At 41.0% G+C, this 121,896-nt stretch overlaps 4 protein-coding genes across 12 annotated transcripts; 2 read left to right on the forward strand and 2 right to left on the reverse strand.

Moving 5' to 3' along the window:
• Nucleotides 1-47,168: 47,168 nt before the first annotated feature.
• Nucleotides 47,169-68,854, reverse strand: PROS1 (protein S). 2 transcript variants are annotated; one of them, XM_040055781.1, is made up of 15 exons: nt 68,745-68,854; nt 64,998-65,155; nt 64,560-64,584; nt 64,130-64,216; nt 62,689-62,811; nt 62,436-62,558; nt 60,506-60,631; nt 58,346-58,467; nt 56,580-56,698; nt 54,926-55,115; nt 54,114-54,281; nt 52,949-53,117; nt 52,328-52,476; nt 51,403-51,616; nt 47,169-49,547 (listed from the first exon to the last, which is right to left on the reverse strand). In XM_040055781.1, exons 1-15 carry the CDS (start codon nt 68,803-68,805, stop codon nt 49,402-49,404), a joined length of 1,980 nt encoding a protein of 659 aa, XP_039911715.1. In that variant the 5' UTR covers nt 68,806-68,854; the 3' UTR covers nt 47,169-49,401. The 2 variants fall into 2 exon arrangements, with proteins under 2 accessions (XP_039911715.1, XP_039911716.1); XM_040055782.2 differs by lacking the exon at nt 68,745-68,854 and adding an exon at nt 68,402-68,550.
• A 692-nt stretch (nt 68,855-69,546) lies between these two features.
• Nucleotides 69,547-102,188, forward strand: ARL13B (ADP ribosylation factor like GTPase 13B). 7 transcript variants are annotated; one of them, XM_040054765.2, is made up of 12 exons: nt 69,547-69,605; nt 71,980-72,148; nt 73,087-73,157; nt 74,995-75,244; nt 91,185-91,290; nt 93,546-93,748; nt 94,724-94,817; nt 95,958-96,174; nt 96,545-96,661; nt 97,101-97,169; nt 97,891-97,934; nt 100,126-102,188. In XM_040054765.2, the coding sequence occupies exons 2-11, from the start codon at nt 72,090-72,092 to the stop codon at nt 97,896-97,898; spliced, it is 1,194 nt and encodes a 397-aa protein (XP_039910699.1). In that variant the 5' UTR covers nt 69,547-69,605; nt 71,980-72,089; the 3' UTR covers nt 97,899-97,934; nt 100,126-102,188. The 7 variants fall into 7 exon arrangements, with proteins under 7 accessions (XP_039910699.1, XP_039910696.1, XP_039910698.1 ...); XM_040054762.2 differs by lacking the exon at nt 97,891-97,934; XM_040054764.2 differs by lacking the exon at nt 97,891-97,934 and having other exon boundaries at nt 97,101-97,151.
• On the reverse strand, nt 78,893-88,624 carry STX19 (syntaxin 19). Its single transcript, XM_040054771.1, has 2 exons — nt 88,363-88,624; nt 78,893-80,243 (listed from the first exon to the last, which is right to left on the reverse strand). The coding sequence occupies exon 2, from the start codon at nt 80,118-80,120 to the stop codon at nt 79,242-79,244; it is 879 nt and encodes a 292-aa protein (XP_039910705.1). The 5' UTR covers nt 80,121-80,243; nt 88,363-88,624; the 3' UTR covers nt 78,893-79,241.
• Nucleotides 102,189-102,884: 696 nt separating the features above from the next.
• On the forward strand, nt 102,885-118,189 carry NSUN3 (NOP2/Sun RNA methyltransferase 3). Of its 2 annotated transcripts, none has more exons than XM_040054770.2 (6): nt 102,885-102,904; nt 105,656-105,765; nt 106,601-106,944; nt 107,801-107,955; nt 108,473-108,594; nt 117,524-118,187. In XM_040054770.2, exons 1-6 carry the CDS (start codon nt 102,890-102,892, stop codon nt 117,792-117,794), a joined length of 1,017 nt encoding a protein of 338 aa, XP_039910704.1. In that variant the 5' UTR covers nt 102,885-102,889; the 3' UTR covers nt 117,795-118,187. The 2 variants fall into 2 exon arrangements, with proteins under 2 accessions (XP_039910704.1, XP_039910703.1); XM_040054769.2 differs by lacking the exon at nt 102,885-102,904 and adding an exon at nt 104,707-104,787 and having other exon boundaries at nt 117,524-118,189.
• Nucleotides 118,190-121,896: the final 3,707 nt, after the last annotated feature.

Consider the following 121,896-nt stretch of genomic DNA (forward strand, 5'->3'; position numbering starts at 1 on the left):
TAGTTTTGATTTTCTTGGCCTGTTCCCCAAACTGGATGGTTGCTCTGATACAGTTATACCTCCACAGGTGATACCTAAAAGGAGCAATGTGCATGTCAGTCTGTTATTTCCTCTGGAAGAAACTGTCTTGTACTTGTTTATAGGCAAATATATTTCTTATTTTAATTAATGATTTCCCAAACAATTAAACAAAATAGAGATCCAGGAATAAACAAGAAAGTCTGGTTTAGATGTTTCCTCCTCTTAGCCAAAGGCCAAATGTGTTTCACATTAGAAAATAACTCCCCCTTTTCTTTCTAAACAAAAGGACACTGAAGGGTCCTTCTTCTGCAGCCACAGCCAGACAATACAGTCACTATTCTCTTATTTTGACCACTGGAAAAAGATTACAATTTTTTTTCTTTTTTTTTTTTCCCTACAAATCTATTTCCTAGTGAAAAATAGAAATGGATTCAGCTAAAACCTTGCAGTTTTTCATTTGCAACAGAGATACTGGGAGTCTGTGACTTGATTCAGGTTGCGTGTGTGCCGACCGACCCTTACACAGACAGTAATTGCAATCACCAGGCAGTAACTCCCTGGCAACTATTTCCCATGCTGTGGGAGCTGAGTTGTGTCATCTGAGACAGAACACCCACAAATTTTCTAGCAAAGGTTCTGCTTTCCACAAAAGCCTTTGGGCAGCTCATGGGCATGAAGAGCAGCGCTGATTTGAGAGGATGTAGGCACTCTGCACTGGGGGTTTAAACACTCAGGGACCTGGTGGGAAAAAAATAGCTCTTCAAACATCTTTAATTTGATTGACCCTCTATAAGGGACTGTCTTGCTATCACAAAAGTTATCCACAGTGTTTTGAGGGCCAGAGAAGGAGAAGGTAGGTCTCTCTAAAGCAATGCTTATAATCATCTCTAGTTTGTGGGAAGAGTTTTCACTGTTCCTTTGAGAAGTTCAATTATGTGAAGATTAGAGAAGTAGCTGCTGGATTTATTCTCAAGTGTCTTTGGTAATAATTCAAGGAGGAATGAGTGAAAAAATAATTTGAAGTCTGACATTAATCGTTGAATTTGTAGAAGAGCAATTGTTAGAAAATTCCCTACTGGTTTATTTTCCCAGTTCAATTCAGAGTAGTTTTGAACAGGAGGTTATTCAGCACAGAGCTAGTACTTCTTTTCTGTACAGCTGGCATAAAATATTGCTGTCAAGAGTCAATTTGGGTTGGTAAATATTTTTCTCCTGCAGTCTTCCAGTATGTTTTTAAAACTGGCAGAGCAGGCTGAAAAGCTGAATCTCGGAAAAAGAACTATTCCATGAACTTTGATTAACGTCACTGGGTTGATGGATCAAAACCAGAATCTGAAATCAAACTTTTTTTTGCTTTAATGCAGTGAAGCTAAAAGTTAAGTCTGTTTATAATGATTTTTGACTTTAAAACGAGACTGTTATATTCCATCTGTGTTTGCTAAAAGCCTTATGAGAGAAAGAAACTCAGTTTACAACAAGTTTACTCAGATCAAGATCATCAAATTCCATCTGTACGGCCTGATCTCATCAGAATTATCCTATTTTAAGTTACTGTCTATGTGACAATAGCATTCAGACCTAGTGCTCATGAACCTGACCCAAAACTAAACTATATCCTTAGGCAATCTCGGATCATGAGCATTAAATCTTTCCTAAGTGCAAATTATATTTCCTCCATTAATTTCTAGAATTTCCCAAGTTATCAATTACACAAAGCCAAACATTCAGTGTTGAAAAAGCCCAGTAGATTTGGATTTTAATTTCTCTTAGCTCTTTGTCATTGTTCAGAGACAGTGCATGTGATTTACAGATACTTAAAAATCCCAGGAAACTCTCAGGATACCGGGAATCACTCTTCCACAATTGACATGAAAGGCAAGGTGTGCTCAAGGCTGAAACAAATGTGTGTTTGACAAGCAGCAGCAGCTCAGGATAATGCAAGAAGTGTATTTTTCTCTGGTTTTCCAGATCATATGAGTCTGTCTGTAGGAGCTGGGACAAAGAGGTTCCTTCAGTTCAGCTGCTTTTAACGTTGTGCAGTTGCCATGCTGTGGTGTGCAGCAATGGGCAAAACCAGATTTCTATTTCCAATTACAAAATATGAGGCAAAAGGGCAGGCACACACAAAGCCTGGCTAGAACACGTGGCAGAATATCGCTTGCCTTGTTCTCAAACCCTCGTTCTGAACAAGGGCTCCCATCAGAACCAAGATCTCTTTGAAGACTTGGAAAATTTCCTGCGAGGTTTGATGGAAAACAGAGCTTTGCATGAGTTATTTTCACAAGCAGAGCACGGGGCACAAGTCAAATTACTGGGCTCCCCTGGGGATGCTGAGACAATTGGGTTGCTGGATTCAGGGTGTCCTGAAGCGTGTGGGGAGGGCTCAGGCTGAGTTTGCTGATGCCGCTGTCCTGTTCCCACTGAGTTTTTGGCTTTTCCCTCTGGAGGGTAAGTGAAGGGGAGAATAAAAAATCTCAATGCATTTACTACTTGACATTTGAGCATGAAAATTTAAACAGAAAGGCAGAGCTACCACTACCTTTGTCTTGGCAAAATATTTGAACTTCACCTAGTTCATACAGAGGGTACAAATGCCTGTGGTGCCCTTTTTGTACCTTCAGCCTTTGCATCAGGGCTTTTTAGTATTGGGAAGGTGTTCTTGGCATATTAAAGGAGGCACAAGTTCACTGCACTGTACCTATGTGGCTAAAATGGAAACAAAGGCTGCCACACTGTCTTTCAGGATGCTCTACCTAAACATTTTTCCATTTTTTTTCCTGGTGAATGACTGGTTTTAATTACTCCCCCTTTGGGATGCACAGCGTGCTTAGCACAAGTGGTTTCCATTAGAAGGCATTTTACCAGGAGTGCCCACACAGGTGCTTTTTAATCACATATCGGGGATCTTTGCAGAGAACCCTGCAGACCTTCAAACTTGCCAGAGCATTATGGCAACAAACACTGGGAATCTACATAAAAGGTTTTGTCACACTAGGGAAAAAGAAAGGATTTATTCTGCAGTCTTGAGGAAAGTTCAGATGTGCATTTTCATGGCTTTACTGGGGGTAGAGGGGTCAGGTTTGCTTTTCACCTAGTGCTTGCAACCACTTATATACAAAATTAACCAGCGTTATTTGCACAATCCTTTCTATAGATATTTATAAATATTATTTTCATGGTGAAATGACACAGAATAGCCTCTGATCTACTCATGCTAAGTAACATTTTGCTTGACAAATAGTCCTACTGAACTCTGACGGAAAAAAATTGATCGAACACTAAGGTTTTGGAATCTGACCATAAATAAATGGTGAGGGTTTTTTTTTGTTGCTTCCAATTTCTTATCTCTGAAGTTTCCTGGGGTAGATTCAAGATGTCCAGAATTAAGATCATTGCTCCTCAGTGTAAATTAAAAGCAAAATTAATTATGTCTGAATTTATTTCCCACAACTTTAATGCTTTCAAGATGGTTTGCTCCACCTCACCCTGAGCTTCACCAAAGTCAGTGGAATCAGGCCAGTGGTAAATATTGTCTAAGGTTCCAAGAGGGAAACTTCCTGCACAGAAGATGACTGCTGCAGTTTTTAATTTAAGCTGCAGTTTTTCAAGAGAGAGAGATATTTAGAGAGTCAAAGGCACATCTGGGAATATTTTATAAACTGTAGTATTCTCCCAATGAAAATGTAAATCTTGTCTTGTGTTATAGCCAAACTTTCATCTTAATTAAGGCTTGCATTCCCTACATGCAGCCATATTTTATGTTTGTTTTGACATCAGAGACATGGCATTAATTAAATGCCAGAAAATGTAAAGGTGGTGGAGAAAGAGTGACATAAAATATGTACATATGAAAATATGTATATGTATGTGTGTGCATGTGAAGCTAAATAGTTTATTTTGCTCTAAGGGTCAGCATCGAGATCATTCTTGAGGTTTTATTCCTTCCTAGACTTCATTGGGGAAAACTTACCTTGGGAGTTTAATGGAAGGCCGAATGAGATGAACCGATGAGAAGTTTTGGGGTTTTTTTTGTACTCAGCCTCTGGTGACCAACCTTTCAGATTTCATTCTGAAGGAGCCCTCTGATCACTCCTTCTGTTTGTAGCATAAGGCTTACTGGGATGTCTTCATGCACGTTTGGTTTGAGGGGGGGTTGTTTTTCCAGTTTTTATTTATTTATTCATTCATTATTAGCTTCAGTTTTCCTTAACCCAGCTGTCAGAAACATAAGAACAAGATGCAGCGGCTGTGACTCGAGTTCTTGTGGTTTTAGCTAAATGTGGTCTGAAGCTCACAGATACAACCACCCCAAGCTTCTCAGCTACAGCTAAACCCGAGTTAGAAGTCAGGAATGGGAGCAATGATTGGCTCTTTTTAACCATACATTGAATATGGTTTATAATAATGATGTGACAGGACACACAGCAATCAACTCTGCAAATGTTCATCAGATTCTTAGTGATGTCTTTACTCCCTTACATAAAATGCTCACTGTGCACCGAGGGCTGTGTGGAAATTGTGTGTGTTAGTCCTGAAGGCTCTTCTAGATCCCTACAGTCCTGCAAGGATCACAGAGAGGGAGCTGAACTCATTTGTTGAGTCCTGGGCCAGAAGACACTCGGTCCACAGGAGTTTCTCACACTTTTCCGTGTATGGCTTCTTGTTTATCCTTTTATTGCCAATATATTGGCCCAAGTTATGCTCCAGCACGTGAAGAATATTATTTTCCATATCCTCTGGCATTATAGAGACTCCTCTGACAAAAAAATCTACTCCTCCTCCCCAATACATACTTGTTTTCTTATACCAGCTTGCAGATTAGAGGGAGTAATAATTCCCTCTTGGAGAGGGAAAACAGTATCCCACTTGTCCAGCCATGTTATCATCTGCTGAGTTATTTAATACTCCCCACATTTATTTTATGCCATTAATCACTGGATCTGGATGACACACAGATTTTTAAGGTAGGGAAAACATCCTGCCAGAATCAAACCATAGCGTTTTGATAGAAGGGTTTTAGGTTTTGGTTTTTTTTTTTTTTTTCCCCCTGCCTGTGTCTGTATCCTGAGAAGGGGGACAAGCGAGTTCACTGCAGTATTTCAAATAATCTGATCCTTAGAATGAAAAAAATCACAACAGACATCATATTCAGCACCAGATAAGATCTGAGTGAAAAGTTAAATTTAGGAATGGGGTCTTGTTCCAAACCCTTCTGGAGAGTCTTCTGGATACCTGAGGAGCTGCTTCCCTCTACAGGAGCATGCCTGACCATGACAGCTGTGGAATAATAGAAAGATTGGAGGAACGATTTTTTTTCAATTACTTCAGTGGAAGAATACATGTTGTACTCAAATTATATTGGTCTTTTGCAATTCTCTTCTTTAGATGGCTGCCCTAGAGTGCATCTCTGTGTAAAGATCTGTGGCACCCCTCTGAGAAACCTGTTTGTAGTGTTCAAAACTTGTCCCCTCAAAGAAAATTTACTCAGATCCTCATGCTCTCTTCCTTGCCTGTAGGTGGAATTACACTGTAAAGGAATTGTATTAAGGGCAGGATATGAAGTGCTCTTAGGAAAAAAACAGTATCTTCAGTTTAGAAATGGGGATAATCTTGATGTCATTGGGGTCTGAAAAATCTCTTTTGCCTGTAAACTTCGTAGTGCTTTGCTGTACAGTAATGAGGCCAGTAAAAGAGGTGGTTGTGTAAAATTACTTTGGATTAAATGATGGATGGTTAACTCCTGGTTAGCGGAAATTTCAGAGATTAATAAATGGCAGAGTGCCCTTTTTGAGAAAGGCAAACTTCAGCAGGTTAATGATGTGAAGTTTGGATTAATATTTGACATTCTGCTGTCAGATGAGCCAGAATGTCTTTAATTATCCCAGAGTTGTGATCTACGTGAAATTGTGGGGCTGCAAGAAGAACTTAATTTCAATATTCTTAAATCCAAAATCAATACGTGTAAAGAAAGAGTTGCTGAAGTCTAACTGAGAATTTGTGTATTACAATTGGTAATAAATGGCTTTTCAGCTATAGAAACAAAGAAGTAAGAGAAGATACTTTTAAGCTCCAATGTCAGCATGCGTATTGCTTTAGATGTGGCAGTAAAAAAATTCCCAAAAGGAAAGAAAAACCCCCACAACATTTTGTCTTGACTTTCCCCTACTCCCAAAATATGAAAGAGATATTTGAACTGGAGAGAGAAAAAATGACCCATGTATTTATATATATCTAGTACTGAAGTATCCAAAAAAAAAAAAAAAAAAAAAGAAATTGAAGTGACCATGAAACACATTGGAATAAATAGAAAGTGTCTTTTGTTATAGCACAGCTGTAGATCAAACAAGATTAGTCACTCTGATAAATTCATACAGACATAATATCCTTTGTCTAGCACAGAGCATCAGCCTGATATTCACACATTTCAGTCATGAAAATGAGTAAATAATTGGAAAAGGCACGTTTAATATGAGAATTGCAAGATTTTAATGTAAATGGACCATAAACAGATGATATAATGACAGGCACTGATGAAAAGTGGATTACAGTGTAGATTAGAGATGAACTCTGGATTAATTTGGGGATGAATCTTGTTTGCTGTTTTGACAGGAGCTATTCTGGCTGTCTATTATTTCATTTGCCTTAAAAACATGAGGGAAAAAGCCTCTGTAGGATGAAAGATCAATGCACAAAAAGGAATAGAAAAAACTGTTCATAATTATATTTTGACTGAAAACTATAAAAGCAGTAAAATTATGCAGTACCTTCCAGCAGAAGTACTGAGACCAAACCAGAGATGCATTACTGCTAAAATAAATTAATGTCTGCATCAATAGACTTGATCTTTTAATCTCTAATTGGTTTTAATCAAAGACAGAGTTTTTAAAAAATATAAATAGACTGAAAGAAGAATTTAAACTGCATGCAATGAAAGCAATGCAGGAGTATGTTTGAAACAGCAAGGATACAGGAAAATATCAAATATTCAATCCTCAAAGACACCTTTGGCCTGTGCAATCATATGGGTGGTATCCTATTAGGGGAGAAAACGGCGTATATAATTATGGACTGTATCATAATGCAAATATTGGGGGGTGCTGATTCAACATTTCAAAGGGCAACTGTAATTCAGATATTTTGCTTTTAGTTTTAATGCTGTAATGGTAGGTTTGGTTTTTAGGGTCGCTTCTGTTTTTTTTATGCGCCTACATGTACAATTCCTATCTGCACTAAGACAGAACACCCAGCAGTGCTGTGATAAAACACTAAATAATTACTAAAGGTTGAAAGTGTTAATCCTAGGATCCTCCATCCAAAACAGTAGAAGTCATATAAATTCCACCATTCTTTTTTTTTTTTCCCTTTTTTTTTTTTCTTTTTTTTCCCCCCCTTTTTTCTCCAACCTGGCAAATATTAGCATTCTAAGTCAAAAATCACCAAGCAAGTTTCCAAGCATTCCTCAATCTGTCCACACTCACCGAGCTCCAGGAAACAGAAAGGCTGATACAGCTGCTCGTAGCACTTGGAAAATGTTGAAACCTCTTTCAGTAGCATAAGAAGGATCTTGGACCAGAAGTTTTCCAGAGGGGAAAAAAAAAGTTATCGGTGTAGGAGTTTCCATTCCCTTTAAAGACCAAAGCGGCAGAAAAAGATTTTAGATCCTTAAGAAGGACATAGAAAACATCCAAATATTTATAAATTTAAAAATTCATGCTTTTGTGTAATAGATGTTAAAGAACAGCTAGAACAAGGAATGCTCTGCAATGAAAGGATTAACATTAATTTATGTCATTTATCCTGGCAGAGATTTTTATGATTATGGAGCCTGCTGCTGGCAGAGACTGCTGCAGCAAAGTCATCTTCAGTAAATTCCAAATAGGATAAATAATCAGTAAGTGCTTGTCCCCCATCAAGCCACTAAAAATAAATTCGAGAAAATATGAGCTTCAGAACTCATAATCTCAATGCACCTCTCACATTTTCTCATATAAATGGTAATAGGTATTATGGGGTTGTTCGTTTTCTTCAATTCTGCTCTCAAAAATTTCCTACAAAAGTAGGAAATATCCTGAAAGTATTTGCAGATTACAGGCACCAGTTGTCCTGTTGGATTTCCAAATTGTCACTTAATTGTCACCCTAATTTCACTTGGACTTTAAAAACGACTCATAACCTCTTCTGACAGCCACTCCCCAAGAGATCTGTTGCAATTAAAAACAGAAGAAAACGGCACTTTTCAGTTAAAAAAAAATTGAATTTATGTTGTTTTCTTGTTGGGAAGCCAGCAAAACAAACAAATCTCAGAAGGGAGCTCTTCATACATGCTGGAAATAATTGAAATCAGGCTGTGGCTACTACAGAAACAGAGATGTTCTTTATTTGATGAATGACAACTTCACAAAATCATCAGCTTCTCAGTAAATCTCTGAGGGACTTAATTTCATGCTGAAATCTGTACAACAGTAACAAACAAACAGTTTTACGCTCCTTGCTTGGTCCCCTTGCTGTCCCTAGGGTTTGTACATCATAAAAATTAATTTAGCAATGCCTCCTCTGTTTTGCCAAATATTACATTTTTATTGTGTCGTGAGCTTGGCTCACAACTCTCCTAATTAAAAAGGGGAAAAAAAGAGCATTCCTAATTTTTCATTTTTAATCCCAACATAGATCCACTAGCCCAGACCATAAGGAAACAAATGTTTCCTGTCAGAAATGATGTTCCAAAAGATAACAAAGAAAATGCCTTGCTCTATCTAAGGAAAACCTGATCAGTTCAAGATGTATTTTCTGGGGCAGGGATGCTGTTTTTCATTTTCATTTTCACCTTGCATGCTCTTAATTGATACAAGCTTCCTTGCTGACCCCCCAGATATTAATTTTACCTGTACTGAGATATTTATTTGCCAGATAATCAGAAATAGTGCATGGGAGGTCTCCCTAAATTTAAAGGTTGAATTTGCCACATGCGAGAGTCAAAAATGTGCGTGACTTTATCTAGGAGCTCAGTGTAAAATAGGTCCCTGAAAAAGTTACAAATAAAATATAATTGCACTGTCATAATTAAGAAATAGATTTTTGGATGAGTGCAAGACTGAGCTATATATTTTTATTTAGTTCAGGATTTCTAACAAAAAGCAATCAGGATTAAAAGGGTATTGTGAGGAGGGTTTTTGTTTGTTTGTTTGTTTGTTTTAAATAAATGCTTGGAAAATGTTAAAAAACACATGCTGGAACACCATGATATTGTATCTATTTCCCTAACTTATCCACAAAACTGGGTGAGCCTTGGAGGTACCAAGTCCAGAAATGGATAGGAAAAAGAAGAACTAGTGTTTTTAAAAGATGGATTAAATATGGAGTAATTCAAGCTGGGAATACCTTAGGAAAGTGGACTTGTCACAGGAATGGGACATTTTCCATGGGAATTTTCTTTGCTAAAGAAGCTGGTTCATGGATTTCAGATCCAGTGGTACAGTTTGCTGACGTTTGAACTGCGCCAGGACTGGAGGTGTGCTGTTCTGGGGTGCTAGAGCTGGAAATATCCCTCTTTAGAAAAACCCTGCAGAACTATTGGGATAGGAGAGACAGTTGCTCTAAGTGTTCTCAATGGATTAAAAAAAATAAAATCCCTAAATCTTCTGGTGATACATTCAGCTACCATAGTGGCAAGCTCAGAGATAAGAGGTAAGCAAGCCAGAACCAGTTTGTATTTTCCTATCAAGAAAATCAGTGCAGATTTCCCATCCCAACAATGAAGATTAATTATTAGGAAGGAATTCTTTACTGTGAGGGCATTGAGGCTCTGGAACAGAAGTTGTGGATGTCCCATCCCTGGAAGTGTTCAAGATCAGATTGGATGGGTCTTGGAGCAACCTGGGCAAGAGGAAGATGTCCCTGCCTGAGATAGTGGGGTTGGAACGAAATCTTTAAAGTCCCTTCCAACCCAAATAATTTAGGATTGTATTTATTCTTCTGATGAGGATGCTTCTCTTCTATCTATTTAACTAAATTTACTCTTATATTATGCACTTTTGGCATTGCCTTTAGGTTCCCTGCATCCCTGGCACAGCTTGATGGAACTGTCTGGTGGATGCTAAAAGCACTGAACAAATACTCAGCTTAAAATAAAACATACAGCAGAGGAAACTTAACATGATTTAGTCATTGGATAAGCCTTGGCTGAAGCTCACAATGTGTTCTTAAACCTTATAACCAGAAGAATTTTAGGTTACAGACAGAAAAAATTATGAATAGCATTTGCTATCAAAGGGACTTAGTAAAAACATCTTTAGTTCATCAGAAACCGAAAAAAAATTATGTGGTTAAACTTTCTTTAAAAAAAAGAATTTAAATTGGAAAAAAAATCAGCTTTGGGAGAGTTTTTTCCTCTGCTTCTTGCTTTTCAGGGCATCCAGAAACAGCAGGGCAAGAGCCACACATTTTCTGGCATATTTTGCTATTTCCAAATTCCTCCCTTCTCCTTCCACCTTTATTATCCTTCTTTTCTCCCACAAGCACCTTTTAGAAGCCTCTACCCTGTTCCCTTGAGCCTGGTACCTCTGGGCATGGATTTCTAGGGCTATGATGATGGAAAATCATTTTCATCCTGTGGAGGAAGCCTGAGGAAGATGATGCCTTGCAGAAACTGTTGCACAGGATGCTGGGTTGTGTTTTAGGCAGTAGGCAAGAACTGTCCATCCTGTGAAGGTCCACAGCCCTTTTAGCTAAGAAAACTCATGAACACAGTCCTTCAGTACAGTTCTTTGCAGTAAACTTTATTTTTTCAAAGCTGAAGGGGATATGGATGAATGAAATGAGTAATTCCTGAGAGAATCCTGTAATATTTTCCATGTATGATTAGAAATGTAAACATGTTGGGAAGGGATTCGAGGCACCAAGATCTGGAGGTGTGAGGGATACGCTTTAGACTGTTAATAAATCTGAAAAAAAATTAAAAAAAAAAAAAAAAAAAAAAAGAGCTAAATAAACTAGATGTAGGTATAACTGCTGGGTTTGGGGTTTTTATTTTAGGGATATTTTACTGGTTGCAGAAGCTGCTGGTACTTCCAGCCTCCTTCTGGAAGAGCAAGGCAGAACAGCAAACTCTTTCCATCAGACCACAGATCAGGCAGCAGATGGCAACTTTGGACAGCCTCCGACCAGGCTGGCTCCAATTAGAGATGAGCCCCATCCCCTTCCAAGTGAGCACAATGCTAGGCTGAACTGGGAATTGGATCATGTCTAAACGTTGTGTCTGGACTCAGGGTGCAGCAGAGTTTTGCTGTACCTGATCCAAGGGCTCGACTCGAGCCAAGTTCTAATTAGGGCTCATACCTTAACAGGGAAATGCTCAGCGTGTTGCCAACAGTAGCTCTGCGTTACCTATCTTCTCTGCTGAGGCTTTAGGAAAGATAAACTGTCTCCAGGGCACAGCTGGTCTCTGAGGGCTGCTCAAAGCAGTCTGTTTTAACACCTGAAAAGCAAAAAAAAACCCGCCACAACTTGTTCTCTGATCTGGTAACTTGTTTTCGTTACAGCCTGCTGAACTTAGGAGACACATCTATGAAGACTCTCCTAAAACTGAAGGCCAGGTAACCTCTGAAGTAATCAGCGGCTTTTGAGTAGTTGTTTGCAAATCAGGAGCAACTTGCACTTTCCCAATGTCGTGTGTAGATGAGAAGAGGCCATAACTTGAAAATGAACTTCAGAACAGCAAAAGGCAAAGCCTGGGAAACAATTTTGAGGGCAGTTGTTAATAACGTGGATGACAAAAACCAGAGGAGCCTCTCTAATTGGTTTTCTCAGTCCCTCGTTCTCAGGCTGGCTGATTGGAGTTGTGCTGCCTAATGTTACTTCCCACTCTGTAATCCCTTGCTGTGCGGAGAAGGGGAGAAGGAGTTGTGGGACTGCAGCAGAGGCAGCCCTGCTTTCTCCTCCCTGACAGCCCCTGTGCTCTCGAGATCGTAGCTGAGGTTTATTAAATGGCTCTGGTGTCTGCATCCCCTTGTAGGCAATCCTTCTTCATGTGACTCCTTGCTGTGGGGCCGAGCTCAGCTGCAAAAGGATCTCAGCACCTCATTCTTTTTAGAGTGCACCCTGCCAAAGCCCTGCACCAGGAGCAGAGGCGAGGTCCTCCCTGGCCAGCAGCATGGAGAGAGGCACAGAAAGGTTCAGTCTGTGCAGTACACTCAGGGTAACATCAATCTACCTTTATGTAGGCATGTGTTGTCTTCCTCTCCTTTTTTTTTCTTCTAGGAATTATTGTCTCACAGAAAAAAAACCCAAAAAACCCCAAACCAGTTTTATTCTGTGCACATGCTCAGAACTTATATTACAAGCTTAGGGGATGTGGACATCTGAGGTTGCAGATTGTTTTATGATATTTTGTATGGTTGTTGGGATTTATGTGTACAAAGGGCAGGTCTTGGCCATGCTCTACCCCGGAGCTGTGCTCCCCAACCTGCCCTGGGAAGGGGATTCTCTCTGCCCCAGCTCCCTGTGCTGGGGAAATCACTCTGGGGGAAGCTGAAGGACAGAAACAAGGCTTCCTCACCCTCATAATATCCAGAGGGAAGCCAAACACCACAAGGGTTGTGGGTCCTGACTCCCTCCCCATGAGGCCAAAAGAACAATCTCACATTTACTGCAAATTTATGGGTTAATATCTTGAAAGTCTGACATAGCAAAGGCCGTGCAACACTTCAGGCTGCTTTAGCATGCACATCTTGTTAACATGCCAGCCAAATTCCACTCTTTTTCTTCGCAGACAAGCACCACTTTATTAGCCACAAATCCATTATCTTCTCATTTGAAAGGCTCTGAATAGCTTATGGCAACATTCTGCTTTTGTAATACAACAAGTCTTTTCACATCGGTTAAAAATACTTTAAGAAATGAAAAATAAAAATTCAACAGTGACAGGCATTCCAGTCGTGCCTTTCATCCTCCCTGTGTGAGCCAGCAGGTGCAACTTGACATTCTTTAAACAAACCTTCCCCCTGCTTTGTGGCTGAATAAAGGCCTTGACAAATGCTTATCCTTTGATATGATGTGTACTTGACAAAATTCACAGGGAGATCTGAACTGCTGCTTTGAAGCAAATACTTATTAGAACACTGGAGAACTAAAGTGCACTGTGATTTGGCTCGGTTGCTAGTAAGACATCAAGTAAAATGTGCCCATTATGTCAATTCAAAGCCAAATCTAAACACTGGCTTCTGAGAAATCTGAAGAGAATTTGGGGCCGTGCAGCTCTCCTGCTTTATTGCTTCTCTAATTTGCATTTCCTTCTCTGTCTGTCAGCTCCCCTCTGCATTTCTAGCTGAGCAGTTGGTGAATCATCTGGAATTCATTAAATATTTTCCATTGCTTTATTTTGCTTTCCACTTTCAAGCCTTCTCCCCCCAAAATGCAATGCACTCCTAGCTGAACAGGAAAGGGGATGGAGACCCCTTTCCCAGCTTCAGGGCTGTTCCAGATTTGTGTTTCACCTATGCAGGTATTCAGTGTGGAATATTTGGTCTAGATTACTTGGAAACGTGCCATGAAGAATAGACCGACAGAGGGTCAAAAAAGACTCAAGTTGTAGCCCAGGAAAGATTTGTAGGTGAAATGAAGTGAATTAATCTCTTTCTGCCCAGAAAAAAAAAAAAAAAAAAAAAAAAAAAAAAAAAAAAAAAAAAAAAAAAAAAAAAAAAAAAAAAAAAAAACCAAAAAAAACCCAAACCCGGATTTCTGGAACACTTTTCATCCTTTCTCTCTATTAAAGTCTTGAACAATGCTGCAAAATGTCACAGTTCAGTGCAAAATCTTCTTTCTTTGTTGCATGTTAGTAACCCCTAGCCTGCTTTTAGCTGCCTGGGCACAAGCAGGAAGCTTCAGACATGATTCCCCAGGTCTAGAGAGCACTCAAAAAATGCCTGACCTGCCTCTTCCACAGCAGATGGCAGGTAATGCCATCCTGGTAGAGGATCTCTCTCTGATCCTAACAAGCTGTCTAATTTAGCAGAGGTATTTCAAGATGCAGCCTCAGAGAGCTTAAGAAATTCAGGTTCACATTTGAAATTTGGTGTAATTTTAAAATACTGATTAGAAGTAACTACCAGGACATTTACTCACTTTACCTTGATATATCTATGGCAACTCTTGATAACTTTTTAAGAGGTTTTCTGTAGTCTAATAACCTCAAGCAAAAAGCTTTTCTCACAGTTTGGGCTGAATAAATAAGTATTTCAAATAGCAGCAAGCAAGAAAGGAGAAAGGTGCTCCAGATTTTTGTTTCCCCTACTGTCACAGAAAAGTGCTTAGAATTCTTGATTTGTTAATGTGTTCAAGTGGGAAATAACACTTGTTTCTTTATCTGAAAACTACCCCATAAGCACAACAAATTTCACGTTTTGCTTTGAACTTACAGGTTGCACCCTAAATATTACACCTCACAGCACGTGTAAACACAGATATAAATACACAGGAAAAGGAATAATCCACTTACAAGGCTTGCTGCCCTGGGGATTAGTTTTGGAGGACATGGGCGAGGAGTCCAGAGGGCTTTCCATGGCTTGATGAGGATTGGGACATTCAGATAGGCACTGCTCTGGCTTCAGGTGTACTGAGCCTGCTCAGCCTCAAGTGGAACTACTTTTAGGACAGAATTGTGGGGAACTTTCAGGTAATCCTGCTGCAGAGAGTGCAGTGCAGGCTGAGGTTCACACACAGGGTTTGTTTCTATTTTTCTACCGGGACAACCCCAAGGGCTGCAATCCCTTAGAAGCAGTGAGGGTTGAAAACACGGAAGCTGTCAGCCAGCCTGGTCCTCTGACACTGGAGGGGGCAGGGGCCACTCATGTCCCCTGGAGCAGGCAGGTTTCAGGTGACGCTTTGAGTTTTAGCATTCATGTTTTTCAGATTCTGCGCTGCCTAGGCGTGTAGATCGCAGCCTCACGTTCGGTGTCACTCAGCTCTCTTCACAGGGCAGGGACACAAAACAAATCCTTCTCCTGCTGAAGACCAAGGACAACTTTCAGGCCAAAAGGCACAAACAACGGTGGCTGGATGGAGGAACAAGAAGCATGGGACCTCACAACCTGAAACTGTAATTGGACAATTAAACCCCAATATGCAAATGGACAAAAACTTATAAAAATGTAAAATCTTGTGACCATTTTGCTACCATTCTTAGTCTACCTTAGGTGTAGCCCTGGTCAGGCTCTTGTCCTGCTCAAGGTGGATCCTTTCAAAAAATATCTACTTTATTCTCTGGCTCTGTCCAGTCTCTTCCAGGCCAGCCTTCCCGAGGCATCCCAGGGAGCACCAGCTGGGCTGTCAGGGTTTGTTAACCTCCTGCCATCCACACACTCCACTACACGTGTTCAGCAAGGAGCCAGGAGCACTCTGCCTGGGCTCAGCAGGACCAGAGTGCTGAGCCAGGGAGCTGGGCTGGGCTTCATCTCAGCAGGCAGAAGCTCAGAGCCCATCCTGGTGCTGGCACCAGGCTAAGGAGGCAGACTTGCTGATGCTGCTGCTCTCGGTTATTTTGGCTCTGTCCTGGTTTAAGGCAAAATTGGGAGGAAATCTCTGAACGGGATCCCTCTGGGCAGCAAACCCAAACCCAAACTCCCTGGCTTGGTCTGGGAAAAAATCTCCCTAGAGAAAAGAGGAAAAAACTATTTATTTAAGGAACAAAGTGCCCACAAGCACAAAAAATTAATAATATGAAACAATGGAACAAGCAAGTCCTTGCTGTGGGTAGCTCAGCTCACCCAGTCCCTTATCAGTCCCTCCGGCGCTGCTGGAGAATGCCCAAGTCCAGGCTCCGGTGAGCCACAGGTGTGAGATCCCAGTGTCTCTCTGGGTTTTTCAGTCCAGGACAGGTTTAAACAGTCCTAGGGAAAAGAAAAAAAAAACGGTCCAGGGAACTCCTCTGCCTCAGCTAGCTAAACTAGCTAAAAGAAATGAGATCTCTGTCCTGCTGTCTGTCTGTGCTGCAGACAACACAGTCCAGGAGGGGAATGTGGAGGAGGGAGTGCAGTTTCTGAAAACAAACTTCTTTTTGCCCCCTTCGCTCTCAGAACCAGTCTGAAAGGTGTAGAACCTAATATACAGCATAAACAGAACAGATGACAGGGGATACAAGCATCATAAAGTCACAGGACAGGCTCCTGGATGTGGGGCTCTGGAGACACCGAGGCTGGGATATGACAGTACCTAAAGAAAGGCTTGGCATCACCTCCTGCAGCCAGAGCTGCCCTGCTAATCACCACAGGGGCTCAGCAGAGGAACTATTAATTAGCAGTGCTAAGTCAGGGACAGCAGAGAGTCCTGCAAAATTCATGTCCGTGTCAGGCCTGAAAGAGCTTTGCCTCTATTAAAGAGATTAATGGGCAGTGTAGAAAGCGAAATGTAGAATGTAGAGAGTGAAAACCTGCTGCTGCATCTCTGCTTTGGCTGCTCCCCTCGGTCTTTCATGTGATAGTGTCAGAGCTGTCATCCCTCTGTCAAAGACTAAAGGAGTCTGCTTTGCCCTTTTTGTACACAACTTTTTTTTTTTCAGAGAACCTCCTCTTGCATCTGAAATAGATGCAGCTCCTGAATTCACGTGAGACACGGGGCACAAAAGAGCATCCAGGAGAAAAGAGTGCATGAGGCTAAATCTAGAAGCCCTCAGAGAAATTCACCGTCAGGTTGAAGTAAAAGAAAAAAAAAAAGAGAAGTTATCCTTTCCAGGTTTTAGTAGGTTTTTTTATGTATGCCAGTGAGACTCTCCTATTTTCTTCCATGGGAAATACTGTAAAAAACCAAACTGAAATATGATTATATTCCTCAAACTAGCTATTTGTAAGTAAAATGTATTTCGTCTTCTCCAATGGAAACCAGGGGAGTAGGTACCGTGATTTCTTTTCCTGCCATTTTCCGCAAGTTTCAGTCTCTTCCCACGTCTGGTAAATGTTTCTAGGAGTCTGTAAAAAGACATCTGGGAGGCTCCCAGGCTCCCAATATTCAATTAGCATTTAGTACTACACTCTTTTCTTTGCAAATTAAAAACTATGCAGTTACCATAGCAACCTAAACAAGATAAGAATCTGAGTGAAGACAAGCTGATTTAAGTGAAGATAAACAGACAGCAATGTAGATAGTTTAAATGAGTCTGGGAGTTTCTTGACTGGTTGTGTTTTTTGTTTGTTTCTGAGGGGTTTTGTTCGGTTTTTTGTGGGCTTTTTGGTGGGTTTGTTTTGTTTTGTTTTGTTTTCTTTCCTTGTCTCAAGGTGCATTTGGAATAATAAACTGTAATCCTCACTTGAAACATCTCTGGCAATGACTGGGCAGTAAGAGACACTTTTGCTACCGAAAATACATCCAGCACAAAACATCCATTTTCTTTCACGAAGTTCCTTGAGCTCTGATTTTAAAACTGGTTTTGCTTAGACAACAACAAGTAGGTATAGCCATCTCCATGTTTTGTTTGTTGTGTTTTTTTAATTAGGGGCTGGAAGAGTGTGCTGAGACTTGCTGTGGGCAAGGAGTTCTGAGTTTTGTTAGGTAAGCAGGTGGGTTTACACAATGTGACATTTAAATTGCAGTCTATAGCATGTTTGCACAGAGCTTGGATCAATGGATGTCCCTTTGGGCATGGGCAGATTGTGATTAACATTTGGTTGGTTGTGCAGATGGAATTTCAGAGATACAAAAGACACCTTCTGTATTAGTTTTGTGAAGATCAGCCACAGGTATGAACCTCAGCTTAGAGAAATTTCCCCCAAAATGTGCTCCCCTTTGTCAAGGTGATGTCCCTGAGCTTGTGGTGGATGGGACACTTCTAAGCCACAGAAAATCTCTGAACAATCCACAGAAATTCTCTGGCTTTTAAAAACAGTATTTCTCATGGTTTCTAAGGCGTTCCATTTTAAAATGAGGGTGAGGAGAAGGAACTAATTCCAAACTCCCACCCTTCCAGTGTGCAGTGCTTGCTGGCAGTGTGCTCCTCCGCATCACCGCGGGGTTGAAGCTGAAGCTTCAGGGTCTGAGCACTGACTCTTCTCTGCCAACCATCCTACTACCTGTTGCTATTTAGTGAGAATTTAACCCTGTGTCTGGAGCCCCTCAACAAGGTTTTGGCTCCAGTAAGCCAAGCCTGTGCACGTGCAGCTCAGTGCCTGTACCAAAGTTATCCGGTCAGGTAACGAGCTCAGGAAGATGTCACTTGTGCTCAGCTCATGTCAGTGCACCACAAATGTAAGAGGAGATCCTCTGCCCTGCATCAGGTTGATTGAGGCAATTTATTTTTGCTGTGGTGACAATAAAAATGAAGGCAAAATATGCTTCAGTATTTTATTCACATTTGTGTTGCCTGATGCCTCTAGGACCGCGTTCTGTGTGAGATTCTATAGGGTGTGGATAATGAGACAAATTAGGTATTCCAGCTGCAAAAACACAGTGTGCAGGGGATGATGTGCAGTTCAGCTGCAAAAATACGGCATTTTTGTGACATTATGTTCAACCCTCTTCCCCTGAGACATCTCCTTCCAGGTCAGTGTGGACAAGACTGCCTTTGCTAACACAATGGAGTCCATTTGCCTGGCAATCAGGAAATTTGCCTTTCTGCAGTTGCCAGCTTTGTGATCCTAGCAAACATCAAAGCCAAATGAAGAAAATTGGACAGTCAAAATCTCTGTTAACAGAGATAAACACAGCTTGATTGGGGTAGGGAGGATTTTGCTAGTGAGAGAGTAAAAATACATATGTCTTGAACATATTTAGTTTCCATTAAAGAGGAACTTTCACATCTCAGTAAGGATCTTTCCATTTGTGTCCCTTTCAAGATAAATTATATCCTTTATTTGGCTTTATTTATTTCCACAACTCTCATCACCATCTACACCTTTCATCCTGGTGGATTCACTGAATGGTTCCTGTCAGGGAATTTCATTGATCCAACTGTAATTTTTTCACGTGTGTATATAAAAGTGTGCATTACACACTTGTACCACTTAGGAGTGAGCAGCAATGCAAAATTCCCAGAAGAACCACCTCTTGGATTTCCTTTTCTTATCATGTTCCTATGCTGGTATCATATGTGGCTGGATGCTTTAACAAGTGTTAAAAAATAGGAGCTCATAATATCTATGAATTGTCTAAGTTATGTGTTCAGTCTAGGTTTATGAGATTTTAAATTCTTATTATATAATTATAGAAACAGCTTTAAGGGTGCACACTCAGAAAGTCTCAGCTGGTAGGATTAGGGGAAAAAAGTCCTTTTGCAGGACTGAAATCTACTGAAACAACTGAGAATTTGCGTAGTCTAAGTCTTCTCTAATCCAATACATTCTGTATTCCATTCAAAGCATCCTTCACAGTGTGACTCTCATCTAGTGTGCATAATTCATTTACTAATGCAAATTGAATGACCCAGGAAATAGCTCTTCTTTAAGAAAAAAAAAAAAAAAAAGAAAAAACAAAGAAAGAAAAAAACCCCTCCTCTTGTAGGAAAACTAAAGTGTCTTTGCTGAACAGTGAAATTCAGAGCTTTGTACTTTCTGTACTTGTTTCATTTACATGCACATCAGCGTATTGCAAACCCCTTAGTGATATTTTATCACTGCCTAAGGTTGAGGTGATTAGGGAAAATCCCAAACTGGATGAGCTGCAAACTGGAGATGCTAACAGATCCCTCAAGAGATGATTTTGGTCATGGAGCACGTGCCAGTGGGACAGGCAGAGTGCAGAAGGCTGTGGTCCATTCAGAACCTCACATTTTCGAGAGTCCCAGATCACAGTGACTGATTTGATACTGAAGCTTGGAGGGATGAGGGAAGCTGGTGTATCCAGCAGCTGTAAACATGGAGGCAAAAAGGGTGTTTTTAAGAGGTTGAAAAATGGTGTGCGTTGTAGCGTCCTTAGTGCTGGATGTGGCAACTTGACGCAGCATCGATGAGATTTGTGTTTGTTTTTTGGTTTGGTTTGTTTTTCATTTCCCCGCTTCCAGCAGGCCTGTTGCAGCTGCAATAGTTAATGAAGTGCTGAAAATGGAGTTGTTATTCAGCACAGGGGGAAAAGCCTTCTCTCTGCTGGCTCCCCACAGGCTGCAGGAGTCCCTGGGATGGGTCAAGGGGAGGACTTGGCCGTGAGCTCAGGCAGCAGAGCCCGATGAGCAAAGCTGGGGAGTTGGACAAACAAACATCTCGGCAGCTGCATCCCACCCAGGCTGGGGATGAGAGGACAGAGTGTGAGGTGTGGCTGGAGCTCTCCTGAGCTCCTGTGTTCCTGTCTCCTCTGCAGCAAGCAGGGCTGCAAGCACTCTCCTGCAGGCAAAAAAGGACTCTCAGCTTAGGATAAAGTTCTTGGTTTTGCATTTGTCAGCTGAGGTGTTGACGTTTGTCTTCTTTTGGTTTATTTCACCTGAGGCTCAGCCACAGACACTCTCACAAATAAACAGATGTGTAAGACTTTTGCTAGCATATTTACTTTTCCAGTGTGAAACTAATGAGTGACATATTTCTTTAGCAGCTGCCTCGGTTGTGCAGCCCCTTCCTGCAAAGATCATGCCCTGAGAATGAGGAAAAAAAAAATTTAAATAGTTCAAAACCTGGTAGAATGATAGCAAACATGTAAGTATAGATGAACACTTAATTGAAATAATAAATGACTCACTTCAGCAAGACCCTGAGTGAATCCCAATCCTGGACTTCCTGTGCTATGTGAAGAGCCCTGATAGTGTTTATTTAAATGGGAAACATTCTCTGCAAGGAAGTGGGTAAACAGGGACCTCAGAAGTTCAAAGCTAAGGTCCTGCAGAAGAAATACCAAAGCTGGGGGCCATGCCCTTAATTTGTGTACACCATTGGTCACAATTCATATCAATCAAAGATCTGTCTCAGTGCTTGTTCACGTTATTTGGTCTTATTGAGCTTGCAAAAATTGATTTAGTTTGATTGTAGCCTGTAGGAGCTTCTGTCTCTTCAAGCTTTAATGACAGATCAGGTTTACCTGATTTGGACAGTGGCTGACTGGTTTTGGTTCCATCTTGAAACAAAGAAGGAGATGCATGTATCTAAGCAGAGAAGAAATTACCCAAACAGTTAAAGATACATGTATTTAAAAGTGCTTGTCTCATATTCTGGAAGGCTCTGGAGAAACAATTATCCAAAGACATTTTCTGGCTGCAGCAAAGAGTGGAGGTCAACCTTTTTATTTGCCAATACCTTCTGCAGTGTTTATGTGAGTTAAGTAACAATAATTTTCTTCAGCGTGGATGTTTCCAGCATGTGTGAGACAAATTTTGCCAAACAGATGAAACAAGAAGACATCTCCAAAATGTGCAAGTGAGGCACAACATCACATTTACAGCAGGGACAGGTTGTCAATAGAATTGCTCCTCTCCCAGCAGTGTCTGCTGGAGCTGCAGACAGAAAATCCCAAAGAAGCGTCAGAGGTGCCTAAAATAACGACAAAGTTATTTTCAAGTTATTTTCTAAGGCGGTATCTCCTTCTGCCACAGCCTGACAATAAAGCTGTCAGAGATTTGAGCAGGCAGTCCGCCCCAGAGCAGAGTGCATCAGATCTGAGTGTTTGCATAAGTCAGATGCAGGAGCCGTAGCACAAATATCTCTGAGAACGCTACAGCTGAGAGGGTCTGCTGTGTTCATCATAGTCTGAGTGATGGAGCAAGTACTAAACCCAGTGATAAATTCAACTTTTTACTGAAATTTTCAACTTGATCATTGCTTGAACCTCTGCCTGCTGGACACCCGGTCCCCACAACACACTGGGATATCTCCAGAGCTGCTGTGGAAGCTGAAGGGTGTAACATGGTCTGTGCTTGAGGGCCATCCATTAGAATGCTTGGCTTTAACTCTGTAATTCTGAGTGCGGATAACTTCAGAGGGCACTGTGTCATTAATTTATTTCCATTAGGAGTGGGATGAGCCCAGGAAGACCCCTCAGATCTGTGAGTGGAACTCAGTTTCTCTCCTGTCATTTCACGCTTGGTACCTCTCTTTCAAAATCATGTGATTCTAGAACGCAGCAGAAAGCACTCTGGGTGGTATGGGGGTTTTATTTTGGGGAAAATGTGGGGGTTTTTTGTTGTTATTTTATAGGGTTGTTTGTTTGTTTGTTTTGTTGTTTGGCTTTTTTCTCCTCTATTTTTAACAGGATATTTTTCACCCACTATTTGTGTAGATGTCTGGGGAAATGGACCACCACACAGACCTGGTAAAATGACTTCAATTTAGCCATAATTCAGCACCAGATTCTGGCTGTTCATAGTGACTCCCAGGGAGTTTTCAGTCCTACTTTTCCCTGGTTTAAATCCAACCCCTGTTAACCGTGTCCACAGGAGGACAGCAGTGCCCATGAAGAATATTGCATAACCTGCACTGGTTTTACAGTGCATGTCTAAAATGCCTGGTTGGGTATTGTTTGACAGGACAAAATATGCATTAAAAATTAAAAAAAAAAAAACACAAAACAAACAAACAAAAAACCCCACAAACAAACAAACAAAAAAAAAGAGGGTGGCAAAAGCCAGTGAAAAATAATTTGGTGCTTACACCAGCATGAAAGTTTCTCACAGGCACCATTGGTGCTGTTTTGCAGCGTTGAGACAATTTTAGCCCTTGACAAATTTAGAGTTTTAAAAGGGACACAGCAAATGTTAGCCAAGGTGCCTCCAGGGCATTGATTTTAAAAACCTCAGCTTCACTTTGGTTTTCCATTTTTAGGCAGGAAGTTTGTGAGAAAAGAAAAATACAGGCTGCAGGAAAGGAAAGGTCTCTGGTAGTTTCCAAGTCAGCATTTACGTGACTCAGGTTCATTTGGAGGAGAATAATTTATGGTGGCGTGAATAAATGATAGCTGTGAGTTCTAACTGTCCAAACATGATACATAATACCCTGGGAAAGCTTCCTTTGCTGTGTGCTAATGACTGATTGTTGGCTTTTATGTTATGAGTGACTGTGGCGAGGAAATCATTGGGAAATAGCTGATGTGCTCGGGTTTGCTTAAGCAGCACTTGTCAAACTGCATCTTCAAGCCAAGGTGAGACAGGAGTTCAGCTCACTGCTGCAGTCACTGTGGTCTCTTTGCCTGCATTTGCTAGCGACCATGCAAGATCAGCTGCTGAACTTAAAATACCAATGGTTTGGTGGGATTTGCTTTGCACAAAACTGCTGTTATATCAGCATCCCTCCTTGTGGAAGTAAATTTATTGAGACATCAGGAAAGTGACCAGATCACCTGGGGGCATCATCTGTCAACTAATCCTAAAAGCAACACAAAAATATATTCCCTCATGTGTTCATTTTGTGTGTGGAGAAACATTTTCAAGCTGTTGTTAATCTCACCGTGTTGGCTGCTCCTCTATCAGCATCCACGGTGGGAAACACTTCCTTTTTTTCCTAGTGCAGCTTTACTGAAATGGCTCTTTGTCTATAATTTTCTTTAATCATCAAAGAGAAGAGTGTTGCACGCTTTTCTCCTCGCCTGACACTGCTTCTTGACAGAGAACCTTGAAACTTTGTCATGAAAGGAAACTGTCTAAAATGTTGCTTTGATTTTCACTTGCATCTCTTTGTTGTTTCTATTGAGGGACCTTTTGAAAGACAAGGATTTTTTTTTCCTCTATCTCTTGCAGAGGACATAAAGTCTTTGGGTAAGGAGATAACTGGACAATTCCAATTTTTCCCTGCATGTTAAAGCCTACATTTATTGTGCTTTCTGCATAAGCAGTTTTCTGAGTTGTTTCCAGGGAGAAAAAATAAACGAACCGAAATAGTGCAAAAGGTAGTCCCACACCTTACAGAAGCAATAAGAATTTCTGTCTGTTCTGCCACCTTTCTTATTCCAGGTGACAACACATCATGGGGTTTCTCCTTGGCTATCCTCCTTGTAATATCCAGGCACTGAGTTCACTATTAGAGCTGTATAAGAAGGAAGTCTTTGCCTTCTTAATCTCAGGCCTTTGACAAGGACACAATTGCTTTCAATGTCACAAATGAGATTTAGGGTTTTTTCATGTCTCCCAGCCCTCTGAGAGCGCAGGTTTGGGTTTTTAATGGCTCGATGGGAACAACTATTCTTAATTGGATTAAGAACACAAAGGCAGGAGGATACCAAAACCTCACCCATGTATTGTGATGGCCGTGGGCCACCACGGGTTTGAAGCCAGTCTTGAGGTGGTGACATGGATTTCGAAGTTTTCATCTCTTATTTAGAGAGTTCATTGTGTCCTGCCAGTTCCACTGCTCAGCAGTCATCTTAGATCAGCTCTTCTGGCCATTTTTTTCCTCTATTCCTCTCTTTTGCACGTGTTCACGGCAAGATAAACCTGCCCAGGGAATGACAGGGTGAAACTACCCCACTGATCGTGAACAGATAGGTGGTTGTACCACTGAACATCTATCTAAAGCATTTATCCTGCCTTATTTTCTCACAAAAGAGTTGTATTATTTTTAACAGGTTTTACACTGGGGGGAAGTGCTTGGTTCCCTGCCCGCATTTGTGCTCAGTTCTGTTTACTTTGGATCCAGTGCACTCGTCTGAATTTAGCATTCAGTGAGCAATTCTCTGTGGCAGTCACATGCATAACTTCTCACCATCTGGCATCACTATGGCTACTACTGGCCCAGTGCAGTTACCATGGCAGTCAATGGAAATTTCTGAGGGTACCTTCACAAATCCAACACGGGAAAGGAAACCTGTCAATCCAGAAAAGAGCTCAGCACTGAAGCTTACTCTCAGCTTTTTCCTTTGCCCTATTCTTGCTTTGTTGAAAGTGTCAGGTGAGGAACAATGTCTCCAGATTCATCCAGTATTACTAAAGGGGTGGAGGATTGTGAAAATAGATTCCAGAATTGTAAAAATAGGTCTTCCAAGAACCAGGTGAGCAGCCTAACTGTGGTGCCATCCTTGAGAGAACAGCTGTGGCATGAAAGCATAAAGGTAAAGGGGGGAAAATCAGCTATCACAGCATCACATTCACAGATCTGGAAGCAGATCTCTGCTGTTACCGAGAAAAAAAGAAAAAAATCTCTCTAAATCCTTCTATAGTTAAGTTTGTTTTAACAAAGGTAAGAGTGTGTTTGACATCTGATTAATGCAAGTCCTCCATTGTTGCTCTGGCTTTCTCAGGAATCAGAGAATTAAAAGGTTACATTGAACAAGGTTCTTAAATTAGCTGAATGACTGTAATCAAGGGCAGGATTTGGCCTGGAATCTTGTTTTTATTGATGTCATCTACTTCATGAGTCTCTAATACAATGGAAATACGAGAGTAGTTTCAGTCCCTGTGACCCTCTTATGAGTGAGACCAGAGCCTCACTAGGAAAAAGAGAGCTACAGTATTTCAGAGTTATGTTCGTGCAGACTTTCTTGCTATTATCTTCTCCTCCTCTCTTCAGTGTATTCTTTTTCTGTGTATTAAAACCCACTTTCCCTCCTCTGGAGAGATTTTCCTTATCCCATGCCCTCCCTACTCCCAGCTTCCTTGACCCTCTTTTTACCTCTCTCTTCACACGATACACAATTTGGGTTGTTTTCAAACAAATGTGAACTTTTACTTTGTTCTGATTTTATTTGTGGCCTGAAAAACAAAGCACATTAACTTGAAACAGACACTGAATTGCCTATGGGGGTAACTTGCAAAGTACTGATGCTTGGAAAGCTCCCAAAAGTAAACAAAGCCCAGCAGTCTTGCCTTGTTTGTAGAGCTGATGGAGATCATTGACTCCTAAACCTTTGCCATCTCCTTCCAACCAGCCCCCTAAAATAACAAATACACGGGTTATGTCAAGCAGTTACGGTCTTCTGGATGGTGAGCCAGACGTGAGAGCGACATTGAGACTGTTCCTGCACGTAAACATGAGTAGCTCATTTTGGGGGCAGCTCTGTCACGCACAGCCAGGCTGAGCTGTTTACTCCCACCGGGAATCTGGCCTGACATCCCATGGAGAGCAATCCAGGGGATGGATCTTGGAAACAAAGCTCCCTCCCTGTGGCGTGAAGATTTTGTTTGCGGCGTCCCGATGATGAGCTCGGTGCTCTGCGAGCACAGAAGTCGGTGCTGGATGCCCCAGATCTAACTCAGAAAGCAAAGCTGGTGGGGAGTGTTCCAGGCAGGGAAACCCAGGGTGAGGCTAAGGGTTGGGAGAGTGGGATTTTGTGGTTGTGGCGTGCCCACACCTCAGTGGCTCAGAGCATGTGTGATTTGAATCAGCTTGTGGGGAAAATGCAGGCCAATCATGGCAAATCAGCGTTCATTCAGCTGCGTTAAATATATGTCTGTGCTTGTGTAAAAATAAGAGAATTAACACGGGCAGGTGCTGTAGTCTAAGAGTTATTTAAGACAGCTTGGAATAAAGCAGTTGCTCACTCAAAACTAAAAATTTGATAGCAAAATTTCATTTAAATGCTAAAGAAGTTTAGCATTTTACACATATTGTAGAAAAGTGTCAATGCTGTTCACGTAGTTCCAAAGTTTAAACAAGGGAAACTTTGCAGCCATAAGGGTGGACCCCAGCTAGAACTCGCACACAGAACCAGAGAAGGAAGAGGGCACCTCTAAATACAGCTTTGTCTAAAGGCACAAAGGTAGGAGTTACTCTCCTGCTCAAGTGGGAACAGAAAAAAGGGCTGCTATAAGAAATGCCATTTATTTCTACTTCTGTTTTGGAAACAGGAGTGGTAAATGCAGAGGCACAGCTTCTGCTTTAGCAGTGTCTCCCATAGAAAAAAAACCCCAAAAAAGAACAAAATAAAAGAGTGATAGTATGGATTCTTGCTGCTTTCAGTAGGATTTGCCACAGGCTAAATGTGCGTTTGCTTCCAAGGCTTGGTTGCTTTACCTTGATCCACGGGAATGGTTCCTGCTTCTCACAGAGCTCTGTGCAGCCAGAGTGTGCTGTGCCCCCCGTGCTGAGCCCTCAGATGGCAAAGGTTCCTCTGCAAACACTGCCATGTGTTTGAAGGGCTGCATGCCAGACTTACAGGGCACATTAATGTAATCAGCCCTATGAATTAGTGGGGATACTGATCACAGAATACTTTTCTTATTGATTTCCCCCTCGTATTTTCCTAAGGTGTGTTTCTTCTTTTTGCTTGGGTTTCCTTGTCCTTTCCTTCTTTCCACATCCCTTTTGCTTTCCTACATTTTGGACATGAAAAGTCCAACTATATAAACACCCCTCTAACAAAACCAGCGAGTGATAGACAGGCATACTAAAAGAAGAATTGAGTTATTATCTCTCACTCCTTGTACACAACAGATGACTTTGGTAAGGAGCAGGATGCTGAAAACCTTACTTCTCTCTCTCTTGGCTCTCTGGAGTGACTCCAGAGCAGGCAAAGGAGACACCCTCCTTTAAACACTGGCAGGAGACACCAGCCTTCAGAATTTCCTCTCACAGCACTCTCTCTTCCACTGCATTATGCAAATATATTACTTGTGTTCAGTGCTCTCAGCATTTCTTTTTCAGGCCCCATTTAGGCAGAATTACTGAAGTCATCTAGGTAATAACGTGAGAGAAAATAGACTCATTCAGTGACAGATTTTGAAATTGCAATTGGCCCTTGAAATGTGGGTGAAGTCAGGGACAGGTAACAGATGGTGGCAGTGGCTAATCTTTCAGCCTATTATTTTACCACATGGGGGTCTGAGCCACAGATTTCCATGCTGAAAATAAAGGAGAAGTTTAATCCCTGTATGAAGATGTATTGGTTAAATTTGCCTCCATCCAGAAACCATATGCAAGGAAATAGGCTCCAAAACAAGAGTTAGGCTGCTTTTTTGTGGTGACAGACATCGCATGACTTCAGAGGAAAAAGAGCTCCACCATCTAGTTTATAGAGAGAAAACCAATTTTCTGGCTATGCTAAGGAGTCTGTGAAAGGAAACCTACATGCAAACACCCCACGGACCCTAATAGGAAATGATAGCTTCTCCGTGGAATTGAACTGGGAATTACATCACATGCATAGGACTCTCTAGGATGGTTAAAAACAGAAATTATTTCATTCTGTGTTATTTGACAGTCTCTTAGCTGACCTTTCTTTGCTGAAGGTAGAAGTGCTTGGTTACTGCAGAGCTTTATAAGAAAACTCTATTCAACTCTAGTGAACTCCTACAAATATATGCATTAAATGCTTATTACATTTTGCGAGGTTTTTCTACAAAAGAAATACACAAAGAACGCTTCTGTCTATTCTGTTTCTCTGTAATTGCCTCCCTAAAATGCTATCAAGGTGAGATCATTTTTCCATTGGTGATCCAGAACTAGTGTACTAAACTTCCAATTAACTTTCCTGCTATCTTCACTGCTGTTAATGGTGGTAAGGAGAAGGACCAGCTCCAAAACACTCCTGTCTCTGACTGTCAGAACGTGCTCCAGAACCCACTTTAGACAAAGAAGACTTGGTTTTAGAAACCAGAGAGAGGGAGGAATACAGCTTGAGCCTGCAGCAAACCCCACAGCCCTGCCCATGCATTGATTGGCATGCAGAGAAAAACTCTGAGAAGAGGTCAGGACTTGGTCCAGTGCTCTGTAAATATAAAAAACTTTCATTAGTGGGTTTTGGAGGTGCATGTATATGTATGGGAGCAGGAGCAATAAGAAAGTTGGAGGTCAAAAGCAAGCCATGGAATTTTGAGAGGCTAAAGAAAAGCAGGGGTGAAAGTTGCACCTGTGAAAAAGTGTTTCCCTTTGTAGCCCCAATTCCGTTTTTGCAGAAAGGGCTTTTTCCTGTGTGTGTGTGTGTGTGTGTGCGCAGAAGGAAATAAATATGCACAAGTTGGTGATGTATTTCACACATGAAGTGCTGACAGAGTTACTGGAGGTATCTATCACAATTTACAGTGCTGCGCAGGGCCTCAGTGAGCTGGTCCCCTAGAACTTCTCCTGTGTCTTTACATCCAAAGAATTAAAATCACTGCTAAAAAAAAAAAGGAAATTAGTCAATCCTCATAAAATCATTGCTCAGATTAGCCTGATGTTGTGGTTAGTGGTTCAAACAGCCCTGGCTGTATCTTTTTTTCATTTAGGTCCTTTTTAAGTTCTTCGCTGACCCCAGTGTAACCCAGGGTGTTTGATCAGATATTTTGTTATTAATGAAGGTATAGACCAGGCTTCTGACACTGCTTTTCAAACCAAGGGGTGCAAGTGAGTTGAACCTTAAAATGACTCCAGTTGAAATAGTTTGTAACAGAAATCCTAAGATTAATCTGAGGACTTTTTTAGTGTTTCTTTTTTCTTGCACCCCCCAGATTAATGTTTTCCTCACTTGGCATTCCTTGAACTTCTCTGTTACCTCTAATCCTTTTCAAACATCAGTAGAAACTTTACTCTGTGAATTCAGGTAGTGAAGTAAGTATTTAGTGTATTTTACTACTAAAGAAGCTCCGGTCTTGACAAAGATCTATGAAATACAAGCTTAAGCTTCAATAAAAATTGTAGTTAAAAGACATCATCTTTTCAGTACTCATCAATCAGATTTTATGGACAGACAGTTAACTGCTTCAATGCATAATATCAAACAGAGTCTGATCTGCTCGTCACACTGGTGATGTCTTTCCTTTCCCAATGGAACACTCACATGGTAATGGGAATAATTTCTTTGGATTTTTTGAAGGGCTTGATTGTACAAGCTAGGGAAGGTGTCCACACCAAACCTTCCCCCTGGTTCCTAGAGAGCAGGAAGGAAGGAAGGAATGCGTCCCCTCAACAGAAGAGTCGTATTTTGCTCACATTTCAGTGTGAGCCTGCCTATTGTGTTTGTGAAACACACTGAGCAGGCAAAAGCTAAAATTACAGTTTATCATCCAGCCAGGCTGGTTCATGGTTTATCTGCAGCTAATTGCTTACTACTTAGCCTACTTTTAGCTGCGTCCCCATATGCAGCCTGTTCCAGTCTTTAAAGGCCTTCAAGTCAGTTGAGGAGTATTAATTTGTTCCTGAGCCCAGAAGGGTGCCCAATTGTTGGGTCAGTTGTTAAGAAAGGGAAAATAATCATTAGCACCAGGCAGCTTGCTTTCTTCCATTTGATCAGATTACAAATGATTAATCAGAACTAAAGGCTCCCTGCGAGCAGGCAGTTCCATGTCTGAGGAGAGTCCACACCACCCAAGCCAATGCAGGCCTTTTGTGAGGTATCATTTTGTATTATTTATCCAGTAGCAACCCCTGGATGAATTCACTTACACAATGCTTTAACTCGTACAGTCAGAGCGTGTAGTTCGAACAGGAACACACAGCCCCTGTGTTATTTAGGTAAGGAAAGTTTATTACTTCACATTTATAGAGCCTTGGTTCTCCTGTGCCTTATAATCACAGAAGTCCTTTACTAGCACGACCAGGAAATGAACTCACATCCATTTCTTCTAAAGAAATTCAGGCTTACAGATTGAACGTGAAATCACAACTTCTGCAGCTCTGCAAGACGGTAATGTGACTTTCATCCTGTTGCTCTACAGTGTATTTTAAAGCTGTTCTGGGCAGTTTGATAGCTGTTAGAAATCAGTGTATGACTCTCAAAGCCAAATGAGCTTCACTTGTTCAGAGAGTGTGCTGAGGACTTGGCCTCTTCCAGCTACTCCAGAGCAAGAAATTCAAGGTGCTCCATGATTTTGGAGCTGCCTGAGATGGCAAATGTGTATTCCTGAGATGCTCAGTCCATTTGGAACTCTCAACTCTTGAATCAAAAATGCTTAAAGGAAATTAATGAGCCAGGTTATGGTTATTTTTATCATGGCCAAAGTAGAATAATCACGTTGCCAATATCGGATGGACTGCAGTGACATTTAGGGGACAGGCTCATTACAGGTGACTTGGTTGCTCTCTAAAGAATCTCTGTGCTTGGAAACTCAGGTTTTCCTTCTCCTGGTGGACAAATGTTTCAGGAAGTCTGCTTTCCATCAGTGAGTCACCTCCATCTTGATGGAATCCCTTGATTGCAGCTCCCTGGGAAACTTTGCTTAGTTGGAAGTTCAAATTTCTCTCAAGATTTCCATCTGGGCAGGCAAAACGCAAATTTTCTCACCAGAAGTGCAAGCCACGGGGCAAAGGCTTAAGGAACATTTGCTTGCCTGCATCCTCCCCCTCAGGGATTGCTCGTGGGCACAATCAGCACTTGTTCCACTTGCTCTTAATGAGGCTGGAGCTGGCCTGGAGAGAGGAATCCTGCCGGGTGGAAAGCCCAACATCAGCACTCCCAGCGAGCCCCGGAGCTGGCTTTGCACATCTCCACCCTCCAAAGCCCACAGTCCTTCAGGGGCTCTGACCCAGGAGGTGTGAAAAGGAAAGATGGATTTTCTGAGCACAGGGTTGCCCCCAGAGGAACACGAGGGGCAGCTCCGCAGTGCTGTGTGCGGCTACTCCAGTAAATCAGAATGGTTTCCAAGGGTCTCCAGCTGTGTTACAGCCCTTCTGCTGCTGCTCCTGCAGTACAACCACAGAGAAAAGCAGCAGCTTACACAAGGGCTGTGATCCTGCAAGTGCTGCAGCTCAGAATGCACCTGCATGGAAGCACTTTTTCAGGGAGGGAACTGTGGTTTCTACTTCAGTAACCCAAATCTCGCTCTCTCTGGGCTGGTTTTACCTGATGTAGGAGATGGGAAGGTTCCACTGCAGGCTGGTCTGGCTTTGAAGAAGAGATTCCGGCTGACCACACAGCTCTTGCTCTCATCCAGCTGGAATTTGTCACATTGCCACAGCTGAGTGGCTTCATCAATTTCACAATATAGACTTAAATCTGCTTTTTACCTGAGTTTTTATTGGAAAGAAATTTTTGCCCCCAACCCCCATGGATTTTGAAATGTGTGAATTTTATGTACTGTGAGTGCAGGTGGGTAAATTAAAAAAACAACCTAGGCATTTATTGATTTTAGGCCTAATTTTTAGCATATCTCAGGAATTTTGAGGCTGGACATACAGCTGAGGGTTTTTAAAATGCTTTGAGGTGACGGTGGTACGTCTTTGGAACCCTTGATACATCACTGAGGAAAAAGCAGGACATGATCCTGCCCTTTGCATGTGTTATCTGGAGCCATGCTCTGGAAGTGAAAGGGATTGCTTCTGCTGAACAGGAGGTGTTCTTCTGGCCTCTGGGTCTGGGAGAGAGAGTTTCTGAACTCAAATTTCCTTTCTGTCAGCTCATGTAACCATAATTACCAGGCACTGGTCCCTCTTATCCCAGTCCCCCATCTGACATCTGTGCAGAGCTCTGAAATCCCAAACATACTGGTGTGAATCTGTGTGAGTAGTCTGGTTGTGGGAATTCAATTTTTTTTTTTTTTTTTTTTTTTTTTTTTTTTTTTTTTTTAATTTGAAGGATTTATTTCTCTCTTTCTGATCAGGTGCACAGCACACTCCTGGTTCCCACACCGGAGAGGAAGCAGCTTCTTGCTGCACGCTCTCCTGGGCAGTAATTACAATTTCTCAGGAACTAAGTTTAGTTTGTAATTCAACATTTCCCCGTAGCACAATTGTGTAGCACCTATACAAATATTTGTTCCTGTTAAATGCTTGGAAAAAAAAGAACAACCCAACATTGTAGCAGAAGTCAAATAGGTGTAAGGTAGTCACAGGAACAAAACGTTTTATTTCCCTGTCCTCGAATCTTGCACAACACTTATTAAAATTGTAATACTTCCATTGGCTTCCATAAAAAATAATTCTTAAATATTTGTAGTTCCTGGTGGATTCGAGATTGATTCCCTTTAATCTATTTAAATATTCAGTTGGCATTCAGAGGCACAACAAAGCTGTCATCATTGCCCAGGTATAAATCTTAAGGAGCAGCAGATGAGCATCAGGAGGGACCCCAGTTCCTGTGCTCCTCCAATCCTGGAGGATTACAAGTCTGATAAAGGAATGAAAGTCATTTTTTTCTGATTAACTTTGTACTCAATCTTCTTTTGATGTCAGGTTATACCATCTTTTATTCTGTGTCAAACATCACAGAGGAGAGGATAGCATGACAGATAAAGCCCTGGTGGCTATCGTTTTCTGGTCTTTCTTAAACTCCTTAAGGATGAGCATTTAGAGCAGAATAAAAGCTGTGAGATCTGGAAGCTGCCACCCAAGATTTCTTGTGATTATTGAATAGTTTTAGTATTATGCAAGTCCACAACAACACAGACAGAAAATGGGAATGTAGAGCAAGCTACTATGACTTGTCCCACATTTTTATTTTAATTTCATATGGAAGGAAAAAAGTCCAGGATAAAAAATATTTTAGAATTTTTTTTTTCTTGAATATTCATAGCCTGCTGGTGAGAAATGCTGGGATTATTAAAATATGTGTTTCTCTCATGTGGAAATAAGGCCATCAGATGTTTGTCCCCATCACAAAGAAACGCAATTGAAATGAGTGTCAAATTATTTACATAGTGGTGGCTCTTATTTGAGCTGTCACCCTCAACACCCTGCAGCAGTACCCCCCCCTGCCTGCGTCGTGGTGCCCCCAAACTCAAAAAAGATTTTTTTTAAAAAAGCAAACTTTCATGGGCACTGCGGAATTTTTGCCTACGTTTGGGTGGGAATGTAGAAGCTATTTGAAATATTGCATTTTGGTGGGTGATGTTTCATTATAATCTATTTGAGTGGGGGAAAAAATCCCTCAGTGCTTTTTTTGGGGTGTTTTTTGAGCACCTACACATTTGTATGAAATTTTAGTTTTTTTAAGAGGGTCTCTTTTTTTATCTTCCCCATGTGGAGTGGGAGGCCACATTAGCTATCCAGATGAAGTGATAAAATTGCTTTATCTCGTGTTGAACGACAAGGGGCTCAAGAGCAATGAATTCATGATCACAAAGTGATGGAATGGTTTGGCTTGGAAGGGACCTTAAAGCTCCTCCATTCTCATCCCCTGCCACGGGCAGGGACACCTTCCACCATCCCAGGCTGCTCCAAGCCCCAATGTCCAACCTGGCCTTGGACACTGCCAGGGATCCAGGGGCAGCCACAGCTGCTCTGGGCACCCTGTGCCAGGGCCTGCCCACCCTCACTGGCGAGAATTTCTTCCTAAAATCCAAACTAAATAATTTTTTTTTCTGTTTGAAGCCATTCCCCCTTGTCCTGTCACTACGTGATCCTTCCTCTGGTTGACTTCTGAACCGAAGATCCACGGGGTTCCAAGTAAAACAAAAAATGAGATTCATTTTAGCTTTTTACAATGCAGCTGCAACTTTATGCTTTTGTGTCCAAAGAGGCCTAAAGGTAATGGCATGTGAAATCGTTCCTCTGAAGCACTTTCGGTTCATGGGAGATGAAGCCACGATCTTTTATCTCTGCAAAGCTTGCAGCAAGAAGAAAATAGTTGTAAAAAACTAAGTTTTGGTTAACTTTAACTGGAAGAAAAAATAGCTAAAAATATGACAACATTCTCAATTGCTCACTACTCAAAAGTTAGTCACGAAAATTAGGAAATCAGAGCAGGAGTCGTCATGAAATAGAAAGAGGTGCTCTCAATTTGAATTCCAGTGCTAAGCTATTAAGCAGCACATTTCCAAGTTTTTTCAACAACACTGGGGGTGATATGGCAAATATATATTTTACTGTGCTTTGATAGTAATTGTATTTCTGCAAAAGAGATTTGTTCTAGGTTATCTGTTGAAATCCAGCCAGGTCTTTGGTGGAAAAACCCCTGCCTTTTGTCTGTGTTTCACTTCTGCATCATCAGCCAGACGATTTCCATATAAGAAACGTGACTGGAATTTGCAGGTACGTTAGTTCTTGGTGATTTCACACCTGCTGAGAAGCCAGACCTTTGACAGCTATAAACAGATGCCTCTGTAACACATTTGGTTCTGCTCAGAAACTGGAAATGCTGTTTTAGTCTCTATTAAAATAATAATAGTGAAACCATAGCTCTTCCCTGAGTAGTAAAACTTATGCATTCACAGTCAGGAAAAACACTCTTCATGATAAAACTATTCATATGCTCATTCAGAAGAAATATTTTCTGCTTAAATTATTTTTTAACTACACTTTATCTGGTGCAAATGTTGAGCAGAAGAGAAGTTGGACTGAGCATGTAAAATCTGTGATTATTCATCAAGCCTGATCTTCACCTGCAGTTTCAGGGCCAAATCCACTGGGTCTGCAGGCAAAGATTGCATTACCTGAGAAATATTGTTTTTCCATCCCTTAGGTGTGAAAAAAGAGGTCAGATATTCCATACAATAATCCCTGGTTAGAAAATTTTAGCTTCTGAAAATTGTTGCGCCGTAGCAATCCAGAATATAGACACAGAGGAGCTTCCAAATTGAAAATGACCAAGACATATCCCCTGATGCCTCAATTAACTACAATCTTAATTAAAGCTTGACTGTGGGTAGAAAAAAGAAACAAAAAAAAGTTCTTAAAAAATGCTTAGAGGTTGTTACAGTGGTTAGTAATGCCTTGTAATAACGTGTGTGCCTTTTCAGTAATAAATGGATTGCATAAATGATGGATGTAGAAGCTCCCATAACCTGATGAGTTCATTATGGAATTAGATCTTTAACTCACGTGCAAGACTAATCATAGAGGAAGAATGTTCGTGCTGAAGCTGGTTGAAAAGGATGGAAACTTAAAAAGCTTTAGAAGACATCAAAAATCTTTAAAAATCAAGTTACACAGGCAACAAGACCAGAATGTGCAGAGAAATCTAAGTTTTGATTTATTTATTTTTAATTAGTGAGTGCTCTGTGTAGTGCAGTGAAACAAACCTTGTTTGCCGGTGTTTCCCCACCTAATGTACTTTATGAGAAAAGCCCACGTCCTGAAGCATTTAAATCTAATTGCCTCTGACATGCCTATGTCTCTTTTTATGTTTTTTTTAATTCTATTTTATGTATTTCTCTTCTTGGTACCCAGTTCTTTCTCGATCTCTGTTCTCTCTCCCTTTCATGTGACCTTTCTTACTGTTCTCAGCTTTCTTTTCCTTTCATCCATGGGGATTTCAACTGGGGGACACTAAAACCTGCAAAATCTCCTTTTTGCTGGGATGTTACGCTGTGCTGTCATTTTGAGGATGCCTGTTTGGATGAGGAACCTGAGAGCTGGGAGACACTGCTGGAGGAAAGAGCCGAGCGCTCTGCTCTCAGTACAAACAGGTATTTGCACACCTTCAGGCTCGGGTTGTCTCCCCAGCCTGTCTAAATCCTGCAGCAGCTTCCCTTCCCCTCTCCTCCAGCCGGGTGAGGCCCTCTGTGCCAGCAGAGCTGTTGGTTGTGATCTGGATTCACACTTCACATGAGTGTGGAGATTAATTAAGTGAGGGATGGATACCCAAGGCATTTATAATTAACGCCTTAAGTAAGTCATAAACCAGGACTCGGAAGATGAAAGCTCCTTGCTGGGCTGATCTACTGAATCACACATTCCCCCTTGACCACTGTTTTAAGGGCACAGTTTTTGCCAGCTCCGTGCACGTGCTTTGAGAATTATTCACTTCAGAGCTCCCTGCATTATCAACAGCTCGCTATTTTTTCCCAAGCACGTTAAATCCTTTGAACTTGCGTGGCTTCATGAGAGCTGATCAAACCTTTTAGACCTGCGAGGGGATATTTTGCATATTGAAGGACTTCACCTCATCCTTAAATTTTGCTGGCTCACGGGGTTCCCCACATGAAAGGTGTTCTCCCTCAGCTTTGCAGATGCTTCTGTTTTCATCCTGGAAAACTGTGATGACTCTAAGAAGAAGCAAGTTACTTTGAACCTTATTTTCTGTTACAGGGTGGGCACAATTTTCAGTTTCACTGAAAAAAATCACTATAAAAAATAAATAATAATTCTGGCCTCTTTCCAGGAGTTGCGTACTTTTTCTTTTCAGAGAGGGGGTTTGGGGCCTAGTCCAACACTCCTGAAGTCTAAGAGAACCAGGGACAAGAAGGGACGCCAGCACGGCTGAAAGCATAAGTAAGGCAATTATTAAAAGTATAAAAGACACCCTTCAATAAGTGGAGTCCAAGTGGAGATTGCAGAAAAGATAATAAACCTTCTGGCAAGAAAAATCTGAAGCCATAATAAAGCCGGCCAAAAACGACTATGAGGAGGAAGGGTTCAAAATTTAACAATAAAAGCTTTTTTTTTTTTTTTTTTTTTTTAAATACATCAAAAGCCGGAAGTTTGCCAGCAAGTTGATGGGGACAATATTTTACTGAAATGTAGAAAGACCATTCTAGAAGGACAAGTCCATAGCAGAAAAGCTGGAAAGAATCACAAGGGTGAATGCTCATTGTGGAGGGTTTCCCTGCTGTAGCCGACTTCTGGGGACTGTCCTGAGGAAATGCTGATACTGGGGCAGTTTGATAGTAAAGTGGGCTAGAATAAATCAACACAGCAAAAGGGGAAAGGGCCACGTTGTACCAGTGTAATTTGTGCAAAAACTCTACAGAAACTGAAGGAGCAGTCGCCTCTTATGGCACCTTACCCCTTCCCTCAGCCTCGGCTGAGAGATTTATGATACTCTGTGTCTGACTCTGCTTTACCAAAAGACTTCAGGACAACCAGGCAATGAAAAATGTGTCTGACTTTCATATTTCCAAACTGATCTAATATTCCTTTGTTACAGTCAAAACAGTAAAAAAAAAAAAAAAAAAAAAAAAAAAAAAAAAAAAAAAAAAAAAAAAAAAGCCCATTCTTATTGCAGAGCAAGAGCAAAACAGCTCACACTTCCAGTCTCAGTTCTTTTGCATGAATAATTGTTCCAAATCCAGCTGCAAGGTAATATTGGGGTTTTATCTTTGCTTGATTTTGACAGGAGAGCACTTTCTGTTCCAGCTTGAAGTCCTACCAGCTCCTTCAGTCTGATTCAGATTCATGCACTGCCCAACTGGAGTGGAGGGGCAGAAACAGTCCCACCTAAAAATCAAACAGAGGCTGAGAGACATTTGGTGGCTCATATTTATGGGAGAAAAGCTGGTGTTCCCACTTCCATGTGTATCAGTGTGGCTGGTTTGAAGGGCTGGCCTCAGCTCTGTTCCCTGTCCCAGTGCTCAGGGGGGGAAATAAGGATTAAGTGATACTTTTGGTTAAGACATACAAGAGCCACCTGGTCCCTGCCTGATCACCAGTGTAAGTCGGAACAGCCAGTTTATATCCAATTTCCTCTGGTCCCTCTGGAGCTCTGGAAAGCAGGGAAATATCCTAGAGCTCTGCACTTCATCTCTTTCCTTCAGCACCCCAATTCCTTGGTACAAACACTGCCATCTGCATGGAGGACTGAAGCACGTTTGAGGATAAAAATCCATTTTGCCCATCTTGTACCTGCTAAGCTTCTGCACAGAAAATAACTTCGTCTGGCCCCTTTTTTGCCCTGTATTTTCACAGTCAGTGCCATAAACAGGCTGTACATAAACATTCCTAGGAGTTGTGAGCAGGTAAGGGCTGTGCTCAATAATAGCACAAAGCTCCCACTCCTGTGCAGTAAAACTCCTCCTGCCTGTGTGGTACAGGGCTGGGACATTTTGTGTGGGGAGATGAACCCCAAATGCCTGCTGACATAAGCCAGATGGGCTCATTCCATCCCAGTGCATCTTAAATACAGAGAAAAGTGGTGGTGGTAATATGTGGGCTTGCTACTTTCAGTTTAGGTCAAGGTTTAATTTCACTTTCCAGTTTTACTTCTGAGAAACAGGGTGGTCGTTCCTAGCTGGAAAACTTTGACCAATTTATCTGAACATAAAGATGAGCTTTGCCAAAAATGAGGAATCGGAACCCAGCTGTACTTAAGAGGGTCTTAAACACTGACTTCTGATCCCTAAACACATCTCGCTTGTTTGTTTGTTTGTTTGTTTGTTTGTTGCTTTCTTTGAGGTTTTGTTTTGGTTTTCCTCTTGTCATGAATGGCACGTGGAGACAGTAACTGTAAATCAGCACCTCCAGGTGGTTGTTGCATTTGTTATACTTTGAGCTACTGGTTTTGGTCCTCTTTACTGTCAGACACAAAACTTTTTGGGTGCTGTGGTACTGGAATTGCCTGCAAAACCTCCAGGAATGAGCAGGCCTTTCAGAGACACTCGAACACATAATTGGAAAGGATCACCTGCTTACCTTAGAAAGCCTTCAGAGTATATTGCAGATACTTTTTTGTGAAATATTTTGGGTTAGCTAAAAGAGAAAAGTAATTAGTTTCTCTCTAATATACTTCAAATATATCCTTTTTAAATTTATGATGATCATAGCTGCCTGCACTAATGAATTTTTGCTTTTATGTTTGATTGCAATCCATAGGGCAAGGTTTTTTTTCATTGTTATGGAACTTGCTTAATTACAATTTTTGTAATTTTTCAAACTGAGACAAAACCATCTTAATTTCCTTTAATTCACAGACAACATGACTTATGGAAGGGAGGGTGAATTTACTGAGATTTACTTCAGGTGTGCTACAGTTACTTCATGAAATCTTCACATGCCATTTCAGATGTCCATCTAAACTAAACCTTTTACGCTGGCGGGGGGAAATCTTCTTTGCCCATCGACTGAAATAAATAAATAAAAAAAGTTACGTCTGTGTTTAAAGAACTTCACAAGTCTGCAAAAGGCAGGACTTGGTTAATTTGTGCCACAGCTATTCCCGAGGATCCCTTTGCACTCGGTTTCTTTAGGAAGTGTTTCTGAAAAAAAAAAAGAAAAATAAGAAGAAAAAAAAAAAAGGCAGAAACGACCATTTTTGCACTGGTCTTTTTCCTGTTTAAAACACCGCGGGGGTCGTGGCTGCCCCGGGGGCTGCGGGAGTGGAGGAGGGTGGGGAGGAGGAGGAGGATGGGGATTAGGAGGAGGATGAGCATGAAGATGAGGACGCGGATGAAGATGAGGACTAGGATGAAGATGAGGACGAGGATGGAGATGAGGATGAGGATGCGGATGAGGATTAGGATGAGGATTAGGACGAGGATGAGGACGAGGATGAGGATGCAGATGAGGAGGAGGATGAGCTTGAGGCTGAGGATGCAGATGAGGACGAAGATGAGGATGAAGATGAGGACGAGGATGAGGACGAGGATGAGGACGAGGATGAGGACGAGGATGAGGACGAGGACGAGGATGAAGATGAGGATGAGGATTAGGATGAGGATTAGGACGAGGATGAGGACGAGGATGAGGATGAGGATGAGGATGAGGATGCAGATGAGGAGGAGGATGAGCCTGAGGCTGAGGATTAGGACGAGGATGAGGACGAGGACGAGGACGCGGCGCTCTCCCGGTGCCGCAGCGCCACCGCGCGTCCCCTCCCGTCCCCGCCCCGCTCGCGCATCCCCGGGAGCGTCTCCGGGAGCCTCGGCATTCCCAGCCTCAGGGAATGAGCGGGGACGCAAACGCCTTTAGAGCTCCTGCAGAGCCTCGGAGGGGTGTTGGAGCCGGCTCTGAGCAGCTCCCGGTGCACGGTGCAGAAGCTGCGCTCTCTCCCGCTGACGGGCTGCTCCCTTCCCTCCGTCAGCCGGAGCTGCCTGCGGATGTCCGGGACGAGGGACGGACCCCGCGTATCCCGATTTAATAGGAGACAAAGCGGTGCCGCCGCCTCTGAGCTCCACAGCGATGCCGCTGCCCCCGGGCCATCCCAGCGCGGACACCTCGGGCATTCCCGCATTGCCCGCCCAGGAAATTCCGTGCCTGAGCGGCCTCGGAGAGGTTCTCCACAGATAGCAATAGGTGCACGTGGTTTTTTACCTATAAAAACCTTTAAAAGGTGACCTTACTCCCGGAAAATCTATTTATGGAACAGCAAATGGATGGATTGATGATCCCCAGGGGAAAAAAAGAAAACAAAAAAAAGTAAACCATCACTTGGAAGCATGTGGAAAGATCACCAAATTCCAAGGTGATGTTAGCAGGCTGATAACATTATTAGCAAATATTTTTACATGAGCCTCATTCGTGTGTTTCCAGGTAACTGTGCTGGGTTTAACAGCTCCCGTAAACACAACAAGGTCTGGTGTATCACATCACATCAAAGTGGTGTATCACACTATATCATATTATCTCGCACTGAGCGAGAAACTGGCAGTTGCTCGTCCAAAATAAGGTAGTTTGGCATGAGAGGATTTTTGCCAGCCAAAGTAGAAATTCTCCTCCAGTGGGGGGAGATGTGTTTTGTCCCAAAAACCCGGGATTCTCCACAAACACAGGCTCCACTTCAGTAGTCAGCCATGTGAGAAACATCCCTTTCTCGCTGGTTTCGGTATCTTAATTGAACACATTTGCCCAAGGAGGCAGAGGTTGGGTGTCTGAGTGGTCACCTCACCGTGGCTGATATCAGCAGACCCATGGCACATGCATTTTAATGTGGGCCATCCCCTTTTGTCCTGAGAGCAGGAGCTCCCCTGCCCCACAATGCAGAGTGCTCTGTATGGGATTTCTTATTTGTGCTGTCTCAAACATCGAGTGTTTGTGTTCCTTTTGGGATGAACTTTGGTTCTGACCCTGCTGAGGGTGCATTGCTTGTTTTGGAAACACTTGCAATATCCCTGGACTGTTTGTTTTCCACCCCAATATGCTGCTACATTCCTGCAAGCTTTCTCTGGTTGTAATGCAGTGTTTGGCCGGGAAACAGAGGATACAAATGAAAAACAGTGCCTCAGTCTCAGGGAAATGTAGTGAAACAGTGACAGAAAGTGTTTTATTGGAAACAAGACAAAGATTTCCAGAGAATTAATAAACAAGCAGCTGCTCAGCATCTCTGCAAGACCATCAACTCCAGATGTGCATTTCCTGGAAGGATCAGAGTATTTTGTTTAACTCTCTTCCTCTGCCCTCAGCAGGTAGGAGAAACAGAGGTCAGGTCTGGTGCTTATGTTCCAGAGGAGATAATTAGATATCTAATAAGTGTAGCAACAATACAGTTTGCATGACCAGCTAACCATCTACAGATTTTTTTCCAGTACCAGATCCAAACCACTGACTTTCTCCAGGTATTTGTTGAAGACCAGCACTTAACAGCACGTAAAGAGTCAGGCTCCAAAGCGGCAGCAGCAGGAAAACACTTCTCCCCTGCAGAGCTAAGCAGGATCTGTGTAATGTCGATGTTGGGTCTCTTTTGCCAGGGCAGTGGAGCTTTGGAAGGATCAGGACCTGTATTTTCTGAAACAACTCCTCCACAAAGAAACAGAAGTTTCAAAAACAGCGATGGAGAACATGAAAGCAGACCCTGGTCCCCAGGAAGTCACAGCACCATCAACCTCTTGCACTGGGAGAGATGGAGGTCCAGCTCCTGAGGTGAGGCCAGGTACTGAATTCAACAGCGGCTGGTTATGTCACCTCAGAGGGCCAGAGAGGAGTTCTGCTGCCCTGCCTCCAACCTGACAGTGCTAAAAATCCAGGTTCTCCACGATAGCTAGCACCTTTCCCTTCAAAATTACATCCCAGAAGGACACAACATTTCAGTATAACCCTAGAAGCAGATATTCCCTGTGGAGAGACCACAGACTGGCCCAGGGGAGCAGCAAGAGACTCTGTTCTCCCAGAAGTACAACTTGAAGGGCTATTGAACAGAAGTATTAAGACCAAAATATTGTTGGGTGTCACCAGATGCTTTGAATCCCAGCAACAGAAGCAGAAAAACAAGTGTGAGGCGAATCAGAGAAGGACGCTCAGGCAGGCACTGCCTCATCCAGAAGCATCAGGAGATTTGGAGATCTTGGAGCTGAGAAAAACTGAGTGGAAGAGATGAGACTTTACAAAAGTTGAGAAAGGGGTAAAGTCCTATATGGCCAACCCAGTTTCTTTCCTGATTTTTGAAAGAGCGGGGGAATTGATAATTAAATACCAGCGGTGGGCTCTGCAGTGCAGATGTGGCTGAGCCTGGCAGAAGCCAGCACGCCTTTTACACTGCAAACCAAGCTCTTTTATTGCTAAGCTAAGCGGGTACAGACACTCACAGGGATCTCAAAATGCTTCGTTTGCAGGTGAATCTCTGTGTGAGCACTCGGCAGGCCACGCAGGAATCTGCATTCTCTGGAGTGGGTGATGGATGGGTCACCTCATACACAAAAGGAGGGGACTAACAGAGAGGATCTCCCTCGGGACAGTGACTGGACAAACCTTTTCTTATAAAGTAAGAGAGCCACGAGGCAGGATTGGCTTTTGCCCTGTGAGGTGGGGTAACAAAACTGGCATTGCGCTCAGTGAAAAAGAGAACTTTGTGGCCGGCAGCACCAAGTCTTTGAGCAGAAAACCCTTGCAGGTAATGTGGAGACACGGGAGTCCTGTAAGCACCTCTGCAGATCATCACATGAACATTGCAATGTCTGTGGAGACAAAGGACAGGACGGCTCCAGAGCTACCTGGAGCAAAGCAACACAGCACAAAGCAAAGCAGCACAAATGGGCTGGCAGTGGCAAATTAACCCAGCTGCAGTTTGCAAAAGGCATCGGTGCCATTGCAGCTTCCTTCATCCTCAGGAACTGGAAGTCTGGATAGAAAGTTCCTAGCGGGAGTTTAAACTTGGTATCGCTGCAGAAAGCCAGCGTGGCTTATGTTCAACACTTTATAAGGTTTTATACTGTGCATTTATATATAGCAAAATGTACAGCAGACATGGGGAGTCATCAGATTGCTGGCTTGTCTGGAAAGTTGCTTTCTCACTCTCTGTATTCATCAGGCAGCAGGGGCAGCTTAAAACTCGTGTCCCCATGTAGGACTGCCACAAGCACGTTTTATTTTTGTTTGAAGTCAGAGAATCTTTGGACTTACTGCCTTTCTCCTCTGACTGCAAACATAAACCTCTGTAATTGCATCCAGGCAGATCTTTGTTCTGGCGAAGAACAGCACACAACCTAGATTTTGGCTTGGAGATCCTCAGTGTAACAAGACAGATTTCCAGAGGCATGAAGCGTGGTGGGGTGGTTGACTTTCTGCAGCAAGGGGATGCCTAAATTCCTTCCTTCTGTGCCCTTGGAGATCATTCCTTTGTGTACTGTTCTGCCACCCGCCTCGAAAAACAGTTTCTGCAATTTAGGAGTTAAACCTGGCGTTGGCAGCAGAAAAATCAGTGCACATAGGGAAGAAAACCCATTTGGTTCTGGGCAGAGGCACAAAGAGCTTTGGGGCTCTGTTTAGGATTCACTGTGCAAACTTCTGAGAAATTAATGTCCACTTTTTAAGTTTCACTGGTTGCTTTTTGTTTGTTTGGGGTTTGTTTGTTTGTTTGTTTTTGGGTGGGATGGAGGGATGGAGGATTCTTTTTATAAAGACAACAGGTCTTGATATAATACTCTAATTAAATCAATTTCATCCTTCGTTAGCAATGGTATCTCCAGGCTTCTGGCAGTAGCTCGACATTTCAGATAATGGCAAAGTTTGTTCTTACGTCCTTGTAGGTGAGCTAAACTACATTTTCACCCCTTGAGATCATGGGTCACAGCTCTGCTTCACCAGCTTCAGCTAAGGATATCACTGACACCCAAAACAGAGCAAGGAACAGCTAAATGCTTCCACTGCTAAAATTGTTAGTGGTGAGGAACCTGGGACTCCTGGGATCTCCACCTTTTGATGTAAGTCCGAAGCCAATTGAGAAGAAAGGTTGCTACAGAGTGCAAAAAGGTGAGAGAGTAATCTTTGAAGTTACCTGCTTTACAGTAGCTCTAAAAGCCATTTTATTTTCTGTGGGAACAAAATATGGAAAGGTGACTCACATCATTCACAACAGTGGTTGGGCTTTTCAGTGACACGTAAAGAACTCACCAACCCCTCTTACCCCAAATTACAGTGATTGGATTCTGTTCACTTGTCTGAAAATAAGAAAGTTCAGCTTGTATTTCAAATTCTTGTCAAGCTCTTTGTTGAAAGTCTTTTGTGTGTAAATATAGTCCAGAAAATAATAGTGTAAGGCTTAAAAAAGACTGGCAGTGTGCTCGTCTTGTGTGAAGTGCTTGTTTTTATAGGTTGTGCTTTTAAAGAGGAAGACTTCTTTAAAAGAGAGCATGCTTGGAAACACTGTTCATTTATCTCTGTCTGAAATGCTGAGTGCCTGCAGGAGCAGTGCTCTCCTGTGGGGACAGGACACCAGCCCCTCTCTGGACTGTTTGACCCAGATTGATTTCATTTCCCCTGCAGGGAGGGGCACCCCAAGCCCGGGGGTTTGAACCCAGCCCAGCAGATGCAAGGGCAGTTTGGGGCAGACCCTGATGTCAGCGTGGTTCCCATCCCTGGGAAACAGCAAATGCAGCAAAATGACTTCACTGGAAGTGTTTTGTGAAGCTGCCAATGAACTACTAAGGAAACCTCTGGAAGATTGTGAGAGTGTAAACCTCCAGCTCATCTGTACAGGTTGGGTAATGCCTCTATTCCCCTTGGTGCTTGTATAAAGTCAGGAATTACAAGGTATGGAATTCGCCTGCTCCAGGCAAATGGGTTTGTTAAATCCACATGACCTCCTGTCCCAGAAAAAAACCCTTTAAGCAGAAGGCTGGGTTTTACCCAGGTTTGGAAGAGCAGATTGCTGAGTTAGCAGGAGTCTGTCACCAGCTGGTGGCAATGATCAAGCACTCTGTGGTAGGCTAGGAAAGAGTAAGCCTTGCTTAAATGACAGCTGTGTGGTGGTGAGGGCTCTTGGGAGCCAAGTTCTGGTTGATGGAAATCGTACCAGAACTTAAAGAAGGGGAAAAAAAGTACTGCTGGAAAGGTAAGAAGTTGCTGAGTGGTAGTCAGAAATACTGGTTTATAGGTGAACTGCTCTTTCTTGGGGCATGTTTTAAGCAAAGCCATTTTTATTTGGTATTGTAAGTTACCTGAAACCTTAAAAAATTCACATGTAGCTTAATATGCGTTTTCTATCCTACTGATTAAGTTTTTTAATAATTTATTTATGATATAATTTATATGGCCAGATGAATTCTGGAAATACTACTCCCCAGTTCTGTGGCCCTCATACCTGCTCAGTTTCTTCATGCAGGGTGGCAGCGTTGCTGGTGGGTTTTGTGTGTATGTGTGTTTTGGGTTGGGGAGGAGGTTGTTTCAAGTTCAGTGTTGTTTTTTGAACGGTCATTTTGGTTCCTCGTGTGTGTCCCTCCCCCAGTGCTCAGCTAGAGTAGATAGAAGCCAGTGCACCAAGGTGGGTTGAGTTTCTGACTTATTTCCTTATTTGCTGAGATACCAGAAATTCCTGGGAAAACAAACAAAAAACCCCCCCACAAAATCTCAAAACTTTTTTTTAAAAGCCACATAATTAAATTCTTAATTGCATCAAATTGCACCCTGTCAGTTGATCCAAGTGTAAGCTTGAACACACCAGCTCCCTTACAACTTAGCTACTTATTCACATATTCCTACTGAAATGTAGCTGCCCCTTGAGCAGAAGGATGTGCCTGGTGTAGCCAGGAGGGTAGAGTTATTTTGTGCACTGTAAGCATTCCTTAAAAGAATGAACATCTCAGTACCTTGGTTCTTACAAAGTGGTGCCTTACTTATTCATTGGGTATGAGCTGTGATGGTTTTCCTTGGATTTCTTTTTTGTTTTGGGGCACGTAACTTCTATTTCTGGCAGATAAAATGCGAAATTGTGCCTAAAGCAGGGTGGTAATTTTGATATAAAAAGGAGGTAACAAAATACCAAGTGTGTACATAAGATGAATGGCATTAAAGGACCAACACCAAGGCCCCTGTCAGTGACAGGCAGGACTAAAATGACAAAAATGAGAGTGGCCTCTCTTTCTTTAATGATCTAGAGCCAATCTCGAGCATTAAGAACCCTCAATCCACCAGAAAACACATAGGCATCAAAGCATGTAAGCTAAACTGCTGTAGTATACTTGAGAACCAATTTCAGGACTGGGTTTCACTTTCAAGAAAATTGGGACATGTGGAGTGTAGCTAAGTGCACGGGAGCCGAAAATGCAGAGCAGGTCCAGCTGCTCCGTACAAACCCTGAATGGCCCTTGCTGAAGTGATTATGCCTCAAAATACAATGACATACATCTGATGAAGGAGGAAAAACAGGAATTGGCCACTTGCTCTGATCTTCTTGGCTTCTACACAAAATTTTAAAGTAAAGTCCAAATTGCCTCTGGTACTCTTAAACAATTAATAAACTTAATTATCTAGAGAGTACTGTTTGGGTAGCATATTAACTGGAGCCAGTTCTTCTCTTTGATGCTGAAGATGATCACAATCTCCTGAGTAAGGCATTAGACCACTAGAACCAGCCCTGCACAGCAAAAATGAACAAAAATATGCAAATACAACTTAAAACGAAAAGAAACTCGCAAATGCTGCTTTATTTAATTCTTACAATAGGGAGGCACTTTTACATTAAAAAAAGAAGTGCAGAGGTTTCATTATTAACTACAAAACCCTAAAATATCATTCCATGAAGACAAAGAGAAATAGTGTCTGTGTGACAAAGTGTTTGGTTTTACCTTTCATTTAATTTCTGTACAATTTATTACATTGGAACAAACAAAACCTAAAAAACACCCTAAAAAACAACAGCAAAAAACCCTTTTTTGTTCCTGCAGGCCAGAAGCGTTTAGAACATTGATGACACTTTGCTTTGTGCTCCTCATCTCTTGCTTTCTGTGCTTGTTGTACGAGGCAGAGTCTGACCCAGGGGCTTTCCAGGATTAATGGGTGCCACAGAGATATTATGAATAAAGTGATCATGCATTTATTTGATCTCAAAAGTCTCAATTCAGCTCTGCCTTGCATGCAAAACCTGCTCGTTTCAGTCGAGTTCTTCTTCAACTAAGACCTGCACGCAGAGTGTGTGTGCGGGGATGGAGGAAGAGCAGGGAAGGATGACTGCAGGAAAGGATTTCCTCTCCACGGGGTCAGAATTCCAGGCTTGTTTTCCATGCCATCCTAGAAAAGTGACCTAGTAGTAATGGCAATGAGCCCCTGGGTGTCAGCTTCTTTCTGGGCAGACTGGGAGGCTGTACTGGGTGAAAGCTGGGAGCAAATCCTGTATTCCACTACCCAAGTGGGAAGTGAAGTCACTGGTAAGTTCAGCCAAAGCAATAACAACACTGAAAGATGGGCTCAGAGTCTGCAGCACTAACTCTTGCATTTAACACTGGAAGAAACCTCACTGATGTCACTCAGAATATCCCTGGAGAAAGGCAGTCCTCCAGATGAACACTGTCACAATCCATCCTTCTGGACATGCATTTCCACTTCAGTGTCTCAAGCGAAGACAGCAGAGCTGGGGTCAGGAATGCTGGCAGATAAATGTCTCTGTGCTTGATGGATGAGCGGATATATTTATACCTCACGGCAATCCTCTTGCTATTTATTTGGTTTGGGGTTAACAAAACCACCAGGTGAGCTGCGCAGGGAGGCTTCAGGTGGTGCGAAAATGAGCTTGGAAGTGGATAGAATACTCAAAGGGTGTTAAAGAAATATTGGAAGTGCTCGAAATCAGCACACCTGAGGAAAGCAATACTTTTCTAATTACCTGTTGGCTTATTAAAGCTGGCTGAGCAGAATATGGCTTTACATTCTGATGTTATTGGCAAAATTCAGGCTTTCAATGGCAGCAGGGCTCACAAATAAATCTGTTCTGGAGCACTCTGAAGGCAAGGTTACACTAAATAAAGGGAGTATGATGGATCATCAGACTGCTATGTTGAGCAGCACTGGATTTGATGGAAGAAGTATTTGCTACAATTCCTCAGTTTTAATCAGCAAATTCCAGTCTGATGTCCTGTGATTCAGAGCTCCTTCCTTCAAGCCGCTTCCTCTGTTTTTCAAAATTGCCTGGGGGTGTATTTTAACCCACTTGGAAAGTAAATGGCCTGACCCAATCCAGAACTCTTTTCAAACTCTAAAGCTGTGTTCTAAAGACAGACAAATTAAAGCTGGTCCAGTATAACCAAAACCGTTTTCCAAAACTGAGCTACTTAAAGAAACACTTCCATTTTGAAGTTGCTTTGCCAAAATAGATACAACATGTAAACATTCTCAGGGAGTTTGGGCTATAGAGTCCAGGGTATTTTTTCCTTTATCAAAAGCACATTATTACAAAAACCTGTAGAGATTTTTCTTTGCACATTATACTTGAAAAAGTTTAATAAGTCTGGTTTCATTTAGATCCTAATACATCTAAAAGATTTGCAACTTCAACTTTGTGCTGATATATGAAATATAAAATGTAAAATTCTTTCTAAACTGAAATACCTAAACTTTCTCTCCAAGCTAAGTATGTCATGGACATAGCATGAATATGGAAGATAAATCTAGCTTTAAGATTTCCCACTGATATATAAAAGGTTGTTTAAAAAATTTTGATCTTGATTGTCTCTATCCAGCTGAACAGAGCCTTTTTTTTTTACTCCATTCTATATTGAAAGGGAGAAAACCATGCTGCTGCTCATTTCCCTGGCACATCTTGCATGAAATAATGCAAGCTCCATTATGGCATGAGACTAATTACACAAATTATATCTGAAAGAAAAAAAAAGTTAAATTAAGATCTGAACAGTTACTGCATGATCAGTGGGCACGAGTGAGATCTGATGTCGTTGTGTTTGGAAATGGCTTCATCCAGATCCAGCTGTCTGCTGTTGACCTTCACCTCCATGCAGCCATTATAAAAAGCAGTCACTGGTGTAGCACCCAGAGGAACATCTGCACAGAAACACATCCAGTTTATTAGGCCAAGGCATGCAAATTCCTACGGATGTTTCAGATCAGTCAAAACATGGGGAACACTCCATTCCCCATCCAGTATTTAGTCACGGGAGAAAAGGAGCAATCTGGCAGGAAACACTTGAGTTCATCTCCCTTCTCTTCAAGATCAAGTCAGCAAAGCTGAGAAAGGCCAGTAAAATGTTAAATATGCATTAGAAGGCTGTTCCCATCCAGAAACTGAACTCCAGGAATGTTTTCCATAGTAGCTTTTCCTGTGTTAACAACACTGAACCCAGAGTTTGTTTCCTGGAGCCCACCATTCCTTGTCCTGAGCTATAAACAGATGTTTCTGGGCTTGGAGGTCACACATAGAACTGTCTTGCTTTAGCCAGGAAGCTACTCTAGATTCAAATCTGCAGCTCCTCACTTGGGGCACCCCTGGGAACTTCACACGTTTTACTGCTTCCTCACTGCTGCTTCCAGGTGAATTCTCTGTGAAAAACTCACTTTATCTGCTCCTCATTTAGGTATTGCTTGGCTTAGGGCAGCATCAGAGCCTGGATATGCTTCCAGGAAACAATATGTTAAGCACATGGAAATTTCATTTAACTAGCATTGGTTGTGCTGAAATAACGGGAATACTCCCACCACTGTTACTCGTTTTAACAAGGGGGCATCAAAAATGGGGACTCACGGCCTTCGTGAACTGTGTGCGGTTTTGGAATACAGAGGCTTGGTTTTGGGGGGGTGGTTGTTTTATTGTGTTAATTTGCATGTATAAGATGCCTTTTAAAACCTAAAACACGTGACAGGAAACTGAGATTAAGGAGCAGCAGGTACCTAATACTTGCTTCTTATCTCTTTGGGATGCCTGAACAATGCAAAGCTCTTCACTCCTAAGATGTCAATTTCTCTGTGGCTGGCAATGTACTAAAAGAGAATCATTTGAGCATCACAAAGATGAAGCGGCCCAAGAAACGACTGGAATCTTAGTTACTGTGCCTCTGTTAAACTGCTGACTCACCAGTACTAAGTAAATACTGACTCATTCCTTGGCAATTCAAGACAATGTCAGTCAAATGTGTAGCATTTTCCTAGGAATTGTGATTCATTCTCCATAAAATAATAGAGGATACAGAAAAGCTCTACCTGTACCAACATTGTAACCATGGCACCATTCCTCTAGCGATTTTTCAAGTTTTAATTCAAATTTTGACTATTTCTCACCTGGAGCAGCGCTGGTTTTCCTCTTTATTCAGCCTGAAGTCAAAGTATTTATACAGAAGCATGTGCACGCTTCCTTGACAAAATAATCCTCATGATAAGATTAATATAAACATTATGCCTCAATAATGTTAACTTGAAGCTTGTTTTGAACAAAATATTTGCTGTTTCATCACATTCTCTGTCTCATAAAGATTGTCAGTCATCTCTTGTGCAGAGTTTAATTGTTGAAACCACATTCCTGACTTCCCCTTCTGCGCTTCTGACACTTGGCTTATTTACAAATGGCTTGCTTCCCTTACGTTTGTGATGCATTTCCTCAGCTGTGCCAGATGGTGGCATTTCAGAAACGTGCAATGCTCACCCAACTCAAAAAATCGAGATATTTTCCAAATTCAAACCTCCAGAGAAGAGAGAGCCATGTCTTAATGTCCAAATAACGCTACTGTTGAAAAGCTTGCTGCCTCCAAAACTGAAATGACTGGAGGAAACAAGAGGCACTTGAGGGGGAAAAAAAACCCAACAACTTTCATTTTTTAATAATTGTAGGCTTTTCCTAGCATGGGTAAGGCTGAGTACAATCAGGCTCGTAGAAATAATCAAATTAATGAAAAGAGAGAGGCCTCACCTGGCAGGCCACCCAGGTAGGTGACAACATTTGCCATCATGGCTTGATGCAGAGTTGAGAGCTGCTCAGAATTGCTTCTGTCTGTGAGTGAATCAACAGCCAGTTCGAGCTCCTGTTGGGTCACTAGGAGTCCAACCTGCACTCTTCTGGGGGTACATAACTTCTTTGATTCCAGCTGTGCAACAGTGATGCTCCCAATGGTCACAGTGATTTTCTAGATGGAAGAACGGTAGATCACCAACGGTATCACGTGTAAGTTTAATATAACATTATACTTGGTTCTGGTGCACTTTGTATTTGCCAGCAGAAGAAAATATTAACTACTGGTACCTTCAGCTGGAAAAGCTGATGTGTGACCCTCGCTTCTGATGATGAATGCCATTCTTAAATTTATAAGAGAGAATGTTTTACAGGGAACAACTCAGGCTACAGTTCCGAGGTGAAATCCTGTTTCACCTACAGTTTTAAAGGCACCCAAGTATTCACTACAGGTTCTTAATTTGGGAAAAAGCCTGGATTAGCCACAGTGGCTACTTATGCTCTAGCTTGGGATGGCTGATGTGGAGGGATGTAAATGGAAACTTAAGGACAACAAAAGCTGTTTATAATCTGGAATTAACATGATGCCCTTACTGTTATAGTTTGCTTTCTGCTCTGAGCATTTGGAAGGAAAGGTTAAAGACAACATGATGCAACGGATCTGAGCTCATATTACATCATGTAATCTCCCTGGCATGAGTGATTAGTGCTTAGTCACTGCTGCAGCAATTATTAACAGAGAGGTATTTTCTGCACATTATTACACGATTTAATTTTCAAAATCTTGAGGCTTCCAGATGCACTGCAAGTGTGAGTAGTCTTTTTAGGTTTTTTTTTTTTAGTTTGATTTTTCACCTGGCAGCCATGAGGAGAATTGTAAGATCACCTGTGAGTCAGAGGAGTTAGAGTCCACTATGGACAATGCAAGAGGCACTGTTTCATTAGAAACCAAGGCAAACATAACGCCAGTGTCTGTGGATGGGCGAATAGTCAGGGTCACATTTATTAGCCAATCTTCAGCACTGTCAAGATTATCTGTTTTAAAGAGAATAACTGGAATTAGTAAATCCACCTGCTGATGAAAAATTAATATGGGGTTAAAAATTAGTATTTAATCTCCTCCCTACTGTGGAAAAATTAGTGCTAATTTTTGAACTTACAGAAAGAACTATAATTCTAAAGAAACCCAAGCAAATAAAATGAAAATAATAATAAAAAAACCCTAACTTTTAATCCTGGATCTTCAATAGTGACCAACTCTTGCAAATAAACTTCTGAAAGTAAAGTTTTAAAGTTTTTCCAGAAACTGAACCGATGACACTACTAGGATCAGAATTCTCATTCAAGCACAGTCCTAACAGAAGTTAAGGGAATCGCTGGTGGATGCAGAAGTGTATAGCTTAGTTTGTGTGCCCTTTTTTAATTTTCTTTCTTTTAAAATTCCATCAGTTCCATCACCAGTCCAGCAAAAAAACAAAAAAAACCACAGGGATAGAAAAATGCTTACGATAGTTTATCTGGAATGCTGCCATTCCAGTGCCAGGGTAGAAGGATCCTCTCCCCACTGCTACTAAACAGTGTTTGCTTTGTTTTTCTTGAATAACTTCGTTCACTCCTGAATGTCCCTGGTTCATCAGGTTCCAGGCCCGGATACAACCATCCAGACGAGGGTTAATCTGTAGCAGAATGACAGCATTGGGGGTTTGAATCCAAAGTGGGCTTTAAAATGTTAATAATGAGGCATTATTTTACATATCAGCTTATTTCTGTGTAGTCAATGCCAGTCTTATCAGCCTTATCTACAGGTTACAGCAGTGATGCTGGGAGGAAACAGAGGGCAGGCATTTGGTATCTCAGCCTTCAAAAGATATTTCTGGGTTAACATTTCCCACTTTGCTGCTAGGGATCTGGACAAAAAGAGATTGCTTCCACTTTTAAAGCTGGTGTTGTGACCTAGACAAAAGGACAGCAGATTTCCTGTAGCTGAAAGAAAATGATCACTAGCAGTGCTCCTTGTTCAAAGCTTTATCTTTATAACAAAGTACAAAGAAATTTCTGGAATTGTTTTCTGCTGGATAAAGGGATGTTACTGTATTGTTCCATCATTTTTTCTCTGCTCTGCTTTTGAGCAAAAATTTATAAGCTCTCTATTGAAATTGCCAGTTTGAAGGCTCCTGGACTGTAAAGGAGACAGTTTGAACAACTTGACTGTACCCATTCTTGGGGCTGGGAGACTGAAAGAATCATGGACCTTGTCCAGCCTGGGCTGTTGTAAAACCACGTGAAACTGAAAGCTCACTGTGCTGCCTGCACAGGGAATGCTGCCCTTATTTAGAGCTTAGCAAAAGCCAGGACCAGGACATGAATCACCCTGAAATGCACTCTCAGCAGCAGCACTGGTGGTGATTTAAGGAATCTTAAAGCTATATTAGGAAACAGGCTACAGAATCCTCAAAGATTAGACCAGAAGTGCTGTGTTTTTACAAGTGAAGCCTTACTGAAGGCAGACTGAAAAGCTTCACACATGTTTATTTTCCAAACAGTGGTTTAATAATCACATTTTCATTTTCTAAATGGTTTCCATGCCAGGCTTGCTTCTTCTGTGACTCCCAGGAGTACAAAACTGAACAGAGTATGATCAATCAACACTATTCTCATTACTATTTAATTACCTGTTTAACAAGAGCACCGCCCACTCTGCGAGGTAATCCTGCAATGTACACCTTGGTTTCCAAGAAACCCTGGGATTGTTTAAACAGAGTTCCTGGGCTGTTAATACTCATCACAGCCTCTTTAGCTATTTTTACACTGATGCTGTGCTCTAATTCTTCAACTGATATCTGGAATAAAATACAAATAATTACATATATACAGACACAGAAATGTAGGCTATATCAAATACTAATCGCTGTGAAGCATGACTAATGTTTCTTTAAATATCTACCTTGTAACAGAGTCTTAGGTGCAGTCACTACTTAAATTGTATTTAAACTTGAGGCAGGACAGCTGTCTGTATCCAGGGACATTCACAGGAGGGTTAACAAACAAAATCTAACTGACATTAAAGATTCGGTGTGAGCTATGGATTGTGTGAGACATGCTTTTCATCTCAGGTGGGAAGGCTTGAGAAGCAAGATGAATTTTTGGTCTTGCAGACGTAAAACCCGTTCTAAACACAAAGTATCCAATAACTGTGCACTTGACGAAGCAATCACAGCTTTGAATATTCTGCCACTTTCCTTTTCATGTTTAAAATTAATAATTGCTATGTTGATAGCTAGAGGCAGTTATCTGTTCCTTGATTGTTAAAAGGTAGCAGAATTTCCTGACGCAAGGCATTTCTGTGCATTTCTTGGTTGGTTTTTAAATCTGGGGTTTGAGTGCATCATTTTAAGCCTTTCAGTAGTTGCCCAGTTTCTCCCTACGTTTTTATCAGCATCTTCCCACATTGAGTAAAAGGATGGGGGAAGAAAACCCAACTCACTATATGCCAGAGTCCATCATTAATGGCTTTGCCTCCACTGGTGACTTTTGTTCCAAACTCATTCTTGAACTGGATCTCAATCTTTCCATCCCGAAGAGCAAGCAGGATCCACGCTGAGTTGTCCAGGGATTCTGCATACAGGATGACCCCCTCTGCGTCGTACGTCCGGAAATCAAACTCTGCTGTAAATCTGGGTTGTGAAGAAGGAATCTTAATAAGAAGACAGGAAAGGTGAAATACCGTACAGCCTAGGGTAACTCATAAGTTGGGTTACAGAAAGGGTCATAGATGATAACTTTTGGTGTCTATGGATCTGAGCAGTTATGATTTTTGCACAGTTATGAAAAAGCAAAATGGGACATAAGCCTTGTTTACTCAAATCCAGTGGGAAGTTTTCAGGTAAACACCCTGACATGGGATTTGAAAGAACCTTGGTGCAAGTTCCCAAATCCACTCTGAGCTTTACTTGTGAAGGATAGATAGCCCACTCCCCTGAGTAAGAAGAGAAATGTTATTTTCCTATTGCATTTTGTACGGATGCAACGCAAACAAAACAGAAGATCCTTGATGTGGTTCAATACAACTGGGTTGCCAAGGGTTGTTCTGAAAGAATTATAACCTAGAAATGAGCTCGGCCTTTTATATGCCATTCTCTCATTTGAGGATTTGCTGGCTGGATCTAGGTTGGATGTGAGTATGTAACAAAATTAGGATTTACTGTGCAGTGGAAGAGAGTAGAAGTAGAGTTAAAAACACCCTTTGGGACTAGACAAAACAGATGAAGGGTGAAAGAAGAAAGCAGAGCATTTGGAAGCTGGGGTTTGCCGAGGCAGCTGTAACTCAGAGCTGGGGTGGCTGTCCCTCGCAGTGCCGCTCTGTGTCCCTTAGATGGGGCTGTCCCTCGCCAGACACGCTGAAAACAGCTGAAAACATCTCTGTATTTACACCCAACGTTTATCATCTCAGAAAGCTCTTCCAGGACAGCATTATCACCCGGTCAACTTGGAACAGCGGCAGAGGACAGAGTTCTCACTGTTTATGTCCATGTGTACGGTTCTGAGGCTCTGGGGATCACCAGCTCAACAGCTGCTGCTGCTGTTACCTTCCAATTGTTTGGTCACTAAGTCAGGGAACGCTGCAATTTTGGCTGCTGCAGCTAAGAAATCCAAGAGAATAAAGAGGTCAGTGCCATGGGCAATTGCTCTGACAGCTGTAAAGCAAATCGTGCAGCTGGTGCCCTCGACAAGGCACTGCGCTCTGTGGGTGTCCTTGGAACAGTCTGTGTGTGAAAGGATGCCCAGGGAGGGGCAGGGGGGCAATGGCCTGGCTTTGCTGCTCAGCAGGATGGGCAGAGCACGTCCCAGCTTCTACCCAGAGCAGGGGTGAAGCACAGCAACATCCAACCTAAAGCCATTCCCATGTACAACTGCATATACTGTTACTATTTTCATATAACTTCTGAATTTTATGTTGATAGACCTAAAAGCCTTCCTTTTTGTTCATTCATCCATTCATCATATAAAGGCATCTTATCCAAGGGGGAGATGGTGATATAATTTAGGCATGCAATGCATTCTTCCTAAATGCTCAGAAAATTAATGGAAACAAATGTCTGTCACTCCAATGCATACTTTTATCAATAGCAAATGCTTACCTTGTGACATTTGGCAGTTTGAACTTTAAGTAGAGAACGGGAATTCCTATAAATTGCTCTGCCAGGTAAAGCAGTTGATAATTCTTTTCAAGATTCAGCGGGATACACTCAGTAACAGACTGAAAATGGTAGAGAAAATAATCTGTTAATGCACTGTGATAGCTTATGAAGCAACTCCTGTTGTTGCCTGCTAGCCTCTTTTATTTTTAAAGTAAAGGCTTACCTTTCAGGGGTTTTTTTTTGTTTCATTTTTTTGAACTCAAATACCTATGTACAAATGAAATGGTGTGGTTTTGCACTTGCTTGAAACATCCATTATTTAAATTGCTGGAGGATAACCCAGGGTGACACACAGCTCTGGTGGACTGAAGCTAATATTTAAATATTTAGGTTTTGAATTAAGAATTCTGATCTTCCATCAGGCACTTTTCTGTTACCACCTTCTAGGGAACTACCAAGTTCCATTATTAAGGTTCTGCAGAATCTAAACCTGCTCAGGTGTTAGAAGGGAACAGACCAGAGCTGTATCTTGGGAAGGCTGTGTTAAAAAGAAATTAAAGAATTATGGACAAGTAGGAGTTTCAAAGTCTCTTTGATCAAATTTGAATCCCTCAAAACATTCTGTGACTGTCTTCTACCCTGATTTTGCTATTCCTGATGCAGCAGTTCCATTAGATATACAGGTGCTCTTCTTGAATTTTATGGCTACTTCATTTTACGGCTCCTGGTGTCACTGGTCTTTAGATTGAACATATTTTCAGCTGACTGAACTTTTTTATTTTTTTTCCTCTCAATTAAAGGGCATGAAACTAACTTCCAGATAGAGAATTAATCACTTTTGAACAACACTACTGAAAATAAGAGCATCTTCCAGCCTCATTACATCTCACCATTTCAAGGATGAGCAAAATTAAATAGAATGACTGCCAAGTGTTCATTAAATTTCAGAAAGTCCAAACAAGACCCGATACACAGATTCTGCAACTTGTCTGATCTTCCTGCAGTTTAAGCCAAATTTTGTTACACTCTGTTAGAAGTGTTTTATTGTTGTTAGAAGTGTTTTATTGTTGGCAGTTATCTGAGGTCACGTCACATAACATCTCAGACTGCCTGAACTTTTCAAAGTATTCAGAGAACCACTGACAAAAAAAAAAAAATCCTTGGACTTCAATCCTTGATTCCAATTCTCTGGAGTTTCAAACTTTCTGCTCCTAAGAAGTGTAAATTTTCAAACTGATCAAGAGCAGCCGATTTTGGCTGCAGGATGCTCTCCAATGGGCAAGTATTACTGAGTGTTTTTCCTTAAGCTATGGCAGATGAGAACTGTGGAAAACAATCCAAGGGGTTTTTTTTCAATCCAAACAGTAATTCTGAAATAGTGAGCGAAAACTTTTGCACAGCCTAAGGAAAACTTGGGAACATATGGACAAAAGGAACATTCTGTCTCTGAGTAGGCTGAACAGGAATTATTTGTCTGATAGGAGAAAGCAGAGGCTTATTTTGGAAGCAGCAGGGAATAAAGATGCCTGGCTAAAGCAAGCTGCTTTTGACAGGACTCCTGTAAATAAGCATGCATGAACTGAATGGCATCCAAATCCCTGCTGCTCTGGGAGCCAAACCATAGCTCAGAATTCCCAGCATTTTCTCAGGAATTTTTAATCAGTTTGCAAATGGCCTCCTATTTTCCTTAATCTAAGCTATCCTCTCGTGGAGAAATCACCCAACTTGGTGGTTTTCCACATAGAATTTTATACAGCACATTTTACCTCACAATTCTTCATGTCCTTAGAGAGCTTGAACCCTTTCTTGCCATCACAATAGCAGCTGTAACTTCCTGGTGAGTTCACACAGAGTTGAGCACAAATATTTTCAGCACATTCATCAATATCTAGGGGAAATTAAAGCAGACAGAAAGATCTTTTTTTCATGGCATGGACTGAAAACTAACACAAATGAATGGAATAATGGACAAGAGAGGTTCTCTGGAATCACATGAACACAAAAGGTATTAGTAATCTGATAGAGGCCTGGAGTGCAGAGCTGGAGACAATTTGATCTGATTCCTGAGGCATAAGGTGGCTGAATGTGACAGACCTCATAAATTGCTACCACAGATAGCACAAATCCCATTCTGGGTCAGATCTCTTCCTTTCCTGGCAGGACACGATGAGAGCTCAGATTATTACAAGTATATATGGCAAATATGTGAAGAAAGAATGTGCTTTATTAATACAAACCCCAAATAATCTCAGGGAATAATATCTTATTTTAAAATAACATTCTTTTATTAATATACTTAGGCATCTCATAATGCCTAAGTTTCAGACAGCATCTACTTGTGGAGGATAGTCTGATTAAAGCTGAATCAACTAAAAGAATTTAATTTTGTATTTCGTAGGTTGTACAAAGCAAGCAGTTTTATAAACAAAAGGTGTTTAAATGGCCAATGCAAATTTTACATTTCTAATATAGAAACAAATTCTCTCCTTGACAAGAGACTCCAATGAGAGTGATTTGGGCTTCAGATTAAAGAAACTGCAACATTTACTCTGAAGCAAATAGCCCTTCTAGTGGGAAAAAAAAAAAAAAATTGTACTAATGCATGCATTTAAATCTGAGGGTTTTTAGGACTAAAATTTTTTTATTTTTATTTTTATTTTTTTTTGCTGTTGCTTGGAAGAAGAGAGGTAAGGAAAAGGATAACGAACCCTGTTCTGTTCTTCAGTCTAATAGTATCTGTCATCATAGAGATAGCTAGCTGTGCATAAATGTATGTAAATTCAATTTTCCTAATAAGCATAATTGAGTTTAGCCACCTACGAGCAACGCGACAATGAAAAGCTCGTGTCATTTAGTATTTCTGTAAGGCTACATTCCTGTCAGGCTGCACAGTCCTGTCCTTAGACAGGATTTGGTGACTCATTTAATGTGGTTACAACGAGGTCTAAAAGCTCAGCAGCATAATCCTCCTGCTAGGGAGGTAAGACTTTCCCTGCTGGAACATCGTCATGTTGCAACCTCTTGAATCCACGTTCCAGTAGAAACACAGCACTTAGGTGGGTTGCACCAAATTGAATTTATCTGGAGGAAACACTAAGAAGAGTAAGAATTAATTGCTGTGAAGTTTTGCTCGCTTTGGTGCATGCAGGAATGAAAATCTGTCAGTAATGTTTTAACCCTGTAGTAGCTGGACACAGAGCTGACACCTGGATGTGTAATCACTGCCACTGCGCAGGGCTTTGTCACAAGAGACCTGCAGGAAAGGCCACAGAGCAGAAGCTTCATGGCCACTAAGAAGCTGCTTTTGTGTCCTTTGAGCAGTAATGTAAGGCCGCTTTTAAAATAAAAACCAGCCACTGATAGATTTTTCTTCAAGTGTTGAAGGTTTGTCTTCATTGTGAAAATCTAAGAGCTTTCCTATCTGTTTACAACTGAAAATTAATTTCTGATGTGCAGCAAACAGAAACTTTAACAAGCAGAGAGAAACAGAACATATTCTACGACAAATATGCAAATACTTTCAACACTGGAGAAGTTATGGTCTTTGTATGAGTGGCTATCAATACTTTTCAACTTTGCTATAATTGTTACAGAACTTGGGAAATTTTTAGTTCCAGATTTTCACTTCAGGAAAGATTCTTTTGGAGCAGCTCCTTTTTTCACAGTTCTTTTTCTGGATACTTAAGAATAGTTTTATTTGACATTTGAGGTCTTTTTAAAAAAAATTTCTAAAAATCTTCAGAAAACTGCCATGCTGTCATATAATACAGCCTGACAACCTAATAACCAATTAATTTAACGAAGAATATGAAGACTAAGGAACACACCAGTAGATGAGGAGCTGAGTTTGGTATAGAAGTGGATTAAAAAAAGAAAAGGGAAAGATGAAAGATATGGAAGAGGGGGAGCTGGGGACAAAGACCCACCTTCACAGTTCCTGGAAGTTGAATTATACGTGTAGCCTTCTGGACATTGACACTCATATCTCCCCTCGGTGTTTTTACAGGTGGCTGTCCCACAGATGTTTGGATGTAGCACACATTCATTTATATCTAGAAACACACAACAAGATATTAAAAAGCAACTCCCACTCTTACACACCATTTTTCTCCCAAACCTTACCCAACACTGTGCAAACTGAGTGAGGCTGGCAAATTTTCTTAGTAGCTCTGCCATGCTGTCACAGCAGACGAGAGCTACAGCCAGAACCATTTCCAGAGGGCTGTAAAAGACACTTTGCATGCCCTCAGTGAAAAAAGTTCCCTGCCTGCTTATCTTTCCTATCCCTTCACGCCATCTGTGGTTAACAGGGAAAGGGATGTGTGTCTAGGAAGGCAGGGAGAGAAACAGGCTCCAGGTTTCCCATAAACTGAACCAGACTGCGTAGTAAAATTCCATCTTAGAAAAAGACATCCAGAAAGACAGGAGATAATCCAATCAGAGGTTCTTCCATGCTACAATCAATTCATGTCAGTTCTCTTTTAATTGGCTATGCTGAGAGCTGTTCAAGTCCCTCACTGTCTCTCTACCCCTCAAACCATTTTAATGTCTATCCTCTGTCTTGTTTCCAATTTGTCAGTGTCATTTTCCCACAATGCAGATGTGAAAATAGGGATTTAGGGTATAGTATCAATCTTCCTAAGTGTCTTTGAGACAGAAAATATCAGATCCCTGCTAGTACTTCACTCCCACTCTTGAATGCAGGGATCATTCTGGTTTTCTCCGTGGTTTTGCAGCAGCTGTGGAAATGGTACCGCACAGGAGATTCCACCACTGGCTTGTTTGGAGTCCTGGAACTGTATCAAATCACAGCTGCCCTGAATTCAAATTACTTTTCTACAGTTAATAAGTGTATTCTGAATTACTGGTTGTTTTAACTTTGTAGTTGCATGTAGTAAAATAACTGAATGCAGTTTATCAAAGGATTATATTAACACTTAAAGCACTAAGGTATATTAGTCTATTTTTGTCTTTGTTTACTTTTTAACCAGATCTTCCAGTATCTTTCCAAGAATTACAGAGGTTCTAACCAATTTTTCTGATTGCCCTTTTTCATAAACCCACAGTCTTCTGTCATTCTGGCATGTCTTCGGAGGTTGCGAATTCACAAAAATATTTAGACTAAAGAAAGTGACAGTGGAAGATGGCCATCCAAGTTTAGCCTCTAAAATTATCTGACATTATCCAAAACAGCTGTCATAATTTGGTAATAAAATATGACATTAAAATGGAATGAAGTTGTAACTTTTTCTAGTTATGCAGTAAGAACTCCTAATTATGTTAATGCACAGTCTTTATTTGGAACAGAATGAAGCATGTAGGTCATGGCCACTGGTAGACACAAGCAGAAAAAATTATGCTGAGTGAATCAAAGAAAAATCTTTCTCTCCACTAAGAGATTTTTTGGATTCATTATCAGTTTCTTCTCTAATGAACTTCAAACTGTGGAAAGAGCAGCTAATTAGGAGTGATTTAGCCTAAATCAGTGTTTACCAGAGAGAATTTCCATGGTAACAATAGCAGCTATTCTCATCATTTTAGATTCTTGTTTCTGCCTGCTTAAAGGACACGTGAAACTGGTGAGAGAGCAAAATGAGCTTCGTGGAGCTCTAGTAATGAAGCAGAATCTCATCTACAGCCGTTCCCTCTTTCTTTCCTTGCTTCTTCATCTGGCTCATTATTCGGCTGCCGAAATGCCTGCAGTGGGTGAGGAATGAGCAGCCAAATTAAACCAGGACTGGATTTTTCAGAGGCAACACAAGAACATTTATGGAACTACTGGATCAAACCCTTCCCTCTCTCTGGTCAGCAGGCACTGTGGTGGCATGGAAAGACATTTTCCTGAAGTCTCCCTACCTCCACAATCCCGTTTGTTGGAATGCATGAAGTAGCCATCTTCACACAGGCAACGGAAGCTCCCAGGGAAATTGGAACAGCGTTGGCTGCAACCTCCATTGAAGTCTTCACATTCATTTATATCTATAAAGAAAAGGGAGTCAAACTCTCTGCTGAGAGGAAGGCGTCAGCTGACCAGCTGCAAATACTATTCAACAGTAGGAATGTAGTTGTGCTTCTGAGAACCAACATCACATGAAATTCAAGGCTGTACCTTCCTCACAGTTCTCTCCTCTCCATCCTGCTTTACAGACGCAGGTGTATTTGGCTTGCCCATCTATGCAATCCTTATATCCATCTTTATGGCATGGTAGGGGGCTGCACTGGTTTGAAATTTCTGTGGGATGGAAAACATGGAAAATCCTTGTTATTTGAAGTTACTTCTCCCCAAGGATCACTTTAGTCTTTCTTCTTCTCTTCCTATAGGTACCTGTCATGAAATACGAAAGGTCTTGATGAATAACGTGAAGCACCCCCACAACGATCTTGCTACTCATTCTATCAGCAAGAATTTCTGAGTGAGCGAGAACATACAAAGCCAGCAGTGCTTCTTCTTTGTCAGGCAGAAAACAACTAGAAGACAAATTACTTGCAAAGCTGTTCCCTGTGAGATATGACCAGACTTGCTATTATTATATTTAAAAGATATATTTCAGTTTTTAAAGAACAGCGCTCTGCCCCCATCATACTACCACAAATTTCACTAGAAAGACCAAAGTTTCAAGAATTCAAGATTAGAGAGTTGAGTTTCTCTTTTCAAGAGTGGTCAGACAGAGAAACTGGTAACTTATTGCATTATTAGAAACTGATCTGGAAAACATGTTTGGTCATGACGATGTGCAGTGTTATTATTAAGGAATTTTTTGCTTTTCATTGCTTTTAGTGATAAAAACAGTGCCAGGTGGTTAAGGATAAGCATTTATTCAAACTGAAAGTTTCTTTGATATAACCAGGCTGTAGGAGGTTTAGAGAGACATTTAAACTGTGACAAGAAGGAAACATGGTAAAAATGGATTACTGTGAATTTACTAGAAAGAACAAATTTCACGCTGGACCTGTGAGTGTATAGGCATCAAAATCAAACATTTGAGAAACATCCCAAGCTTCATGCTTTGTGACTTTTTGTTTGGAATCAGTGACTGTGTTCCAGATAATATTTTGATTTTGTTTTGGTCTTTTTTTTTATTTGGTTGGTTGATGGGGGGTTTTTTTGGGGTTTTGTTTGTTTGTTGTTTTGGTTTTGAAATTTTCAGCTGGTGATGTAACTGTGGGCCAAAGAGTGGTAGAAATGACAATTAACAAGAGAATCTCTCACTCTACCTGACAGAACATGACTTGCTAGAGGCAAAGGGTTTGGCATAACTGTTAAAGATGGGGAACGTTAAACTGGGGAATATTGCTGGGTTGGTGTAGGACACTTCTGTCTGCAGAAGAACTCTGCCTTCCATGTTGCAGTCAATTGTGTTCCTTTAACTTTATAAAGTTAAAAGCAGTCCCTTAAACTGCTTTCTCTGGAAATCCTGTCTCACCTCACGTTTTTTGGTCAATTTCTGGTTTTGATTCTTGAGTATGCCTGAGCTAAACGGCTATTTGTCTCTTTTTGTGTCCCTGTGAACTGCCTTTTAGCCAGCGTGTGTTCCAACATCAGCACTTACCCTTGACACAAGCCCTCAGGTCAGCTGGAGAGTCTGGAGTGACTGCAGCCACCCTGAACACCCCTGCTCGATGGGAGGCAAGGCAGCCTGCAAATGCAAAGCCACAAAATCAGCTCGGGCTCCAAACAACTCACTTACACTGAAATTACACCACTTGCTGCACGGCATCTTCAAAGAGCCCGTTCTCACAGCCTGGATTGCAGAACTGGTCTGGGCACGTTAAGGACAGCTGATCACAGCCCAACCTTCAGAGTGCCTCTGTGAGGATCTCAGCACACAGGACACTCTCTGCATTATAATCAGCGTGGAAAATCATCCCAGTGCCAGGGACAGAAAAACTAAACCTGAATTACCCAAATGAGAGCATTGCTGAATCATACACTTAAAGTTGTTTAGGGTTTTTTTTGGTTTTTTTTTTTTTTGTACTTACTTAAATACTTGGGATAAAAATATTCCTGCAGAAAGAAAAGAAAAATAAAAGCTAAGAAAAGATTCAGGTAGATAAAACAACAGCAAAATACATCACTGAATATATTCTGAAGTACATTGGTATTATAACCACGGAAGAAGAAAAAAGTCGCTTTGAGTCGCACAATACAGGCCGGGTTTTCCCTATGACTGTTGTTAGGGCTAAAGCAGAAGTTTATTTAATACACAAAAGACTCAGGGGAGAGATTAAAATACTTGGACACTTGCAAAATGAAGGCAATGCAAATGAAATGGGTGTCAAAAACGACTTTGAAAATTGCCTCTTTAAATGGGAGGATCTTGCCCAGTGTTGTTACTGGGAGCTGTGAACTCCACGTGCTTCTCCTTTCTCTCTGCAGAGAACTACTATCTATGTCATAGATACTCTTAAAATACTTACAGTTTCAGGATTATTTTCGAAGATTTCCCTGGCTTCTTCCCTATTGCATAACTCTTCAATGCATTCTCTTTCTAGATTTCCCTTCTTACTTTCTTCCATGAAAGAGTTTGCTCGGCGTTTCCTCAGCAGGAACTGAGAGGCATACTGCTGGGGTAAAACTTGGGAGAAACAAAGCAACTCTTATTATTTATCTCCTTTTGCAACAGCTGAAAAATGCTGTAAACACTGAGCAAATAGGAGAATGTAACACAAAATTCTGAATTAAATGCTTAGTCAGGAGTTGATGTTTGCTATTGTTTTGAAAAATGAGAGCAAGAAATTCTAGGATTCTGTATGTGGGAGCTGTTTCTGACCAAAAAATCCTTAATCTGTGCTATTAATCCCTAACAGCATCCAGGCCTGAAGCATAATTTACATGTCATACTCAGGACAAGGTTTATTTTTCTAGATTACGGTTATTACACAGTGAGATATGTAACCAACAACTAGATTAAAAAAGCTGATTATATTACCGGTTTCAGTGATCTGCAAGTAAATATTCTGACCCTATTTAATTTATGTGAGACCAAAGTTATGTCTTACAAAGTCAGGCTACCTGTTATATGTAATCAACATAAATGTCATTTTATTTTTCAGAACAAGATGAAGGTGAGAATGCTATCCTGGGAAAATCAAGGCAGACAAGCTATAAATACATTCGCATTTTCCAAGGTAAAACAATCCTAGCCAGCTTTTATGTTTCAGATCCAGCAGGAGTCATTACTTAATTTTTATGTATCTGGTTATTGTCATTTTAGTGACTTTTAACAAGTGGTGAACATTGAGAAATGATGCTAAAAATGAAAGATGTCTGCTTCAATGGTCTTTGCAGCACACACAACACTCCAGGAGCAGCCTCTAAATTAGACCGCCTGGCTTAATTTTTGGATACAGCTTGTGATCAAGACAAGAAACGGATGAGCACAACTGGAAGAAGTCCAGCTGACTGGGTGAAAGAGTGCAGATGACAGATGTTAACTGGAGAGCACCACACTTGCACACCTGCCCTCCTTTCCTCTGCACAACTTAACCTTTCATTCCTGCCCAAGTGTGTGAGGGCTGTGACACCCGCAGTGCAGATCAGCTGTGGTGGCCATCCACATTCATCCCAGCTCCACAGAAAAGAGCCATCCAAGCACACAAAGTCAATCCAGTGCTGCCTGTGACAATTCCTCAAACCCAGAGCACCTTCATGAGCCACACCAGCAGCCAAGTGCCAGAGAAGAGCTCCCAGTTTCTCTGCACTAAAAGGAAAGAAACACACTAAGGAAGCTGACTAGGAAGAGCAGCTAATGAGGCCCAGAGCTTGAATGGAGGCAGATGTAACATTTAACTAAAACCACACCATCCTAAACACATTAAAGGTCTCTAGCAAGTGAGAGGGAACGTTCTGAAGTGCCGCAACATCAGGTAATGACCTGAAGAAACCTTTGTGCTACAGACTCCTGAGTGAATCTGACGTGGGCTGAGCTTGTAGCTACAAACTAATCTATTTGCTTTCATTCTGGTAAAACTAATCATCCTGGCAAGGCAGTAAATAAGATTTCCTGAGCATAAGGTGGATGCACCACAGCTCACCTCCAAGGTTTCACAGCACACCTCTATCTCAGAGAGCAAGTTGCTAAGAAATGAAAGAAGAGTCAATTAATTAGACTAAATGCTTTATTTCTCGCCGGTAAGAAAGATGCAGAAAGACCATCTATCCTGAGGCAAAAAGAGTGACAACAAAACCAGGAAAATTGCGCATTATAGCTGCTGGGTTTATTTCCGTGGGAGATTTCTACCCCCAAAAAGATGTTGACGTAGCTCTGTGGTGTAGATGAAGCCTAATACACAACTGACTTGAAACCCTCCTGTTTTGACCTTTAGCTACATCACTGTCATTTTCACACGGTTTTACAGTAAAGAAAAGACAAGAAATTTTCAGTTGTTTACAAACAGTTGTAACACTTTCTATTTCATGTCTTCAATACAGTGGGACAATGGGGACAAGTCTTTTTCCCTGCATCAGAGCAGTTTATCCTTCTCCTAAGATGATTTCCTACAACTTCTGACTTTAAATAAAACATGGAACTCAGAGCAAATGCCGTGGTTTTTTCAGTGCAAATATTTCAATCCCCATGCACAGAATTAGCAGCGTATTTATTCATCTGTGTTTTAATTACAAAGATTATGACAGGACCTTTATTAAAAACAAAAAATCCTGATGGCTGCTGCTGCTGCTGCCAGTCTGATTACAGGAAACTCCGGCCCCTTTTCTGACCCTGCCAAACCAAGTTAACCCTTAATGCACTCGGGGTGCTTCATGTGGTGATCACTGAAGCCTTGTGCAACCCCAGAGCCTAACAATTTCCAGAGGAGGCGTACAGCCACTGTGCAGTGAATTGCTTATTAAGCATCTAAAAGTGATGCTACTAAAAAAGAAAGAAAAAAATAAAAAAATGGGGGAGAGAATGAGATTCAGTCGTTTCTTACAGATGTTCTGTTGTGCAGATGCAACCATAAACCTGCCTAAAGTGGGCCACTTACACATAACTTGCAGCTGCTTACCTAAGACCCCAGCCAAGGAAAGCAGATGAATAAAACTGAATAAAAAGTGACACCACTGTAGGAAGTGGCACAATCTTGTTTGCACAGCTCCATAACTCCAGTGACCAGAGCATCCTGACAAGCTCATCAGCGACGTTACGCAGCCAACAAAATTAAGTTAGCCACTAATATTTACCTGCACCTTCTACAAAATGTGTCCCTCGCTTGATGTTTGACCAAATTCACCTGCACTGAGGCTTGCAGAGGCAACTTCACGATTACCGAATGGTATGCGCTGCACTATTAAGCTGTTTTCTCTTCTTCCCCCTCTCCACCCCTGGCATTCCAGAAATCCCTGGCACAAGAGCCAGGGATAGGAAAATGGACAATATGGACCACTGAAATTTTGGATGAGCAGGACAGCTGATTTCCTGCTGTTAAGAAAAATGAAAAGGTATGCGGTGGAGAAGATAAATGGAGCCGAAAACGTGACAAAAACAGGAGAAAAGAATCATTATGAAATATTTATTAGAAGGTTTATTTTTAGGACCTGTTTAGAACGTTATAAAATGAACTTTCATCTTTTGACACTGCTCCCCTCCTAAGTCAGAAACCCCAGCACCTTGCAGAATAGTAAACATTCAGTTTCTGTTCTGCCAGTTTAATCATTAGTAAAACAGGTCAGAAACAGGCTTACTTTCAGCTCCAATTCTGCTTGTTTCAGCTACACTGTCTTCTTTCACTATTAAGCTCAAAGACTTTCGTGTCAAAGACTTTATTTCTTTTTTTATTACTTTATTTCTTTTTATCTGCATGAGAAAGCAAGCAGCTCTTACCTAGGCTGAGAGGTCTGAACTTACAAACAGGGTCAGCGTCGCTTGCCCGGACTGCACACTAAAGGCACTTTTCCGAGCAGACCGCGATCTCCCGAGGGGGGTTCTTGCGAGGGAACCGAGCTCCCCGCGCACACCCGCGGGCGGCTCCGGAGCCGCGCACAACCCCAAGCCCCAGCTCATCGCTGCCGAACCCCAGGGACCGAGGGGCTGCACGCTCCCAGCACCGCGGCCGCGATGTCCCGGACGGCCGGGAAGAGCCGCCCGGCCCCGGCAGCGCTCCGGGCCGCCCCTCGCCCCAGGACACGGCCCCGCGCCTCCCCCCGCCTCGCCTCGCCTCACTCACAGGTCGCCGCCTGGGCCAGGGCGATGGCCAGCGCCAGCAGCGGGAGGCACCGCGGCCCCATCGCTACCGGGGGCGGCCGGGACTGCGCGGCTGCTGCTCTGCGGGGCCGGGCGAGGCTGTGGGGGCGGGAGGGAGGGGCAGCGGCGCGGGGTGGGGGGGGGAGGCTGGGCCGTGTCCGGGCAGCGCTGCCCTGCGGGAGCGTCACCAGGGCGCCGGGGACAGCGCCGCGGGGGCGCGGGCGGGTCGCGCCCGGCCCGCCCCGCGGAGGGAGGCGGCGGCCGCGCACAGCGAGCTCCGCGGGCAGCCCCGGCGGGAGCGGAGCGGGGCGGGGTGGGCGGGCAGCGCCCACAGCCCCCCATGGCTGCAGGATCACTGTCTGTGGCTGCAGGGTCACTCCCCATCGCTGCAGCGTCACTCCCCATCGCTGCGGGGGCGCGCCGGCCGCGGGCGCGCTCCCCGGTGTTTACTCCCGGACGGCGCTGGGGGGGCCGGGGGCTCGGGTCCTCGCTGCTGATTGGCCGATCCACAGCAGGCGCCGGGCGAGCCGCCCCCTCCTATTGGTCGGCCGCGGCCCCGTCCCCTGGCGTCTGCGTGCGCGCCATTAAGCGTGTCCCGCGCCGGCCGCCGTCCGCCGTCTCCCGGGGTGACGGGCTCGGTGTCGCGTCCCGCGGCCGCCGAGCTCCCGGTGCGGCCGAGGCGCGGCCCCGCCTGCGCGCCTCACCGGGAGCGCAGCCGGAGCGAGGCCGCTGCCACCCCGGGCTGACGCCGGTCCCCGTCGCCGTGGCGGGGCCGAGGCGCGGGTGGCGGAGCGCCCCGGGCCCCGCGCGGCCGTTGAGCTGCGGGGCCGCGGCGGAGCCAGCGGTGAGCGGGGCGGGGAAGGGCCCGGGGGAGGCGGCGGGGGCTCGGCAGCCTGAGGGCGGACTCCTGCCGCGTCAAAGAGGGCGTTTTACGGAGGGCGTTGTGCTTATAAACCTAAAAAGTGCTCCTACAGTGGGAGAGACGAGCGAGTGACACATGCGGGAAAGCTAAGCCGGGATTTTAGAGTTGCCGCTGTCTTGGAAATGGGAAAGGAAGGTTGGGAACGTGGCCGGAAAGTGCAGATGCTCTCTTGAACTGCTGGACTTGCAGTAACATCTCTTTACAGAAAGTATGGTGGTCCTAGAGCTGTTCCGCACAAAGATTTGAGTGCTTTCGAGCTTTCAGGATGTCACAGTTGTCGCACCTTATTTAAATCTCAACTGCAGTTTTGGCAGAGAGGATGGTGTTCGCATATTTTTGCTCTGTTTGCCTACTTTGCTGCTCAGTCACTCGGTTTGCTGTTCAAAACATAACACAGTAAAGTGCCCTTACAATTGACATTCAGTCAAGGAGCATTACAGCAGGAAGTTAAATAATTAAATTGCGTGAGGAAGGTGAGCTCTGAATGATTTCTTTACCTGCGTTTCCAAGAACGTGAAAGCTTGGTGTGGCTGAAATAAATTCTGTATTGTAAAAGCCTCTACAGAAAGCGGTGTACTCCACTAAATTGTGTGCAGGCTTCACTGCTAAGCTGGACAGGTTTCTGGGCTTGTTGGTTTCGTTTGACCTCAGCAAGCTGCCAGATGTAATACCTGGAACAGGTTTGGGATGTCGTTAGTGCAGCCTATAAAATACCTGTCACATGTTCCATGCATATTTTCGGGAATCAAGTCTCTCTAAACTGGTGTAGCAGAATGGGATTTGCCTCCCTAGTGTAATACTTTGTCAGTGTTGAATGTCCTTTCCTCCTAGAGTGGCTTGTTTCTGAAAATTTTTATCTAATTTGTCAATTCCTGCCCACCCCCTTTCATGGTGTTGTATTCAAACAAGATTCTTGTGCTAGGGCATAGTTGCTCTCTGCTTTTCACTCTTCATCAGATGAAGTTCTGTTCATCTGATGAATCCCATCTGAATGCTCTGGGCTGTATGTAGGCTCAAGAGCAATTTTATTACAGTTTTGCAAAGACAGTCTGTATAAAATGGCATGGGAATTGTTCTGTGGGGATGCTCAGGCACTGAAAATGTTAAATTTTTGTCATTTGACAAAATGACAATGGCACATTTTGTTCACTGAGCTGTTACATTTTGCTTTCTAGAAATTTGTGTAGCTCTGTTCTCCAAGTGAGCTTTGTTCAGACTTACTCGTGGGTTGAGGCACCACAGCCCACTGCATGTGGGCTTTTTTTCTTATCTTAAATGATTTGGTGTTCTTCAGAGCTTGATTTTAATGCTTGTAACAGTTGTAATCACCTTGCTTTGCTTAGGAACTTCTCTACTCTTCATCCACTCAGCTCTCCCGTGGAGAAGCTCAGGTTCTTGTAGATAATGGAATATAAATGTTTAAAGAGCATCTGTTGTCTCTGCTTTGGATGAAACCTGACCCATTTCTGGCACTGAATGACAGCAGATCCGTGCAAAGGCATCCTTGAAAATGATCTTCATTAGATCAGGAGGAGTTCAGTTCCTGCCTGTATAAATTATCTAAGCCATCACAGTTTATTAGGATTGTTACAACATTTAATTATTCACTTTCTGGCATCATTTAAAATCACCTTAGTTTGGGGTTAGTTATATTTTTGAGGTACAAGCTTTAGGAGATCTGCTATGGTAATTCTCAAAACCAGGAATGTTCTGTTTCTTTCTGCTTGCACATTGTGGAACGATGGAAGCACTTGGTGCTTCCATTTCATTTACAATTACTAGATATCATTGCCAGTTCCTCAAAACACTCACTGGAGAGCCACAGTTTCCTTGCTGTGAGATCTTTTTGTGCAAAAGAAATTGGCAGTTAAATGGATACACTTAGCAGGTAGGGATGTTCTTTGTTTGCTTTTAATGCCTTATCCTGTTATGTTCTTGTAAGTCTTACTCATGCTTGAAATTGCTCCTTATTCTCTGTCAATCAGCAGGGCTGTGGCATGCGTTGGTGAGACAAGCACTGAAATCTTTTGGTGAGACAAGCACTGAAATCTTTTAGCTGGATGTGTCTTGCTCCTCTCACTTGCAAGTTTCCCTCTGTGCTGTGTCCTGGCATTATTATTTGGGATAAGCAGTGTGTGGTGGCTGCCCAGATCTGTGAAAGTGGGGTGGATGAAGTGTGAGAGGATGGAAAAGGGAAAGATAACGAGACTGAACATAACACACTCAACAGCCAGGCTGCTGCCTTCTTTGTACAGAGTGCCTAACTTGGTTTTGTTACCTTTTTTTTACTTTCTAGGAGTGACAAGGCTTTAGCTCCGAAGTCTCCGTGCCAGTCTCCTTGGGTTACTCTGGCCTGCCCACATTATTCCTGCAGCTTTGGTGGCTCTGGATGGCTGGTGAAGAGGAATGTTCAATCTAATGGCCAATTGCTGCAACTGGCTAAAACGGTGGAGGGAACCTGTCAGGTAAACATGGGAAAGTATTTTACATTTTTCACCTTCCCAAACTGTGTTTCATTGTGTTTTAGTCTTTGTTTCATACTTGATCATGTCCAGCCTCTCACCCACCAGCACCCCCTTTCTCCCCAGGGCTCTTCTCCCTTGGCTCATACCCTAGCTTGTGCTGATGCCCTGACCTAGTTTGCAAATAACAATGTTTTGTAGAATTCCATCACTTACAGAGGCATAAAATTGAACAAATTGATTTGGCCACTGAGTCTTTGCAAATAGAACTGAGGTATAAGGAGGAAGAACTGAGGTATACACACATAAATATGGTTTTCCTGTGACTTTTAAAATCCTATCCTGGTAAAAATAATAACCTGTATATCAGTTTGCTAATAAATTGTGCATTCCTAGCACCACTGGTTTGCACATTTAAAGAAAGGCATGGTAAGTCCCACATATTTCCAGCATCTGGTGTTGTCCACACAAGTGTTGTAAACTGTGCGGTGGTGTTCAGACACACTGATGGAGACAGAAATAATTTTATAATACAGGAAAAACTTTGAGGCAGAGAAATGGTAAAAATACAGGGGAACTGAGCTGCAATTTCAGAAATTGCTAAAGGGAGCATGACCACACCAAATAAAATTTAAAGTACTGTGAAATTAAATTGCAGCAGGCAAGTACCAGTTGAAAGCAGAATCACTGCCTCATGTGAAACTCAGACCATGATATGAGACTTTTCATTTCATACCTCGTTCTGTCTAGTCAGATGATTGGACATATTAAACACCAGACACACAGTACTAACAGTGCCTTGGTATTTTGATATCTCTTCTTTCTAGTATTTGGTGGTAAATTTGCTGTGCATGTGTTTAAAAAATAGAATAAATGATGTGTAGCTAGAGGAAAAAAAATTAAATATCTTTGTCTTTTTTTTTTTTTTTCTCCTTATGGAGGAAGGTGACACTAATAATGGTGGGTCTTGATAATGCTGGGAAAACTGCTACAGTCCGAGGAATTCAAGGAGGTAAGTGATTAATTTATCATCCCAATGGAGCACTGAGAGGATCATTCCTAATTTTCAGTCATTTAAATCTGAAAATATTGCTTCATCTCTTAATACCTCCCTACCATATTGTTGAAAGAAAATGGTGGTGGTCGTACCATCCAAATCTCACATATATCACATCTTAATACAAACATTACAATGGACAATACCATCAGTGGACTTGATTATTTTCTTTTTCTTTGTGTGAATGTGCTGAAGTTGCTTTCACGTGACCATTCCAGTAATGTGCATACAGCAGTAAGCTTTATATAAAAATCACTGTGGTAAGTAAGTATATAGAGACAGAAAAGGTTTAAAAGAGGGAAATTGGTGTCTATAACATTAAGGATGGTTCTAGTGCTACATATGTTATATCCTTATTTATAATCAGAAAATGATGATAAATAAAACTGCCCCTAAGAGACCACTTGATTTTGAAGGGTACATTGGCCCTGGCACATGGAAGCAGGATATAATTTGAGATAAAACTTGTGCTTATGAAAACAAAAATTCTGTTTTTTTTTTTTCCTCCACTTGTGGGATTGTCCTTCTAAATAACTCTCATCTTGTGCAAGAACAAGAGTTTACTTAGTAGTGTTTTGGCAGACTTAGAGACTCCACCTCGAGTTTGTTTACTTGTATGAGGTAAGTTCACAGACTTGCTAAAGCACAAATAAAATAATGAGTGTTCTCTCCTATTCCTCCATCTTTGCTCTGGAAACAGGAGGATTTCATTATTTAGCCTTGCATTCTATTTGACAATCACCTTTACTATCTTTACCTTCTGAATGTAACAGTTATTTCTAAAAGTCCTATTTTGCAGGGGAAAAATGAGATAAAGATGTGTATTTCTAACAGGAAACTCAAAGAAAAGATAGTTCTGATTTCTTTGAGTGCTCCCCAGGGCTTAAATGTCCTGAATGCTCGTCTTGGCTGTCTTAAGGGTAGGAGCAGAAGGCTGGTGGGGATTCAGTTTCTGCACTGCTCTTCAGAGTTCAGTGCTTTTAGCTAGGCCTTCATTTTTTCTTCTCAACAAGCTGAATTTTACATGTTTCTCTTGCCTTGTGCTACCCAGCTGCATAAAACAGAGATCCAGTTACCTCACTAAGCCCTGCAGGCACAGCTTAGTGGTGTGATGCGAGTCCAGGCTTTCTTTGCCCTCAGGAAAGGGAGACAGCAAGCCAAAGTATTAAATAGAAATCTATAACTTTTTAGCATATTGCATGGCAAATTAGAAAAAAACAGCAAATAAAAATAAGCAAACAAACAAAGTCTAAAACCTGGCCTTGAATAAAGGGAATCCAATATCACATCTCAGAAAAAGATGGTTTCAGTCATTTCACATCAGCCCTTGGTTTGAACTTCGGAAGCTGTTTTGGCAAAAAGGAGGGATAAAAAATAAATTTGGCAGAGCACAAGGGTTTCCAGGTCATAGTGCATTAACTGTTTTGGTTGTTTTCCTTCTCAAAGTGGGATTACTGGCATGGAATTGAGAGTGGAAGTGAAAATGCAGTGCATTCACCACTGCTGCAATGAAAGTGTGATGTCAAATATTAAAAGCTGCCTTTTGGGCCCCTCTCTTTTCTCGCCACTTCCCACTCCCCCAGTGCTCTTACCTAAATTAATGTAAAGTAACTCGTTGAGAGACTAGTTAATTTAAAATTCCCCAAGGAGAGGGAAAATCTTCATGTAAGCAAAGATGTGCTCAGCAATATTTAACAGGGAGGTTTCGCTCCCTGTTTTTTAAAATGCAGATTTTGCTACACAGATCCTGCTGTAAAATCCTCTTCAAACTGAAGGCTTTCTTCTTTAACAGAGTCTCCTGAAGATGTGGCTCCCACAGTTGGGTTTTCCAAAATTAATCTTAAACAGGGACGCTTTGAAGTCACCATCTTTGATTTAGGAGGCGGAAAACGAATTCGGAATATCTGGAGGAATTATTATGCTGAGTCCTATGGTGTCATATTTGTGGTGGATTCCAGTGACATCGAAAGAATGGAAGAAACAAAACAAGCCATGATAGAAGTTTTAAAAAGCCCTAAGATATCAGGAAAACCTGTGTTAGTGTAAGTAATGTAATAAATGTTCTCCTAATAATCTGAAGATGGGTGCATTTAGACCTAAAGAACTATTTCAGTTGTAACTAATACTGCTGTGACTTTAGCACTAAACCAGTGTTACAAATAGCTTTATGTTTTATTTAATCCTTCTCAGGGATATTTATTTCTCTCCTCTTTCATTAGCCATGGAAAAATAACAAGGTAGGATTTTTTTTAATGCTTTAAAATTTTAATATTACTTGAAATGCTAGGTTAAAAGGCTTTACAAATTAGGCATGGCAACATGATGTAAAAATACTGTTGCTACTTATGCCTACATCAATTAATAAATGGTAAATGGTTGATTACACTCTGCAGTAGTGTGACCTCTCGGCAATAAATGTCTTGTTCACTTAACACATGGTGGTGCTGGTAGGTGATCAGCAAAATCTCTTTAAAGGAGGCTTGCTGTAATTGTATTGGGCACGTGCTTTTCCACTGTTTTACAGGGTTTGTAAAAATATTGGAAAGAACATACTTTATTAAATTCCACAGCGAAAGTGTTTGATAACAAATACTCTTTTCAAATTAAAAAATAAACTCTGAAAGTTTAAAATGGTTTATCAAGTCAATATCTTTGTCTGCTGAGCATAAGACCTCCGTAATGCATAAATTGCACAACATTCCTGTGCTATCATAAGGAATCTGTACAGGTAAGTGGAGAGGCCTCTTATTTTCAAGAAGTAGTGGTGCACTGCTGGTTTGAAGCTGAACCTGATTAATTGTGTTGATGAAGTGGAGGGTAGTTCAGCAAAGTAATGGTATATATGTTGAAAATAGATTAGATTTTACCTTTCATTGCTCTGAATGCTACTGGCACAGGGAAGGCAGTAAAGCCAGCCTAGTTTAACTCAAATGTGTTTTGAAAATGCAGCTGTGACAGTGGAAAACTGTGCCGTGTTTTCTGATGAAATACAGCTTTATGAGGGGGTTGAATTGTATTTTGGTTTCATTTGGGTTTGGGTTTTTTGGGTTTTTTTTGGTAGAAATCTCTATGCACTAATCCTATAATGGAGTTTGTTTGGGTGGCTTACTGGACCTGCAGAGAACTCATTCACTTCCCCTGGATCTTGATAGTGCTTTTTGACCCCTATCAGTCGCTAATCAGAAGGCAGAGTGTATTTATTAATTGCTAAGGGTGACTAAACCAAGTTTGTTGATGTTATTATTTTTTATTAGATTAAACATCAAGCCTTTGTTCAGAATTTGCTTTTGCAGTGTCCCAGTTCTGTGGAGCGATCCAGTAGTTCTTTGGTTTATGCTCCTTGTGTGAGCCTGCCCGCTTGAGTTAAGAGTTCTCTCCTGTACTGTCAGATTTCCAAATGTATGCTGAAAGTTAGCCTTTTTAAAATGTTATATTAATTTCGATGTTCAGACTTTGTGGGTTTTTTGGTTTTGTTGGTTTTTTTTTAATAATGAGACACTTGCCACCCATGTAGCAATAAGTTCCCTAATACCTTGCTACATTTTTTTAATTAGTGCATTTTAATCTGTGCAGAATAGGCTGAATCGCACATAAAATTGAACGTAAAATTGGTGCTAAATATTCTGTCTTACAGAAATATGGGAATATGAGAAATCTGATGTTCAGTGTGATATTTTCTACAAATTTAATTGCTGCTCCACTATGTTGTTATTTATTGCTGCCCATGGATTCTACCCACAGAATCATTTTAAGACAATTTTCCTCAAGTGTTGATCGTATTGTCTTTTACTGTCTCTTGGTATAAATTGCTAAGAGATGTTAAACTTGTCATTTGGGGTTTTTTACTGTTCAGTGTTATCAGCTAATTTATGTTTATGGGTAAATTCTTCTGGCAGCATCTTCAGGACTTATATAGGTATGCAAGTTTAAATTTTCTTCACTTAGGATTATTTTTGTCCTTTCTTTTATCAGAAAGGAGCACACAGACATCATATTATGCAGGAAGTGCTGGTTTTGTTTGGGATTAGTTGTCTTTGTTTTGGATTTGAGTTTTTTTTTAAGTTAACATGGAGCATGTGCAATGGGAAATACAAGTCCATGTGCTGTGACTGATATTTTATACCAAGGAAATTTTTGGGAAGGCATTTTGTTAGGAGAAAGCTACTTTCTACCTGTTATTTTGGTGATAAGGGATTATAGCTATTAATGTTTCACTTTTCTTCATAGAATACTTGCAGCTGGGCTTTAATTTGTTTGGTTTTCTGCATATTTATGTAACTGCTGATAACACTAGAAAGTTACTGCAGTGATTACTGCAAAATTGCTGCTGCTAATAATTTTGAATGCTCAATATCAAATTCAGTGTAAACTGTAGTTCATATTATTATTTCATCCTATTTCTTTTCAGTTAATAGTACCCCCTATCAAGGAGAAGGTTGCCCCAAGTCTTTCTCACTTCCCAGTTCCCCAATGTGTTTTATCTGTTTTATGTGTTTCTAACCAATTTACAGCTGGAGATGACTTATTCAGGCAGCTCTTTTATCAAGTATTAAAACTTGGATTTTGAAAACTTGAGTTTTATTCCACAATTGAAAGTACAGCTCTTGTTTATTGGCTAATTTCTACTCTGCCCTTGGAACATAAAATTATTTTTAATATATGCAGTTAAGGGGACAGTATTTAATGAAAGCATTTCAGTGGTGTCATCTAAGTTTATTTTTTCTTGCTACTGTGTAAATAATATTTTTCATATTTTAAGATCCAGGCATTTGATTGTATTTTTATAGTAGTTAATTTCAGTTGCAGTTTTAATTTGAGATGGAAGGAATCCAGCTATTTCTAAATATCACAGTGAAAATGACTTTGATAGTAGATTTTTTTTTTCCTGACTACATGCAACTAAAACCATCCAATTCACTTAGTGTCTTGCTGAATTGCAGCACACTTTGTTCTGCCTTCTCTGACTATCCAAATAAATATTGATTGTGTCTTTGCACGGCACAAAGCAGTGCAGGAATACATTTCTGGTTTGCTGTGGAGTTTTTTTAATTTCTTTTTGGAAATAACTTTTTTTTGGTCTCAGTTGCATTGCTATTTGTTAAATTGCATGGAGAGCTATTTCTTACTCAGTTCCAAAAGGAGTTGGTAACAGGAGGTTCCTTCCAACCTGAATCATTCTCTGGTTCTAGATTATGGGGGAAGAGTAGGGGGTATAAGGATGGAGTTTTTTAATTCTATTTTTTTCTTAATTTTTGTGCTAGCAAAAGTGAGACTGAAAATGTGACTCTGTATTTAGGTAGGATAGGCAGCATTAAGAAGAATGTGCCTTGTGAGTGTGTAATTAAGGATCATATTCCCCTATCCTGGGAGGGCTCCGCCTATGGAGCTGAATAATATGAGTATCTCCACGTCAGTTCATGAAAAGCTGATGATCTCTTCCTACAGAGGTGGTACTAAAACATTCCTCATAAGTTTTCTGACCTCTTGTTTCGTTTAGGCATCCCATTCTGGATTGTTACTAATGGTGTCTGCTTCATGTGTGGATTTGTTTTGTAGAGTTTCAGATTCCTAGGGGAAAAAAAAGTTAAGAATTTGAGCAAGTAAATACAAATGCTAAAAAACCACAAGACAATTAAAAATACTTATTATTTTGTGAAAAGTAAATAAAACATTTTTATGAATCCTGTTCTTTGAGATTAACAGTATTTTCAATGCTTCCCAACAGCACAGGGAGTTTGTTGCCACACTGTTTTAGTTTGAAGAACCAAACTGAACTTAAGAACTTCTAAACTTTGAAGTTGTTCTGAAGAACCAAAAAATGTCACTTCTATCCTTTGATCCTTTCTATAGTTCACATGTTTCTGTTAAAACCATAAAATTCTTTACTCTGTTTTGAAAAACTGATGCAGATTTTCCTGAGAGCTCTGCTAAAGGGGGAATGGGAAGTAACGTGAAGCAGTTGAGGGATCCCATGAATGCTTCCCCAGATCAGTTTGGCGTGGAGGAACCATTGATATTTCAAGCAGTTCATTTCTTGTGTCATCTGCAGCACGGACAACACCAGCAGCAAATTGTTTTGCAAGGGTTTCTTTTTTTATACCTGACTGCAAGCCCAAACTTTTCTTTAGATGCTTGAGTATATTCTTGAGTGTTGTTCATGCAGATTTCGATGTTGTTGATCATCTCCCCTTGCTCCTCCACCAGAACTGAGATCTGGATAAAGAGTTCTTTCATGTCTTTGATCTGGTTCTCCAGATTGACCAGTTCTCTGTGTCTCTGCTCAATCTCTGACAGCTGGGCTTTGGTAATCTTGACTTCAGTGAGTAGATTTTCATTGAAAATCTCCCATTTTCCTTGCTGGAGCATGTCATTGACTTCCTCCTCAGACACCTCTTTACCAGCTACCTCAAGCTGGCGGAGGATGAAGGTCCTGCACTTGTCCTGCTTGGCGGTGATGGCCTCGTTGTAGGACAGCATGGCCTGGAGGTAGCGGTGGGACAGGAAGGCGTGCTGGGCAGCCAGGATCCTCACCGTGGCTCGGGCTGGCCCGTGCTCATTTTCAGCTCTCCTCACTGCTCTTGACAGCTCGTCCAAACATTTGCGTACGTGTTCTGCTTGAAGTTTGATTTCCCTTGCTATGTTAGATTCCTTTTTGAGAACGCTGAATCTCCTCATTGAAGACACGAGGCTTTTTTGTTGCTGGCTGAATTTATTGACTTCTTCCACCAGATTATTAATTTCGTTCTGAAGCTTCTGGATTTCATGCAAGTGCCTTTCAGTTATGGGCTCTTTTTCATAAATAATGGCCTGCTGTTCAAACTCTTCCTGCTCCTCTTCTTGTACAGTTGCACCATTGTTTTCCCCAGCTATCTGTAGTTCCTTGGCCCTCAGTTTCAGCTCTTGCAGACGATCTCTCATGGTTTTTGTGGTCAGGATTCTTTCCTGAGTTTTTTTTGTTTGAGTTTTGGTTTTGTTTTTTTTTCCTCTTGCAACACAGGAAGTTAATTCCAGTATCTTTTCTTTTTGGTTTGTATCTTTGCACTGTAATCAAAATGTAACAATAATCAATGTTAGTGGTTATATGTATATATGAAAAGTAGTTTCGGAGATTTGAGCCACTTCCCTCTGCACCAGAGTAAAAGTAGCAATGAGTTGGAAGTGGAGAGTATTCTGAACAAGTTGTGATTTGTAGCCCAAGTCTAATTTTGTGGTAAATTTGTGATGCAGGGCACAGAACTTAGACCAGAGAAATGTGGAGAAGACTTTTATTTTGGAGAGGAAGTGAGAAGTAACTCCAATTATTTTATAGTTACTCTTTACTTGATGAAAACTCATCAACCTATAAAGCTTTTTGGAAATAGAAGTGAGTGTGGCTGTGCCATCTTTGGATTCTCAGTAGGAAATATTTCAGTTTGTGAGATTGAGACAAACTTTGTAATGAATCAGTGTTCTGGCATGAATTTAGGTTATTAATTTGGCTACACTCAAAACCCTTTCTCCATTTTCCTTGCCTTTTCTTGCCTGGGGAGTGAGATGGTAAATGAAGCAGTTAGCTATAGCAAAACAGAACAACAGAACCCTGATCATTTAAGAGCTCTAATAATTTAGCGTGAAAATAAATTATTTTTTTATGTTTGAGTTTTTGTGGAGTTGAATCCATATTACAAATGCTGTAGCATAAAGATTTTTTAAAGCCTTTTCTGAATTACTGTTACCCTGTCATTTAAATTCTTCATAAAATTGATACAAATGTGCATTGTGAACCACAGTGGGCTACCATTCAGTGCTGTTTCTTATTTAACAGAAAGCAGATACAGTTTTGTTTTGTTCCCTAGCTGTTGTGCAAGCTTTACTGGAGAGATAATTAAGAGCAAGATATTTTCTAAAACACACCCAATGGAAACTAAGTTCAACTATTTTTAATCATAGGGAAGAAGGTATTTTTCTCAAACTCTACATAAATTGTTTCCTTGGACTGTGATCAAGAATGGAAAATTTCAGTAAAAAGTAACATGTTCAGGGCTAAAAGATTATGGGATTTTTTTCTTAGGGTCTTCTGGTTCAATCAGAGGTGTGTCTTTCAAAGGGCTGTTCAAGCATAAAGGTTAAACAGCAGAGTGGTATCTTCTGGCTCTTTTGGAGCTTTTAGGGCTGTCCTCTGAAACAGCAGCATTAAATAGGTGCCCCTCTTATTAAACCCTGATTCTACAGATATTTTGTCTTAGCAAACAATGTAGGATTTCTTAATAGTATCCAAAAGATGCATTTTTAGAAACTGCAAAGGGTCTATCCAGTAACGTGTCAATATGCAAATGATTTTCTTGTATTTGAACAGTTCCAAATGATACTGCTGTGGTATCTCTGCTCTCCTATGCATATTTCAAGTCTCTAAATAGATTTTTGTATAAGTCATGGAGTTGAGCAGTGTGGACACGTCTTCACAGACTTAAATCTGTCTTTCTGCAGGAGGATTAGCTGAAAAACAAAACTTGAAATGCTTCAGAGGTCAGTCATGAGAAAGAATGTTGATATGCTACCCTAGTGTGGATTTTCCTTACTGCTCTTTTTTGTTTGTTTGTTTGTTTTTTGGTTTTGTTTTTCTTCCCTTAATGCCTTAGTGCTTGAATTTAGTGTTTGTAGATTCACATCAAGACAATCTCAAAAGCCTGGCTATCATTAGAAATTACAGTAACGTGCTGAGATTTGTGATCAGACAAGTGGGCAAGTTATTTATAGGAGAATGTTATTCTGGGGTGGGGAAGATGCAAAATGTATTCATTTCATAACAGTAATGCCTTTCCATTGCTTCACTTTTCTGTGGATGTCCCCATGGCAGAAGTCAGGCAGTTTCTCCCAGATAACATTTTTCAGGAACGTTCCAGAGCTGCTTGGCACCACCAACAGGGAAAGTTCAGCCTGGGGCATGTGAGAGGACCACGAGGTGCTAAACAGGGCTTCAGAGAAGTGACCTAAAAATCTGTTCTAGTCCAGTCTCACACATCTGCTGACTCATGTTAATTTAGCAGGGCTGGGCAAACCTGAGGTTAAAAGCAGGTTCTAAGGGCACCATTAATGCTTATGGTATGAGGTGACAAGAATTTCTTGTGTCTAAGAGAATTCGTGCATTGCTCTTGAAATAGCTGTGTTCCTTGGGGCTGGAGGGAGGAACCTCACAGAACTGCAAAACAAATCTGCAAATATTGTTAAATATCAAAGAAGTGAGCAGAAAATACTGGAGATTTTTTTTTTTCTCTTCTTTAAAGATCAGTCTCACAAAAGACTGGAATGTAAGCAATTGAATCTTAGTTTCATATCTTCTCTGCTGTCGGCCTTGCCTTCAAAGCCTGCCACTGAACAGGCTTGCCAATAATTGTGCTTGATTATAGTGGCAATTGGAACACATGCTGGTTTCAAAGAAATGAGGATGTCTTCCTGACAGAGATAACCTTGGAAATTGTTGGCTTGGCTTCTTGAGTGTTCCACAACAAGCTCTGTTCATTTACTGAGTCCTTGTTTTGTCCTACATGTTTGTATATAGGGGCACATCCTGTTTTTCTTTTGATTGAGATGAAAGCACCTCACTTTCCTTGAAGGTTTTTTTCAGTAAAGGGAGAATATGCCTCTATTCTTTAGACTTGAGTAAATGGAATATGTGGACTGAAAGCACTCTAGTAGTGACTTAATGTGGTCCCTACATTCACTGCCCATTGCAGTGTTATTATCATGCAAACCCGTTGGTGATTAAGTTTGTTCTTCTTGAAGTACCTTTATATATAGCTATATGTAGTTATAAATAGTTGACAGGTTCAGAAATACAATTTTCACATCCTTGTCAAATATATTTTAAGGGTGTTGCGAGATTCTTTGCCTTCTGATAACCTGGCTGTGTTGCTCCTCAGGAACAGGGTTATGTGAATCTCTCCATTTAAACAGATGCCATAGGTGACTGGGGAAGTCTTGATAAAGACAATTACCTTAGCACACTGACTGAGGGAATAATGGATCCTGGTAGCTGGACCACCATTAGAATCTCTCATGATGATAAAGTCCAGAATTCAAAGCTAATGAGTCTGACAGAAATGAAATTTTTTATATTATCTTCTCCATTAAAAAAATGGCAAATTGAAAGGTCCACTTGCTTAATTGCAAATCAACCACATAGAATATTCTTGTACCTATCTGATAAATTTACCAGTAGACCCAGGAAACATGGATCCTACATCCAAAAGTAAGATTTGGGCTACATTAAGTTAAAAGACATAATTGGATATGTGAAGTAGGAAAGTTATTTGTATGAAACTCTTTTGTTTCTGGTTGAACTTGTGTTTAATGGCTTCTTATTTGGCTTTGCTGGATTGTTTTATTTGTTCCCCAGTCCCCAAATTACCAGAGCCTCCTGTTAATTTTAATTTCTACTTTTGTTCACTATTTCTTGGTTATTCAGCACTTTGATGGAAATGCCTAACAGCAAAGGCTCTGTTTCTATTTGATCTTTGATATAATTTGCCCCCTTCCCTTGGTTTTAACATCCTGCACTCTCTTTCAGAGAAGAGGACTTGGGGGCAATCAAGGAATAGAATCCACTCTTTAAGGGCTCTTTGAGATGTAGGATCTGTGTTCTGGCTCATGCTACCGCCTTTACCTCTGCTGAAACTGATGGGTTTTCATTTGTTAGTGGTTCTTTTCAGTTTTGGGAGGATTTTTTTTTTTTTTGTGTTTTTGTTTTTGTTTTTTTTTTTGTTTTAAGATTGCACCAAAAATAAGGACAAGTTTGCTTTTCTGACCCTTAGCTATGAGTCAGTTAAGGGCACTGGGTAAATGATACTTTCAGGCAACGCATCCCAAAGGAATTTCATGTTACATGTAATTCTAAACATTTGTTTTTGTATGATTATTTTTTATTCACTTCCAAGCTGCAGTGAAATGACATGACTGCTCTGTCATGTGGTGCCAAGAAACCCATCTAACAGTTTTCCCAGCACAATGGCAATGAGTAAATCTTGGAGTCATACTCTAGAGCTGGATTACTGCTCAAGTGTCTTAAGTCAGCAGCAAAAAAAATTAGTGTTCTCTCTCATGTTCTCATAAGGAGAGAAGGAACTTGTTTGGCAGTGTTTTGGAATCTTGCCCTGTTACTCAAAGATGTATCTGAAGGATATCTTGCTGTAAGTTATATTTATTTTCTCCTTTGTTTAAAAAGTTTCTTTTCACTTAAGTGCCTTTTAAACAAACATGCCTAAACCAAGGATTATGGGACACAAGGTGGTTGGATGAGAATATTCTCTTAAGCATCTCTGTCCTAAAATAAGTCCTTGGAAAAACATACTTAAAAATAGTTAAAAGTTCAAGTTTCTGTTTGTGGGAAGTGCGGGAGTGGTTCAACAGAAAATACCAAAGGCAGAGAGCTTGCCCTGCCTAAAAATATGCCACAGATGAGATGATGGAGCAGAATCAGTAACAGTTTCAGCAAAGGGGATGATCACAACTCTCTGGGCAACCTGTGCCAGAGCCTCACCATCCTCATCACAGTAAAGAATTTCTTCCTAACGTGTGATCTAATTATTTCCTCTTGCATTTAAAACACTTCAGCCTTGTCCTGTCGCTGTGTAAAAACTGCCACAAGACTTCCCAGGGAAACCAAAATAACCAGTATGTACAAGAATATAAATGCTGCATTTGAAGTAAGGTAGCTTGGGAATTCTCTAATTAATGTGAAGTGGATTGTGGGAGGTGGAGAAATGTGGATATTGAGGAAATCAAGAAATTCAAATGTAGTAAAGCAGACCTGAGCATTCAAAGAATTCATAAAGCAGGGAGGAATTAGGCCAAAGTTGCTGGAAAAGTGTAGCTAAATCATGCTGCCCTGGAGTGAGTTTTCCAAGAGACATGGAGGGGGGAAAACAGACTTAAAATACTTCAAAATGTTCTTGGGCCTTTGACCACAAAGCTTTAACACAGTCATGTTGTAGGAGATGTAGCTGTCTTGTGTTGGTGTTTTGCTGTTTTTGAAGTATTTGATTCAAAGATACATACAGTGAATCATCTGCAAATCCGAGCTTGTTCCTTGGGAGTTTTGAAATCTTTGTTCTGATTGTGTGGCTGCAGGTGTAGACTTGAGGAAAAGCATCTACCAGCATTTCCATGTCTGCCGACATTTCTGCTGATACTTTGGGTAATAGGAGGTGAGCAGTTCATGCTTTTGCAGTGACATAAATCCCAGTGAGGGTGATGGACACTGCACCTCACTGACAAAACAATGATCTCGCTCTGCAAGTGGCTGAGTCTGCAGCTAATTCTCTGTAATTGGTAAGAACTTCATGTTTTGATGGGGATTTTTTCACCTGTTTAACCAGAGATTTGCTGTCAGTAGTGCTCTAAGAGTCCTCACAAACCTAGAGGTCACAGAAACATGGAAAGAAAGTCATGATCTCCTCTGCCCAAAGACCACGTCATTGAAGTCCAAATATTGATATATTTTAAAGCAGTATTTGAAAATAAAATAGGAGCGAGAGAAAGGGCTGCAGCAGGATAGAGTACAGGTGGAATTGTTCGCATTTAATAGGATATAGAGTTTGAACTCATACTTAGCAGCTTTGTATTGCTCTAAGTGGTGTGAGAGATTTGTATTCCTGACAGTAGAACTGCAGACTCAGAATTTGTGCCGTGCAGCATCCCACCTGCTTTACATTCCAATTTCATCTCTTTCAGACCATAGAGCTGCCTGTCACAGGCTTGGAACTCGCCTGTAATAAATGTAAGGCAGGTTTTTTAAAAAAACATACAGGCAATTTGACTATCAACCCTTTTCCTAGGGTTTGATATGTCAAGCTGAAATAGAGTATAAGAAAACAAATCATTTTTTTTTTTTTTTTTAATCTTGTCCAAAAATATATTGCTATATCATTTATTACCATTTGTTTTGGAATTACACATCTGGAAGCTGAACATAACTTGCTTTAGGTGAGCTCAGACATCGTTGGCTGCAGCCTGTTTGACCAAGAGGTGGGATTGACCTGATAGCAGAGCAGAGTATGTCAAGAAACGTTTTCAGTAAATAGGAATATGATTCAGACCTGTGGTGAGAATGAGGCCACTTAACTAAATCAAACAAATTATGATTGTTGGTGTTCTTGTGACCAGTTCAAAAGCTAATGGGAGACTGGAGTTGCCTAGAGATACTGTTAACAGGAGGAGTTTAGAATCTTAGTTTTAACTGTTCTCTTATTTAAATGTGATGTGGAAGGACTGTCTAGGGAAAATGTTGACTTACAGAAATGTCTCCTCCAGCTCCCTGAAGTTGCATGAAAGCAGGCCAATAATCTTGTAGCATTTCATTCACTTTTTTCTCATTATAGTTTACCATAATAGTCAAAAGTATTGTTATGCGTGAGACTTGAAGGCATGAATTGAAATAAGTCCCTTTATTTGAGAAAGAGCCATGTGTCAACCATCAAAATTTACTGATAGGTTTGTCATTGTTGTCAGCAACCCAGAAGGGGCAGGGACTTGAAATGCTAAAGAGGAATGTGCGTGAAGGTCTGTTAACACTTCCATTTAGGCAATCTGCAAAAAATCACCTGATAGAGCAGGCTCAGAACTTCATCAGGAGTGCCTTACATGGGCCACGTGAAACTGTTGGTCTGTTATTTGTTTGTTAAGAGTATGAAGAATTCTCTTTTCCGTGACTTCCTCAAAATGCTCATGAACTGAGAATAACTGAAGAAGGAACACGCAAAACAAGCAGACAAGTCACTTATTTTTGCCTATCGGTGGGTCGGGAGTTTGACATCCATGGATGTTAACATAAGCAAAGCATAAAGAGACAAAGCTTTACATGCTGCATCTGCTGAGGCCTCACTTCTCTGCGATAAGACATCCTTCTGGTGTCCACAGGATTGCCCAAGGAAAAGGTTAATGGATGAGGGATAAAAAATCCAAAGGGAAAAAGGGTAGAGCAGGATTTTTAAATAGAAGACTCACTGTAGGGTAAAGAATATGGCATTCTTTTCCCTTGTTTAGACTGCTGTTAATTTCAAAGGTTCTGTCTTTGTTTTCCCAGCTAATTCCATCCCTCAAAGCTATGGCTTCTAGAAATAGCCTTAAAGACTAATTCTTGATCTTCGCTAAATCATTCTCATAAAGATTCATTTTCCTACAGTTGCTTGCAATGATGGGGATAGTTCTCATGCTGTAATATTTTGACCACAGAGCTGCTTTGCTCTTCATGAATTTTGATGGACACTATGCAGTTCTGACCCAAATTTTGGGGTTATGATCACTGATTTGGAGTAAATATAACCCCAAAAGTAGCATATCTTAGACATTTTTACAGATTTTGTATTGAAAAGAAAACTTTTCATACTAGTTGGGTTTCTGTTGGGTTTTTTTTTCCCTCTTTGCTCAGTAATTGAGATTTTATAGACAGATCAAGGAACTTCCATAACATTCAGACTTTGTTTTTCTCTGGCAGAAGTGGCTTCTGAGAGAAATATTGTCACTGAGCTGTAGATGTCAGTTGTGCCAATGCACACATAACACTCCCTTTCCACATTGTTTCCCGTGACTCTTACAGTTCAAAAGCTCTCCAGCTGCTTAGAAAAATCCTACTTGATCTAAAAGCAGTAGGTGCCTACTTTCTCTTTATTTCTTGCATGAGGTACGTTTGTTACACTAAGACAATTCAAATATACTTTGTGTGAAACTGAAATAAGCCAAGCATGATTTTATAGATGAAAGCTTCTTACTCAGCAAACTTAATATGATAAACTAACAGCCACTCTGCTGTGCTTTCAAGTATGTTTTGATACATACCTCCTACAGGTTTTTAAACATGAAAAATTGCTATATATGAAGTTCAGCTGACTTGGAAAATTAAAATCAAAATCTGTCTTTTAAGATAACTGATGTATTCCCTAGAGAAGGGGTTTTCTTTCCATGAAACTTACCTCAAAGCCTGGTGTTCCTGTACAAGAGCAACAGAGCTGTGAGTCCGAGCAACAGAGCTGTGAGTCCATATTCACCCAGAGAAATACCTAACTATGCAAGGCAGACATAAAAATAATGTATGTCTTGACACTTAGGCACATTCCCATCCGAAACCCCACTACAAAGCCTTTTTCTGGTATTTGCAAATTTAGAAACATTAAGTAAGAGTATTTACCTCTGAATCCTGTGCCGGTGGCTTTTACCCTTTACACAGGAACTCCTGAGGTTAAGCTTCAGTATAATCCCCAAAACATATTTCCAGAATATTCCCTGAGTAACGTGTCTTGAGTAACATTCCATGAAGTATTTCCTTCATTCCTCCCGCTTCTAGTTCTTCTATTGCCGTCCAAGTGTGATCATCCTCAGGAGTGGTAGAGTGAGAGAGAAACTGCCTTCTGCAACTGCAGGAGACAGGCAAATTGATTACTTTGTGCCTGGGGAATCTGGTTGTGCCTGTTTGAAAGCCAGCCCTGCTGGGAGGCGGATCCCTCTGGAGCGCCCAGGCGCAGGAAGCGCCTTGGAGCAGCTCCCCTTGGAAGCTGCAAGCGGAGCAGTGGGAGCACAAGTGGAAGTGCAGGCTTCGCTTTCTTCTGCACCAAAGCTTGGAGGGAGGAGGAATGGTTGAGGGTAGGTGGATCTGTACATGGTGGGGTTGAAAAAAGGCCCTTCAGAATAATGCGTTTACTACAGTATCTTAAAAATACTTGAACTCTGTTTAGTAGTTTGACCTAAAGTCTGAAGTGGGGAGGGGTGTCCAGCAGTACATGGACCTCAGCAAAACCACTTCAGTTCCTGGGGAGGTATCCTGGTAGGATATGCTGTTTTTCCAGCTACGGCACCTCAGCCAGATTTTTGGAATGCAGTCAGTACTGCTGCAGAGAAACTGGAAGCTAATTGACCAGAAAGACAAATGTGACACCTTTCAAGGTGGTAGAGGTTAAAAATCAGCAGCTACTTGGAGCTGTGGGATGTTAGTGTCAGATTGCCACTGAGCTATGCAGCTTACCAGCATTTCATTCTGCTTCAGCTGTGCTTTGTAGGCTGTGCAGAGCAAGAACAGCGGAAATAGTGCAGTTATTTAATCTTCAGGTGAGAGAGGAATAGGCTATGGCAACAAACACTGCTCAGAAATATTTCCTTCAATTACATATAGATGAATTGACAGCGCTGCTGAGGAATGCTGCTTGAGACGAAGCGGCAGCACAGTAGGATTTTCAGACTGTAAAAAATAGGTTATGTGGTGGAGAAAAAAACCTGAGGTTATTGTTTCCAGTCTTTTAATTACTTTCTTGCATTGCATCTCAGTTTTTCCCTGGTCTAGCTTTGGTTTCGTAGCTAAATACTGAGAGGACAAGTCTTGTTCTAACTGGCTGGTGAAAAGAAGCAGTGCTTGAGTACTACAAACACATTGAAAATATTGCAGGTTCTGTATATGCATTGAGCAGCAGTTTGGGAATCCCTGCACTAAATCATGCAAAGCACTGTAGAAGTTCTCTCTTTATGAAGTGAGAATTCATTATCAAAGAAGGGCAGGGAGAAGAGCTTTATGCTCTTTCTAGCTCCGTAGGCCAAGCCAACAAAGTTTTGATTATCAGTTGATATGGGGATTTTCATCCCCAGGATGATGATAAATAAGTGAATGGTTTGAGTGGTTTGGACCACAAATAGTTAAGAATGGTGAAGATTGAGAGAGGCTGGACATTTGAGAAGCTGCTTTTCTATGGCCTGCTTCATAAACAAATTTTCCTTGGAAAGGAAGATGAAAGATTAGGTAACGAATCGTAGCTCATGAGGGTAATGGTGACAAGGAATGTGGGGTTTGGGGCTGTAGATGCAACATGGCTTTTTTCCTAATGTTTTTGATGCTGAAAAAATCTCTCATACCGCGATTCTGGAAAATGTGGAAGAATAAGGTCTTAGCTCAAATTAAAGTGCTGACAAGTTCTGGTAACTGTGGAGTGAATTCTTACCACTGTTCCTTCCCAGCAAGGAGTTAACATAAATTCAAAGTACAAGCTTTGGCCTAAGTTCCCTAAAAGTCATTTGAGTTAATGATAATGACTTGAGATTGCAGGAGGAATACTATAATGTCTCGTTCCAAAACCTTGTACCGCTGAGCCTGTGGACACCAAATATTTGTCTTCTTGTCCAGAAAATCAACTCAGAGTTCTCATGTCATTGAAATATTGCTGAATTTCAGAGGAACATTATTTTAGTGGAATTCCTTTATTAGAGAGAAGCAAGTACAAACTTCTTATTTTCTAATGCTGTGCAGCACTAAGCTTGGATTATTAATGTTGTAGAAAGTGCAAAATAAGGTTGGATTGTATTTTTATGCTTCTAAATTAAAGTTTGTCTTCTAGAGTCCTGTTCTCTACCATATATAAGTGACAAGACAATGATATTATGGAATGCTTATTTTGTGAGCTATGTGGGGCTTTTTTGCTTTCCTCTATTTAATAAAATATGGTTTTTAGAGCCATTCATGCAAGTTCCTCCCTCTGCACCTTAGGTTTTACTCAGGAAGAGCAAGTTCAAGACTTAGTTTGGTATCAGAGAGAAATTCTGGGTACCAGGCAGAGTTGAGGTGATCCTGAAGCACTTTTACACAGGGAAATGCTCACGGTGTGGGAAATTGCAAAAGTGTGAACTTTCATCCAGAGGCTCCAACAGATGGTCTTGTGTTGCTTTAGATGTAAAGCAGGATGGTCTTTTATGTCCATTTTCTTAACTGGAAATACCATTGCTTTCTCTAGAAATAATACTAAATTATTACTAAGCACCTTAGTGATTGTCTAACATTAGTACTGATGAAAATGGTACGTAGACTAACATGTTTATTAAGTAGAAGAAATAATTAAAGTTGAAACAAGGAATTTGATCTTTTCTTTCTCAGTCTTCCCCTTCTTCCTAGTTTTGTCACAAACTCAGCTTCTGGAGATATGAGAGTCTGTCTTGTGGCAGGATGCTGAGTGTTTCTTTTGATTCTCCCTCTAGGCTGGCAAACAAGCAGGACAGAGAAGGTGCTCTGTCAGAAGCGGATGTAATCGAGTCCTTATCTCTGGAAAAGCTGGTTAATGAACACAAGTGTCTCTGTCAAATTGTAAGTAGATTTGAAGATGCTCTATTTTCTCCTATCTGCGTAAAGCTTCCATTAAGGTAGGAAATCGTGGTACATGGAATAAAACTGAAATTTAGGTGTAGTATTCACTGTCCTGTTAAGAAAAAACCTAGCAGGAAGTCATTGTAAGGGAAACCAAAACCAGAAATCTTTATGAAAGCTATTTCAGATAATATATCCAAATTAGTAGTCCCTAAAGTTTTTTTGTAAGCCTTTCTTTTAATCTACCAATGTCTTAGGTAGGGCTTTACTTCCACAAACTTTTTTTGGTGGCAGTAAAAAACATTTTGAAAGATAATGCGGGTTATGCTCTTACTAACCAAAATAAGAAGGCAGTTTTGCAAAACCATTTCAGCTTTGGATTTTAAAATTAAAAAATAATTTTAATTCATTAGGGAGATTCGCAAAATTTATAGAGCACTGCATGTTACTATTGTTTTCTCTATAGCTGAGTTTAGAGCAGGGCATAGCTCTGTTTATTATGTCATGACTATCTGAGTGCTTTCCTTCAGTTAGTGCACTTTGCACATATAGCAATCATAAAAACTAAAATTGCAAGTTCATGCTTGTTTTTTTTCCAAGGAACTTCTGTGGCAAAAATATTTTCTTAAAAAATAATCAGTAAAAAAAGACCTGAAAGGTACTAGTGTGTTCCAATACATCTGAATTGTTTAATTTCTGGCATGTGCCAGTAAAATGCTGTTCTTGTTCTTCATTTATATTTTCTGTGTAATCAGGAAATACACCAGGTCACACACTCTTAAAAATGGACACCTTCTTTACCAGGCTCTTTAAAGATAAACATGGTCCCAAATTCCTTCACTAGGATGACTCCTGGGGTCAATTTAAACCAAGATGGTGAAACAAGATAGAAAGTTAGGCAAGGACCGAAAAACCTTTTGTTTCTTCTTATTCTTTTGTTAGTTTTCCACTGGATCTTTAAATTTCTCCACAAAGCATTAAAGCAAATTGAAGGAGTAATTTGTCTTGCTGTTGGCCACTGTCAGTGAGACTGACCTTCCTCTTTTTCTTATTTAACGTGTCTGTATATTCCATATTTCTACATTTTTATATTTTATAACCAAACTGCAGCAAAAATAATCTTGGTGCAAACTGGCAATGTTGCCCCAATGCTGACCAGTGTTTGATCTTAGTTTTCTCAGAGAAACAAGTTGTATACATTTTCTATGCATCTCCTTGAGTAGGTTCTGCTGGAGGGTATTGCAGCGTTCCATAACTGAAAAGGACTCATGTTTGAACCTTAATTTAAACATAACTGGTCAGAATTTTTTTTTCCTGGTGTAAATTGTACATTCCATACCTGTCTGTGGTGCCATTTAAATGCCTGTCAGATGGAGAGAGAGTTTTTCAAATGTTGGCATTGGAGAGCTGGTCTCATTTAATCTTCATAAACACAAATCTTGGACACGATCAGTGTGAAATATCATCTCTACATGCCATACACATAGCTGGATCTATTCAATTGTTATTCAGAGAATGTTTTAAAAGACACATACAGTGCTCCAAAACATTCTTGAAAACAGTTCCCGGGAGATCTTGAGAGAACATCTTTTCCATGTGCCAAGCTTGAATCAAGCCCTGTCTCTGTTGTCCCAATTAAAGCCTTTTTTACTTGTCCTCCTGACATGAAAAATTAAGAGGAAATTATTCTTTTCCTATTTGCAGTTTCACCATATGTTTTTGGAGGTTCTTACCCTATCTCCCTGAAGTGTTTTAATTTCAAGAGAAGCATTCTTGGTCCTTCAATGTTTTCTTACCAGATATGTTTTCATGACTATTTCAGAACTATTTTCTCAATGAGGTTTGCATTTCTCTTTCAACAGATTTGCCTAGATCATGTTCCTCTCACTTGCTGCTGGGAGTATAATGACAAAAAGTTTTAATCCAAGCAAGGTGCAGTGCCTGTTCTGATGTAAAACATTGAATTGGTTTGACAGCTTTTCTGACAAATTCACAGGAGATTTTATTTATCCCCGAGGTGCTTATGAACTTGTTGAACATTTTTTTCATGAACTGAAGCAAAGCTGATTCTCTTTCATCTCAGATTTTTCCATTTTGATTGGTCGATATAGCCTGGTCTCTTTATAACCCATACTTCTCAGTATTTTACAGGTTTCACAGTAAACAGTAATTGTTCAGCTAATTTCTTGTTTGCAATCAAGGAATGTGGTCTGAACCACAAATATTTTTTCCCCTCCCTCTCTGTATACTTACAGGAACCTTGCTCAGCCATCATGGGCTGTGGGAAGAAAATTGATAAATCAATAAAAAAAGGGTTATTTTGGCTTCTCCATATCATAGCAAAAGATTATGATGCCTTAAATGAGCGCATCCAGAGAGACACCTCAGAGCAAAAAGCACTTGAGGAGCAGGAGAAACTGGAACGAGCTGAGCGAGTCAGGAGGATACGAGAACAGAGGTATTTCTGCTCTTCCCTGAGATATTTGGTTAATTCCTGTGCATAGATCTTCTGGGTACCAGGCTATCCAGGATTTAAATCTTACAAGCCAAGAGTCTTTCTTGAAGTTTTTGCCTCTTCCTCCCCTTTATTTGATTTGCTGCATGCTGGAAATGCACTGTGAATGAGAATTGCAAGGTAGTTGTAGAAGAAATTTGGCCTTACTAATATAACTTCACAGAAGACTGACCTAAAAAATAATTCCTGTGATTTAATCAGAAGTTACTTTCTAAAATAAGGTATTAAGTTGGACTCTCTAACCCATATGTAAATATCAAAGACTAGCTATGAAAATTTATTCAATTCTATGCTTAATAAACTTCAGAATATCCAACAGGTGAGGCATGAAGGAACTAAAGATGATGCAGTGAGGGGAAGCAGGATGAGTGATTTATTACTCCCCTTCAAAGCTCTTTCTGGTCTTTAGCAGCCTGCTGTGGTGACTTGAAGACCTGATGTGAATCACTTTATTTTTAAAATATTTATGAGCACCCCTGTCCTCTGCTCTGCCTTGTATAGGCAGAGAATTTTGAGTCTCAGTTACTGTGAGAAGTAGCTGGGAAGTGTCTTGGGCTATATTTTGGCTGTTTTGGTTTAAATAAGCAAGTAAATTGCTAAAGTACACTTCAAAAAGCTGGAACTTGACATGGTCTTCATACATATTTCACAAAATTCTAAAAGAAAAACTGGTTTGCTCGTAATCTGCCACATGTCTCTGCACACACAAAACCTCCTGACCGTGTTGGATTGTGCTGGGTTTGTGACACAGTGAGAGGTGTAGTGGAGAGGGCTGACATTGTTCTCTATAAAATTGATGGCATCTTCATAATTCTTTATTCATTCTCCCTCTTTCCCCTCCCCTTGCCCCCAAAAAACACCCCCAAAACCAAACACCAAAACCTCTGAAACAACATAAACCCAACAACAATGCCAAAGGGAAAAAGAAGAAGGAAATGCACCTGAGGAGGAAGACCCTGAGCCTGGGAAATGTGGAAACCCCTTCCAGCCTATATCTGCTGTAATCTCTGAGGTAGGAGAATGGGTGGAAATCTGGATCTGTTTAGAGCTACCACTAACAAATGTCTGAGAGTCAATGAGAAAAATGGTCATTTGAAAGAGTTGTTCCGTCTGCACAGCACTTTTTAAATTCTTATTTTAATCCTGGCAGTCTTGTTTTCTGTGCATTGAATCAATGTTTTTGTGATAAGAAAACCCCTATTATTGATTGGGGAGCAAAAGTTTGTAGACACAGTAAAATAAATGTAAACACATGACTGCAAACATTTCCTAATTAAACTCCTGAGATTCAGAAGTGGAAAAAATTCAAGGTCTGTTAGTTTCTTCTAAAGTGTTTAAGTGATGTGGCGAGTCGTATCAAATCTTCCTGACTTCTTCAGTTATTCAGGTTTGTGAGCATAACTTCTTTTCAGTTGAAAATAGACTCCTGAGAATTTTTATTAATTTTGAAATATGCAAATCACATTCATATATTACAGTTTCCTTTACCTGTATTTCTGAGGTTTTTTTTATTCAGTTGCTAGGAGATAACACAATCTAAAGAAACATGTAAACTTTTCCAGCAAGTAATTCAAACATTTGCTTTTCTTCAAGACAAAAGCACCCATATCCACACAACATGTCAAGGCAGCTACATGCACACTAATCCATTTAGCAATAATATTAAAAGCAAGAAAATAAAGGTGCAGCTGGGAATATTGCAGAGATGCTGATTTAGTGACACAGAATTGTGAAGCAGCCTGTTACTGAGGTTGTATGCCACAATAGGTATTTAGATAAAGTGGGATAGCATCTTCTGGAGACTTAGGCTCTGTGCATCTGTATTTTTTTTTACTAACACATTAAAAAAGTAGTCGAGGATGAAAAAAAGTAGAAAGCTTTTATGTTTTTTTGTTTTTTTTTTTAAATAGGACCAAAAATTAAACAAGAAAATGGGCAACAAATCTAAAGATCCTTTTGTTTTATAATTCCCCTACCCTTCCTCTGGGTAGGATATTGGAAATTTGATTTCTTCATCTACTTAAAAATAAATTCTATGCTAAATATAGGATAACTGGGGAATATTTTCATTTTTTAATAACCTTCCTGTCTTACTAGTTAGTTTATAGCATTAGAAGTCACTGAAAAAAAAAAATCTTGTCCTTTTTGTTAGAATGAAAAACAGCTGGAAAAGGAAAAGAAGAGGCAAAAGTTGGAGACTGAAAAGGCTACAATTGTCTTGAAATCCCAAGGAGAGCAGGACCACTTATCAAGTAGCAGTAGCCAAAACACAAATGACAGCAGGCTGGAAAGGTGCAACTCTACAACTGCCCAGCTTTTGCAGCATGCAGAAGAGAGTGACCAACAAGCCTCAGAATGCCTTGACTCAGGTAAAACCGCAGCCTTTTAAATAATTTCATGTGATTTTTCACATGCTTCCTCCTTCTGTCCATATTATTTGTCATTATACCCCATACCAGTGTCATCTATTGGAAACACAAAAATGCAGGAATAGGTTATACAAGTTAAATTTCTTCATAGAAATGTAGAATTTGCATATATTTTATGCCCATGGTTTATTTTCTATGGCAAAGTGTTGTGTGATTTACATTTCCCAGTATTTTAAGTATTTTCCCAGTATGTCTAAGTTTGGACTGAACACTCTGATGTATCTCCCCAACAATTGTATTAGAATCTGATGTAGGATATTACCTGAATATAACTGTTGGATATGTAATGTTCTGTTTCTGTTGGATGTAGAGAACAGTAAGAAAAAAAGTAAAAAACCAAAATTAAAAAGGGGCCACAGAGTAGAACCTGTTAATGCAGAGGACTCTCTTCCCAAGAATCCTACACCACCACCAGCTCTTCCACCAGGTAAGTGTAAAAACAAGAGCTGATGTCTCAATTTGTGGTTGATAATCTTTTAAAAGCCTCACTTGTGAATGATGAAACTGGAGTGGTCTTCATAGAGAGAGGAGCTACTAAACCTTCCTCTCTAGAAAACCTTTGATGCAGTTTCCTACTTCATGATACGAACTTCCAGCAGTATTGGTTTGGCCTGTTCCATGGGGGAAAGCATTGTTTTCCCAAAAAACCTTGATTACTCACTGAAGTGATTAAAAACATCAAGATTTTTAAGATAAATCAGTTTATTTTTGAAGTATTTCATCATTCTTCACCACGGATGCAACGTGGTGCATGGCTTGGGCAATCCTAAATGCTTTGATTTCTGCCAAGGAACTGTGGTGTCTGTAGAGCTCAGAATGATCCAGTGCACTCCTGGAATGCTCTGACATTTTTTGCTTTCCTTTAGTTGGATGGGGAACTCCCAAACTTAATAGACTTCGAAAACTTGAGCCTCTGGGTGAGACACATCATCCTGGTAATTGAAAGCATTCGGGTTTTTTTACCTTTTTTAACCATTCTCCATTGTCCATTCACTTCTACATTCACTTCATTCTTTGTCTGTTTTTCATTTCTAAATTCCAGTTTTCATTGACCAGAAGCTTTCCCCTTGTGCTTAGTAGAAAGCATCTTTTTGATTTTTTCAAGTCTGATTTTTTTATTAGGAAAAACAATGAGTCCTCTCTGATTCCCTCATAAAGTGGCACGGGATATCAGAAGTTGTTAATGATCTGAAGTTATTAGCACCTAAAAAAATTATAAAGGGACACATTGCAAAGAGTAATGGGGCCAGTCATTCGGAAGAGTCCAAATACTGCATTTAAAATGAAAATTTTTGACTGGAAATATCAAGGTGCAGTAGGCAGAATCTTGGTTTCTTGCTTCAATAATGACTAATTTCTATTTTCAGAAGATCATGGAAGACTGTTTTTCTTATGTTGATATTACAGTTTTTCCTGAGTTTGAGATTTAAGCTTCTTCATTTTTCTTACATTTTTATTTTTTCAAATTTTGAACAGTGAATTTGGAGACATCTGGAACACAAGCTACTTAGCTTTTCTGCCAGAGAACTAAAAGATGCCTGAAGGGGAAATAAGATTTCTAAACCCAAAATATTTATTTCTCACAGGAATGAAATTCACGTGCTTAAAATGTGATTTGATCTTAATTGTAAACCCATGTTGCTCTTTTTTTTAAAGGCAAATAGAGAGAAGGCGACAAGAAAGGAAAGCCAGATGAAGAGGTAGGGAGGGGAAGAAAAGGAACTCAACTTTTATCTGTGCCCAAGGGAGGTGTTGCATTCTGTAGGAAGAGCATGGGTGGGACAAAAAGGAAAAAAACCTGCTTAAGCTAGGTGTTAATTTGTAAAATAAGTATAATTATTAAATAAGTTTGGAAGTTAACAATGGCAAATATGTTGGTAGGGAAATTATCTCTTGACCAGAGGTGTGGGAGCAAACCTGAAGTACTCAGAATTTACAGCTGAATTCAAGGCATTGCCTGCTCTTTGGGAGATATATTCTTTTTCTCAGGAATTTTGAACCACTCACAAGATTCATTCTTGCAAATCTTGGCAAGAAAACAGCTATTAGGACAGCACTATTTATAAATGAAAAAAGTTCTTTGCATACATAGCCCAGCACTGTCAAACCTTTAGTTAGGTCCTGTTTTCCAAAAACATCATTTATTTATTTCCTTTGCTTGAAGCAGCTGTGGTATTTTAACTCTTTCAAATTGAGATCTATAGAATCAGAGAATTACTGAGATTGGAAAAGACCCTTAAGATGATTGAGTTCCACTGTTAACCCAGCACTGCCAAGGCCATCTTGCACTGATTTAATTTCCCATCTGGCCTTGCCCATTTTCTGTCACACAACCGTGTTTTTCAATGAATTCTTAGATATTTTGCACACTGAGAACCTGCTCCTGGCTGGAAACTCATAGTTTCCCTTAAACCAGTGGAGCCTACCTCTTTTTCTACAATAATCCCTAAATCGCATCTTTCTGAAAATCAACTTATTTTTGGTTGTCCCTTCAGCAAAGAAATAAATCAATTGGGTTTTTTTTCTTCCCCCAGCTTTGTCCAAAATTCAGAGGTGGGTTTAAAAGTTTTTTCAGACATTCAAACTATGTAATTACACACTTCTGTTCGCTAAAGACTGCAGTTTTTCCAATCATGCTAATAATTTTGGCACAACATGAGGTGATGAGCACCTAGTTATGGTCAGTGGAGGATACATTTGCAAAAATGTTAAACCTCTTTCATTAGAGGAGGTAAAAATCTCTGCCAGTCCTAAAGTGCTCTGCTAGACCTTAAAAAATGGGTGAATAAAACCATCTCCTGGACAGATTTTCTTTCGCCTCAGAATAATTTGTTGCAGTTTTCTTGCTGCTGTAATTAGTGCTATAGAAAGCAAAATATTTATGACAATAATATAAAAGTGTTCTCATTTTGCCGACTAAACGTAAGGACAATTAAAACCTCGATCCTACAGACAGGTCCACGTATTCTTAAAGCAGTGCAGTCCAGTTTGTTTGCTTTTGATAATCTTAGCTCAGGAATGCAATTTTTACAGAAGTTATTGCATCTGTAGAACAAGTGGGATATATTCTTCTTGGAAAATGATGATTTATTAAAGCTGAATTTTGTATTGGCAGGCCATCAAGGCTTTGCTGGGAAAGAGGTGGTCTGTATAAACAAAACTGAGATTTGAATGCTTCAAAAAGCTGCTTTTATATTTTCTTGATTTCTACCTCTTTCCTCTTACCATCTTCCATATTATTTTGCTTGTGAAGTGCTTTGCATGTTCCAGTCTGCATGGGTTTTTTATTTTATATCCATTATAAATGTTTGAGAACACTTGTTACTCTCTTCTGATGTACTTATGAACTTTGTCTTGTGCAGTTTTACCACTTTAAAGTCATTTATTGACGTAAGGAAATGTTGCAGTTTAATCTAAAAATACTGAAATAGTTCTTTTAGAAAGTTATTTTAGCTTGCAAGATAAATGCCATGCATAGTTGGTCCCAAAACTTTGGATTCTGCACAGTATTGCTGTCTTTTAAAACTAGATTGCAGTGCAGCCTTGACTGCAGCAACATACAAATATCAGTGCTTCATTTTTTCAGTTGCTATTTGTACACTTTGGATTTCTCCTTTCCTATTTTTAGGGATGTTTACAGATCCCCTTTGGGCTTGATCTTGCAAATCCTGATGCATGCATAACAAAACATAATTAAACCCTCGTTTGGCTAATCCATCTCTAGACATTAATTAGCACTAGGTTTGAAAGTTTGCTCAGAGGAATTAGCTCTAAACTCATGGAATACCTGGCTTTCATTAAGGAAGCAAGAATTTAGTAGACCTTCTTTGAGCCAGGAAGGTGGTAGGTGACAGATTGATGTGTTTTTCTGCTCTGGAATTTCTTCCACAGACTTCTATGGAAAGCCTCTGCCCCCGCTGACTCTACGCCAAAGACCCAACAGTGATACCCATGATGTCATTGCTTAACTGGAGCGCAAGGAGAAATTTAAAAAACGTAATTTAAAAATCCTGTCTTTTTCTTTTTTAACCTTGAAGGAAAAAAATTTACATGACATTTTATCAGCACGTGACAACTAAACGTGGAGTTCATCCTGTTGTACTTAGGTGGTCAGACTTTATAAGTTACTTTTCACATCACCAGCTCTTCTTCAGGATTTATTTGGTTTACTTGTGAAAAGACATGGCTGTAAACCTGAAGAAAAACACTTTCAAGATCCTATAATACTGGATTGTACATTCCCACCGAGACCTTTCTCCAGGTGCTGTGCAGGTGTTGGTATTTTTTTCAGGGAATAAATGATTCTAAAGCATTTTGTAAGATTCCTGTATGATAGGGTGAATATAGAAAGGTTAAACAAATGTTGAATATATTTTTCTACCTTTTTATAAAATGAGTTGAAAGTTTTAGTGGAGCTGTGTATACCTACTACCAATAAAATGATACCTAGGGAGCACTAGAAAGCTGATAGTCAAGTGCATAAAAATCAAGTGTGTTTGAGTCTTACATTTCTCTTACAGTACCAATACTTTTTCTTAGGTATTACATTGCATATTTAATATTTCTGGCAATATGAAGCATAGGGTAAGATTAAAAAAAATATACATTTTATACAAAATAGTGCTATTTGAACTGTTTTGAAGTTTTCTTATCCGTTGTTTTCTTTGTTTTGTTAACTGAGTTTGACATAGGTAATAAATTCTGTGGAAAAAAATAAGAGTTGAATAGTGTATTGTCTACTGCAACCAACAAGAAAATTGCACTAGTGGGAATTTTGCACTAATTAAATCATCCATTTTGATGGGAAACTGAATCAACCAGATGACCTCCAACAGTTTTTAGTCTCAATAATACTAAAATACCATATTGCAAACTAAAGAAACCATTGGTTTTTAAGGATTTATGTAACACTTCCTTATAATGTGTTGAAAATCACATCCAAGTGATACCTAACCAGCAGGGGTTACAATTTTTTATATTCCTAATTAAATGTTTTCACTGTTACATTGGAGATGACCAGTGGTGTATTTGTAAAGGTTCATTGTTCTGCCACTTAATGACAGACAGGATGAATCCCCCATTCAGGGGTTTTTTAGCAAAGCAGGATTTGATAATTTTATATTTTGCTCTGTCGTCAATAACGTGGTTTTACCAAAGGAGTTTAAATGTTGAAAGGATGTGATGTGTTACGTGTTCAGCACTTGGGTGTTGGAAATCTTTGCCATACGCCCCTTGCAGCAAGGAGTTGCACAAACAACTGAGATATTAAAATGAAATTATTAAGATCTTGAAGAGTAACGTGGAGAGGTTTATTCCTCTATGGTTGCTAGTTTAGAGAAAAGAGGAGACTGTTTCTATGTGACTACCAGCATGAGAATACTTTTGTTGTATTCTAATACTCTAACATGATTCAATTGAACTATTCTCAGGATTTGGTCATTTTCCCTTCAGACAACATAATACTAAGTGGAGGGGAGGTTACACAAGAATTTTTATGTGTGATCACTACTTTACTAACACTAGCTCTGTTACCACTTAAGTTTTTGGCTTAAAGGCTCTACTTTTGCAGACTTACTTTTTTACAGCTTCAATTTCTAGGAATGTATTACCCTTTTGTTTTCCCTCTTTCCTAAAATAATGTCATGGAAGTCTTTATTAAAAATAAAGCTAAATACTGCTGTGGTAACGAAATTTGAGAAACTAAAATGTTGATGCTTATATATGAACTGTGTGTTCTGTGTGTTGTGTGTGTGGGCACATGTATCATTTTTGATTTTTGCTTTTAAAATAAATTTTGTCAGTACGTGACCAAAGTACTCAAAAATGTTTTATAAGTTTTTGTTTTATTAATATGCTTTGTAATTATTTACTATGGTGGGGTTTTTATTCAGTAATTTATACTGCTCTGACTTTTTATTTGCTCAAGATGACATTTATGTATAGAATAAAACTAATGCAAAGCATCAACATGTTGCCTGTATTATCATAAATTCACAGTATTTTGGGAGTAAGTCTAGACATAAATATTTAAGGGCTGCAAGTCTCACATTTGTAAAATGTATGAAATAGAGACCTTACAGACAGAATCTTTGCATATTTTTGCTGGAGAAATGTGATCAAATTTAGAATATACTGAGAGACTGACAGTAAGTTGGGTGTGTATGTATACCTATAAAGAGCTTTGATAGTGCACTTCATATTGGAGAGATAAAAGTTGTGCAGCTGTAAATTGAGAGCACAAATTAGATTTTGTCAGACTTTTTGTCATCCATAGCATCACTTTTGAAATGTATCAGTGCATGCAGCTAAGTGTATTGTATGTAAATGCATAAGTGGGAAAAACACAGAAATTCACTGTTTGTGCAGAACATTTTGCATTATCTATGTGTAACATCTTAAATACATTTTAGACAAAATATTTTAAAGGTAAGTTAAAAGTATCTCCTTAGAAGGAGTAATAATGTTCATGAACTGAATTAATGTGACAGACTCAGTGCTTCAAAATATGTTTTTCAGGTTGTTTTCCCTTTTAGTTACATCCTGGAATCCACAGAAAGACCTTACTCATAGATGTGAAGGTTTTAAAGTCAAAATTATTAAAAAATAGACATAGTTGGTATCCATTAGGTCTCTGGTGTGAGACTGGAAAGGATTGATGGACCGTAACAAGGTAAATAACATTGATTTTTTTTTTTTTTTTCCCCCATTTAAATAAGATTCAAGCAGTTATTTTTTTCAGTAATACATTCCAGTATTTTAGTGGAAGGTTTTGTACTATAACTTCAGGATGCTACCCAATAACTTTGCCATCATGTTAGCTTCTTTGCTTCTGGGATTCATTCAGTTTGAAATATTTTACTGTTTTGAATAGAACATAACCACCAGTATCTCAATAGATGCATTTGTAGATGGAATAAGTAATGGAGCCTGTTGAAATTTGTTGTAAGTTTATCTGCAGTAGCAGATGAGAGAGACACAAGATGCATTTTTGCTGTTTGCAGTCTGGCTGTGATGGTGCTGATGAGCTGATGAAGCAGAGTCCTTTGTTTGCTTTGGTGCAGATCTGGTTTCAGACACGGCAACACCGATGGCACCATCCATCACTTGGTGGAATAGAGCCATAGATGATGGAGAAGGTGGCTCATTCAGACCTTTTTGTTTTATTGGTATGGGAAAAGTCAGTTCTTGTGTGTATTTTCTGATATGGTACTGGCCTTGGCAGAATTACAGCCACAGAGAACTGCTTTTTATACCACTTTTGTTCTGTATCTGTCAGTAAAACACCAAAATGCCTTTCAGGTTTCCTTCAAGGCCCTTTGTCACAACCCTGACAGAAGCATTTTAAATAACCTTTCAAGCCTGATGCTAATCTGCATGAAGTGAGCGAAAACACTTAGTCTTCATTAGCTGGTGCCTGAAACTCAAATATTTATCCATACAGTAGCACTCTTGCCTTTACCTTTGCACTCCTTTCCGGTCTGGATTACAGAGGCTGGGTTCAGCCTGCAGAAGCTTTAATTGAAACTGCTCTTAAACAAGTTTGCTGCTTCCACAGGGCTTGCTCTTAGCCAGGTTTGGAAAATGGGCACGAAAGGGAGAGTGTGTGGGGTTTTGTTTTGATTTGCTAGGACACTGATTGCAGCAGGAGATGTCCAACAGAGCAGGGTGCCTTTCCTTGGAGGAGCAGTTTCCAGGTCTCAGGTTCTGTCCAGATGAAAGGATCAGATGAGAGCAGCCTCAGATTTTGGTGTTGCTAAACCAGTGACAGCTGAACTGGGGTACAGTGGTCCTCCTGATTCCTCTCCTTGGAGAATGTTTTATCTGGAAGTGTGTTTGAGAGATTTCTGTGAATAATTCTCAAGCCTCCAGCAGTTTTTCATGGCAGTAGCAGCGGGTTAAGCTGGAGCTGATCTCCGGTGTGGTTCAGGTGAGCTGAGCAGCACTTCCAAAGCCTGGGCTAGATAGGAATAAAGGGGGGCGTGGATGCCGTCAGACCCTCCAGCAGGCGGTGGGATGAGGATCACTTTTATAAATTGATTATGTGAGAGCCCAGGTGCTGTCTAATCCTGGTTTGTCTTTGTCTGTTGGTGAGGCAAGAGGAGTCGGGATGGAGAGTCAGCCTCCCATGGTAAAAAAAAAAAAAAAAAAAAAAAAATTAGGAAGTGTTTGTTTGGGTTTTGTTGTTGTTTTGTTTTTTTTACCGTGAGGATATTGAGACACGGGAACAAGGTGCCCAGGGAAATTGTGGGGTGCCCCAACCGCGGCAGTGTTCAAAGCCAGGCTCGACGGGGACGTGAGCATCCTCTACGGGTTGTGTCCCCCCCCGGGCCGAGAGGGTTGGGACCAGCTGATCTTTAAGGTCCGTTCCTGCCCCTGCCCGTTCTGTGGCGCTGTGAAAAGCTCTCATTCCCCGCCGCGCAGCGGAGGGGCCGGGCCGCGGCGCTGCCCCGCCCCGCCCGGGCAGCTCGGGCCATGCGGGGGCCGGCGCTGCCGCTCGCCCGCCGCGCCGGGGCCGCGCTGGCGCCGGGATGGGCCGGGAGGGACCCGGGACAGGTGAGACGGGGCTGGAGCCGGGGCAGGTGAGACGGGGCGGGGGTTGCGGCCGGAGCCGGGCCGGTGCCGGAAGCGCGGTGGGACGGCCCCGGCCGCTTCCTGCGCGGCCGTGCGAGCGGAAAGAGCCCGCCCGTCCCGTGTGCGCTCCGCGCGTCCCGCCTCCGCAGCCCCTGGCATTCCGTGTCTCCGCAGCCCCTGGCATTCCGTGCCTCCGCACCCCTGGGTTCCGTGCCTCCGCACCCCCTGGCATTCCGTGCCTCCGCACCCCCTGGCATTCCGTGCCTCCGCACCCCCTGGCATTCCGTGCCTCCGCACCCCTGGGTTTCTGTGCCTCCGCACCCCCTGGCATTCCGTGCCTCCGCGCCCCTGGGTTTCCGTACCTCCTGCGGGCAGCTGCTCCGGCGCAGAGAGAATTCCCGGCCCCACAGCCGGCCTTGGAGCCCGAGCTCCGTCCCTGTCGCTCCATCCCGGTGCCGCCTTGGGACGGGGCGCTGCTGTGTGCCGGTAGGGAGGGAAATTCGGCCTTCGCCCTTAGGATTTGCTTAGAAACCAAAAGGTCTTTCCCTTCGTTTCGTAGGTTAAACTCCATGAGTCCCTGGAGCCCCTGGATTATCAGCACAGTGGATATGGAGGGGTATTTATTAACCCGCCGAGCAGGCACGAAGGGCGTGCTATAGCTTAACTCATTTGCCCTCTGAAATGTCTATTACATCTTGATCACATAAAGACTTGGTCTTAATATTGGAGCGTCCTAATATCAGTGATACCAAGTTGATGGAATTAGTGAAATGTTTTTTACTAATTCTAGTGAGAACTGGAGAGGGTTTGGTTTGGCTTTACTACTTTTCTTTTTTCTTCCTCTCTGAAGCTGGAAAAGAAAACAAGAGGGAAGCTGCAGAAGCAGATCTGTCAAGTGGTTCTGGATCACTTTGAGCAGCAGTACACGGCAGAACTGGGAGATGCATGGAGCGGTGTCAGGTCTGTGCCTTTGGGGAGATGGAAGGAAAGAGAGAAGGAATTGAATTAGTAATGACACGTATGGCAAAGGCTGTCGCTTAATTTGGCTCTTGAGCACACAGCTGCTAAAGAACTTCATTATTAAAGAACAAAAAAGCATAGATGCATAGCGTTAGTTTAATTGAGTCAAAAAGTCTTCAGTTGGATCAATGTGTTTTTTCTGCTTTAGGCAGTGAATACTCCTGAAGTATATATTTTTTTGAGATTAAATGAAAAATTAGTAACAGGAATTCAAACAGAAAGGGTGGAAATCCATGTAAGAAAGGCCTGAAAGAGCAAACTGAAAGACAAACAAGAGTTTCTACCACACACTGCTTCTGCCTTCCAAAAATACCTATTGATTTAAGTTTTACTGGCCCAGTGTTTGCAGAACATAAAATGTAAAAAAGAACATTTGTGAAAATGGCATTTTAGTGTTGGCTGGAATGAGGATTGTAAAGCTAACGTGTGTGATTATTTTTGTTGTTTACAGCTAATATTACAGTTATTCTTTGTCCCTAGGGAATTGCTTTATAGTCAGGAAGAGCACTATGCTTCATCATTTATAATGTCTACATTAAATAAGAAAAATGGATAATGTCTTGTTGCAGAAGAAGTTGTTGGTGTTTTAAATGCAATAATTACAAAAACCAGTGGCTTGATATCCTATTGAAATAATTTTCCTGCATACTTTTCTAGGCAAAATGATTAATTTGTGATTACACCAGAATTATCCAATGGTGAAATTGTGAATAAAGGCTCCCTGCGCTGTTTTATTTGATGGGTTACTGAGTGGCTCTTCCTTTCTTCACCCTAGAGATGTGCTGACCTCGCCGTGGTGCTGGCAGCACGCCCTGCTGCTGAACAGGTTCAGCCAGAGCCCCGGCCTGGAGAGCATCCTGGCCGAGCAGGGATATCGTCCTGCCTTCCCAGCAGCTCTGCCCTACCTCCCAGCAGCCTTCAGGTGCTACACCAGGACAGCTCCTGGCAGGTTCCCTGCGCAGAAACACCGGCCTGGCAGACTGAAGGAGTATTACCTGCTCAATGCTGCCTCGCTGCTGCCCGTGCTGGCCTTGGAGGTGCAGGATGGGGAAGATGTTCTGGACCTCTGCGCTGCACCAGGGGGCAAATCTGTGGCCATCCTGCAGTGTGCCTGCCCAGGTAATGGAGCCAGGTGCTGGTGCAGGAAGAAAAACCAAACAACTGTTTGTGTCCCACCTAGTTCTGTGCGGATCAATAAGGATTTTATGAAATGTGTTTGCCTAAAGGAGGATTACAAATGCAGTTCTTACTTTAATATAGGTTATTGCAGAGTGTCAGGCAAAAGTGGGGTAGCTCTGTGGATTTTTTTTTCCGCTGTTACCTCTCCAGAAGTTTCTTAAAACCATGTCAGTTTGTTGGCACAGGGATGTAAGTACTCTGTAATCTTAGCATGCTTGTCCTTTTTTATTTATTTTTTTTTTCTTTTCCTCTGCTGCCTCTTTTGTCAAAAGAAAACCCAACACTTTACCCTCTGTCTGCTTCTGAGGACACCAGACTTGCTGAGAATGGAAGACGTGAAGAATTTGATTCTTAATGTACTTCAGTGAATATTAAGATGTACCTTAAGATACCAAAAATGATGCTTTATTTATTTAAAAGGCAGTTTCATAATATGTGGTGTGCACTTCATTTAGATGGTAGCTCAAGGAGCCCAGGAAGGCACTCACTCTTTGGATATGATTAAACTTTCTTTCACTGTGAAAGTCTATTGCTACAGAAGGATTTGATAGTAAATATTTAGGGTTTGCTCTGTAGGAGCACGTTGAAATTTATTTAGGTTTATAAAAATCCAGTAGTGTTCTAAAAAGTGCAATAACACGGGCACATAAGGTGTAAACTCTGTGGTAGTCGTGGCAGTGCAGTAGAACTAGCAAAATGGGTCTAACTCCTTCTATTTGTAAAAACAAAACAGAAAAAAAATTACAGAGACTTCTCTCTGGGTGTTCACTTGTTTGTTTTTACTTAATTTTCCAAGGTCGTTTCCACTGTAATGAATATGATGATTTGAGGTCAAGATGGTTGGAGCAGACAATAGAATCCTTCATCCCAGATCCTTTGATTAACTTGATAAGGGTCTCTAAACTGGATGGTCGACAGATTGGAGATCTTCAGCCTGAATTTTATGACAAGGTAACATCATTATTGGCAAACTGTATTTCTGCGTTCTTACTCCTCTTCTTCCTATGCTGCTGTCTTTTTAATTTTTTTTTTTTTCCTGGCTCCCCACAAAAATACCTGACTTTTCAAGGGGAATAAAGTCACGTACAGGATTTGTAGAGCCTCAGGAAACACTTCATGAAGCTTGTTGTGCATTTATTCCTGTGTTGGATGATGTTGCCCATTCAGCTTTGGGAGTGAATTCTGAAGAGCTTGTAGCTGTAATCTTTGCATGATGTGTAGTTGGAAAGGGGAGGAGAACAAGAGGGAGATCTTGTTTTTGGAGCACTAATTTTTTATGTCCTCACCTGCTAACCCCATAAAAACATCTAAAAATAGTAATGGGATAATTTTACCCCCAAAATGGAAAATAAAATTTTCTTAATGCTTGCAAAAGAAAATTGAATGTATTTTGGCCCATGGTGTTCAAAAAGTGACCATCTTTGTTGATTTTTTTTTTTTTAATTATTTGACTTTATTAATTGTCTAGGTACTGGTTGATGCTCCTTGTTCAAATGACAGAAGTTGGCTCTTCTCTGCTGACCCGCAGCAAGCTGTGCTCAGGCTCTTGCAGAGGAAGGAGTTGTCTTCCCTGCAGCTCCAGCTTCTAGGGTGAGAAGTGCAAAAAGCTAAAGGAACTTCCTGTAATTAATAAAAATTACGTGGGGGCAAGATTTAATAAACAAACCCAGGATTCCTCCTCTGAAATTAATGTCGGGAATACGTGGTTGTGATGCTGTTTAGAATAACCAGTGGGTCTTAGATAATGAGGATGTGGAAATCTGTGTGGGTGATATCAGCAGTGAGGCCTTGGTCCTCTTAACTCATTCACAGAAATGTCCATTTGCAGATGACTCACAACAGTCTGGTATAAAATCAAAATATTTTAGGTGGACACAGCTAAAATGGGTTTAGATATATTCCATATTGATTGTTTGTAGCACAGAAAGGGTCCCAGTCCTAAGTGGCAGGGCAAAAAAGTAAAAGAAGATACGGTTTTGGTGGGGGAAGGAGAGGATTGTTTATTTTTGTGGACATCCCCCCAGTAATCTAAAGCCAGGCTCTCATGTACTACACATTTTAATGCTACCAGCCATGGGCTGGCATTTGTGAAGCATTTCAAACTGCACAGTTTTTCTCATGGGGGGTGCGGGGAAAAAAGAGTGACTTTTCAATAAAACCTTCTAAACTTGAATGTTATTTGTGGAGTAGCAGTCATGCCTGAAGTCCATCTGTCAAAGCAAATTGAGGGAAAAATAACATATTATTAGAAAAAAAGGGGAAATTTTTTTGGAAAGTTCCCATTGCAGTTCAAGATAGTTTTGCAAGACTTCCAGTTGAAAAAGGCCTGGCAGAAGCCTGTGATTTATAGCAGAAATATGAGGATCTTATTGCAGTAATGCATCATGTCATCCATTTCCTTTGAAGAAATCAATCACATTTAAAACACTGACCTGTTTCAGTTTTCCCTTTTCAATATCTGACATAGAAAATCCAATTTGTGAACCCGTAGCAAAAGGAAGCATACATCATGCAGAGAAATTTTGAGAATTTGCATAAATCATTCCACATTGTAATCCTGGAGAACTCATGACAGCAGAAACCTTGGTTTTTTTTAAAAAAAAAATACATTCCTGTCAGCCCAAATCAAATTTAATTGAATTATTCCTGAACAGAGAGAGAACTTTCTGTTGAAAATACTCTTTAGTTTAGCAACAATAGTAAGAATTTGTAAAGACAAAATACCTTTGCTATATAAATTGTGGTAAAAGGATGGTTACTTCCAAGGGTTAGAGTTTATGAGGGTTATTGGATAAAAGGGTTATTTGGGTTATTGGGTAAAATATTTGAAGTATAGCTGTCCACTGGCTGTTTATTATTCTTTTTACCTGATCACTGTAGAATGAATTCGCAGTTTAAGGACATCTCAGATCCCAGGTGAAAGGAGAAAAAAGGAAATGATAAAGCAGGGTCAGAAAAGGCCAAATGGTTCATGAAAGTGCATTAGAACCGAAATTCTGGAATGCTTCCCTCTTCAACCCTCAGTCTAACGACTAGAGTGTATAATTATAAATCAGAAGTTGACTTTGAATCTCTTCTCCAGTACTTCCAGTAATTTTCAGGAGGGCTGAGCCTCCATGAATCCAGCTGTACTGCTTTTTACACGAGCCCGCTCATGCAGGGTTGTCTGGTTTCATTGATTCAGATTTCCTGGTGCTTTATGCTGCCTGGTGTTCCTGCCCTTGGTTTGTGAGCAAAAGCAAGTGTGAGGCTGAATCCCAGCAGCTTTATTGACAGTAATGTAAGAAATCATTATGAGAGCAGGGAGTGACAGGACAAGGGGAATGGCTTCAGACTGAAAGGGAGTGGGTTTAGATGGGATAGTAGGAAAAAATTCTTTACTGTGAGGGTGGCAGGCCCTGGCATAGGGTGCCCAGAGGAGCTGTGGCTGCCCCTGGATCCCTGGCAGTGCCCAGGGCCAGGCTGAATAGGGCTTGGAGCAGCCTGGGACAGTGAAAAATGTCCCTGCCCATGGCAGGGGGTTGGAAATGGATGATCATTAGATCCCTTCCAACCCAAACCATCCTGTGGTTTGAAGGTGAAGCTTGAGGGACCAAGCATTATTTCAGTTTACCGGGAGGATTAAGTGTAACATAAAAGGAGAAGAATGAAATGCAAAGTGGAGTTCTGGGTTTATTTCTGTCAAGCAACAGCCTAAAATTTGCGATTCCCTCCTCCTTAATTAAGGAGATGCTTCACCACTAATTTGTTTTTATGGATCTGTTTTGGAGGAAGCTGGGGTCATCAAAGAGGGAAGTTAAGGGAGGAAAAGTAGGCTTTGCAATACAATGTAATTAATTAAGTACACAGAGGCTTTGGAGAATGAGGATCTGGAAGAAACTGATGCAGCAGTCTTCCTCCTGTGGCCTTCCTAAAATCTGAAATGTAAATAAGTGATAAAAATGCTGAACAGCAAATGTTCTAAGCAATGAGGACATGGCTGATTTGAAGGGAATTGAAATTGTAATTATTGCTTGTACCCAAACCAAAGCATCCCTGCTGAGTGCTCTAATCCAAGAACACACTGCAAATCTTGTTATTATTTTGTGTTCTTGCAGAAGACAAACTGCAAGCTAAAAAAAAAAAGGAATATTCATTTCCTGATGCTAAATGGTAACACAAAATACAGCGGTTCCCAAAAGCAAATTTACCAATGTTATCAGTTCTGAGAGAGAAATTAAATTTTGGGCTAAGCTTGAATGCCCAATTACGTAGTGGTTAAACTGTTATGGATGTTGTAATTATTCTTAGGCTGGTTTCTGCAGCTGAAAGGAACTTGTGTTAGGGCTCAGCAGAAAAGAAATCCAACAGGATACAACTTAGAAAACTCAGCAAAGGCATTCACAGTGCTGGAACTCTTCTATACACAACATCTCAGAGTAATTAAACAGCTCTGTGTTTTTCACTGAGTTGTGGAGTTTTCCACAGGAGAGGAATTGTGTGCTCTTAGCTGGGCTTTTTTGTGCTTACAGAGTGAAGGCAAAAATTGTGTTTACAAATATAACATCACATATTTAACATATGTTACCATTGTACCATTTCTGCTGTGTGGAGTAAATTGTGCTGAGAATTGCTTCATCACGTCTTCAGCTCTTTCCCCTGGAATTTTTCCTTTTGCTCCTCTGTAGCTACCCAGTTAATCCTTCTATTGTCCAAAACCATCTTCTCAATTAGCTCCACTGGGAATTTTTGAGAATTGTAACTGTTGGATCAACAAATCTGCTGTGGGTTGTGCGGGTGATAGGATTCTTTAGCCACTTTCTATCTTAAGCTGAATATTTTGTGTGTGTTTGTTGCTGTGCCATTCCCTGCAACACTTTTGGTTGGGTTGTTGGAGGTTTTATGTGGTTGGTTGGAATTTCTGCGCAAAGAGTGAGTGCTGTGGCCTCTGCTATGGCTCCAGGTGTTAAAATAAATGGTTTCTGATTTTAAGTGTGGCAGCACCCTCTGACTAACTTCTGGATCAAATCCCTTAATATATATTGCAAAGCCAGGTTTATTGAATATATAAATAACTGTATGACTAAACAGATTTTTGGGATCACATATTTGAATTCAGGCTCAAATTTTGCTTTAATTCCACCTTCAGCCCTTTCTGTATGTGTGTGTGTTATGAGCTGTGAGGATAACCACTAACCCCAAAGTTCTCTTTAGTGGTCTTCAAAGGTGTTTCATTCTCCCTTCTGGGCTGTCTCATATCCCTTTTTTAACAGGATGAGTATTCCTGAAGTCACCATGCATTACAGGAGAAAGAGCAATGCTTCTAGCTGTTTGTTTGGTCTTTGCTTTAGAATAATTTAGAATAATTTGCAATAGAAATGTTGCTTATCAGGATTTTCAGGACAAATTTTGCCTACGGTAGAACAGGCTGAGGATTTTTTTGGATTTGTGGGCCTTGGTTATTTAGTTGAGGGGTTTTGATACCTGTGTCTCCTTTTATTTATAATTCACTTTAGTGTTGAAAAAGGCAGTTGATTTTCATGACTCTCCTGTTATTCTGAGCTGTGATGTTTCCCCACAGGAGCAAAGTTTACTTAGAGAGGAGCAGAGGGAGTGCTTGAACTGTTGTCACTGCCCATCTCAAAGTGTTAAAAAAAAATTGCTATTTTGACACTGAAGGATTTTCTTTATAATTTTGTCCAAGTTCAAAGAAATAAAAGCAAAACCTTTAACATCCAGGTCATATTGCCACAAAGTATCTGGACTCTTGTGAAAGGCGAAAGGTAGTGTGGATATTTTAACTCCATAAAAGGAAAGAATTGGCATTTTTTATTCTGGTGAGACATTATCTTGCCCATCGAGCAGAAATATGTTGTAGTTGCCAAAAGATGGCACTGTTGAAGTGTTGTGTTCATTTAAAATTGCCCTAAAATTGTTTCATCTTTTCACTTTAATACGGGGAACAGTCGAATGATTAACATAATTAATGCTGCCCTTTCCCATGGCATGCAGCATAAACCCAAGCACAGGAGGATAGGCTGGACATGCAGGTGCTACCTATAGCATGAAATAGATATTTTTGTGTCTGCCCATTTTTAAAAGGATGTTTGGGACACCAAGGCTTTTCTCTGCCAGTGGGAAAAATCCTTTTTGAGTCCTGGCTAGCCACATTTTAGTTGCCAGGAAGTTTTTTTGGGTTTGTCATGTGGCTCTAGCATCATCATTTTTTTTTCCCCCCACCTGAGACATTAAACAGTAATGCTGTTTTGTTTTCCCTAATTTAGTAAATCTTGAGAAATAAACTAAAAAAAAACCCAAAACCAGCTTTGAAATAATATATTTCTTTCCAAAGTCTTTTCTGGTACTCCTGTAATGCAGGGAGTTGGGATAGATTAATGCATCTGTTGTACCTCTGACTTCCAGAGTGCAATCTGAACCTGTACCCAGACACACACCCTGCAAAAATAGAGAGTATTTTTTACCTGTTGTTTTTTGTTAGTGCTGTAAAATCTCATTTAGAAACAAGAGAGGAGCAGTCTGCATGTGTTAATTCGTTTTACAGATCTTGTTGAATGAGACGGACAGAAAAAGGCTCCAGAAGAAGTTTCCAGGGCTCCTAATGTGTGTTCTAATGTTTCTGCATGTGGAGCATGAAACCTTGCAGTAGTAGTGCCTGTAAACTTGTGAAATTCATTACAGGAAATATAGGTACCTGAAATAAAATTAGGATATTTGATCTTTATTTCAGCTGAAAGTTTTAGCTCTTTAATAAACACAAATGTCATGTGTACCACTAAGAGAAGAAGAAGTGCAGATTAACTACCTTTAAATAACGTGGGGTTTTTTTAAACAGGGCATTGTAATAAGAGGAAGGCAAAAAATGTTTTGGCATCTTAATCATTCTAGATTTGACTTCCCATTTTTGGGAGTCACAAAGTAACAGGCAGCAGATTCCTTCAGTGAAGCGTCCATAATTAAGATTTCTAGTGAAAAGAAATCTTAATTCCCAGATGGTGGAGTTACAGTAGGACTAAGTTGTGCTTCATCTCCAGCCTATCCCTTGGATGAGCCTGTTTTCCTCCAGTGATTGGAGAGAGTTTTTTAAATGTGTTTGAGCAATTCTCTGATGAACGAATTCTCTCCTGAGTTAATTCTCTGTGCTGCTGATGAGGGGAGGACCAAACTCCCTGGCTCTGCTGACCCAGCTCAGTGTCACCCTGTGTGACTTTGAGCCCAGCACTTGGAATTTTGCAGCTCCCTGCAGGTTTATCAGAAGCCAAGCACGGCTTAATCAGGGCTGGCGGGCGTTGACTTTGAGCTCAGGCACTGGAACAACTGTTGCTGCACTTGTCAAGATGGATAGATACATTGATTAACCTTGCTGCCTGCAGGAATTCTCCTCAGATATTTAAATTCCTGGTTTAGGTTCGAAATAAAGGGAGCTGCACTGAGCAGGCTGACCTTTTTGGGTCATGGGTCAGAGAAGATTCATGGTTGAGGTTTAGATATGGGGGGGTCTTGAGGTGAGATTTTCAAGTTTTCCTTCAGAAGCCTGTGTTACTCTTCCTCTGATGGACTCAGCTGGAGGAGCACGGTGCCCTTGAAAATGTTGTCTTGAGGGGTTCTTACTTTCTATAAGGGAAGAAAAAGGACATTTTGCAAGCATCCAGGCTTTTTTAACCTTGTACATTGTAGCTACATCTACTTTCTCTTGTCTTTTCTCCTTCCTACTTTACATGGTAAAAGAACTTTCTCTCATGTCTAGATGTTGTCTTGGAGGTAGGAAAGTGGTTGCCATTATCTGCTTCTCTGAGTAGAATTCTCAGGTCGGCTGAAAGTACATCTCAATTGTCACATTAAAACATTCCCAAGCTTTCTGGCTGCCCTCAGGGCTCGGCACTCCTGCATGCACAGAAAAGGTGTAGCTGGCAGGGGAAGGTCTGTCAGAAATGAGTTATGTAGGTGGATTCTGATAATAATCTGAAGATCAGCACGACTTCATGAGAGCCCATTTAGACTTCAGCTCTGTTCTCTTTGAGTTCTAATGTGAAAGATAAAAAGCAAGATCCAATATATGGCAGAGGGGGAAAAGTGATTTCAATTTCCCCAGATGGGTGTGAGGCCAAGAGACAGGGCATCAGGGTCTCTTGCTTGATGCTTTTTCACGAGAAGGGAAGGTTGCACATCCCTGGATTGCTTTAATTTAGTTGATTCCATATAAGTGGGTGCCCTGTGGTTCCTCAGGCCAAGGGCAGCAGCATGAGTGATCCCTGCTCTTTTAAATGGACAGCTGCCAGCAAGGAAAGGAGCTGGAGAGAGGTGGGGACAGCTTCTGGGTGCAGAACTGCTGCTTTTGGAGCCCTCTAAGGAGTAAATGTGTGTTGGGATGCCAGGATGAATTTCTGGCAATTCAAATACCTGCTGGTAAGTGCAGAATTTTGGAAGATGAGAGCTGGGAGTGATGTCAGGGTTCCACCTGCTCTCTTTCACTCTTTCAGGGTGGCAGTGTGAATGTTGTGCTCTACCAGCCTGTGGCAGGAGCATTCTCAAACATTTCTGCTGGCTTTGAAAAGCTACTCGGGGGTGTGAGACAAGCTTCTGCTTTTAACTAATTAATAGGTTTAACTGATTTTTTTTGGAGTAGCCTCAGATGAGTCCACCTAGGCCCAGTTAAACTGAAAACCTTAGTGCACTGTAACCTGTTTTTGCCTTTAACAGGCTGAACTTGGAATTGATCCTTAAGGCTGAATATCCTCACTCTCTCCATCTTTTTCCTGAAGACTGAGGTGACAGAGGCATTGAACATATTTTTCTTAGAGCACCGTCAGTTAAGAGAGCTCTGTCCTTTTACACTAAGTAAAAGCATAGACTTCACTAAAATATAGACTTGGCTTGCTGATTGTCATAACCAAGACTCATAAAAGAATTGAGCAAAGTAAGGTGTATGCTCCCTAGAGAAATAGCTTTGGTGTAATTCTCAGGAATTTTCACCTGGTCTTATCACTGTCTGAAGCAGTCGTTTGTCCTGGTGTTCCCTTATTATTTTGGACAGGACTTTAAGAGCAGCTTTGATCTGTCATCAACTTTGAGCCTCCTTGTGCTGAAGCTTTTCTTTATTGATTATTTTCTTTAAAAAGTTGCAGTTCTGTTAAAAGGACTTATCTTCTCCCCCCTTGTATCTTCTTTTTTCCTTTCTCAACTGTTTTTGGTCAGCTGTCACCCTTGGGAAGTCCTCAGCTTGTTTCTGGAGGAATTGCTATTTCCATGGCATTGTCTTTATTTATCTAGACTTGGAATCAGACTTTCTGCATTTGGGGGCTGCTCACCTCATCTGGTTTGAGGAGAGGTTTTTTTTCTTTTCTTTTTATTTGTCCCATGATATTTTTTTCCCTGGGGTGTGGGGGAGTGTGAGCACAGTTTTGTCAGTAAAGTGTACAAATCTCTGATTATTCAGTGTCATTTACACCATTCACCTGTTCTGATTTTCTTGCTATGAAATAAAAGAAATCTTATTGAGGGAACAACTGTATTTAATGTGGTATTTGCCTGTAGTATCGGTTTGTATACCAACTTACAATTCAGTCTTTGGGCTAAAAATGGCTCAAAAATGTATGATTTAGTGGGATTTATCTTCAGACAGTGTTTCAATAGCAAATTAACCTTTTGTGTAGCTTCCTCTTTCAGAAATGTGGTGTTACAGGTTTGAGGAATACTCTTCTGTGGTGCAAGATTTTTGAGTTTTCTCCTTACTCTCTTAATTTGGAGTAGGTGAATATAACTTGCATATCTCATTTCTATACTCATAGATTGTATTTCATGTGTCTGAATAAAGACTTGGCAGATCTGCTGTAATGGGAAATAAGTAGTTTATTTAAATTCAGTTGTAAAGCGATAAAGAACCTCTGTTCCCTCCATCCACCTGTAGCTGTGGTGCTTTCAGGCTTTAAGCCATTATTCTGCCTTTGTTTAGTCCAAATTTGTCAACATGTTAATAAGTGAAGGGCACATAAACAAACAGCATATGATCCTTAAAAAATGAGGTTGAAAAGCAGCGGCTCAGTCACTGCCCCAGATCCTCTTACCTGCTAAGTAGGTTGCAGAATTGGCAGGAATGTTTTTAAAATTACAGCCCAGTCATTAATTCAGGCTGTTACAGCAGATTCCCACAAGCATCTTGCCAAGTGTCTAACTGGCCCTTTTGATGTGGGGTAACCCATTTTGTATGCAGCTGCAGCATTTTCACAGCAGTGCTGAGCACAGGATTGCTTGATGCATATTCTGAATGGATGCTGCTTTGTACTCGTCACTGTGGTGTAAAAAACACCTTCAGCTAACTGAGAATACAATAATAAATGAAAAGCAAAATTGTGTTGTGGGTGTTCTCCTGAACTGTCAATTACATAAAGTTAAGACATTTCCGTAATGTTATTTTTGTCATATTTATTTATACTCTGGATTTATAAATCTGCACATTCTCCCACTAGCAGTATGTCACTTTTGATGTTGATTTTTTCCCCCTTTTTCCTGTTGTTCTTTGCAGGTCTGCTGTGAAAGCCCTGCGTCCTGGTGGCTCCTTGGTCTACTCCACGTGCACCCTCTCCAAGGCAGAGAACAGCGATGTGATCGATCTCATCCTCAACTCCTGCAGGAATGTCATGCCTGTGGATATAAGTGGGATGGCCAGAGGTGTTTCCCAGCAATTCAGTTTCCTCAGTGGAACACAGCAGCATGAACTGCTGGTTCTCCCAGAGAAGGGGAGAGCGTGGGGTCCCATGTACGTGGCTAAATTAAAGAAGGTATCCTCCACCTGATGCCTATTGGTTGTCTGAGCAGTATATGATAAATTAATACTGATTTAAATACAGTGTGTGTATATGAACGCATCCAGGGCGACTGAATTTAGTGTGTTGCAGTTTCCTGATCGAAAGGAAGCAAGAAATTTAACTTATTTTAACTTCAAATACTGGGTGTGCCTTCCAGCGTGGGCCTGTGGGCCTCTGAGAAGTCCTCAGGAAGTCAAGGGAGCTTTGTATTGTTTTCAAGGTGGTGCTTTCAAAGGGATTTGAATTCTAGAATACAGGCCTAATGTGGTAGAGGTTTTGGTTCTTTTATTTACTAACTTGGTTCTAATGCAGTATGTTTTTTAAATAAATGGTTTTCAGTGGTCTGAAGTCATGGAAATCGTGCATTCTCTCCAAACACATCTAGAAATCTTTGTTTCTGCAAGAATTGATTTGTATGTACAGTGTCATCTTTCAAGCACTGGCAGAACAGGTCTCATATTTGCTAAGTTGTTGACTTAAAAAACAAAGGTGTCTTTTGCTTACAGATGCAAATGTCAGCAGTTAGATCAATGCCAGCTTTTTTTCTTTTTTTAAAAAAATTATTAATATTCTTCTATTTTCAGCACAAATTGAAAGGGTAATGGTGTAAATATTCCAGCCTATGCTTGTCTTGAAGCAGAGTGGAATCCTTTCACCCCTAGGGTTCTTTCCCAGATGGAAAGTGATAATCATTGTTTCTAAAAACACTGTTTTAAAGAACAGAGGTAGAGGAGTTGCCCGTGTGGAGATGGGGGTGTGTGACATTGTACATTTATTAATTTCACAGAATCACAGAATGGTTTGGGTTGGAAGGGACTTTAGAGATTATCAAGTTCCAACTTCCTTGCTGTGGGTAGGGACACCTTAGACCAGGTTGCAAAGTCTCAACCTTAAACACTTCCAGGGATAGGGTATCCACACCTTCTCTGGGCAGCCTCTTCCAGTGCCTCATTGCCCTCACTGTAAAGAATTTCTTTTAAATATCAAATCCAAATCTGTTTTCCTTCAGTTTGAAAACATTTAGTATGTTTTATGTATGAATTACAGAGTTTGCCCTCAGAACACTGCTGTACCTTCTGCTGAGGCAAACAAATGCATCAGAAGTTCTGAAACCTCACCCTTTGCTGTGTGAGCTTTCACTGTTATCCTTTCCCCTGCTTTGGGATGCAAAATGTTTGAGGTGGTTAAATTATCAGCAATGTCTCTGAGAACTTGGGAGGCTGTAAAGTTCATGCAATCTGAGTATGCAGATGATACTATGGAAAGGTCTGACAGCATCTGTCCCAGGAACAGCAAGTGTAATATCCGGATTTGGAGTCGTGTCAGGCTGCTGGGCGAAATAACCATACCTCTGGCAAATCGCTTCCCATCGGCTTCATTTGCCCTGTGGAAATTGAAATGGAAAGGCAAGAATGTAACTTGCTCAGCGATGGGATTGAAATGTGTGCTTGATTGGATGGTTGAGGGGGACATGGACTGGGTAATCACAGGAAGAACAAAGAGACCCTTGAAAGCTGAACTTCTCTCAGTCTCTGCAGATGGGCAAATCCCTGTGAGCTGCTTTAGACCTGAACCCTGCAGCAAGGCCTGGTGTGTCTAAAAGCTGCACTGAGCTCTGCATAACCCTTTGCTGATCTCCTGGAGTCCCTTTCCAACTAAAAAATGTACCAACAAGAGAGGTAAAAGCAAAGCTAACTAATAAGTGATACTTATCTTTGTTTGTAACATGATGAATTTTGGTTTGTACTCTGTTCCAGAGTGCTGTGGAGGGTTGGTTTTTTGTGAGTTGGTGGGTTTTTTGTGTTGGTTTTTTTGTTTGTTTGTTTTTGTTTTGTGGGTTTTGTTTGTTTGTTTTCTGCTAATCAATTCTGGCTGGTGACAGGAATTTGGTGAGCACATGTGGAGTGGGAAGGGAAAAGCAGAAAGGGTGGAGGCAGGCTTGTGGAGGTGAGGGGCAAAATTTGCACATGTTGGCAAGTAGTGTCCACTCAGAGGCACTTCTTGACAAAGCTTCTTGTCCATTCAGGGATCTCTTGGATACTTCTGACATTTGCTCCCTTTTTATTATAAGGCTGCAACATTTTCCCTTTTTACACTATTTTATTATTTTTGCCAGGGGATTATAATTTAATTCCTTGCCATGTCCTTCCTCCTCTTTCCTGAGTAATGGAGATGGGGTGGAAAACAAGTCAGCCTTTCTATTGTAGAAGAAATTGCAGCTCCAAGCAAAATGAGGGCAGGAAAATGACCAAATTTGTTGGATTGGGGAGTCCCAGAGAAATCTGCATGATCTCTAATGAAACTGCCCACAGTTGTATTTGTAGCACACACACCAGTGCCAGCGCCTCAGAGGCAATAGAGGACTCTGGAGTTCAGCTGCCCTCGTGCTTTTCTGCCATTCTGTTTTCCAACATCCAAAAAGTCACCTCTCTGTTTCTTATTGGCACAATAAGAAATTTGAAAACCTTACCTAAAGGCAATTTCAGTAGTTACCACATTTTATCCTTTATTCAGTGGCATCTGACGCAGTTCAACCATGGCTTGCCAAAAGCATTCTCCTCTGTGGAGTGGAGTGGAAGAACAGATTACATGGTGTCTGTGGGCTGGTGCAGCTGACCAGGGGACCACTGAACCCTTGGCTTCCTCAGCAGGGTGTGCCAAGAGGTGAAGCACCTTGAAGGAGGGGCAAAATGAAAAGATCAGGACTACAGCAGTGGGTGAAAGATGTGAAATGCTGGAGAAGAGACTCTGTGGCTTTTAGCATGGAAGAGCAGCAGTGCTGCAGCCTGCTCAGGAAAAGCTCTGTGAGTGGAGAGAGGAGAGTTCCTCTAGGGGAGAGCCACAGGTGCCTGAACTGGGCTGGGAGCATCCCCTCACTTCATTTGACTGTCTTAGAAGGAGAGTTGAGGTCATCAGCTATGAAAACTGCAGTGGGATTGCTTTAAACTTGCAGGGTATTTAACGTAGCTACAAGCATTTGAATCAAATGTGTCTAGCTGTTTCTTGCCAAACAAATAAATGGCTGTATTGGTAGGTGTTCCTATCAGAAAAATTGATTTGGTGAGTGGGAGGAAAATTTAAGAATCAGGCTGAGCTGTAGTAGATTATGGCTTGCTTCTAAGCTGATGTAACTTCATGCAGTATTGGCTCTAAATGAGATTCTTCGTTCCAGGGGAAAATTGGAACAGCACACACTGGTAGTCTCTTAAATTCCAGGGAAAAGTGAAATTTGAAGTTCTCTGTTTGCCACACCTGGATCAGAGCATACAGGGCACACGCAGTCACTGGTCACAGCTTTTAGATGTCACCTCAGCAGGTGATTACTGACTGAAGCCTGTTTTTTATCAGATACATCACAGCAATCATTTGTCAGAAAATGTTTTCCTTGTCTGATCCTCGTGTCTGCATCCTATGACTTGAGGTCAAGGTCTAATGACCTTGGAAGTTTTTTATTTTCTTAATAGTTGTACATATTTTCAACAGGGCCAAGCATCCTGCAGCCTAATTTCAAAAACGTTCTGTGTGCGGCCAAAACAAAATGCCGGGATCAAAGAGTCACAGCTGCTCTTGAGAGGAAGAGATAGAATACAAACCTGGCTCAGTTTTTGTGCTCCACTGAGGAATTTCTGCTCCCTACAGCCAAGTCCAAGGTGGTTCTTCACATCAGTGTTTTGTGCTGTTTCTCTCTGAGGTGGTCCTTTGCACATGGTCACCATGGTGTCGTGGTGATGCGACCCTTCGTGGGCTTAGAGGAAAAAGAAATGGATCTGCTGCCCTAAACCCACAGGTAATAATCCTATAGTGAGAGGTGGCACAAATGTTGCTGCAGAACTATTTTTTTTTGAAGATGATAAAGGCACTAGAAGGCAGCACAGCATTCCAAATTTGAATGGAGGCAGCACTTCAGCTGGTCGGTGACATTCTCACCTTGTTCTTTCCCAAAATGATGCTTCCTCGAGGTGAGGCTTAATCTTTAAGGACCACAAGCATTTGGCTTGACCTCGCTTCTGACAAGGCAAATCAAATAGAGCAGTTGAAACAGACAAGGGGCTGGTTTGCGTGCAGTGTCAGAGCAGATCCTCCAGCCATC

This window comes from Hirundo rustica, chromosome 2 (assembly GCF_015227805.2).
Source record: "Hirundo rustica isolate bHirRus1 chromosome 2, bHirRus1.pri.v3, whole genome shotgun sequence".
Taxonomy (NCBI): Eukaryota; Metazoa; Chordata; class Aves; order Passeriformes; family Hirundinidae; genus Hirundo; species Hirundo rustica.

What these genes read in the sequence shown, in the direction of transcription:
- PROS1 (XM_040055781.1), bottom strand. Translation starts at nt 68,805, where the DNA reads ATGGGGCCGCGGTGCCTCCCGCTGCTGGCGCTGGCCATCGCCCTGGCC. An exon ending in CAACAAACGGGATTGTGGAG is followed by an intron (nt 60,632 to 62,435) that starts GTAGGGAGACTT and finishes GTGTGTTTCTAG; the next exon opens with ATATAAATGAATGTGTGCTA. An exon ending in AAACTGCCAAATGTCACAAG is followed by an intron (nt 55,116 to 56,579) that starts GTAAGCATTTGC and finishes TTCACAACCCAG; the next exon opens with ATTTACAGCAGAGTTTGATT.
- ARL13B (XM_040054762.2), top strand. Translation starts at nt 72,090, where the DNA reads ATGTTCAATCTAATGGCCAATTGCTGCAACTGGCTAAAACGGTGGAGG. An exon ending in CGGTGGAGGGAACCTGTCAG is followed by an intron (nt 72,149 to 73,086) that starts GTAAACATGGGA and finishes CTCCTTATGGAG; the next exon opens with GAAGGTGACACTAATAATGG. An exon ending in TCAGGAAAACCTGTGTTAGT is followed by an intron (nt 75,245 to 91,184) that starts GTAAGTAATGTA and finishes TTCTCCCTCTAG; the next exon opens with GCTGGCAAACAAGCAGGACA.
- STX19 (XM_040054771.1), bottom strand. Translation starts at nt 80,120, where the DNA reads ATGAGAGATCGTCTGCAAGAGCTGAAACTGAGGGCCAAGGAACTACAG.
- NSUN3 (XM_040054769.2), top strand. Translation starts at nt 104,707, where the DNA reads ATGCGGGGGCCGGCGCTGCCGCTCGCCCGCCGCGCCGGGGCCGCGCTG. An exon ending in GATGCATGGAGCGGTGTCAG is followed by an intron (nt 105,766 to 106,600) that starts GTCTGTGCCTTT and finishes TCTTCACCCTAG; the next exon opens with AGATGTGCTGACCTCGCCGT. An exon ending in CCTGCAGTGTGCCTGCCCAG is followed by an intron (nt 106,945 to 107,800) that starts GTAATGGAGCCA and finishes TAATTTTCCAAG; the next exon opens with GTCGTTTCCACTGTAATGAA.